This window comes from Schistocerca nitens, chromosome 7, assembly GCF_023898315.1.
Source record: "Schistocerca nitens isolate TAMUIC-IGC-003100 chromosome 7, iqSchNite1.1, whole genome shotgun sequence".
In the NCBI taxonomy this organism is placed as follows: domain Eukaryota; kingdom Metazoa; phylum Arthropoda; class Insecta; order Orthoptera; family Acrididae; genus Schistocerca; species Schistocerca nitens.
The window spans coordinates 488,634,916-488,779,094 of record NC_064620.1 but is presented as its reverse complement, the minus strand read 5'-3'; the positions used below and the strand labels follow the sequence as shown (position 1 = coordinate 488,779,094).

Below are 144,179 nucleotides of genomic sequence, written 5' to 3'. Positions count from 1 at the left end.
GGCTGCACGATGTTGGGGCGTGAGCGGAAGACGGCCTAACGGTGTGCGGGACCGTAGCCCAGCTTCATGGAGACGGTTGCGAATGGTCCTCGCCGATACCCCAGGAGCAACAGTGTCCCTAATTTGCTGGGAAGTGGCGGTGCGGTCCCCTACGGCACTGCGTAGGATCCTACGGTCCTGGCGTGCATCCGTGCGTCGCTGCGGTCCGGTCCCAGGTCGACGGGCACGTGCACCTTACGCCGACCACTGGCGACAACATCGATGTACTGTGGAGACCTCACGCCCCACGTGTTGAGCAATCCGGCGGTACGTCCACCCGGCCTCCCGCATGCCCACTATACGCCCTCGCTCAAAGTCCGTCAACTGCACATACGGTTCACGTCCACGCTGTCGCGGCATGCTACCAGTGTTAAAGACTGCGATGGAGCTCCGTATGCCACGGCAAACTGGCTGACACTGACGGCGGCGGTGCACAAATGCTGCGCAGCTAGCGCCATTCGACGGCCAACACCGCGGTTCCTGGTGTGTCCGCTGTGCCGTGCGTGTGATCATTGCTTGTACAGCCCTCTCGCAGTGTCCGGAGCAAGTATGGTGGGTCTGACACATCGGTGTCAATGTGTTCTTTTTTCCATTTCCAGGAGTGTATATATATATATATATATATATATATATATATATATATATATATATATATATTAACTGTATGCATTAACATTTAAAAGTATTTGTTCATGTTAATCACTCATTGTTCAGCACTTTACGAATAATCCGCGCTGTAGATCAATGGCTTCGCTGCATTAGCGCTGAACAGAAAACTTATCATTTATAGAGGACAAGAATCATATCAAATTAAAAGTTCAAACACACGTATCGATTTCAATGACACAGCAAATCTATTTTTCAAATATTGCTTAGCAAGATAACAATTTTGTAACGATGTCAGTGGTACAAGACATCAATGGTGTTCGATCATTACAACAGGTCGAACAGAAGAAGGATTATTCTAGGTAACAAAAGATGAAGATTTCCATTATCTTTTTCCATGTGTATTGTCTGAGATATAATTTTCACATCAAATTAAATTAGAACACTGACAATAATTAATAATGATTATTTTAGTATCGACGGAGTCCTTTTTTATTGATATCACGAGAATGTTCGCTCAAAATACACACACAATGCCGTCGTGAATATTGTTCTGAATAAAATATAGTCGTGGATATTACAGCATCCCAAACCATAAGTCCAAATATTGGTCCATGTTCATACCACGCTGACAGGCTGGTTCAAATGGCTCAAATATATATATATATATATATATATATATATATATATATATATATATATATATATATATATATATATATGTTATTTGAGAGTGAAACAACATCTGAAACAGAACTGATAAGTGGCTGTCTTACGTTGGCCGCCATATTAGTGAAATATTTCTGCGGCAACTTTAAAGCAAACTGCTAAGGACACAGCAATCTTGATGGTCAATTTTCACGATAATAACTATGTATTGGTGGCCCAGAACCCACTAAAAAATCAAAAATTCGACTCATATTATGAATAATCTTTAAATATGGTGCAAACAGTATCTTACGTGGTGAAATTGTTCTCTGCTAATGTATGAACCCGGATTATTTCGTAAGAACTATTAGCAAATATTTTTTGACAGAAAAGTATATATTAGTGTTGTGCGCGTGTGGTATTGTGTTGAAAAATAGTTCATTTTGTTTAAGGAACAATGTTGCCACCTTGAACAATAGCTCGCTAAACTGTGTGAGATTACGCTTGTGAAAAAATTTTGTCCTGTTTACACTGCTTGACAGACAACATTGGTACATATTCTCAGGTGGACATTTCTCTGACAGGATAACTATCTTTAGCGATTAAATGAAACCCCATGTTACGCTAATCATAAGTAATAGGTTATGTTGTATTCCTGGCCACGATTTGTAAAATACTGCAATCCTAACCGCACGCCACAATGCGATTTCGTATGACAGCAGGAACACCCTTGTGGTTATCCTACACACCCTGACAGCAAATTTGTAAGTCAATCTGGCGATTCGACCTGTTGTGCCGTCATACATGAACAGCATTCCAGGGGGTGTTTGCCAACAGGATAACGCTCGCAAACATACTGCTGCTGTAGCCCAACGCGCTCTACAGACAGACGACCTGTCATCTTGGCCTCCTAGATCACCAAATCAGTCTCCAATCAAGCACATGTGGGACATCATCGAACGACAATTGCAGCGTCATCCACAATCAGCATTAACCTTCGTTGTGTCGTCCGAACAGGTGAAAACACGCATGAAACTCCATCCCACAAACTGACATCCAGCACGCGTAGAACACCAAGCATGCACCTTTGCATGCTTGCATTCAACATTCTGGCTGTTATACCGGTAATTAGTGTACCAGTATATCACATTTTGAATGGCTAATCTCGCGCTTACATTACCCTGTGGTTTTGCAATGTTAATCACTTAAATACGTTATCCAGACAAATGTATTCCAGAAATTACGTTATTCCAAATTAATTATTTTTTTGGTATTGCGATTTTTTTCCGTCACTGTATTTTAATTATGATTGTTTGGGAAATGAAATCGTTTATCTGAAGGATATGTCAACGTCTAAGGGGCGGAGATTCATTATTAATTATTTGGGAAGTTGAAAGACATTTGTGTGTCATTTGGGGAGAGAAAGAAAATATTTAATAGTATACAAGCAGTATGGAAACTGTGAGGGCTTATTAGTATGTTGTGTCTAAAATGTTTCTTTGGTACATGTAACTATAATAACATAAATGATGCATCAAATCAGTATTTTAAATACGATTGTTTTGGAAATGAAATTGTTTGACTGAAGATAACTGAAGGATATGTCAATGTCTAAGGGGCGGAGATTCATTAATTAATTATTTGGGAAGTTGAAATACATTTGTGTGTCATTTGAGAGAGAAAGAAAATAGTTAATAATATACTAGCAGTATGGAAACTGTGAAGGCTTATTAGTATGTCGTGTCTGAAATGTTTCTGTGGTACATTTAACTATAATAACATTAATGATGCATCAAATCAGGGGAAATTACGAGCCATGATTACAAGGTGACAGGAGGTGAAAGAATTATGAGGTTTTTGTGTTTATGTAATGCTTAAATGATAAATAACGCTGTTATGGATCGCTATAGGACGAAGAAATCAAACCGTCGAAAGATATGAGTGACTCGTTTTGTGCATAGGTAGTGTAATGAAATTATATCTCACTAATGAAAACGACAAAAAAATTCTATTCAAACAGCATATATAAAATTTTGTGTTCGTTGTCTTGTACGGTATGGCATTTTCTACATTACTTTGTATTGATCGTTTATCATATTAAACATAGTAATGGGGCTGATATTACGGGAGTACGGGAAGTGAAAAGACAATTTTGTCGAAGACTAAGAAATTGAAAATCAGTGTGGTTTTGATATTATAGATATTTGTAAAATCTGTTTGCTTTTGGTATTTTTCCAAAGATGTCATTTTAAAAAATTGTTTGAAGTAGGTAATGATGAGATTCTACATTTTTCCTAGAAATTTGGAAAAAGCGTGTGTATACTGCATAAGAAGAAGTTTTGGACCAATTCTACAGGCTACTCCTATATACTGTTATTTTCAAAATATTATTTTTGTTTCAAAAATCTGAAATTTTGAAAAGAAATCACCGAAGAGGATGTGTGAGGTTCTCCTTATTTAGGAAAATACTTTTTTCTAAATTTTACGTTTACTAGAATTCGGCAGATAGCAGAAGTAACTCGCTGCCTTAATAATCAACATGGTGCGGCAATGAATAACAGGAGTCGCGGAAGGTACGCGAAACAAGAGAGCGAAATTTGCTTGGCAGTAAATACCTGAGTGAACAAGAAGTGTGGAACGAAACTCAGAATTTTCTTTATTGCGAAGTTTTACGAAGTAAGAACGAAGCAGGAATAGCCTTCGGGTCATCACGAATTTGATACCATAAAATAGCCCTACAGTAAATCTGTTAATTCAGGAGATGAATGAATATAAAACTTCCTGGCAGATTAAAACTGTGTGCCGGACCGAGACTCGAACTCGGGGCCTTTGCTTTTTGCGGGAAAGTGCTCTACCATCTCAGCTATCCGAGCACGACTCACTCGCCGTCGTCACAGCTTCGCTTCCGCCAATACCTCGTCTCCTAATTTTCCAAACTTCACAGAAGCTTTCCTGCGAAACTTGCAGAACTAGCACTCGTGGAAGAAAGGATATTGCGGAGACATGGCTTAGGCACAGCCTGGGGGATGTTTCCAGAATGAGATTTTCACTCTACAGCGGAGTGTGCGCTGATATGAAAATTCCTGGCAGATTAAAACTGTGTGCCGGACCGAGACTCGAACTCGGAACTATTGCCTTTCGCGGGAAAGTGCCAGGAAGTTTCATATCAGCGCACACTCCACTGCAGAGTGAAAATCTCATTCTGGGAACATCCCCCAGGCTGTGGCTAAGCCATGTCTCCGCAGTATCCTTTCTTCCAGGAGTGCTAGTTCTGCCAGGTTCGCAGGAGAGTTTATGTAAAGTTTGGAGGAGACGAGGTACTGGCGGAAGTGAAGGTGTGAGGACGGGGCGTGAGTCTTGCTCGAATAGCTCAGATGGTAGAGCGCTTTCAGCGAAAGGCAAAGGTCCCAAGTTCGAGTCTCGGTCCGGCACACAGTTTTAATCTGCCAGGAAGTTTCATAACAGCGCACACTCTGCTGCAGAGTGAAAATCTTATTCATGAATGAATATAGCTTTACCGAAGATACGCGAGTAGCTACGTAGTTTTAAGATGTAAAAAAGAGATTTGGACCGTGCGCCAATCTCACCTGTTGGAGATACAATATACTCTGAGCCTGTTCTTGCATGTTGGTATTACCACGCTCTCGAATTTCATTAACTTTTGGGAGTAATCGTTTCAAAATGTTAAATTACTAATGTTTTGCGATGTTGGCTAATACAAGCATCGTTATGGCATTCCAGGATTATGTCAAGTAAATTAGCTACTGCATGTCCACTTATAATCACAGGTAGCCTGCTTGCATCTTCTGGAGAATCCAATGCGCTACAGGAACTGCTAGAAGGGAGTACATATACGAGAGATTCACGGAAAACAGGTACAAGTCAATCCTTCGGCGATTCATTTAGATAATCCACGAAAGGGTTAGCCGAACTATACTGTATGTCGCCTGCACCACGGCAGCGCGGATAAACGGAGGAACTTTTTATCGGTTTATTAAAGCTCGGGGTTTTAAAAGTTTCAGTGAAGGCTTTTAGCAATGTTTAGCGGGATACTTGTCACATTCATCACTTAGAACAATCTATTGTCAGATGAAAAAATTTTCCAGTGATGAAATTAGATGATTGATGGAGGTATGGCATGATATATCTACTAACGAAGTGAAGGTTTCGGTAAAGTTTTGGGATAGACCTGAGAGTGAACCTCATTGTCCATAAAATGGCGTACTGACAAATGAATGCCCTCCCTTGTTGCTGAGTCTTGTCAGCCCATTCCGCATGCAACTTCAGTTTCTATCGCGGAAGATATGAATTTCTTGTCTCATGTAAATTACTAAACCTCAATTTTTCATTGGTCTATCTAGTAGATATAAGTTTATATTTCCCCAAAAAATTTAGTTGCTTTCAGTTTCTGGTTTTGATCAGCTTTCTGACGTTCACTGATTTTTATGGCCGAAGCTCTGCGCCTTCGTAGCTAATACTTCGCCAGTCGATCACTAGGAGTTTAGTAGTTACATCTGTGGGGTCGTTTTCTTTGGGTCCTACACGCATGTATTAGTGGCTCATAAAGCTACCAATATGCGGGCTAGATGGAGCCGGCTCATCTAATATAATCCTGAAGTATTATCTCTGAGCGGCTGGAGCACGAAAAATAATCTCCAGTAGCGGGATTCCTCAGGGTGAACTGAAGTTTTACTAACTCTCATAAAGCATTTTGGTACAAGGAGCAATTTCGGAGAAAAAAAAGGTTTCGGGTGTATTACATTTATGCCTACGTATTATCTAAGTAAGTTGCCCATCCGGATCTTTATGTTATTCATGTAAACCAGTGGGTTACAGAACCCACGTTGATAATAAACAGAAATGCTCATAAGCTGAAAAAGTATAATCCACTCGAATAATCGATCTACAGCTCCGAAAGGCATTGTGAGTGAAACAAATAAAATCTTTTGGCTGCATACATCCGCTTTGGTTGCTTTAACTGTTACACTTAGGTAGTTAGGTATGAGACCAAATATTACGCTGATTTTTAAAGCTAGTCAAGGAAACGAGGAATTATAAATAGTACTTTCCAAATATTAAAATGTAAACAAGGTAAAACGGCAGGAGAAAGACGAGTATCTGCTGTAGGCCGTGTTACACAACTTCCAAATAATTAACAACATAGAAATTCGCTGCTAGGTTGTAGGCTTTATTGCCGAAACTAGTTTCGATCAAAAGACTATCCGTAGTCCAGTATGTAACAGAGAAGAGGTAGTACACATTGCCTGAAATGATTTAACAGTTGTCGGTGACAAGAGTACCCACTAAAATGATTATTACAGATCATTACTACAAACACTTAACAGAAATGTTCTATGGAGTCGAAAACCATTTTAAAAAAGAATCTGCTGAGAAAATGAAACTTTGTCGTGTTTACCTACTTACACATTTTCGTCGATTGGTCAACAGGTGCAAACTACATCACAGTAACAGGCTTGTACACTAACACGAGACTCATTTCATTTAAAAATAACCCAAAATAAAGAAATCGTATTGCACTCATGTCAGACATGTTTAGGAAAATTTGTGTAATAAAGTACGTAATGAAAGCGGATTAATACATTTTTTCTGAATTTTTGGATCAAGAGTGTGGTTAGGGTGAAATTTTCAAAAATTTTCACAAAAGGGCGACGTTACGACAGGTGGCTTAGAAGTTTGTAATCACTATAACCTCTTAGTTTATGAATGAGTTTTACTCAGTTTGATGTCATTGGAAAGATAAAAGGACCAATCATGAAATAAAATTATTAAAATGCTGTAGTTACGCACATAAATATTATATTTACAAATATTTAATTAGAGTCGTTTCTAAAAATCTTTTCTCCAAATTTTGGGACTTTTTTCACTAAAATCACAAGTTTCACCAGCTTAAATTTTGTTTTAAATAATGCCTGTTATGAAACTTTTCAAGATTAGTGAAGTTAGAAGAGTGTTTGTCCTTGTTTCAGTTATTTAAAACTAAAAAAATTTCGTTTTCTTTTTTGACTCTTATCTAGTGTACAACAAATTACGTCCAGTTCACATAAAACCCATTCATAACATTATAAATAGAGTTCTTTTTTTCAAACAATTTGTAAATGTGTAATATTGTGTCTGATCCGAAAGTATATACGCGACCAGTGTTCGTGCTTGAGCTAGGAGCATGCAAAGTCACTGAAATATTTCCATTAGGGATTCAGCAAACATCAGCTTGAAATGGCGACAATCTGAAGAAGTTACACTTGGCCTCATAATTGTGATCTTTGCATCTCTATGTTCTTCAGAGATATGTTTTCCAAATTTTCCAGGCGACAGTCGGTTATCGTAGACAACTGCGATCAATGACTCTTCTTTAATAGTGCTAGAGGCCCTGATTTGTAGCCCAAGATGAACTAGTGTCAATTTACTAGCTGATGAAATACTGTTTATCTGCAACCTGCTGCCATTCAGTGGTTTGAAGAAATGATTGTTTCTTGCACCAGGAACAGCAGAACTAGTTTCATATAGTTTTTGTAAAATACTTGTGAAGTTTGTTATCTCCCCTCTTGTAACATCAATTGATTAAATTTCAGGAACGAGAGTTTTGATAAAAGTAAACAGGTCTTTTGGACTTAAAACGTGAGTATTTGATGAACACGGTATATTTGCTCTTGTTGCTAAACGTTTGATAGTACCACCAACTCCACGGCATTGTCACAAATTCACAAATTTCTTAAAGCTTTTTTATTTTGCAGAACTGCCATCACTGAAGTAAATGACATATTATATGTGTGGTATTTGTTCCAGAGCATAGGTGAGAGCGGTGCACAATGTATCATAGAGTCTTTCATTGCTTGATTTTAAGTAGCGACGCTAAGATTTTGATATGTAATTATGTTGGGAGGAGCTTTGAAGTCATATAACGAGATACTCAGCAAATTCATCCACTGTCGTCATTAATGTGTCCAATGTAGAACGATCAGTTTGGATACATTGCTTGAAAATAACCTTTACAGACTCCTGTAAGGATTCCAGCTCCAGTAAAATTTATGCAGTTCGTCTTCCATTCTGGTGATAAATGAGTACACTTACGTTAATATTTACAGTAAAACATTTGTCACTTATTGCAAAATGACTCTTTTGTCTTATACACTCTTTTTCTAATACCTGAAAGGTTAGTTAGACAATCGCTTATTAGCAGGAGTTTTATTTATATTAGGTTGATGCACAAGTTCGTAGCGTTTTTCCATGCGTTTAATAAACACAACAGATACACATAACAAGAATTTAGTCATCAGTACAAAATAGTGTATACGCTCTTTGAAACACAATATCTCTTTAATTAAGGGAGACAGAAATACAATTTTTATGTGTAATAATTTAGAAGGCCGTGAAAAACATGACAATGCTTTCTTTTGTTTCAATATTGTCAGCAAACATGGCGTTATCGTTTGAACAACGAAAATGGGTGCTAAAGTATTACTGAAAAACAGAGAATGTGAGTGCGGTAAGCCGACGTTGGAGAGTTGAATTTGGAACACCACCACCGACAAAAGTTACAATTACAGGAACCAGAAATAGGTTTGAAGTCGAAGGTACGGTGCACGATATGAAGAAGTGACATAGCGGGCGGATGAGAAGTTTAACAGATAATGAGAGTGCTGATGCAGTAATCCAGGCATACACACGATCCTCGTGAGACTGGGATCTGCAGAAGCAGTGTTCATAGAATTTTGCGGTCTCAGAACTTTAAGCTTTACATTGCAAGACTTGTCCATGCTCTTAACGAGGCTGATCCTGATAGGCGAAGCGAATTTTGTGAGTGGTTCATTAATAGATGTGAAGAACAGCAACGTTTACAAGATCAAATTCTTTGGTCAGATGAAGCGACGTTTAAACTTGATGCAACAATTAACCCCATAATTGCGTGTACTGGGACAGGGAGAATCCATACGTAACAGAGCAAAGGCATGTTAATCGACCAGGAGTAACAGTCTGGTGTGGTCTGTCTTCTAGAGGCTTAATCGAGCTGTACTTCTTTGACAACACTGTCAAGGGCGACTTGTACTTGGAAATGTTGGAAATGATAACTCCTGGTCTTAGCGTTGTGTTTGGAAATGAAGATTACTACTTTCAACAGGATGGAGCGCCACCTCACTTTCACCTGGATGTGAGGGCATTTCTCAATCGTACATTCCCTGCTAGATGGCTTGGTCGAAGGGGCAGTGTGGAGTATGCCGCTCGATCTCCAGATTTAGACTTCTCTAGACTTCTTTCTGTGGGGACTCTCAAGAACACAGTTTACAATGTGAGGCCACACACACTGGATGATCATTGAGAGAAAATTGAGCAAGCCTGTGATGCTGTTCCGTTTGAAACAATAAAGTTGGCATGTTGCTTAGTTGCAAGTCGTTGTCGACGGTGTATTGCGATGGACGGACACCAGCTTGAACATTTACCACCTTAAGTCTGACCATGAGGCACCTAACACCACACTGAAATTGTATTTCTAACCCCTTTCATTAAAGAGATGTTCTGTTTCAAAGAGTGTATACATTATTCTGGGACATCCTATATTCTCCTTCACTGTTTACAACTGTCTGCCAACGCCGGAATAACTTTTCGATTCCACGACTGTAAAAATCACGTGGTTTTCAGGCGAAGGACTCGTCGAACCATCTTTCTCCGAAAAGGAAATTCCTTGAAGGTAGTTCGATAGCGCAAAAGATAAAAATCAGGGCGCCAGATCAGGTGAATAAGGTGGGTGCGGAGTGACTTCCCAACTCCTGTACTGAGTTTTTTGTCAGTCTAGCAGCATGCGGGACGGTTGTATCGGGGATTGGCATCACTTCACGCAGTCTTCCTGGTCGTTGCTCTTGGACTGCGTCTGCAACACGTCTCAGTTGTCGACAATAAACGTCAGCAGTGGTGGTTATTCATCGAGAAAGCAATTCGTAGTACACCACAGTGTCGCTGTTCCTCCAGATCCCTAACATTACCTTTCGTAGTTACTCGCAGGTCTCTGTAACGGGAGTTGTTGGTTTGTTTTGGCTACTCATTCCTTTTTTTTTCCCTTATGTTGAAACGTCCCCTTAGAAAAATTGTACATGACTGTGCTTAAACTGACACACAATATTTTTAGCGCAACGCAATCTGACTTTCAAAAATCCCTACAAAAGGATGGCCCTGACTAACGTTAACCTATACGTTTCACAAATCACTTACCTCACAAAAATCTTGGTTACTCGAACTACTGCAATACAGCGAGCGCCACTACTGCCAGCTAAATAAAAGATTCAAACTACGGAAGGCACTAACTACTGATAGGCATAGTTAGCAAATGGAAGATTTTAATAGAGAACAAACAATGTATTTACCTTAATAGTCATCAAAAGTCATAATATATATGTAGCAGTTCATGACATCCAGTCTTACAAATTTCAAAACTCCGCCATTTCTCTCCCCACATCCACCACTGCTGGCGGCTCACCTCCAACTGCGCAACGCTATGCGCTGTTCACATCCAGCTGCCCAACACTACAATGGCCAACAACAATGCAAACCAGCCACAGACTGCACGCAGCACAGCCAGTGATTTTCATACAGAGCGCTACGTGGCGTTACCAATATAAAAACCTAAATAGTGATAACATAAAGACACCATTTCTCGTCACCAGTAATGATACGGGACAGGAATGGTCGGTGTTGTTCACGAGCTAGTTACTGACGAGCATCCAGAGACGCACATATGGCTAGTCCCCGATATTTGTGATTTTGGCTTAGAGCATGCGGTACCCATACATCAGATTTTTGAAACTTCCCCAGTGCATATAACTATCGCACGCTGGCGGCACGATGACACACATTTTCCAGTTCTCAAATACACTGACATAGATCATTGTCGAGTAATACGCTTAAACGGTCTTCGTCACGCCCCCAAGGTCTTCCTGAACCTGGAGAGTGGCTAAAGTCCAAACAATCCTACTTAAAACGACAAAATCGTTTTCTTGCCGTGCTCTGGCCAGCAAAATTATCCTCATACAGGCGCAAATGTTTCTGGCTGCCTCAGTTACTGTCACCCCTTCAATGAACTCAAACAGAAGAATACCTCGGAAATGTTCGATTTCTCCACTTGGCACTCCATTTTCTAACATCCATAGCTCCAAACACATCTCCATAAGACAAAATGATAATATGTTAACTCAAATACGAATAGTGAACTACAAATAAAAAATGGCAATCAATAAATAAACCCGTAGCAACCGAAATACAAACACTGAAAACGAAAGCGCTACGAACTTACGAATGAACCTAATATAATCATCATACTAAAAAACGTATGTTTCCACATTTTTACCTATCCTGCTTCCCACTTTATAGCTTACTTTTCACAAAATACCATCTTTTAGTAGTAGCTGTGGTTTCTGTACCGTGTATTCTATGGTGTAACTTCTTTATTTTCGTTTATCACATGAAGTTGTTGCTAAGGTAAGTATTTTGAGATTTTCTTTAAGACAACTTCTGCTAAATTTCTCTTGAAGTTTTAGCATTAAAATTTCAGCCACGTTACCAGAGAGAAGAGGCATTGAAAGAAAAAGGTAGGAACGTAGAAAGCACGAAATCAAAAAAGTTCGTCTTTAGATACGAAATACACACACACACACACACACACACACACACACACACACACACACACACACACACGCCCTGTGAGTGTTGACGCTAGACTGAAGTTTTCCTTGTTTTTATCATGTATTGTTATTTAATCATGAGAAGCAACACTCATTGCAGTATCAGATCTAAATAATTTTTTCATGTTGTAAAGTATGTAAATAGACATTATGTGAAAAAAATTAAACTTATGAAAACTACGATTTTGGTAAAAAATTCCTGGATTTCGCAAAAGATCTGTGAACACTAATATGGATGATTCTAGCGGTGTAATATATTTATAATATAGTTCATTCTTTTAACTTTGTATTGAGAACTGATTGAATGAAACTGATTCATTAATAAAGAAGTTATAGTGGTTACAATCTTATAAGCCATCTAGTCTCTCGACACCCGTTTATGAAAATGATGCACATTCCAAAATGGCCTAAATGTACCTTTCATCAGAAAAATCTTGAAAAATTATTTTATCCCTGTTCATTATCTACATTCTTACATCAAATTTTCACACACATCTGTTGATATGGGGACAAGAGACACTGGATTATTTCAAATGAAAAAGCCACGGGCAGGGTGTAAGAAAACTAACGGCTGTCACCTGCGTCGGCTGACACATGGAGTCCAGCGACAATCATTCTCAAGTTCTACGATTCGAATTATGTATCACAGCGTGGAAGCCAGCCAAATGTACGTAGGAGCTGTAGCGTGCCATACATCACAGGATACTAATAAATGGAGATATTGCCATGTGCGTCAGCTATCAAGCAAATATCAGTTACATAAAATAACCTAACAATGCGAAAGGTGCTACAAAATTGAACGCACGCGATTAGCGTCTTTATGTTACTATTCTCCTTGGCAAAAATTCGTTGGTAAGTTGTGTTCCATTGTTATGAACTGTTTTTACAGACTCTTTTTGCTGTGTGTCTGTTTAACGGGATCCTATGTTGAGAACCTCAGGACTGACACATCAACCACGTGCTATAACTTCACAGTTTTCATTTTTAGGGCTTATCCGTGTAGCTGAAGAGCTGTATTCTCAGTTATTTCAGAGCATTTCACAAGGGGCGGTCAAATGAAGTAAACTGTTTATTATTTCAAAAATAACCTCCATAAATATTAATTAATTTGCCCACTGCGAGACCAGACTGTCAGTGCTTCATGAGAAACGTTTGTAGTGGCCACCGGAGCCATTGACGGCCACGAGTGTCATCTTTCTTCAGTGCTGCGAAAGCATCGCGTGGAGAGAGATCGAGGATGTACTAGGGATTTGTAAGGGATTCCCAGCGAAACTTCTGCACCATACTATAGACAGCCTTGGCACCATGTGGGCATTTATTCTCGGATCTCCGAACTATCGCAATATTTCTTCTGATTAGTTACCGCGACAACTGACAAAAAGAAGCAGGAATCTTTGGAAACATCGAATTCCTATTTAAGCGGTTTAGAATAGGAATGAGAAGACATTCCCAATCGTTTAGTAGCTGCTGATGATACGTGGGTCTGTCACTACTATCGAAACAGTAAGTGACAGAGTAGGGTGTGCAAACATCCCCCTTCGCCTACAGCGAAAGAAAGCTCAGACCCCGCTCGATCCATATTTGACTAGCCTTTACGTATGTTCACTACGGATTGTTCTTTAACATTTTTGACTCTTAGTTAGCTTCTGAGCCGTGCACGACTCATTTCATTTACTGGCGTCACTAACTTCCTGACTTATTTGCCCGTGAGTGGCAGCAGCAGCGCGTATCGATAGAGCACTGTCGTACCATCTCTGGAGCGACAGATAGTATTTCTCGGCCGTTGTGTGTCTGGAGGTCTGAGACGGACCAGCAGTGCAGTCGAGGACGGAGCAGCGGTCGGCGACGAAGGAGAGTCGGGGACGGAGCACCGGTGAGGTGAAGACAGCCAGTACATGCCGACTGCTGGCGACACACATGCACTGTCCGCCTGAAGGAGGCTGGAGCGGGAATGACCGTTGGTTGGTCGTTCGGTCGGTCGTCCCATAAGCCGACGTCTAACTGGTACTTTGGCCGTTTCCAGGTGGTGGCAGTCGGTCGGTGGGGGCAGAGCAACGAGGATGTCTCCCCGGCGCTTAGTCAAGCCGGAGCCGCTGCCAGTGTGCACGCGAGGTTGGAGTTGTGAGGCGCTTCTTGCGAGGGTTGCGAAGTTCGTCGCCCACCGATCCTGGACACTAAAGTTGAGTGCTCACTTAACCTACTGTCAAGCCTCAACTGCTATCACATCCTGGTTGTCGCTTTCCAGGAGATTCCCGCTAGCAACCACGGGTGTGCATTGAAGTCGGCTAGAATTCCAGCCGTCTTCCTGTGTCGTGTTTAACTTAATTTAATTCATTCCTTCACTAATGAAGTGTACCAGTGGTATCTTCTACACTGTGGCCATTGACGTTCCGGTGACCTGCCCTGGTCGTTGATGTAGTTTTTGGCAGTGTATTTTCCTTGTCGTGTTGATGCTGCCCGCACGGCGTGTAGTTCGACAGCTGAGGTGTTGTTGGTAGGTTTGGGCGTTTATTCTGACCTGGCTGGATTGGGCAACAGAATCCAGAACGTTGTGCTACTGGCATTTTGTTGTCGTTTTGCTAGTCGGGTGGAGCAGAACGGATCTTGTTGGTTCGTTCGCCAGCTGGCTTTCAGTTGGGTTGCCTTCCAAGTAAGTGGTTGTCGGTCTGGCTGCCTGTCTCACGTAAACGTGCGTACTGTTACCTTCCCAGGCCGATCCTTGGAACCTCCTGAGCGCCGCTCCTTGTGTTCTACGTATTGATTTTCTTTTTAGTCTTAAGTACTCTGTGTGGCCTTCAGCCGAGTTTTAGCTTATTAAAATTGCAAAGCTCTATTTCGAGGCCTTAAGGCGTTAAATTGGTTGTTGCTATGTGGCCTTCAGCCGAGTTTTCAGCCTTTTCAAAACAAAAGTTGAAAAATTTTGTCTAGGCCTTAAGCCGTAAGAAATATTTTCTAGTTTTTATGTGGCCTTCAGACTAATTTTCCAGCTTAAATTAAAAATTTCTTTGTCTGGGATTTAAGCCGTGAGATTGTTTGGGTTTCGTATGTGGCCTTCAGCCGAGAGTTATGTGAAGCATTTTAGCATAAAGCCCTTAGCCTAAATTAGTTGGAATTTAGAAGCTGTTCCCTTTAGGCCTTAAACCGTAAATTTGTTTTATGCATGGTGTGTGACCTTCAGCCGAGTTTTAATCTCTCTTAAATTAAAGATTCAATCCTTGTTTTGCCCTTCAGTGATAAGATTTTTATTCTTTAGTATGAGGTCTTCAGCCGAGTTTTACACGAAATATTTTAAGATAAGGCCTTCAGCCTTTTCAAATTGTAAGCTCTTAAGCCCTCAGCCGAGTTTTCAGCTTATTTCGATTAACCAGTGAAAATTTTTGTCTCGGACTTAAGCCGTAACACTGCTCTTGATTAATGTGAGGCCTTCAGCCGAGTTCTATGGGAAAAATGTAAGCTAAGGCTTTCAGCCTATTTATATTGAAAATAAAAACAAAAATTTCTGAAGAAGTGAAACCTCCAGAAGAACTCCTGTACCTCAATTCCTTCATTAGGCCTTGTGCTTTGGATTTTCGATGTGCCCTTCAACAGATCTAAATTAAATCAAAAGAGGTCTTTCGTTAAAACCTTGAGAGTTTTGATTCTTGCTTGTGTGATTGTGTGTTTTAGCAAATAAAGTTTACATGTTGAGCGCAACTGACAAACTTATTTTGGCCCTTTCCATACATAAGCCGCATCCGCTCTGTCGTGCTAGCCCAGGGACTTCAGCTTCCTTGAAAGCATTTTCTGTAAGCTCATAACAGTTTTCTTAACATCGACGACTTACACTGATCTGTCAGAACATGATGACCACCTAGTTAATAGCTCGTCTGACTGCCTTTGGTACGAAATACATCACTGATTGTGGTTATCAGGGATCCGACTGTTAGTTGATAGATTTATGTAGCTCTGTGGCATTAGACGTCTACGCACAGATCATGTAATTTGCATAAATAACAGGCCGCTAATTTGCGTACCTGGTGATGGCGCCCAATAGCTACTCAGATGGGTTCCATAGATTTACATCAGGCGAATTTCGTCGCCGCGACATCAACGTGCGTTCTCTACTGTGTTCATCAAACCACTGTAGCATGGTGCTGGCTACGAGACACAGATAATTATACTGCTGAAAGATGACTTCGCCGTAGGGGAAGATGTCAGTCATGACGCGATACAGAACATTTGCACCTATTAGCGTGTTTTCACCAGGTCCCATTCAAGCGCAGGAGAATGTCCCCCATAGTATAATACTGGTCCCTCCATCTGCGTGCGTTGCGCGCTGCAAGTTTCGCGCCGCCGTTCAGCTCGATGACGACGTTTGTGGTGACGACCATCGATCTAGTGTAGCAAAAATACGATTCACCCTAAAAGCCGACACGATTCCACTGATCGACGGTCGAATCCCGATGGTCTCGTTCCCATTGCAATCGCATTTAACAATATCGTTGGGTCAGTACGTGAACACATAGGGGTGGTCTGCTGCGGAGCTACTTGTTCAACAATGTACGATGTGCCCCGAAACATTTGTGCGAGCACCAGCACTGTGCTCTTTCGGCAGAGATGCCACAGATCACCATCTATCCTACTTTACAAAGTACACGAGCCTCTGACCCCCACGTTCTGTGAAGAGGCAAGGACGTCCAACCATTGGGTGCCTAGCGGTAGCTTCACTGTCCTTCTAGCTCTTTCCGTACACGACGGCAGTAGCAGGTGAACATTAGACCAGCTTCGCTTTTTTCGAGGCTCTCGTTCGCAGTCTCTGCATAATACACTCATGCTCATAAATTGCAGAATGTTGTGCTACTCAACGTGGCACTACTGCCGCTAATGGCATAGGCACATAAGGAACACAAACGACACAGATCTGTAAGTCCACGGTATTGGTGACAGGTTGAAAAAACCGTCCCGAAACGTATGTACTACAAAACGCCACTTTAACCTGCGCATGTACCCCGACACCAATATGGGATATGATCGCCATGCACACGTACACAGGCCGCACAACGGGTTGGCATACTCTGGATCAGATGGTCGAGCAGCTGCTGGGGTATAGGCTCCCATTCTTACACCATTGCCTGTCGGAGCACCTGAAGTGTCCTAGAGGTTTGAAGACGTGCAGCGATACGTTGAGCGACAGCATCCCAGAAGTGCTCGATGGAGTTTAGGTCTGGAGAACAGGCAGGCCACTCCATTCGCCTGTATCTTCTATTTCAAAGTACTCCACCACAATGGCAGCTCGGTGGGGCCGTGCGTTATCATCCATCAGGTGGAAGGTGGGACCCACTGCACTCCTGAAAAGGAGGACATACTGATGCAAAATGACGTCCCGATACACCTGATCTGTTACAGTTCCTCTGTCAAAGACATGCAGGGGGGTATGTGCACCAATCATATTCCCACCCCACACCATCAAACCACGGCCTCCATACAGGTCCCTTTCTACATCTACATCTATATCCATACTCCGGAAGCCACCTGACGGTGTGTGGCGGAGGGTACCCTGAGTACCTCTATCGGTTCTCCCTTTTATTCCAGTCTCATATCGTTCGTGGAAAGAAGGATTGTCGGTATGCTTCTGTGTGGGCTCTAATCTCTCTGATTTTATCCTCATGGTCTCTTCGCGAGATATACGTAGGAGGGAGCAATATACTGCTTGACTCTTCGGTGGAGGTATGTTCTCGAAACTTTAACAAAAGCCCGTACCGAGCTACTGAGCGTCTCTCCCGCAGAGTCTTCCACTGGAGTTTATCTATCATCTCCGCAACGCTTTCGCGATTATTAAATGATCCTGTAACGAAGAGCGCTGCTCTGCGTTGGATCTTCTCTATCTCTTCTATCAACCCTATCTGGTACGGATCCCACACTGCTTAGCAGTATTCAAGCAGTGAGCGAACAAGCGTACTGTAACCTACTTCCTTTGTTTTCGGATTGCATCTCCTTAGGATTCTTCCAATGAGTCTCAGTCTGGCATCTGCTTTACCGACGATCAACTTTATATGATCATTCCATTTTAAATCACTCCTAATGCGTACTCCCAGATAATTTATGGAATTCACTGCTTCCAGTTGCTGACCTGCTATTTTGTAGCTAAATGATAAAGGATCTATCTTTCTTTCAAGGACATTAAGCGGTTGGTATCTGGTTACTGTTTCACGCCAGATGAAAACCTAACGAGAATAACTGTTCAGACTATACCTGGACTTGTCCGTGAATAACCTGAGACCACTGTTCCAATGACCACGTACTGTGTTCTTGACACCAGGCTTTACGGGTTCTCCTGTGACAAGGGGTCAGTGGAATGCACCTTGCAGGTCTCCGGGCGAATAAACCATGTCTGTTCACTCGTCTGTAGACTGTGTTCCTGGAAAAAACTGCTCCAGTGGCTGCGGTAAGGTCCCAAGCAAGGCTACCTGCAGTACTCCGTGTCCGTCTGCGGGCACTGATGGTGAGATATCGGTCTTCTTGTGGTGTTGTACGCTGTGGACGTCCCGTACTGTTGCGCCTGGACACGTTTCCTGCCTGCTGGAATCGTAGCCATAATCTCGAGATCACACTTTGTGGCACACGGATGGCTCGTGCTACGACCTGCTGTGTTTGACTAGTCTCCAGTGTCCATAGTATTCTACCCCTCATAACACCATCAGTATGTGTTCCTTGAGCCATTTTCAACACACAGTCACCATTAGCGTGTCTGAAAACGTCTGCACACTTACTCGCTGCACCGTACACTGACACGCACCAACACACCTCAGCGAATGTGGACTGCTTCCATCGCCACTGTGCGACGACCGCAGGTCAAATGCGCCGCATGGTCATACCCCGAGGTGATGTAAACCCGCAAACCGCCCACCAGGTCGTTGTTTCACCATGTATCAGCATTATCCTTAATTTATGAGCATGAGTGTAATTATCTGCACTTTGTCATTGCTCTTATCTCAGTGGATTTCCCCATTTGCAGCCCAATCTTTGCTGAGGTGATCCACTTTTATGTTTTCGTTACCGTGCCACGTGCCGGCCGCGGTGGCCGTGCGGTTCTAGGCGCTGCAGTCCGGAACCGCGGGGCTGCTACGGTCGCAGGTTCGAATCCTGCCTCGGGCATGGATGTGTGTGATGTCCTTAGGTTAGTTAGGTTTAAGTAGTTCTAAGTTCTAGGGGACTGATGACCTAAGATGTCAAGTCCCATAGTGCTCAGAGCCATTTGAACCGTGCCACGTGCCCGCAACGCCATTAGGAGGCATCTAACGTCGCGGTGGGCTGTGGTCATAATGTTTTGCCTTGTCACTTTATTTCTACAACCTTTCAGGCAATGTAATTTTTTTCTGTCTGTTATGTATAGGACGACTGAAGATGAAGCTAATGAACAAAATGAACAACATTCGAAAAAGTTTTTGGTGGTCAGAAATGAAGTTCATCAAGGAGACAGAATGATAAGTTATAAAGAATGAACGAAAACTCTAAAATTGGACGCCAGCGTTTGATTTCTTATAGAACTCCACGACAAAGAGTTTGTATCAAAATTTAGCTCGGTGAATATATTCGCCAAAGAAAATCAGTTTGTCAATAGTGGACTCATGTGTACGATAAGTATCTGTGGTGCCTTCTTAGTCGGTGGGTAAAGTTTCACGTTAGAATACTCGTTTTCCAATGTTTGATGCCGGGCGTAGTTGTACTTTTTTTCTCATGTTAGGCTGCGTGATATGGTATTTCGCTTTTTAATCATTATGTAAAGTATTACACCAGTGGCAAGACGCGATGAGTTCCTTAACTGTGTGATGACAATGGTGATGTTATTGATGACAGTGCTATTAGAGTTACTAAACAAGGTTTTTCGAAATTCCTTAACAAAAGAAGACGAATTAAATACTCTAAAACTCCAGTTAAAAACAACGGCCAAAATGAGTAACTTAGAAGTAGATATAGTCTTGGTGCAGCGATGCAGCTTAAAACACAAGAGAAAGGGAAAGTTTCCGGTCCCCATTGTATGCCAGTCGGGTCCCTCTCAGAGTATGCTAATACAATGGTTCTATACATGGCAATCGCATACAACAACTCGCCCCTAGAAAGATCAGTACACGAAGACTGGAAAGTTGCACAAGACACACCAGTCCCCAAGAAAGAGAATGGGAGTAATCCGTTGATTTAGAGACCCATATCTTTAACGTCGATTTGCTGTAGGATTTTGGAACATATAATGTACTCGAACATTTTGAAGCACCTCGATGAAAACGATTTATTGACAAATAGCCAACACGGATTCTGAAAATGTCGTTGTTATGAAACACAACTAGTACGTTATTCTCCCTAAGAAATGGGTACTATCGACAGGGGTCGTCAAATTGATTCCATAGTTTTAGATTTCTAGAAGGCTTTTGACACCGTTGCTCACAAGCGACTTCTAATGAAACTGCGAGCCTATAGAGTATCGTCTCAGTTGTACGACTGGATTTCGATCCCCTGTCAGAAAAGTCCCAGTTCGTAATAACTAACGGAAAGTCATCGACTAAAATAGAAGTAATATCTGGGGTTCCCCAAGGAAGTGTTATAGGCCTTCTGTTGTTCCTGACTACATAAATGACTTAGGAGACAATCTGAGCAACCCTCTTACATTGCCTGCAAATGATGCTGTCATTTACCGTCATGTAAACTCATCAGATGATACGAATTGCAAAATGATTTATATAAAATATCTGTATGCTGAAAAACACGGTAATTAACTATTAAATCGTACACGAGTACCAGAAGGAGTACTCTAAATTTTAGTTACTCGATAAATCACATGAATATAAATGCTGCCAGTTCAACTAAATACGTAGGGATTAAAATTACGAATAACTTAAAGTGAAACGATCACATAGATAAAGTTGTGGGGAAAGCAAACTAAAGATTGTCCTTTATTGGCAGAACATTTACAAAATGTAATATGTGTACTAAACAGACTGCGTACACTACACTTGTCTGCTCTCTTCCGGGAAATTGCTGTGAGGTGTGGGATGCGCGCCGGCCGCTGTGACCGAGTGGTACTAGACGCATCAGTCCAGAACCGCACGACTGCTGCGGTCGCTGTTTCGAATCCTGCCTCGGGCATGGATGTGTGTGATGTCCTTAGCTTAGTTAGGTTTAAGTAGTTTTAAGTCTAGAGAAATGATGACCTCAGATGTTAAGACCCATAGTGCTTAGAGTCATTTGAACCAATTTGTGGGTTGCGCATCAGATAGGGTTGACGGAGGACATCGAAGAAGTTCAAAGAAGGGCAGCTCGTTTTGTATTATGCCAATATAAGGGAGACAGGCAGCCGGTAAGATACACGAATTGCGGTGCCAGTCATTAATGGAATTTTTCGCTACGGTAGGACATTCTCATGAAATTGTAATCACCAACTTTCCCCTCAGAGAGTTAATATAATTTGTTGGTACCCACCTACATAAGTGCAAGTGACTAACATAATAAAATAATAAAAATCAAAGCTCATACGGAAAGATTTAAGTGTTCGTTTTTCCCGCGTGCTCTTCGAGAGTGGAAGTGTAGAGATGTAGCCTAAAGATGGTTTGATGACCCCTCTGCCAGGTACTTGATTGTGAATAGCAGAATAATTTGGTAGATGTAGTTGTAGATACAGCAAATACAGCAGGTCTTATGTAAAACACATGCGCTTATGTAATACTAACACTGAAACGGGAGTACAGTCGTTTTTACCATTCCACTTTCAAAGATGTATTTCGCCTTTAAACGTTTACCCTGTTCTTATCGATGAGCTATGTCGCATCATACTTCTCGGTATATTACCATCATCGCTTTTCTTCTCTTCAGATGTACTCCGTCCCCAAAATTAAAACAAAATACATTCCACTCCTCTCCTTGCTCTATCTCTCATTCTCGTAGCTGACCAAAATCGCCTTCATCGGCGGTAGTTTCTTTCATCACGTGCGTGTATTAATATCTCTCTCCCTGCACCGTAGACTTTTATTGCAAAGCTGAGATTTAGAAAATAAAATTCTTCTTCTTTGGATTAGGCAATGAAGTCAGCACTACGTGAGCTTCACAGCTAAAGGGTACTGAATGTAGAACCTGTGATTATATTGTTGCCGAACTGCCTTTGTGTGAGTCAACTGAAAACACGCACTAGACGAAATTTTGTAAAAGACATTGTAAGAGGTCCGAGCAGATGTAATTTCGATGTATTGCTCACGCGCTGCCTGCGATATGTAGGGTATAAGAGAATCTCAGACCAGAGAGCAGTGTTGACTGCAGTAGGAACTGTGTAGCTGTAGCAGTATGTTGTTGCTAGCGAGCAGTCTGATCTGGTGTATCGTGTTGGCTGGGCCGGTCGTGGTGCAGCGATGCCGGAGCCTGAGCATTATTGTATAAGGTAAAAAAGCAGCCTCGCGCATATGTAGTATTGTTATCTCAAGTCCCATGTAAATGTTTTAAAAATCTCCTAATAATAATCTTTGTTATAAAAAGTGACTTTTAACAACCATTCATTTCAATTTAAAAAAATTTACTAATTTCTTCAATCCATGATCATCCCGATTATTGCAAAAGAAAAATCAGTTGTTTCCTTACATAAATGACAAATCTATCTATCGACTACCAGTTTAGAAGAATGTTGATACGTTTGATATTACACCGAAGCCTACAGGACAGCAGCAACTACTTGGAGGACCGATTACCTTTGTAGGATGTAAGATTAATTTTTCTTGCACAACTACAGAGGTTTTGAGTGGTAATTCATGGTTGACAATTGCCATACTATGAGGAGGAGATACACCTTTAGGAGGACTAGAGAGCTACAATGAAAGAGATATTATAGCCTCCCGTACATTTTCTATTTTGGTTTCCCCTGTATGTCAGAACTAACGCAGATCAGTGGAAGCGGAGAAGTGATGGCTCTGACGTCCACTCAGAAATGAAACATACAGCGTGCTCAGAGTTCAGCGGGTGTATTCGAGCCGTTCATTATGCAAAGGCCGCGCTTATCAGCAAGGACAAAGTGCCTGATACTGCGCTGAAGCTTCCAACACTCACAGCGTGCTGTTCGTTTGTGCAATTAGTAGACTCCAAGGCGAGAAGACATGGACAATAAGCAGTTGGACGACCTTGCCGTTCAGACCTTCAGAAGATACCTGCGGATTCGCAGTGACCACCCTAATCCAGACTACGGTAAGACACTTGAGTTCACTATACTTCGATTACCGACATTCACCTCCAGACGAACTGTAAATAACGATGCAGTGTCTGTCTCTCTAAGTGTCCTGAAACCCTGAAGAATAGTTAAAACGCTTTTACAAACTAAAAAATAACTGTCCTCACAGTTGGTCGTGCACTCTTTTAGGGTACTAATCAAAAATTTGCACACTACAATTGTAAGTAGGCTGTTTAGGTTTTTATGTTGGTAACGCCACGTAGCGCTCTGTATGAAAACCACTGACCGTGCTGTGTGCAGTCTGTGGTTGGTTGGCATTGTTGGAATATTCGCTATTGTAGTGTTGGGCAGTTGGATGTGAACAGCACGTATCGTTCTGCAGTTGGAGGTGAGCCACCAGCAGTGGTGGATGCGGAGAGAGAGATGCCAGAGTTTTGAGAGGACTAGCTGGACGTGTGTCCGCCAGAAAAAGGAAATTTGTAAAGAAGGATGTCATGAATTGATAGATATATATGTGATGACTTTTGAACATTATTAAGGTAAATACATTGTTTGTTCTCTATCAAAATCTTTCATTTCCTAACTACGCCTATCAGTAGTTAGTGCCTTCACTAGTTATAATCTTTTATTCAGCTGGCAGTATTGGCGCTCGCTGTATTGCAATAGTTTGAGTAACGAAGATTTTTGTGAAGCATGTAGGTTCTGTTAGTCAGGGCCATTCGTTTGTAGGGATTTTTGAAAGTCAGATTGCGTTGCGCTAAAAATATTGTGTGTCAGTTTAATGATGATCAGAATAAGTAAAGAGAGAAATGTCTGAGGACGTTCAGTTTTGCTCAGCAGTTTGAAAATCAAATAACGTAGAAGTTGTCCAGCACAGCCATTCATAATTTTTTTAAGGGGACGTTTCATAGTTCGTTATGGGAAATAAAATACTTTTTAATTTTGAAATTTCATCTTGTTATGCTTTGGCTCACAGTTGCATTAAACTTTGTGAAAGGATTTTTTGCTGTTGATGACGTTTTGTATTTGAAAGAAACCGTTGATATCGTAGTCAATTAGCGAATTTTGCTCGGTATTACGAAGTAACTTTACACAATATTTTACATCTCACGAACTACACAGCAGTGTAAAGAGGTCAGCGTGCAATTTTCCCATCGAATGGGTTAATATCATCCATATGTGTCATGTTCTACACGTACCCGACACATACGATAATAGTTGGCGGTGACTTTAATTTTCCCTCGATATGTTGGCGAAAATACATGTTTAATTCCGGAGATACGCATAAAATATCATCCGAAATTGTGCTAAACGCATTCTCTGAAAATTATCTCGAGCAATTAGTTCATGAGCCCACGCGAATAGTAAACGGTTGTGAAAACACACTTGACCTCTTAGCAACAAATAATCCTGAGTTGCCGGCCGGTGTGGCTGAGCGGTTCTAGGCGCTTCAGTCTGGAACCGCGCGACCGCTACGGTCGCAGGTTCGAATCCTGCCTCGGGCATGGATGTGTGTGATGTCCTTAGGTTAGTTAGGTTAAGTAGTTCTAAGTTCTAGGGGACTGATGACCTCAGATGTTAAGTCCCATAGTGCTCAGAGCCATTTGAACCAATCCTGATTTAATAACGAACATCTAAACCGATTCAGGGATTAGTGAACGCAGGGCTGACGTAGCAAGGTTGAATATTAAAATCCCCAAATCCTCGAAAAGTAAGTGAAAAATATACCTATTCAAAAAAAACAGATAAAAATTCACTTGAAGTCTTCCTGAGAGACAATCTCCACTCATTCCAAATTAATAATATAGGCCTAAATGTAGACCAGATGTGGCTTAAATTCAAAGAAATAGTATCGGCAGCAACTGGGAGATTTATACCAAATAAATTAACAAACGACGGAGCTGATCCTCCTTGGTACACGAAACGGTGTAGAACACTGTTGCAGAAACAACGAAACAAACGTGCCAAATTTAAACAGACGAAAAATCGCCAAGATTGGCGACCTTTTACAGAAGCTCGAAATTTAGCGCGGACTTCAATGGGAGATGCTTATAACAGTTTGCACAACGAAACTTTGTCTCGAAACCTGGCAGAAAATCCTAAAAGATTCTGGTCGTATGTGAAGTATGTTAACGGCAAGAATAAATCAATGCCTTCTCTGCTCGATAGCAATGGAGATACTATCGAAGACATTGCTGCCAAAGCTAAGTTACTAAACACAGTCTTCCGAAATGCCTTCACAAAATAAGACGAAGTAAATATTCCAGAATTCGAATCGAGAACAGCTGCCAACATGAGTAACGTAGAAGTAAATATCCTCAGAGTAGTGAAGCGACTTAAATCACTTAATAAAAGCAAGTCTTTTGGTTCAGACTGTATACCAATTAGGTTCCTTTCGGAGTATGCTGATGCATTAGCTCCATACTTAACAATCATATACAACCGTTCGCTCGACGAAATATCCGTACCCAAAGACTGGAAAGTTACACAGGTCATACCAATATTCAACAAAGGTAGTAGGAGTAATCCACTAAATTACAGGCCCATATCGTTAACGTCGATATGCAGCAGGATTTTACAACATATATTGTGTTCGAACGTAATGAATTACCACGAAGTAAACGGTCTATTGACACACAGTCAACATGGGTTTAGAAAACATCGTTCTTGTGAAACACAACTGCTTCTTTATTCACATGAAGTGCTGAGTGCTATTGACAAGGGATTTCAGATCGATTCCGTATTCCGGGGTTTCCGAAAGGCTTTTTACACTGTACCACACAAGTGGCTCGTAGTGAAGCTGCGTGCTTATGGAATATCGTCTCAGTTATGTGACTGGATCTGTGATTTCCTGTCAGAGAGGTCACAGTTCGTTGTAACTGACGGAAAGTCATCGAGTAAAACAGAAGTGATTTCTGGCATTCCCCAAGCTAGTGTTATAGGCCCTTTGCTGTTCCTTATCTATATAAACGATTTGGGAGACAATGTGAGCAGCCGTCTTCGGTTGTCTGCAGATGACGCTGTCGTTTATCGACTAATAAAGTCATCAGAAGATCAAAACAAACTGCAAAACGATTTAGAACAAATATCGGAATGGTGCGAAAAGTGGCAGCTGACCTTAAATAACGAAAAGTGTGAGGTCATCCACATGAGTGCTAAAAGGAAAGCGTTGAACTTCGGTTACACGATAAATCAGTCTAATCTAAAAGCCGTAAATTCAAGTAAATACCTAGGTATTACAGTTACGAACAACTTAAATTGGAAGGAACACATAGAAAATGTTGTGGGGAAGGCTAACCAAAGACTGCGTTTCATTGGCAGGGCACTTAGAAAATGTAACAGGCCTACTAAGGAGACTGCCTACACTACGCTTGTCCGTCCTTTTTTAGAATACTGTTGCGCGGTGTGGGATCCTTACCAGATAGGTCTGAGTACGTCGAAAAAGTTCAAAGAAAGGCAGAACGTTTTGTATTATCGCGAAATGTGGGAGAGAGTATCACAGAATTGATACAGGATTTGGGATGGACATCATTAAAAGAAAAGCGTTTTTCGTTGCGACGGAATCTTATCACGAAATTCCAATCACCAACTTCCTCCTCCGAATGCGAAAATATTTTGTTGACACCGACGTACATAGGGAGGAACGATCACCACGAAAAAATAAGGGAAATCAAACCTCGTACGGAAAGCTATAGGTGTTCATTCTTCCCGCGCGCTGTACGAGACTGGAATAATAGAGAAATGTGAAGGTGGTTCGATGAACACTCCTTCCAGGTACTTAAATGTGATTTGCAGAGTATCCATGTAGATGGAGATGTAGATGGGTATCATACTTAATCTCGTAGACGCGTACAGTTGAAAGTATACGGTACGATAAGCAAAGAAATCTACTAAATGTGGGCTACAAAATGCACGTCTCAAGAGCTGTAGCCATTTCTTCATCTTTGGTTGTGTCAAACAAATATTTCTGCGGCAATCTTTCTGATTTACATATTTTGATAGATGGTAGTGTGGAGCAAAACAAGGAAAATAATATCCAGTACACATGGGCTCTAAAATACAAACCTGAGGTGCTACCGGTGCGAGCACTTATTCCGTAGAAGAAATTTGTTCACAGTATCAAAGATGAAGAACTGTCCATAGCTCTTCAGGTATGCTTTTTAGAGCCCGTATTTACTTTTCTTTTCTTCCAGTATCGCGTTCTTTAACTGTGTGCGTTGACGCCATTAACTCTGATATTTATCGCATAAAAGGAAAATAGTGCAACCGATGTGCGGTCATATTCACCATACCATGGAGCATTAGGTAACTGGTCAGCATATGTACTGAAACAAAATCACGAGTGATGTGGTCAACGTCTTCAAACCAGCACTACTAAAAACTAGTACTGTGCTCAGGTTTACAGAAGTTGCGCTTACATCTTCGCTGACTGTTTCAACATCGCCCGATTAGTTGCCGTGGTTGCCTTTTTGGAGTCATATTTGAAGACGCATTGCATTCTTTTAACGAACCGCATTAGTATTCATCACACTCGGCTGTGGGGTGGAATGGGAGACCCAAGCGGGTAACATCAGCATTATTCACACCTGAAACAAATTAGACACATTATTTAATAAAACATACAGTTCAAATGGTTTAATGGCTCTGAGCACTATGGGACTTAACATCTGTGGTCATCAGTCGCCTAGAACTTAGAACTACTTAAACGTAACTAACGTAAGGTCATCACACACATCCATGCCCGAGGCAGTATTCGAACCTGCGACCGTAGCGGTCACTCGCTTCCAGACAAGCGCCTAGAACCGCACGGCCACACCGGCCGGCAAAACATACAGTAAAATGTGAAAAGATGTTAAACCACCGCAGCGTAGTGAGTCAGTAATGTGACAGTAACGAATTATTTCAAGAAAATCTAACTGCAAGTGTTTGGATTATTTTTCATATGTGCTAGGAGCTTCTACTTGAAATTTAAAATTATTGAAAGGTCTTAATTTAATTGAGTTAACAAAAGTAAAAGTAAAAAATTGAGAATTTTAAAACTTTGGTTTGAATTAGTTACTATCTACAGGCAACAAAAACTCTTAAAAAACTGAATGAAGTGTGAAACATCCATGATTAAATTCAAAAGCATTACTTAAGATAGAACAACAGAATGTTTAAGCAAACTGCTTAGTTGGCCAAGCCTCTGTATGAAGCCACAGTGACAAACTTGTAAGTAGGCTGTTTATGTTTTCTTATTGGTAACGCCACGTAGCGCTCTATATGAAAATCACTGGCTGTGCTGTGTGCAGTCTGTGGGCAGTTTGCATTGTTGTCCGCCATTGTAGTGTTAGGCAGCTGGCTGTGAACAGCGCGTAGCGTTGCGCAGTTGGAGGTGAGCCGGCAGCAGTGGTGGATGTGGGGAGAGAGATGGCGGAGTTTGGAAATTTGTAAGATATACAATGATCTGTTATGTATATTATGAGTTTTCAACATTATTAAGGTAAATACATTGTTTGTTCTCTATTAAAATATTTCATTTGCTAACTATGCCTATCAGTAGTTAGTGCCTTCAGTAGTTTGAATCTTATTTAGCTGGCAATAGTGGCGCTTGCTGTATTGCAGTAGCTTGAGTAGCGAAGATTTTTGTGAGGTAAGTGATTTGTGAAAGGTATAGGTTAATGTTAGTCAGGGCCATTCTTTTGTAGAAATTTTGAAAGTCAGATTGCGTTGCGCGAAAAATATTGTGTGTCAGTTTAAGCACAGTCTTGTATAATTGTTTAAAGGGGACGTTTCAAACTCAGATAGGACGCCCACGCCACTGCTAGGGAACAACGGTCGGGCTCGCGCGGCAAGGCAAGTTAACAACCGGCGACACCAGACAGGGCTCTACCGAAATCTCTAACACAACTGCAGACAAATTACCACACAAAGCACTACAACGTTAGTAGGTTGCCCAGAGAGGGGCGTGACGTAAAATGGCCAGGCCGTGTCCTACGAGATATGGAGCCTGCGACAACTGACAGATAGTCCGCGTGACGTCACGATCTGAGTGCCGGGGCCAACGAGATACATGGGTCTTACCACAGACTTGTGACATCACACTAGTCGCCTTGTCCATCACACTTCGCGACCACTCAGCTCCGTGCAGGGCCCACGGTAAATCAATATGTCATTGAAAAGGTACCCACTAAACGTCTTAATTTTGGCGTGCACTATCGAGAACTTTCGTGCTTTCAAATAACCAGTCAAGAAGTATTAAACTCTTCTGAAACAATTACTCGCTCCCCTCCGGTGACAGCTGGTTGCACACCTAGACCTGCAGTCTCAACTGCTGTGTTGTACGCGCCGCGGAATTTCTTTCTCGTCGGCCACGCTATGTGCCGATCTGTGGGGTAGGCACTTACGCATCCGGTGCTGAATTCACGCGTTCAGTAAGCTTTTAGCAATAGTGTCAGGACCATCATCCGCACGTGGGTTTTTCTTGAACTGAATTTGTTTCAAGACTAGTATGCTTTCATATTAGGAAACAGTCCACAGTGAAGTAGGTAAGCACAAACAGTCTTTGCGTAATCCTGAGTGTCATGTTTTTCTTGCTAAGTTAACATCCACAAAAAGTAACCAGCATATATATATATATATATATATATATATATATATATATATATATATATATATATATATATATTGGTTACATTTAGTAGATGTTTGAAATGGAACATATTTCCTATGTACCCGGTTGTACTGTAAACTAACTGCCGAATAAGGAAAATATATTCCAATATTTTCTTTTCGAAAAGACGCAGACAATCGCGCTAAGTGGTTGTGAACAACTCATTGCGCGAATTTCACACATGAGAAGAAACCTATGGTTATCCTAAGCATTTCGATGAGAATTTGAAGATAGAATGAGGAGAGCAGATGTTTCTGTGCCAACAGTTCGTACGACAAAAAAAAAAAAAAAAAAAAAAAAAAATGCTTCAAATGGCTCTGAGCACTATGGGACTTAAAATCGAAGGTCATCAGTTCCCTAGAACCTACAACTACGTAAACCTAACTAACCTGAGGACATCACACACATCCATGCCCGAGGCAGGATTCGAACCTGCGACCGCAGCAGTCGCGCGGTTCCGGACTGAAGCGCCTAGAATAGCTCGGCCACTGCGGCCCGCTGAAATCGGCACCGTATGCTTTTCCTTCTTTGTTTCCTGGACAACCGTCCTATATGCCTGTTGATCTATCTGCTGAGAGAAAATCTCCAGAGGAAAGAGCAAACAAGATTTTGTGTCGAAAGAAACGAAATTTCAGTGTAATGTGTGTGCAGGATGCGATTACGAACTATAATACTTTTACAAGTAGAATAAATGAACTAGGTTTAAGTGACTCTTCGTGTAAGATTACCAAGGATTTCGTATTATTTTGTAGACATTGCGTCAAAGAAATTCCATTTCTTTTACGTTCTATAGTAATTTTAAGAGATTTCAGTAGAGAAATATTTGTGGATAGCTGTAAGGTACCCTTATATCTGATGAATTTGAATGTTTGTCTCTAAGCAGCACATATCATAGGGAAGTTTTCAAACAACTTCTGGAAATGCTAGTTGACTTATTGCTTTTCAGAGACGTGCACTTGTGGTAAAGATTTTAAGGAAATCATTTAAAAAACATGATCCATTTTGGGGAATATTCTCTCAAATAATTATTCTAAAATAAGGAATAACATCCCTGTAACTAACAGCAGAAGTAAGTTACTTGAATTTTCCAAATAAATGCAGATTTATGTGTAGTGGCGTATGGTTTCGTTTTTACTTTTTCGTCGTGAATGTCTGCTTTCCTCTGCCATGCGAAAAAAAAGGTATTTTTGACATTACATCAAGATCCAGGATTGCATGTTTCACAAAAGCGCTAAACAGAAGCAAACACTTAAGTAATGGTCTTTGAGCTAAGCTGCATAGATACGAGTAAAAGTGGTTATAATTTCAGTTCCCCTTTATATGATCTTTACAGCTACTGTTTAATCTGCGTGAAATGTACGAAGTGTGACGGTTTACACGTTAGCATCAAATGTTCAAACTCTAGATGGTGCTGTGAACTGGAATGAGATTTTCATGTAGCAGCGAAGTGTGCGCTGGTGTTACACTTCCTCGCTAATCAAAAGTGCATGCCGGACCGAGACTCGCACTCGGGAAAGACACAGGTCCCGAGTTCGAGTCTCTGTCCGGCACACAGTGTGCCAGGAAGTTTCATGCTGTGAACCGTTACAATGCCGTCGCGCCTCCGTCTGCGCATAGCACGCAGGCCATGACGTCATTGGAGGCAGTTGCCGGCCTTCCTTCACTTAGGCTTCGGCCAGGCTCGAATGATGAGGCCTAATCCTACAGACGACCTTCTAAGATTTGTCAGTAGCCACAATAAAACTGACGTCAATGTTCATACAAAAAATTCAAGAGATTTTATTTCATAATACGCCAGACGGCGACCGGCTTAAATAAGTGACCTGAATATTTCCCTGCCGGCCGAAGTGGCCGTGCGGTTCTAGGCGCTGCAGTCTGGAACCGCGAGACCGCTACGGTCGCAGGCTCGAATCCTGCCTCGGACATGGATGTGTGTGCTGTCCTTAGGTTAGTTAGGTTTAACTAGTTCTAAGTTCTAGGGGACTAATGACCTCAGAAGTTGAGTCCCATAGTGCTCAGAGCCATTTTGAATATTTCCCTCAATTGTAATTACAGCTTGTGCGAATGTTTAGGGAACTGTTGCTAGTAATAAACAATTAGAATCATTTGGCCTGTGACTAATAGAGGTTTGGTGAGTCCAAACAGCAGACCTCCAGAAGCAGAACTCAGCACCATGCTCATATTAACGTCATAGTTTAATGACAACCATGAAGCCACGACATAACACTGGTCTACAAAATTCAACTTTGTAAAATTTCGCGAGCGCCAAAATAGGTTATCCTTACATGAACACGAATCTGGCATTAGTTTTTCCTCAGCACCCACAGTTTTTGTGTAAATTGCATTAATCACTAATTATATTCAGGTTTTGTGTTTCTTAAGCTATATGATTTCGTCTGTAAATGCTAAAAAAGCATAGAGAGCGTGAACTGCAAATGAAATATGTTTTCACGAATACCTAAATTTTTTTGGAGGTTTTCTGCGCCTCTTATTTGTGGCACTACTATCTTGCAGTAGTGTCCCACAGCAGTGAGTCATCATAATTGTTGCACATTGCCCTTGATAGCGATGCTCCAATGTAGATATGGTCGGATGAAATCTTACTTCTAGTTCATTGGAGACTTGTCCAAGGGCACTAGCAAGAAGGAATACAAATGTGAGTTAAGAATGAGCCCTTTCAACGAATTACGGTAGACTGTAGTAGTTCGTTGACTAACACACCTCCATTATCTTCTCTCTTGTTTCCAAAGAAATCAGAACACATTTTTATGAAAGAATTCCAGCAGTCCAGTTCAAGATGGAGCAAAGCAGTGACAAAATCAGGATCGTGAATAAAGTAATTTGAGGGCCAACAAACACACCTGCTTCCACTCTGGCTTCTCTCAACACAGGGAATTTCTGACATAAGTACATGAAACTAGGTCCATCTTTGTCCATTGCAACAACGAACGACTTAATAAGTCCAAGATTTATGTGAAGTGGTGGTCACAAAATGTCTCTCAAATTCACCAATGGAACGCTTGCTACGTTCCTCCAACTACGTTCCATGTGTTGAAAGGTGGCTACACTGAGCCACAGCGCCAGAGATCGCTAGAGAGCATTGTTCCGCCGCCTCCACTGGCACAGAGTGATTATTGAGATGTCGTAGTAGTCAGTGCTTGTCCAGGACTCGTGGTGGTCAGTTCGTGTTGAGATGTGCTAGTAGGGTGTGCTTTCTGAGATGTGATACTGAAAGGTTCTTGTTGAGATGTGGTAATAGCGAGTCGGTGTGGAGATATATTGTAATTATGAGAGTGATTTTGGTCAATATATGAAGGTAACGAAACTTGATTTATTTTTCATTATTTCCATGTTTTAAATAATGCGTCATTACAGGTTCAGTCAACAAAGCATCTGGCTTGTGTTCTTGTATTAGAGTGTAATTCTGGTTTTCTTGAGTAATTATGGTATTCTTATTTTCTTTAATTAATTCAGTATAAATGATATTTATAAATTCTTGTGTTATTGAAGAAGAACCGTGCCAGATGCGTACGTTGAGTCATACTTCCACACACAGAACAGTTACACTTGTGCTTTGGTTTCGTAGGTTTTTATAGTTGCTGGGGACTTAATTAATTAATTGTGTTAATGAAAATTTCCATTTCATTCTTTGTTGTTGTTCTATGCAGTCAGATAGCGTAATAATACTAGTCAGGGCCAACCGTTACGAGACTTCGTAAACGGACAGACAGCTACTAAACCAAAAAAAAAATTAAAATTATTTGCATTACATTTTTAATAAAGCCCCCATGCACGTGGCGACCGCTGCTTCGGATCGTCCCTTGGAATTCTTCTGATTGTAAAAATAGTAGACAGTAGTATTGTTGTAGTAATTTGTAGTTTAGTAATTATAGTCTATTTTGCATGTGTAGATTTGGTAATTGTCATTCTTATAATGGTATTTTTTCTCTGAATTTGATTTGTTGTCTTGTATACGCGTTTGACGATTTAGTGCAATTATTTCAATTGTTCGTTAATCGTGTTTGAAGGAAACATTTCGTGTAAATGGTATTGTTGGAGATAAAGTGTCATTGTGTGCAATTTTCATATAGTAACGAGTTTTGTATATTCTGTAAATGATTACGCGGTCGATGAAAAAGGCAAAAATGATGGACAGTGAGAATGACGAAATTGTTGACATGGCGAACTCGCCAACACAGGACAACAGTATCATGAATAATGAAGTGGAAAACAATTTAATAAGTCGGGAAAATAGTCCGGAACCATTTCAAAATTTTTCTCAATCAGGAAATTCACAGAATACAAGATTAACGATAGAAGATTCTGAAATAGTATCGAACACAGATAGCTTTACAGCTATGCAGAAGGAAGTTAGTTTTGCGGGAAATGTTAGGGGCGAAAAGAATTTTGAAACACTTAACACGGAGCAGTTGATGAGTGCAATATTAAATTTGGGATCACGGTTCGACTCACTAGACTCACAAATAGGAACAATTAAAACAGAGATGGAAACAATGGAAACACGGTTTGACTCACTGGGATCACAGTTAGGATCTGAATTAAAAACTGAGATAGGAACAATGGAAACACGATTAGACTCACGAATAGGGACATGTTTCAAAAATATGAAAGATGAATTAAAGAAAGAAATCAGAGAAGAAGTACAACCGATTTTGAATTCTCACAATAATAGATTAATTGCAATAGAGATTAGACAAAGGGAACAGGATAGAGAACAGGAGGAGAGAGATCGCGTGATAGTACAGAAATTTTCAGAGTTAAATTTACAATGTGCACACGATAAGGAAGAGATATTTGAGAGAATCGAGGAATCCGTACCAAATGACAGAATAAATAATCTAACACAACAATATGAACAGTTAACTACCAAATGTGTCAACACTGAAACCCGAGTCGCGGCACTTACGGAAGACGTAAATAAACAGAAAGAACAATTAGGTGACTTATCGGAAAGAGTTGAGGAGATTTCAGATAAATTGACAAATCTTAGTTTACATGGGGACAGAGATTCAGATGATACAGCTCCATTACCATTTGCAGAAACCGAAGAGTACCAAAACATAAATAAGCATGTTGAAAATCAGGGAAAATTTAATGAACGCGTTAAAAGGGAAGTTGAGGCATTACGAAAGCAAGTCAAACAAATTGAAGGCGAAATCGTAGGAAAAGACAGCAGAAGAAATTTAGAATCACAGATAGCAGAGGGGTTTGAAGAAAGTAATTTATTTCATTTACGGGACACAACAAGAGAGCGCCAGGCGCGCGAACTTGACAATAATCGACATTCAAACTGGGACAGACGCGGTAGGTCTTTGTCGCCACGAGGCGAAAACTTTGACTATAAACACTTTTTGACTGTTCGGAAATTTAAGATCTTCCGCAATTCTAAAAATGACATACATCCATGTGCATGGTTAGATCAATTTATGTATGCACTCCCACCAAATTGGCCACTAAGTCACAAACTGGAATTTATGTGTGGATATTTAGAAAACGAACCGGCGACGCGGATGCGTGCACTCATTAGAGATTGTAATAATCTGAATGATTTTTATCGTGCATTTCTATCGGCATATTGGTCCGAAAACACGCAAGACAGAGTCAAACACAGTCTTATTATGCAGCGTAATTTCAAACAGTCTGAATTCCGCACGCCAGCAGAATATTTTGAAGACATGATTCGAAAGAATCAGTTCCTTTCCAACCCTTACAGTCCGACTGAATTAATTCGCATTTGTTTAACTAAGCTGCCACAATCCATAAGACAAATTGCTTTAGCCGGAAGATGTAAAGACGACATTGAGACTTTTAAGACTTTGCTACAAGAACTTGAGTATGACAACGACGACGGGACTTCTTGTAATTTTTTCAGTAGCAGTAATTACAATACATTTTCAGAGAAAAGGGATAGTGATCGGAACGGACGTTATTTGGGTAACTTTGAGAATGACAGACGTAACAGACAGGACAATAGATACCAGCCTTATGACAATAACAGACGTTCTAACAGAAATTACACAGACAATTATAATAACGGTAATTCCTACCGGAATGATCATTCATACGGAAACAGTAGTCGGTATCATCAAGACAGAAATTATCCATACAGTAATAGAAATTCTTACTACAGAAATAATCAGGGTAGTAGGTCTAACAATAATTTCAGAAGTGACAGTCGAAATTATACAAGAAGTAGTTATGCAGACAGACAGGAAAACAGAAATTTTAATAACAGACACAACCAAGAATTTGCATCTAACAGACAGGAAGGACCTAATTGGCATCCTCCGCGTGACAGAAATTCAGAGAGACAAGTGGAAATAGTAGAAATTGATCCGCGAAATGTCGGCAATAATCAAAGACGTGACGCAAACAATCGACAATGACTAGCAGCTTCGGCTTCTGGCAGCAGTATAGACGGTTCAGAAAGTAATGACACTACGACTTTACACTACGTACGCCTGGAAGACATGAGAGACATTTTGCTAGATGAAAAGGAAAATAATGTAGACGCATTTTTACATCCTGTTATTGAAGTATGTGTGGGTAAGAATAAGTTCACTGCAGTTTTAGATTCTGGGAGCCCATTGAACGTCATTAGTGAATCAGTTTTTCGTATATGTGAAAGAACTATTGCCTGTCCTGTGTTACCTATTTCTAAAACTACAATTCGAGGAGCGATTTCTGGAAAAGGTGTAGAAGTTAAACAACAGACCAACCTAAATTTCATTTGTCAAGGATACGAATTTTCTGCTAATTTTATTATTGTTCCATTACTCAGTACACAGATTATTTTAGGTATGGAGTTTCTTAACGCACATAAGGCAATTTTGAACTTTAAAGAAGGAAGTGTGAATTTGACTGTTGCCGGAATGCCGAAATGTTTGAAATTTTTCGAGTGTTTAGCAAGATCAGTATCAGATACAAAATGTTTAAGGTTTCTTATTTCTGATGTTTTCGTTGAGCATTATGACGACAATGTGTTTATTCATGACAATGACAATAAATACAGAGACGCGATGGATGATGTAATTAATAGCGAAGAATTAATTAATGAAAAGGTTAAGAAAGCTGAAGTGCCAGATGACGTTGCAAGAGAAGAGCTGCACCACATTTTGACTTCACATGCTACAGTGTTTAGTCATCACACAGGAACTATACAAGGCTTACAATATTTATTTAAAGTGAAAGAACACACACCATTTCGAGGAAAAACGTACGCTATTCCTTTGGCTTACAGAGACAAGGTTAAGAATGAACTTCAATCCATGTTAGATCAGGGCATTGTTGAGCCAGCAGTCAGTCCTTATACCAGCCCATTACACGTTGTTCTTAAAAAGGATGGATCAATTCGTTTGGTTCTGGATTCCAGACAAATAAATAATATTATTATTCCTGAAACTGACCGTCCACAAAATTTAGATGAACTTCTTCAACATTTCCATGGAATTAAAGTTTTATCCACGATTGATATGCGCGCAAGTTTTTGGCAAATAGAACTCCACCCTGATTGTAGAAAATATACTGCTTTTTTAGCCTTTGGTAACTGTTACCAGTTTCGGAAATTACCGTTTGGACTTACTGTATCTTCAGCAGCTTTCATTCGTAGTTTAAATGAAATTTTACCTGTTTATCTTCGTGACAATATTACTTCTTATGTTGACGACATTCTTATTGCTAAACGTTCTTGGAGTGAGCACAACAAAATTTTGGATTCATTATTACGTATTTTTGCACGAGTTGGCATGACATTGAACTTGGAAAAATCAGAATTTGGTCGTTCTCAGGTGAAATTTCTCGGTCACATTATTTCTACAGAAGGTATTCTCCCTGATCCAGAGAAACTAGACGCTATTCGTAATTATGCTGTTCCTACCACAAAACGTGATGTTCGTAGTTTCCTTGGTGTCTGTAATTTTCTTAGACGCTTTGTTAGATTGGACAATTTGGCCACACCTCGTTTATGTGAACTATCTGGAAAGAAATCTAATTGGTGTTGGGATGAGGAAGCTCAATCAGAATTTGAACAACTTCGTGATGCTTTAGTTGCTGCTCCACTTCTTTCACATCCGGATCTATCTAAAGATTTTTGTTTGGCGACGGACTCATCATACAAAGGCCTAGGTGCACATTTATTTCAAGAGATAGAAGAAAACGGCGTTGTAGTACAGAAGACTATTGCATTTGGAAGTCGTGTTCTCTCTAAATCCGAAAAGAATTATTCGATTACGGAACTTGAAGCTTTGGCTGTTGTATGGGCTTTCACAAAATTTCGCACATTTTTGTTTGGCAGACATACTAAGGTTTACACCGATCATCGAGCTCTGGAATTTCTTATGTCAACAAAATTAACTCACGGCAGATTGTCACGATGGGCGTTGTATCTACAGGAATTTGATTTTAGCATTGTTTACATACAGGGATCTTCAAATATTGTTGCTGATGCTTTATCACGTGCACCTATGGGTTTGAAACAAAGAGCTGAAGAGGACTGCAAAGAAAACCATTATTGTTTGATGTATATTCAAGGTGTTGCGTTTGAGAACTTTATTTCGTCTTCGCTCCAGGACATCGCTAAGGAGCAAAACAAGGATCCAATCTGGAAGGACATTAAGGAGAAGTGGAGGAGAAAGGAAAGCGTAGCGATTAGACAGCATTATTTAGTTCGCAATGATATTCTTTTTAAACGAAAATCGGTCGAAAACTCTGTTTGGTTAGTTTGTATTCCTGATGAGTGGGTCAATAAATTGATTTGGTACACACATTTCAGTTATGCGCACTTTGGTCCCAGAAAATGCTTTCATAAATTACGAGAAAATTGCTACTTCAGTAATATGGAAAAACGTATTCGATCTGTTCTTGCCAAATGCAAATTATGTCAAATGGCTAAGCCTCCAACGATTTCTCACAGAGCACCGTTGTTTCCTATCATTCCAGCGAAATTAAAGGAGATGGCTGCAGTCGATTTGTTCGGTCCAGTGGTTCGTTCTACTAATGGTTTTGCGTATATTTTCGTAGCAGTGGAATTAACATCAAAATATGTGTGTTTTACACCTTTACGAAAAGCAACAGCTCGTTCAGTATCTAATGCTTTCATCAAACATTTTCTTAAAGAAGTTGGTCATGTTGATAAGGTTATATCAGATAATGGATCACAGTTTCGCTCCAAAATTTGGCTTCGTACTCTACGGCGTCGTAAAATTAAACCAATCTTCATTTCACTTTTTCACCCTCAATCTAATGCTTCAGAAAGATGGATGAAGGAAATTAATAAATTGTGCCGTCTTTATTGTCATCAGAATCACAGAACGTGGGATCAGTATCTTCATATTTTTCAAAACATTCTGAATGAACTTCCTAATGATTCTACTTCTTTACCGCCTATACTGATATTAAAAAATAAAGCACCGGTAAATCGCATTTCTGAAATCGTTCCTTTTCCGCCTTCACGGAAACTGCGGCATTCTGAAGTTGTCAACCTGGCTCTACGAAATATTGCGTCTGCGGCTGCTAGAAGAGAGAAATCAGCGAAACGTCCTGGTCGTTTAAAAATCTTGTCAGTTGGTCAAAAGGTATTAATTAAGTCCCATCGTTTATCTCACAAAGGAAAAGGCTTGTGTCGCAAATTTTTTCTGCTTTATAACGGTCCATATAGAGTTCGCAAAATTATTCATGATAACACTGTTGAAGTAGAAACTCTTAAATCTCGACACTCTAAAGGAATACATCATATATCGAACGTTAAAATTTTTGTGGAATGATATAATTTTGAAACATTTTTGTGGAATGACATACTTTAGAGAAACTAACAGCTACATGTAAACATGCGGAGAGTACAAGGATACCGCGCTGTGGTTTGGCGGCGGCGCGTACTCAAAGCAACAGTCAAGTCGGCGCGCCGCACAAGGCAGTCGTTGACCGCAAACAATCACTTCTTACGTCACGCGCCTACAGCTGATCGAGCGCCCAGTGTGAATGCAATGACAGCCGTAAATAAATACACAGTTTAATTTCTCCGAATAAATTCTGTATAAAGCTATAAGGACTTCATAAATTATGTTATTAACGTTCAGTATTTTTCAGGATACGGTTGTATAAAGTATTTAAGACCTTCAGGTAAATTCTGTCCGTGTCCGACGTTAAGACGACTTGCTTTGGAGAAAATTTTCAGGAAGAAGGTCATTTCGAAGATGAAACTAATAAACTAAAAAGGGTAACTATTAATTGAGTTTATTTTTCAGGTAACATAATTCCACTTAGGTACGTACTTTAGACGTAATTTGCTGCTCGCGATTACGTGATTCATACTTTGTGCTAATTTCATGTTCTATGAATTTACTAGTGAAGCGACGTGCTTACGCATATTAACTGATTTTGACAATGATTAATTAATGAACAGGGTTGTTATTTGTATATATTATGCATCGCTTGGCTGCTATGCATTTTCACTGATGTCATATTTTTCTATTATGTGCCTGCTGTGCTTAGTTATTTAAATTATAATTGTCACCTGATTAATTGTGCTGATGTGGTTAGATATGTAAGTTATACTTTGTGATTTATCTGCTTGCGCCTTCATGTTTACTTATTAAGATTACATATGAACATTTATTTGCTTATGTCGATGTGATGCTAATGACCTGTTTATTGTGTAAGGCATGTTTGCTGCTGTGCGTATGGATTGCATATTTACACATTTCTGTTCTTTTGTCATAACTACTCTTTAATTTGGTGTATAGAAATGCTGATATACCGTGTACGTACATAGAGTTTAGGTCACACTATTGTATTAATTATAGATTGTTCGCTTGGCAGAGCCTCGTTGTAAGAATTGTGCTGCATCCACTTGTTGACATTCTGTTCTCTACTGGTATATTTACTCGCTATTGCTTGTTTTGCATACGCTCAGTGCCTTATATTTTTAAGATAAGAAAATGAACTGCAGTAATTCGACGAACGACATTAGTACAAGAAAGTCATAGAAGTCACATGAGCTGAGGTTTTATGGAAGCTGTATAAATTTATGCTAATAGGAAGGAAGCTAACGACATGACAGACCAAAACTAGGTTTAGACCATTGACAGTATTACACTGCATTTTGGTGAGCAATTGAAATAGGAAGTGACACTTGACACAAAAAATACTCCACATGTTTGCTTCTGCTATGATTCTTGAAGTGGTGTACACACTGTGAAATATTATGATCATTCACACTCCGTAATCGTACTTAATTACTGAGAGTTATTCGAACTAAGTCTGTTAGAGGTCATGTATGCATTTCTTTTATTTAATGATGGACAAGGAACTAAAATGTATCTTATAATTTATAATGAGTAGAAAATTTGGGTCAGATGGTTTACACAGAGGTTGTGTGTGGACCCTGTGTCTTCGGATTGTATGAGATGATGAATTGAAGTTTGCACTAGAATTTTGTCTGTACTTGTTCGAGGAGACTGACTAGAGGAAAGAGTTGTTATGGAAGTAAAATGATATTGGTGCTGAGGTTTATATGTATCAACGTATTGAAGAGGTATGATTATTGGATTGGAGTTTGGTGGATAAAAGGTAAAGTAAGTGAGGAAGATTAAGTGATGATTATTAGAGTTTTCGTGGACAAGAGGTAAGGTAAATGATATTGGTGCTGAGGTTTATATGTATCAACGTATTGAAGAGGTATGATTATTGGAGTTTTGGTGAATAAGAGGTAAAGTAAATGAGGAGCATATTGTTTTTGTGGGTTTATATGGAACAAGGAGGATGAAGATGGCAGACTAGAACACTAAAGTGGAAGGAAGATTGTCTACACACACACTTTGTCAAATCACTAAGCAGTATATACTTTTTTGAGAGAGGAAGCATTTGCATATCTTGGTACACTGACAGTTGTTCAGCAACCGTACATTTTGATCTGGCTTGGCAAACATTGGTCTTGACATGATGACTATGACGTTGACTTAACTATTATTGACTGTTATACATTGCTGCCACTAGTACTTGGTACACATGATGAACATCAAATCTTGGACAGAGTTACATTTACACAGTTAACACTATTCAATTACACAGTAGTACTTAATGTGGATGAAAGATGAGTGGATGTGTTTTGTGTGTTTTCCTTTTCTAATCCTACCCACCTATCTCCTAAATATTATTTTATTTGTTGGTAGTGGCTTGCACTGACACCCATAAATGTTATAGGTTTACTGGTATTTGTGTATTGTAATAGTTAATGTGACAATTAACTGATATCATTTGTGTGTTTATTATGATTTGTATGTTTAGTGTAAGAGCATTGATTATATTTTGTTAAAGAAATTGTATGTGCATTCAAACTATTGCTCATGACTGAACTGTCTCAGTAGTTATGGTGAATAGTATGGACTGTTACTTGCACCTTTTCTACATGATTGGTGCTACAAGGATATGTTTAATTTCTGCTGATGAACTGTGTGATCAGTGATTGTAAAAAAATTATGGACTGTTACTTGTACCTTTTCTACAATATTGGTGCCACTAGGACATGTTTAATTTCTGCTTATAAACTCTGATGAACAGTGTGATCAGTGACAGTGTATTTTATGGAACTGCTTCTGCTGAGAAATGTGACCTGTTGCTGTGTGTACCTACTCATCATTGCTGGGTACCACTGATGGACTGTTTCTACTGAAAAGATGTCACCTGTTGATGTCTGCACCTGCTCAACATTGCTGGTGCCACTGATGGACTGCTTCTACTGAAAAGATGTCACCTGTTGATGTCTGCACCTGCTCAACATTGCTGGTGCCACTAATGGACTGCTTCTACTGAAATGGTGTTACTTGTTGATGTCTGCACCTGCTCAACATTGCTGGGTGCCACTGATGGATTGCTTCTACTGAAATGAAGTCACCTGTTGCTGTGTGCACCTGATCAACATTGCTGGTGCCACTAATGGACTGCTTCTACTGAAATGGTGTTACTTGTTGGTGTCTGCACCTACTCAACATTGCTGGGTGCCGCTGATGGATTGCTTCTACTGAAATGAAGTCACCTGTTGCTGTGTGCACCTGATCAACATTGTGGGTGCCACTGATGGACTGCTTCTATTGAAAAAATGTTACTTATTGGTTTTTGCACCTGTTGACCATTGCTGGGTGCTATTGCTGGAACTGTCAACTGCTTATTCATGGGCTATGGAAAGCGTTTATGTGAATATTTGTATAAACTGATTTTTTTGTGTATTACTGTTTGTGGAAAGTTATGAGACTCTTACCTGCACATATTCGTCATTGCTGACGCTATTGATTGAATTGTTTAACCACATAATACTTGTGTAAACTGTTATGTAAAGTCACATGTATGAAAGAATTTGTATTGCTTACTGTATTCTATATAATAGGTTATTGAAAGGTCAGTGCAAAGCCAAAATTTTATCTAGTTATATGATATTTACGTATTAATATTATCTTTTATTTTTGTCTGTATTTTTTTTGACGAATTTGGTGGTATTTTCACCACCAATGCTGGCAAAAATACCATCAAATTCTAGCCGTGGAGGAAGGGCATATGAAAGGTGGCTACACTGAGCCACAGCGCCAGAGATCGCTAGAGAGCATTGTTCCGCCGCCTCCACTGGCACAGAGTGATTATTGAGATGTCGTAGTAGTCAGTGCTTGTCCAGGACTCGTGGTGGTCAGTTCGTGTTGAGATGTGCTAGTAGGGTGTGCTTTCTGAGATGTGATACTGAAAGGTTCTTGTTGAGATGTGGTAATAGCGAGTCGGTGTGGAGATATATTGTAATTATGAGAGTGATTTTGGTCAATATATGAAGGTAACGAAACTTGATTTATTTTTCATTATTTCCATGTTTTAAATAATGCGTCATTACAGGTTCAGTCAACAAAGCATCTGGCTTGTGTTCTTGTATTAGAGTGTAATTCTGGTTTTCTTGAGTAATTATGGTATTCTTATTTTCTTTAATTAATTCAGTATAAATGATATTTATAAATTCTTGTGTTATTGAAGAAGAACCGTGCCAGATGCGTACGTTGAGTCATACTTCCACACACAGAACAGTTACACTTGTGCTTTGGTTTCGTAGGTTTTTATAGTTGCTGGGGACTTAATTAATTAATTGTGTTAATGAAAATTTCCATTTCATTCTTTGTTGTTGTTCTATGCAGTCAGATAGCGTAATAATACTAGTCAGGGCCAACCGTTACGAGACTTCGTAATCGGACAGACAGCTACTAAAGCAGAAATTAAAATTATTTTCATTACATTTAATTAAGCCCCCATGCAGTGTGTACCGTCAGGCCAGATCTGTCTGTCGGAATGACTCGTTCACTACTATTCCATTCACAAAGAAAACGCCAATGGTTTCCACACCCAAATTGCAATTTTGTAAGTAACCTAATTACTTTGAAATAAGCACAGATTTCCACTTGTGGCTGTTGTACTGAATTTAATTCAACAAAAGTTCCATACAGCTGTATGTTTCCTTGAAATTAATGGTACAACGAGGAAAATGGTACAGGAGGAAATACGATTGTGTACGAGTACCGCTTTGGGGCTAATTTTGGAGTCATCAACGAATAGTCGCCGTTCCGCTGATATAAGTTTCATTCCCACACCATTAAAAACACGATTCACGTCACTGCAGTAACAGAATGAGTCTTCCATGTCAAAAAATGATGCGAAGGCATCGTGATGATATCGAAAGATACAAACGCTAGTATCTTTCTCTAGTAAATTCCACTGTTTCACACGCGAACCCTAAAGTTCAGCTTGTGCCTTAGAAAGATTTAAATCCCTAAAAAGGTCATTCAAGTCATTTTGTGTCAGGAGATGTGCCGTACTTTCTTCGTAATTGAAATCAGAGCTGACACTCTCCGCGTCTCTGTTGGATTTTACCCGGGATTCAACATTCAGTGGCCACGTCTCTGGAGGAATGGGGACAGGTAAGGGAGAACTATGCGGTACGAGTCGATTAGTTGACTTTATGGAGGGATACTTGATCGTCTTTCTGTCCTTGCCGTTCATCCCTGTTTTTTGAAACATGCGGAAGTAGCAATAACTTACGTAATTGGTCGGTTCCTTCCGTATCATCAAAATAGCAAAAACCAATGCAATTTACCCTTTTTCTTCACCTAACCATTAAGATAATACGAACAGTTCACCTAACTTGCACCCTAAATAGGTATCTCAATTTCTTCATTACGGGTGTTACATGTCGTCTGCTTTATTTAATAGTGTTCTCCCCACAGACGTAACAAAAATTATTTGTGCGATTTAAACATATTCTTGACATTGTACAAGCACTAACACAAATGGACCACTAAAACAACACGGAGCACTTAGTACAAGGTATATTTAGGCCGCACTGTTTGCACTCATGACTGCACAGACAAACAAAGAAAGCATTTCCTCACGACCAACAAGAACACGGGCTTGAAGAGCAACAGATAATGTGTCACACGCACTGTTCCCGTGTTGTAAAGGATTAATGAAACGGAAACGTTCCTGTAGTCGTGCCGTGAGAGCGGCCTTAATAGGATGCATTTCTTGAGAAATCTACCTATTGGCTTTTTGTAACCATTCCTATGTAATGAAAACTGAAGGTGCTGCAAAAAAAGAAATAACATATTCGTGCATGGGGGCTCGAAAAACTTAAGAAACACCCATTTTCATTGTTGGATATTTTCTTCTTGACCGGTGTAAAAAATGTTCAAATGTGTGTGAAATATTATGGGACTTAACTGATAAGGTCATCAGTCCCTAAACTTACACACTACTTAACCTAAATTATCCTAAGGATAAACACACACACCCATGTTCGAGGGAGGACTCGAACCTCTGCCGGAACCAGACGCACAGTCCATTGACCGGTGTAACAAGCGGTCTAAAAGATGAAACCACATGCTTACTTAAAGCTGCTTATAATAACAACAAAGAAAGATTTATGAATTTCAGAGCTCTTAAAAAGAACCGGCAATAAGACGGCTGTTACACCCTGTATCACAACACAAATTAAACGAGTAGAATAATAATTTAAACTCACTAATTCACACGGGAAAAATACAATTTAGAGTAGGCACAGCTTCTGACCTATTCTGATAGGCCGCCTTGCGGCCCAACACACAATAACTGCACACAATTTGACGACCGCAAGATTAATGTAGAAGGTCAAAATATTAATTGACTGAGGAAAGGTTCAGATAGCACCTCCACAACACGGCACCAACGGTCCATAAAGTGAAACAGAGTCTCAACGTGCACGCCAGGAACAGCAACCGGCCGCTCGTATCTGGCAGTGGGTGGCGGCAAATCCACGTTTCAGGTTGTCCCTCATAAGCGTACTTCCCGAGACATAGCCCGGCAGGCACAAAGGGCGGGCGCGGTTCAGTCACCGCCGCGTTCCTTGCACACAACACCGCTAGCGGTCCAAAACACCCACCTGCCCCAGTAGGGTCACTGTTTCACCAGTTAACAGCACGGCGCTCTGTGGCCACTTCCCTTACGCTGCGTACCCTCCTCTCAGACTCTGCTGCTTGGAGCCCACCGTCAAACTAGCAAGGCGCCGCTGTTACTCGAAGAGGCGCGCTGGGGCAACGATCGCCGCACAACGACACAATCGACAATCGAAATGTCGAAGCGAGCCGCACTGCTCGAAATGATGTATTTATGAAATTGTCCTCATGAAATGGCCGTGTTTTGAATCCTAAATTGGTCATTAATGGTTCAAATAGACAATATTCTACATAAATATACTGCCTAGATGGAAATAAACTCCAGGAGAATGAATTCTTTAACTGAAATGTCATTTCTAAAATATCTCCTGCCCTTCGTTCGTGTGTAAATTACACGTTTAAAAGCGTTTTTTATTCGGAAAATTTCTTATAAGGTATATTCGAAGATAGCTCGTAAGGAATGGATAAAACTGACGATCAGCACATTGTAAAATATCGTAAACCATTGTAGGCTGAACGGAAATTCTGACAACCATTGCCGCCACCACCGATAAGTTATTGTATCAAATAAGCAACATTTATGCTCTACAGTGGTATTAATCAAATACTCATGTCAATTTCATTACAAGTAAAATATTTATGTCGTATAGTATATGGCTAAGAACCTGGAGCAAGCTTGTCTAGTTGCCTCTTCTGAGGCTGTAAATGTTTCATAGCTGGATCTGAGATACCTGTGTTTAAATTTCTAAGTCTTGTTTGCGTTGATGACTTTGGCATAAACGGATGAGTGCGAAACGTGACCCTGGCACATCGCCTACGTCTTCCCAGAATCATTACAGGCACCGCCGGACTGGTCACTTGACGTTCCGTGAGACACTGAGAAGAGTTTTTGATACAGCCCACCACTTAACTACACTGCCTGGTAATCACGATCTGAGCCGGAGGGGTGACACGCAAGGAAGGACCAATACCAGAGTCGTGAAAGCGGAGGAAAGCGTTTCGAAAAACGAATCACAATTCCTCACAAACTAAAACAGTGTTTATTAATCACCAGACCTATTGAGCCATGCTGCGCCTCGCTTTGGTGCTGTTTGTACGTTTCCGCCCTCTGTTGGAAGCCAGACTGTGTCCTTTAGTTGGCATGGTTGCGGTTGTTTGTCTTCTTCTCGTGTTGACTGGCGCCACTCCGTTTCGCAAGCGTTTCCTGTCCGCTAGTGGCAGCAGCGGCGATTAACGATATGTAGTAACTGTTGCCCTGTCTTTGTGGCGATGTCATTGTTTTTCTGGGTCGTGTGAGTGGGAAGTTCGGTTGGGGACTCAGGAGGAGCCAGGTCCGCGCAGTACCAGAACACGCCAGGACCGCTGGCGGCACGCATGGACTGCCGGCTGGAAGGGCTGTGGTCACGAGGGTCCACGACCTCGTCCTAAAGCGGATCCAGCAAGCCTTAAGATGAGTGCATCTCAATCCAAGTAGAGAAACCTCCACCATTGTGATATCTCGCGACTCTCCAGTGACTTGGGTTCGTGCTGCTGCTCGTAGTGTCGCCGAGGCGAAGAGCAGCGTGTGGAGTGCTTGGGGAAGGCGGATCTGATTAGCTTTCTTAGACTTCTTATTACTATTTACTGCGTTCAACTTGTTACAACTTGTTAAGTACTACCAGCGGTAATTTTTCTTGCCTGGTGGCCACTAACGCCCCAGTTACCTGCACTGGGGGTTCGTGTATGTAACGGCAGAGTGCGTTTCCTCGCCTTACCGCTGCTGTCCGGTAATGCGTGTTTTGACAGCTTTCTTGATTGTACGCCGGTTGTTGATTCTTCTACTCTGGTGGTAATGATTCATTTCTCGCTCCGGGCGTTTTATCATTAGTCATTCGTTAGACTGACACTGGTCTGAGCTACCATCTTGTGAAGTGAATGCAACTCTTGGCTGCCTATCTCATCGCTCGCTAAAATGTTTGTGGCCAGACCTTCTCAGAGGTCGATTCCTGGAGCATCGTCTGTGGCCCCTTGGTTCTTGTAAGATATGTGTGTTCTAAAAGGAAGTTTGATGGCCAGTAGTTCAGTGTAACGCTCCTTCAGTCCACGCCTTCTGTGGGTATAATCTGCCTCAGTAGCCTTTAAGGAACTTATGTACTGGCTCTTGTGTTTTATTATTGTATTATTTATTACAATACCTTGTAATGTCTACATTAAAGGTTACATATGTCTGGTTAATAGTTCTGGTCGCCTTCTGGAATAAATGTAGCAGTGTAGTGTTCAGTGATTGTTAAGGGTTGTGTTACAAAGTTTATCATCATCTTATTTCAGCCGTTTGATGATCAGTTGCTTGTTTTTTAATTAACCTTCGCTACTGTATTTGCTGTTTTACAGCAGGTTTCTAAAATTTTTATATTATTGCCGTTCTTGGCGTGTAAGGCCTTCAGCCGTGATTGTGGTCATTTGCCTTAAAATTCTAATTTTGCTATTTTTATTTACGCAGTAAGCCTTTAAAACCTTATTTACTGCCATTCCTGGCGTCTGATGCCTTCTGCTTTGTTTGCGACTTACCTTTAAATTTCAATACCTGTAAGTTGTAAATTGTTGCGAGTTCTTAAACAATTGTTAATTTGTTGCCATTCTTGGGGTGTAAGGCCTCCAGTCATGATTGTGGTCGCTTGCCTTATAATTCTAATTTGGTATTTGTATTTACGCACTAAGCCTTTACAACCTTGTTTACTGCCATTCCTGGCGTCTGATGCCTTCTGCTGTGTTTGTGGCGACTTGCCATTAATATTTCAATAGCTGTAATTTGTAAGTTGCAGCGAGTTTTAAACCATTCTTAATTTATTGCCATTTCTGGCCTTCTGCCCAGATCACAGTGGCTTGCTTTTAAAACATCAGCTGTATCTGTATTTAATGGTGATTTGCTAAATTGTAACTCACTGAAAACAATATTATTTACATAGTTGTTTATTCCTTCATTAAGAACGTGTGTTTTTTTGTTGAGTCTGGAATTACTAGTTCAAAATAAATTGCGTGCAATTGTAAAAGGCAACCAACAGTAACTGATTACGGCCCCGTCCACAATCGTATCCGAATCCTGCCTTCCCTTGACTACCAGGTTTCACAAATGGGCGGTGATATTTTATGAGTACCTGCTACTTACAATGTACGAATCTGAGGGAATATAATTTACACGAGATTTGTTGTAGGTCAGATATCGTTCAGACACAAACGAATAGGTTCTATATTAACACTTAGTTGTTTCTCTCATTGGTTTGAAACACAAAATGATATGTGGCGAACTGAATATATAATGCGACAGCCATTTTTTAATTCAAAGAGTAAAGCAGTGAACGCCAAAATCTCTCTGCATAGGCTTGCTACTAGTCGATATCCATTATGCGGCCGAGAGCGATCCCGTCTGATGCAAGACACCTTTGAATTCTGTTTTCACCAAGACATGTTTGAACACATTTTTATCTTCACTGGGTTTATTTGTTTATTTTCCTTCTGCAGAATTGTTGTTACATGTTAACCTTTGACCAAGCTATCGGTAAAAATATTTACATTTGCAAAATGAGCGATTACTGTCAAACATTTTACGTTGGTTTGCATAAAGTACAGCGATGAGACATATATCACTGAAGTAACGCATTCTGTCTTGTTGACATACCATATTTCTAAAGCTTCTGTTTTAGTAGTACATTTGCAAATAAAGTGAATATATATAGCTTTTTTTACACAGCTCACATGAAGCCATTAGAAGCTTATGGTAGTAGCTCTAGTCTACTAGGCAATCTGCAACTTGAAATCTGCAAACAGCGAAACTTTAATTTATTTTTATTTACTATGCATTTCCGATCGAGAATCAGAACGTATCATATTGATCAGTGTGTTACTTGCACTTTTTAATGTCGTGCTGTTTTTACTTTGTTTATGTCGAGGTAAAATGCTTATCTCTCGCGCTTTTGTCTATACGTATGAATTTCGTACGATTTGTTCGCCACGCGCAGATGTTTCGTCACCATTCCGCCTTATTAGAGCTATGTAGTGTTTATTTGTTCTTTGCATGCTTGCTTGGGATTTGATGTGTTATTGACGTTTGTGCAGCGCGGGGTTAGCCGAGCGGTTTGACGCGCTGCAGTCATGGGCTGTGCGGCTGATCCCGGCGGAGGTTCGGGTCCTCCCTCGGACATGGGTGTGTGTGTTGTGTGTGTGTGTGTGTGTGTGTGTGTGTGTGTGTGTGTGTGTGTTCGTCCTTAGGATAATATAGGTTAAGTAGTGTGAAAGCTTAGGGACTGATGACCTTAGCAGTTAGGTCCCATCAGATTTCACGCACATTAACGTTTGTAGTGTTTAGTTCAGGCGCGCGTGCATGCGTCTCTCTCTCTCTCTCTCTCTCTGTGTGTGTGTGTGTGTGTGTGTATGTGTGTGTGAGTGAGTGAGTACGTGCGTGTATGTGTTTCCAAGTGAAGGAGGGACAGAGACAGAGAGAGACGGCGATAGAGAAAATGAGAGGGAGCGAGGGAGTGAGGGAGTTGTGGATTGTGGATAGACATGTAGATGGTGTGCAATATGCGGTGAAGGGAGTTTAATTGCAGAGGGTTTTGTTGCATAGTGATGTGTATTCGTTTAAAACTTTCTTACCTTTGGCTACTGATTTTTCGAAGTTATAGCTTCTTTCTGGTGTTAATTTTTTGGTGCAGGTTGTCACTAGTGAGCCGTGGCGCAATTGAATTAGTAGACTGTTCTATCTCGCGCCACTGGCTGAGGTATAGTATCGACTATCCCTCTTGCGGCCCCATTGCCATTACCTATGAGGGACGGTTGGTATCTGTGGGTTGTGTCCTTAGAATGTCTTTGCTTGCCGAGATATATACGGGTTCGCTGGCCCGAGAGAGGAGGCACTAAGTTCGGGGATTGGTGGTAGCGTCGCGACAGGAAGCGGTCACGAGGTCCGAGCGGTCGAGGCTACGAGCTACGCAAGGAGGGTCTGCGCAGAGTAAAGATACCGGAGTGCTTCACCGGGGTGATAGTCGACTACAAGCAGCAGGCCGACATTCCGCCAATGGTTGGCAACATTCGTGTCGGACGACCGCTCGTGGCCTGGCTGCCCCCTCCTACCTGGCTGTCATCGGCACCACTCAGTCAGTAACCGCCGCGACGTACCGTGGATCCATGGAACTACTTGCTGATAAAGGGGAGTAACATTCTGTAATCACCGTGGTGATTGGTGTCATTGTCTACCGGCCCTCCTTATCATTCTCTGGTTTGTACCCGAGCATCAGAGTTTTACTCGGTCGGCTCTTTGGTTGTAAATATAGGCCGTAATATTGTAGTAGACATCAGTTGTCGTTTACAACTTTGTTCCGATATTATATTGCCTTTCATTTCTGGTTTCTGCCCGATCATTAACGTTCCACTGAATCAGCTCCTGAACGTAAATACAATCGGAACAATTGTACCAAGGCACAGGCTGCCGTTAAACAAACAGGGGTCTTGTGGTTAGATTTAGATGTTAACCAGTTCAATTCCTTGATTGTAATTGCATTACTTATAATAGGAGCAACCTCTCATAATAAGCTGTGCTTTGCTGTCCTTGAAAGACCAGGTCATTATTGGTGTATTTTTAACTGGATCTTGTGGCTCCGCCTAGTGAGTTCTCGTGTAATAAGTGTTCATACGTAGTGTTTTAAAACGTTGCTTCAGAGCGATCTTCGTAACTGACAATCAGGGCTTTAGAATAAGATTGTCAAAAGGGACAAGTTGGGATTCAGTCGCACCGTGGTTGCTGATTGAAATTACGAGGTTGCTTGCCTTGAAGTAAACCTTATCACTGTCATACTGCTTCTAAATTCAAAGTTAAGTCATCTGAGTAACTGAACACTCTTCACATTAATGGCGCTTATATAGTTTCCATGTGTTGCAGAAGAGCATTTAATAAGAGGAAGTGTGTGCAGCGCGGTAGAAAACACCGCTGTTTCACCCGATAATGGGCGGGCTGCAGGTCCGGTCGTCTTGTAGTTATTGTCATGTTGTTCGTGTTTTATTTCTCTTGCAAAAGCGTATTCATTTCACAAATTGGTTAACATTGTAAAGAAAACAAATCTATGATTACATATTCTTAAATAAACAGGTTGTGTGAAAAGAAAATTCTATTGGTGGATCCTCCCTTCCACGTTTTACGTAAATGCAGTAAATTCGACGTCTCAACTAGTTTTAAGGCTTTTAAATCGACTTCTGTGTTTGTTTGGTGGTGATGCCATGCTGTTAGGTGGTCTGCAAATGTTGAGTGTGAGCTATTTATTTTTTAGTGCTCCGAGTTGTTCTAAAATTCCCGCACATTTCACCCACATATACTGACTGAGAGCAGCTGCGAGTTAGTTGATACATACAACACTGGCTGTATTCGTCAGTTGTGATTGTACTTCTTCCTAGACATTCTGTATTGTATCTTTGGTTCTGTATGCTATGTTGAGTCCTTCTCTCTTCAGTATACTTCCGACTCGGTGCATGACTTTGTTGCTGTAAGACATTATGTCCTATTTATTGCTTACTGTCTGCTGATTCGTCGCGAGTTGTGTGTTTGTGTTTGTGTGTGTGTGTGTGTGTGTGTGTGTGTGTGTGTGTGTGTCTTTTTTGCAGTTTGTTGTTTATTTCCTCTGCAACCTTTGTGCAATACCCGTTCTCTTGTTTTACTGTGTTCAGTTCTTCTGTGTAATCATGATTGTTCACTAGAGTTTTGTTTTGTCTGTGAAGTAAATATCTGAAGCTGACTTCATTCAGTTATGGGGTGAGTGCATTGGTTATAAATAATGGTGATGGTCGTAGTGGGTTTCCTATAAATTATAAACTCATGGTTCTTGTTTCCCTTGCGTATATGGAGATCTAAGCAATTGAGTGTTCCATCTGATTACTTTTCAATGGCGAACTGTATTTGCGTGTGGATGGTGTTCATGCCTATATAAAGTGCTTCTATACGAGACTGCGTTCCATTTGTTACGAAAATTACATCGCCTACATATCTGTACTAGCATTTTGATTTTTACTGGTTTGTTTTAATATTTTCTCAAAGATTTGACTTTCAATTTCACTGATGAAAATATCAGCTTGGAGGCCACTGATTGGGATCCGACAGGCAGTCCCCCTCATAGACAGTAAAATTTCTGGCTGAATGTGAGGTAGTTTTGCTTTGTGATGAGTTTGAGTGCAACTGAAATTTCTTGTATGTTTGTTGTGGATATGTTTCCTTGTAGTTGGAGATTTATTTTTTTGATGTTAATGGTTTCTCCTGGTGGAACGTGTGTATATTGCATGGGGGCTTAATTAAAATAAAATGCAAATAATTTTAATTTCTTGCTTTAGTAGCTGTCTGTTCGATTACGAAGTCCCGTAACGGTTGGCCCTGACTAGTATTATTACGCAATCTGACTGCATAGAACAACAACAAAGAATGAAATGGAAATTTTCATTAACACAATTAATTAATTAAGTCCCCAGCAACTATAAAACCTACGAAACCAAAGCACAAGTGTAACTGTTCTGTGTGTGGAAGTATGACTCAACGTACGCATCTGGCACGGTTCTTCTTCAACAACACAAGAAATTTTAAATATCATTTATACTGAATTAATTAAAGAAAATAGAAATACCATAATTACTCAAGAAAACCAGAATTACACTCTAATACAAGAACACAAGCCAGATGCTTTGTTGACTGAACCTGTAATGACGCATTATTCAGGACATTGAAATAATGAGAAAGAAAAGAAAAGTAGTTTGTTACCTTAATTTATATTGATGAAAAGCACTCTAGACATTACAATCTCTCCACACTGACTCGCTACTATCACATCTCAACAAGAACTTTTCAGTATCACATCTCAGCAAGCACTGCCTACTAGCTCACCTCAACAAACACTCCTCACTACGACATCTCAGCACTGACTACCACGAGCTCTCCCCAAGCACTGCCCACCACGACATCTCAATAATCACTGCCAGTGGAGGCGGCGGAACAATACTCTCTAGCGCGATCTCTGGCGCTGTGGCTCAGTGTAGCCACCTTTCATATGCCCTTCCTCCACGGGCTAGAATTTGATGGTATTTTTGCCAGCATTGGTGGTGAAAATACCACCAAATTCGTCAAAAAACTACAGACAAAAATAAAAGATAATATTAATGCGTAAATATCATATAACTAGATAAAATTTTGGCTTTGCACTGACCTTTCAATAACCTAATATATAGAATACAGTAAGCAATACAAATTCTTTCATACATGTGACTTTACATAATAGTTTACACAAGTATTATGTGGTTAAACAGTTCAATCAATAGCGTCAGCAATGACGAATATGTGCAGGTAAGAGTCTCATAACTTTTCACAAACAGTAATACACAAAAAATCAGTTTATACAAATATTCACATAAACGCTTTCCATAGCCCAAGAAACAAGTAGTTGACAGTTCCAGCAGTAGCACCCAGCAATGGTCAACAGGTGCAAATACCAACAAGTGACATTATTTCAATAGAAGCAGTCCATCAGTGGCACCCAGCAATGTTGAACAGGTGCAGACACCAACAAGTAACATCTTTTCAGTAGAAACAGTCCATCAGTGGCACCCAGTAATGTTGAACAGGTGCAGACACCAACAAGTAACACCATTTCAGTGTAAGCAGTTCCATTAGTGGCACCAGCAATGTTGAACAGGTGCAGACACCAACAAGTAACATCTTTTCAGTAGAAACAGTCCATCAGTGGCACCCAGCAATGTTGAGCAGGTGCAGACACCAACAAGTAACACCATTTCAGTATAAGCAGTTCCATTAGTGGCACCAGCAATGTTGAACAGGTGCAAACACCAACAAGTAACATCTTTTCAGTAGAAACAGTCCATCAGTGGCACCCAGCAATGTTGAGCAGGTGCAGACACCAACAAGTAACACCATTTCAGTATAAGCAGTTCCATTAGTGGCACCAGCAATGTTGAATAGGTGCAAGCACCAACAAGTAACATCTTTTCAGTAGAAACAGTCCATCAGTGGCACCCAGTAATGTTGAACAGGTGCAGACACCAACAAGTAACATCTTTTCAGTAGAAACAGTCCATCAGTGGCACCCAGCAATGTTGAGCAGGTGCAGACACCAACAAGTAACACCATTTCAGTATAAGCAGTTCCATTAGTGGCACCAGCAATGTTGAATAGGTGCAAGCACCAACAAGTAACATCTTTTCAGTAGAAACAGTCCATTAGTGGCACCCAGTAATGTTGAACAGGTGCAGACACCAACAAGTAACACCATTTCAGTAGAAGCAGTCCATCAGTGGCACCCAGCAATGTTGAACAGGTGCTGACCGCACTCCATAATATTCACTTTCACTAATCACACTGTTCATCAGCAGAAATTAAACATGACTAAATGTCACACATCAAGTTGAAAAGTGCAGCACCATCACTAATCAGACAGTTCAGGCATGAACAATAGTTTGAATACACATACAATGCTTTTACACTAAACATACAAATCATAATAAACACACAAATGATATCAGATAATTGTCATATTAAATATTACAAATACACAAATATCAGTAAACCTATAATTTTTATGGGTGTCAGTGCAAGCCACAACAACAAGTAAAATAATATTTAGGAGATAGGTCGGTACCAATTTGGGATAGGGAAAGGAAAACACACAAAAAACACTCACTCATCTTTCATCCACATTAGTGCTACTGTGTAATTGAATAGTGTTAACTGTGTAAATGCAATTCTGTCAAAATTTATGTTCATCATGTGTATCAATTAGTAGTGGCAGCAATGTATAACAGTCAATAATAGTTAGTCAGCGTCATAGTCATCATGTCAAGAGCAATGTTTGCCAAGCTAGATCAAATTGTACGGTTGCTGAACAACTGTCAGTGAGCCAAGATATGCAATTACTTCCTCTCTCCAAAAAAAAAGTATATACTGCTTAGTGATTTAACAAAGTGTGTGTGTAGACAATCTTCCTTCTACTTGAGTGTTCTAGTCTGCCATCTTTATCCTCCTTGTTCCATATAGACCAACAAAAAAAAAAAAAATATGCTCCTCACTTACTTCACCTCTTACCCACCAAAACTCCAATAATCATCAGCATCACATAATCTCAATACTTCAATACTACCTCTTCAATACGTCGATCATCAATATCATTTACCTTACCTCTTGTCCACAAAAACTCCAATAATCATCAACTTCACATAATCTCAATACCTCAATCATACCTCGTCAATACGTCGATATATATAAACCTCAGCACCAATATCATTTCACTTCCATAACAACTCTTTCCTCTAGTCAGTCTCCTCGAACAAGTACAGACAAAATCCTAGTGCAACTTCATTTCAGCATCCCATACAATCCGAAGACACAGTGTCCACACACAACCTCTGTGTAATCCATCCGACCCAAATTTTCTACTCATTATAAATTATAAGATACATTTTGGTTCCTTGTCCATCATTAAATAAAAGAAATGCATACATGACCTCTAACAGCCTTTAGTTTGAATAACTTTCAGTAAGTAAGTACGATTACGAAGTGTTAATGATCATAATATTTCACAGTGTGTACACCACTTCAAGAATTATGGCAAACAGAAGCAAACATGTGGAGTATTTCTTGTGTCAAGTGTCACTTCCTATTTCAATTACTCACGAAAAATGCAGTGTAATAACTGTCAATGGTCCAACCTAGTGTTGGTATGTCATGTCGTTAGCTTCCTTCCTATTAGCATAAATTTATACAGCTTCCATAAAACCTCCATCTCATGTGACTTCTATGAAGTTTTTTGTACTAATGTCGTTCGTAGCATTATAGCAGTTCATTTTCTTATCTTAAAAATATCAGGCACTGAGCGTAAGCAAAACATGCAATATCGCGACAATATACCAGTAGCGAACAGAATGTCAACAAGTGGATGCAGCACAATCCCTATAACGAGGCTCTGCCAAGCGAACAATCTACAATTAATACCATAGTGTAACCTAATCTCCATGTTTGTACACTGTACATCAGCATTGCTATATTCTAAATTGAAGAGTAGTTATGACAACAAAAGGAAATGTGTTAATATACAATCCATACGCAAAGCAGCAAATATGTATCTTACATAATAAACAGGCCATTATCATCATATCAGCATAAGCAAATAAATGTTCATACGTAATCTTAATAAGTAAACATGAAGGCGCAAGCAGATAAATCACAAAGTATAACTTACATACATAACCACAGTCAGCACAATTAATCAGTTGACAATTACAATTTAAATAAATAAGCACAGCAGGCACATAATAAAAAAAATATAACATCAGTGAAAAAGCATATCAGCCAAGCGATGCATAATATACGCAAGTAATAACACTGTTCATTAATAAAACATTGTCAAAATCAGTAAATGTACACAAGCACGTCGCTTCACAAGTAAATTCATAGAACATGAAATTTAGCACAAAGTATGAGTCACGTAATCGCAAGCAGCAAATTACGTCTAAAGTACGTACCTAAGTGGAAATATGTTACCTGAAAAATAAACTCAATTAATCGTTACCTTTTTTGTTTATTACTTTTTTTTTTAAAATTACATTCTTCCTGAAATTTTCTCCATAGCAAGTCCTCTTAACGTCGAACACACACAGAATTTACCTGAAGGTCTTAAATACTTTATGCAACCGTATCCTGAAAAATACTGAACGTTAATAACATAATTTATAAAGTCACCATAGCTTTATACAGAATTTATTCGGAGAATTTAGACTGTGTATTTGTTTACGGCTGTCAGTGCATTCGCACTGAGCGCTCGATCAGCTGTAGGCGCGTGACGTGGGAAGTAATTGTTTGCGGTCAACGACTGCCTTGTGCGGCGCGCAGACTGACTGTTGCTTTGAGTATGTGCCGCCGCCAAAACACAGCGCTGTATCCTTGTATTCTCTGCATGTTTACATGTAGCTGTTAGTTTCTCTAAAGTATGTCATTCCACAAAAATTTTACGTTCGATATATGATGTATTCCCATAGAGCGCCGAGATTTAAGAGTTTCTACTTCAACAGTGTTATCATGAATGATTTTGCGAACTCTATATGGACCGTTATAAAGCAGAAAAAATTTGCGACACAATCCCTTTCCTTTGTAAGACAAACGATGAGACTTAATTGATACCTTTTGACCAACTGACAAAATTTTTAAACGACCAGGACGTTTAGCTGATTTCTGTCTTCTAGCAGCCGCAGATGCAATATTTTGCAGAACCAGGTTCACAACTTCAGAATGCCGCAGCTTCCGTGAAGGCGGAAAAGGAACGATTTCAGAAATGCGATTTGTTGGTACTTTGTTTTTTAATATCAGTATAGGCGATAAAGAAGTTGAGTCATTAGGGAGTTCATTCAGAATGTTTTGAAAAATATGAAGATACTGATCCCAAGTTCTGTGATTCTGATGACAATAAAGACGACATAATTTATTAATTTCTTTCATCCATCTTTCTGAAGCGTTAGACTGAGGGTGAAAAAGTGAAATAAAAATTGGTTTAATCTTACGACGCCGTAGAGTACGAAGCCAAATTTTAGAGCGAAACTGTGATCCATTATCTGATATAACCTTATCAACATGACCAACTTCTTTAAGAAAATGTTTGATGAAAGCATTAGATACTGAACGAGCTGTTGCTTTGCGTAAAGGTGTGAATGTCAATTCCACTGCTACGAAAATGTACGCAAAACCATTAGTAGAACGAACCACTGGACCGAACAAATCGACTGCAGCCATGTCCTTTAATTTCGCTGGAATGATAGGAAACAACGGTGCTCTGTGAGAAATTGTTGGCGGCTTAGCCTTTTGACATAATTTGCATTTGGCAAGAACAAATCGAATACGTTTTTCCATATTACTGAAATAGCAATTTTCCCGTAATTTATGAAAGCATTTTCTGGGACCAAAGTGCGCATAACTGAAATGTGTAAACGAGGTGTGGCCAAATCATCCAATCTAACAAAGCGTCTAAGAAAATTACAGACACCAAGGAAACTACGAACATCACGTTTTGTGGTAGGAACAGCATAATTACGAATAGCGTCTAGTTTCTCTGGATCAGGAAGAATACCGTCTATAGAAATAATGTGACCGAGAAATTTCACCTGAGAACGACCAAATTCAGATTTTTCCAAGTTCACTGTAATGCCAACTCTTGCAAAAATACGTAATAAAGAATCCAAAATTTTGTTGTGCTCACTCCAAGAATGTTTAGCAATAAGAATATCGTCAACATATGAAGTAATATTGTCACGAAGATAAACAGGTAAAATTTCATTTAAACTACGAATGAATGCTGCAGAAAATATAGTAAGTCCAAACGGTAATTTGCAAAGTCACTTTTGGGTAAAACAGTCAAATCCGGTTATTCTTTACCTAGTGTTTAGATAGATGGATAGTAGAAGAATTGCTTTTTATAGATGCAAAGAATAGTGAAAGAGTAGGCAGCGGTGCAGAAAACTAAAAGGGAAATAGCAACACTACAGCTCGGGGCCCTGTGAACGCTACGGCACATATTCACTTAGTATAGTGAATCCCCTGAGGACATTAATAGCTGCGCATAAATTTCAGTTTGTGACTTAGTGGCCAATTTGGTGGGAGTGCGTACATAAATTGATCTAACCATGCACATGGATGTATGTCATTCTTAGAATCGCGGAAGATCTTAAATTTCCGAACAGTCAAAAAGTGTTTATAGTCAAAGTTTTCGCCTCGTGGCGACAAAGACCTACCGCGTCTGTCCCAGTTTGAATGTCGATTATTGTCAAGTTCGCGCGCCCTGCGCTCTCTTGTTGCATCCCGTAAATGAAACAAATTATTTTCTTCAAAGCCCTCTGCTATCTGTGATTCTAAATTTCTTCTGCTGCCTTTTCCTATAATTTCGCCTTCGATTTGTTTGACTTGCATTCGTAATGCCTCAAATTCCCTTTTAACGCGTTCATTAAATTTTCCCTGAATTTCAACATGCTTATTTATGTTCTGGTACTCTTCGGTTTCAGCAAATGGTAATGGAGCTGTATCATCCGAATCTCTGTCCCCATTTAAAATAAGATTTGTCAATTCATCAGAAATCTCCTCAACTCTTTCCGATAAGTTTACGTCTTCCGTAAGTGTCGCTACTCGGGTTTCGGTATTGTCACATTTAGTAGTTAACTGTTCACACTGTTGCGTTAAGTCATTTGGTACGGATTCCTCGATTCTCTCAAATATTTCTTCCTTATCGTGTGCACGTTGTAAATTTAACTCTGAAAATTTTTGTACTATCACGCGATCTCTTTCTTCCTGTTCTCGAACCTGTTCCCTTTGTCTAATCTCTACTGCAATTAATCTATTATTGCGAGAATTCAAAATCGGTTGTACTTCTTCTCTGATTTCTTTCTTTAATTCATCTTTCGTGATTTTGAAACATGTCCCTGTTCGTGAGCCTAACTGTGTTTCCATTGTCTCCATCTCGGTTTTAATTTCAGATCGTAACTGTGATCCCACTGTTTTTAATTCGGTTTTAATTGTTTCTATTTTTGAGCATATCCGTGTTGTCATAATTTCACTCTTCGTGTTAATTCTTCCTATCTCTGTTTTTAATTCAGATCCCAAATTTAATATTGCACTCATCAACTGCTCCATAGTAACTGGTTCGAAACTCTTTTCGCCCCTAACATTTCCCGCAAAACCAGTTTCATTCGTCATAGCTGTAAAGCTATCTGTGTTCGATACTATTCCAGAATTTTCTATCGTTAATCTCATATTCTGTAAATTTTCTGTTTGAGAAAAATTTTGAAATGATTCCGGACTATTTTCCCGACTTATTACATTGTTTTCCCCTTCATTATTCATCATACTGTTCTCCTGTGTTGGCGAGTTCGCCATGTCAACAATTTCGTCATTCTGACTATCCACCATTTTTCCTTTTTCATCGATCGCGTAATCATTTACAAAACATACAAAACTCGTCACAGTACGAAAATTACACACAATGACTCTTTATCAACAACAATACCATTCACTCGAAATGTTTCCCTCAAGCACGATTAATCGAACAATTGAAATAATTGCACTAATTGTCAAACCCGTAGACAAGACAACAGAAATGAAATTTTGCAAAAAAAAAATACCATTAGAAAAATGACAATTACCAAATCTACACATACAATATAGACTACAATTACTAAACTACAAATTACTACAACAATGCTACTGTCTACTATTTTTGTAATCAGAAGATTTCCAAGGGACGATCCGAAGCAGCGGTCGCCACGTGCATGGGGGCTTAATTAGAATAAATGCAAATAATTTTAATTTTTAAATGTTTGGTAGCTGTATGTCCGATTACGCTATGTATCGTAAACGGTTGGCCCTGACTAGTATTATTACGCAATCTGACTGCATAGAACAACAACAAAGAATGAAATGGAAATTTTCATTAACACAATTAATTAATTAAGTCCCCAGCAACTATAAAACCTACGAAACCAAAGCACAAGTGTAACTGTTCTGTGTGTGGAAGTATGACTCAACGTACGCATCTGGCACGGTTCTTCTTCAACAACACAAGAAATTTTAAATATCATTTATACTGAATTAATTAAAGAAAATAGAAATACCATAATTACTCAAGAAAACCAGAATTACACTCTAATACAAGAACACAAGCCAGATGCTTTGTTGACTGAACCTGTAATGAAGCATTATTCAGGACATTGAAATAATGAGAAAGAAAAGAAAAGTAGTTTGTTACCTTAATTTATATCGATGAAAAGCACTCTAGACATTACAATCTCTCCACACCGACTCGCTACTATCACATCTCAACAAGAACTTTTCAGTATCACATCTCAGCAAGCACTGCCTACTAGCTCATCTCAACAAACACTCCTCACTACGACATCTCAGCACTGACTACCACGAGCTCTCCCCAAGCACTGCCCACTACGACATCTCAATAATCACTGCCAGTGGAGGCGGCGGAACAATACTCTCTAGCGCGATCTCTGGCGCTGTGGCTCAGTGTAGCCACCTTTCAATATATGGAAATTATGTCAAATGAAATTAATGTTGCTGTGTTTGGTAAGTTTTCATTCCTCATGTTTTCTTTTAATTCACTTGAGTTCTCAAGACCTTTTTTTGGTTTGTTTGTATACTGTCTGTAGCAGTGTGGCTGTGTCTGTGCGGCTAAGCAGTAAGTTGGTGCTTTGGTAAAGTTAATCAGTGGGTGTATAGGGATACCTGGTTTGTGAAATTTAGGCAATGATTTTAGAGTAGGGACCTTTTGATTTTTCTGTGTCGTTCTTTTAATCTGCGTGTCTATGAATATTAGTTCTGTATTTCTCAGAGTTACCTGTAAGTTCCTTTGGTACTAGTTTATTGGTCAGTTGTTAATTCTGTGATGTTGTTGCTGTGGGTGAATTCTAATGTTTTGGCAATATACTCTTTTTCTTTTCGAGGAAAATCGAATTTCCCTTATAAGATTTTGTGATAACGTTATATTTATTTTTAATTATTTCTGTAGCTTTTTCTTCAGCTGTAATTGTTTTCTTTTATTGTTGCTTTGTTCTGTTTATGTTTTTTATTCTGTCAGCTACTAGTTCACTTGTTACGTTGAGATTTAATTCAGGTGTATTCAGTCTTTCTTGTTGCTTTATGATGTGTTCAGTTTCTGTTACGGTATGCTCTATTGTCCTGTGTGACACCATTGTGTTAATGTTATATTTGGGACCTTTTCAAGCAGGTTGCGTTCTTGTTCGGATAAATTTATATCTCTTAGATTAATCACACTTTTGTGAAAGATTTCTTTGTTGTATTGACTTTAAGATTCATAGATATTTGTGGGATTTATCATTTTGGTGATTTTTTTGTTGGGTTGCCTGTTTTTGTTCTATTCTGTGATCTGTGTATGTTTTAGCACTGTGTATTGATTCATCAAAGAATGACGTATACTTAAAACAATTTACTAGTTCTGTGAACTTCAGTATTGAACCTTTTTCCTTTTCTAAGACCACAGAGAACTGATTTCTTTCATTATCCACACCAATTTGGCTTTCCGTTTTGTTCATTGTGCTGTGGATAACATGTTTACAGTTATGATTACATGGCTGCATATTATTTTATAGGACAAACACAATTTGATGAATTTTATGTGAAGTATTGTATTTTGGAGTTCGATGCTTGTGTTTTGATATTTGCTGAAGAGATGTATAGAAAATATGAAGTAAGTACTAAATAAAATATTGGTACAGATAGGTAGACGATATAATTTGCCCAACAGTGGAATCACAACCGTGTATCAAAGAACTTCATCTCGACAAAAATGCCATCCACCAACAAATACAGTTCATCACAGAAACACAAATGACAAACATAGTTTCAAAGATCTCACCAGACACAAGAGAAACAATAAACATGAGGTTACAGTTTACAGGAAACCCACAATTACCAGCACCACCATTCACAACCAATCCAATCACCCCTTAACTTATAAACTAGCTTTGGTTCAAATGGCTCTGAGTACTATGGGACTTAACATCTGTGGTCATCAGTCCCCTAGAACTTAGAACTACTTAAACCTACCTAACATAAGGACATCACACACATCCATGCCCGAGGCAGGAGTCCAACCTGCGACCGTAGCAGTCGCGCGGTTCCGGACTGAGCGCCTAGAAACTAGCTTTAAAAATTTAGACTGAACAAACCTCCAATGAACGAACGTGGTTACAAGAAGAACTGAACAGAATAAAACAAACAGCAGAGGACCATGGGTATGATACAAATACTATAGACAAAGTAAACAACAAAATACAAAAACAGGAAAACACACACGTGCACACTTGAACTAAACACCACAAACATCAACGACACTTCAGATCTGCGCGCCATATCCCAAGCAATCACACCAGAAACAAGTGAACACTAGGCAGCCACAACAACACGTAATGGCGACGAAACTCTGTATTTGGCGAACAAATCGTAATAGATGCATACCTATCAACAAAAACGCGAGAAATAAGAGTGTTACCTCGATATAAACAAAGCAAAATCACTATGACATCAAAAAGTGTAAATAAAGCGTCAGTTAACTTGATACATAATTAATCTCGGTCGAAAATGCATAATAAAAGGTAAAATAAAATGACTTTTTGTTGTTTGCAGATTAAAAGCTGTAGATTGACTTGTAGTCCTAGATCTGCTACCATAAACTTCCAGTAGTTTCATGTGAGATATATAAACAAATGCACACATCCACTTTATTCCCATATGTACTACAAAAATAGAACCTTTCCAAATGTAGTGTGTGGACAACCCAGAATGCTTCACCTCATTGATAAATATTTCAACTCTGTACTGTATGCAAACCAATGTAACATATTTGACCACATTCGCAAATATTTTTACCAAAAGATTATTTAAAGGTTGACATGAATCAACGATTTTGCATAAGAAAAATGAACAAATGAACTCACTGAAGATAACAGAAAAACTGCTGAAACACGTCAGGGTGAAAACAAAACTACAAATGTGTCTTGCATGAGGCGGAAACCCTCTCCATTGTACTTATCAATGTGACGAAAGAAGAATGTAGGCATGTTTTCACTGTTAAAACTAGATCCCATTTCACACAGTGATACTTCACTGGCCTGTAACGCACCACATACTGCACGACGTAGCTCTGGAATATCAGAAGCCCCACCATAGGTCTGGACAGTACTCTATCATCATTTGCTGAGCTCATTTGCTGAGCGTCGTGACCCCATGAACCAATAGCCAAATCTTCAGCAATGTAATATCTTTCACATGTCAGAGTGAACTAATTCGCAACGAAGTTTGTAATGTAACATGGTCTAGTGGAGAAAAGTATTCAGAACTTTGTATCCGTCAGATACCACGTTTATTTTCCTAAGATCGCATAGACCACTACACCTACATCTACATCCATACTCCGCAAGCCACCTGACGGTGTGTGGCGGAGGGTACCCTCAGACCCTGAGTACCTCTATCGGTTCTCCCTTCTATTCCAGTCTCGTATTGCTCGTGGAAAGAAGGATTGTCGGTAAGCTTCTGTGTGGGCTCTAATCTCTCTGATTTTATCCTCATGGTCTCTTCGCGAGATATGCGTAGGAGGGAGCAATATAATGCTTTACTCTTCGGTAAAGGTATGTTCTCGAAACTTTAACAAAAGCCCGTACCGAGCTACTGAGCGTCTCTCCTGCAGAGTCTTCCACTGGAGTTTATCTATCATCTCCGTAACGATTTCGCGATTGCTAAATGATCCTGTAACGAAGCGCGCTGCTCTCCGTTGGATCTTCTCTATCTCTTCTATCAGCCCTATCTGGTACGGATACCACACTGCTGAGCAGTATTCAAGCAGTGGGCGAACAAGCATACTGTAACCTACATCCTTTGTTTTCGGATTGCATTTCCTTAGGATTCTTCCAATGAATCTCAGTCTGGCATCTGCTTTACCGACGATCAACTTTATATGATCATTCCATTTTAAATCACTCCTAATGTATACTCCCAGATAATTTATGGAATTAACTGCTTCCAGTTGCTGACCTGCTATTTTGTAGCTAAATGATAAGGGATCTATCTTTCTATGTATTCGCAGCACATTACACTTGTCCACATTGAGATTCAATTCCCTGCACCATGCGTCAATTCGCTGCAGATCCTCCTGCATTTCAGTACAATTTTCCATTGTTACAACCTCTCGATACACCACAGCATCATCTGCAAAAAGCCTCAGTGAACTTCCGATGTCATCAACCAGGTCATTTATGTATATCGCGAATAGCAACGGTCCTATGACACTCCCCTGCGGCACACCTGAAATCACTCTTACTTCGGAAGACTTCTCTCCATTGAGAATGACATGCTGCGTTCTGTTATCTAGGAACTCCTCAATCCAATCACACAATTGGTCTGATAGTCCATATGCTCTCACTTTTTTCATTAAACGACTGTGGGGAACTGTATCGAACGCCTTGCGGAAGTCAAGAAACACGGCATCTACCTGTGAACCCGTGTCTATGGCCCTCTGAGTCTCGTGGACGAATAGCGCGAGCTGGGTTTCACACGACGGTCTTTTTCGAAACCCATGCTGATTCCTACAGAGTAGATTTATAGTCTCCAGAAAAGTCATTATACTCGAACATAATACGTGTTCCAAAATTCTACAACTGATCGACGTTAGAGATATAGGTCTATAGTTCTGCACATCTGTTCGACGTCCCTTCTTGAAAACGGGGAAGACCTGTGCCCTTTTCCAATCCTTTGGAACACTACGCTCTTCTAGAGACCTACGGTACACCGATGCAAGAAGGGGGGCAAATTCTTTCGCGTACTCTGTGTAAAATCGAAGTGGTATCCCATCAGGTCCAGCGGCCTTTCCTCTTTTGAGTGATTTTAATTGTTTCTCTATCCCTCTGTCGTCTATTTCGATATCTACCATTTTGTCATCTGTGCGACAATCTAGAGAAGGAACTACAGTGCAGTCCTCCTCTGTGAAACAGCTTTGGAAAAAGACATTTAGTATCTCGGCCTTTAGTCTGTCATCCTCTGTTTCAGTACCATTTGGGTCACAGAGTGTCTGGACATTTTGTTTTGATCCATCTACCGCTTTGACATAAGACCAAAATATCTTAGGATTTTCTGCCAAGTCAGTACATAGAACTTTACTTTCAAATTCATTGAACGCCTCTCGCATAGCCCTCCTCACACTACATTTCGCTTCGCGTAATTTTTGTTTGTCTGCAAGGCTTTGGCTAAGCTTATGTTTGCTGTGAAGTTCCCTTTGCTTCCGCAGCAGTTTTCTAACTCGGTTGTTGTACCACGGTGGCTCTTTTCCATCTCTTACGATCTTGCTTGTCACATACTCATCTAACGCATATTGTACGACGGTTTTGAACTTTGTCCACACCGATAGGCTTAAGAGATTTCTAAATACAGGAAACCACTTTTGATGAATATTTTTTGGCGGTTGTGAAAGCAGTTTTCCATGATTACAGCCTTGAAGTAAAAGAAGAAACCAGCAATTTGAACATTGCTATTATGAAGATATCATCATGTAATAAATTAATAATAAGCATTTAAGTGGGCTCATAGTATAACTGGCAAGAAGCCAATTCTGAAATAATGTGATCCTGTTATGAACTTCAGCTATGGAAACATCAAGAATTTTATGCGAAATACAGGCTTAAGTCCCTACAGGGATTTGTTGTACCGCGCCGTAACGAAAGACTCTGAGAATTTATTTTATGTTCAGGGACCGTGCTGGAGATCATGAGATGCCATTTGCTATGGATATTAATTTACGATTTTTTTTGGGGTTCTCCATTAGTAAAAAAAGAAACGACAGTGTGATCTACTGGAAAACTTACAGGCACCGTTTTCTGCGATGCATAGGACTGCATTCTCGTTACTTTTTCCCCCTCTTTTCCACTCTGGGACAGGCGAGACACAAACGTATTTAAATTTTGCTCGTAATTTCATAAAAGACTCCCTTGGGATGAATCATACTAACAGCACGTACAGCCTCCCACTTCTCAAGTTACTGTGGAAAAAACTGAGGCATTTGGGCGTGTATGTCTTCAGCACGCTCCCTGTACTTCCAATTTGACTCCTTCCATCTAGCCGATCCGATGTGGCCGAGCGGTTCTAGGCGCTTCAGTCTGGAACCGCGTGACCGCTACGGTCGCAGGTTCGAGTCCTACCTCGGGCATGGATGTGTGTGTTGTCCTTAGGTTAGTTAGGTTTAAGTAGTTCTAGGTTCTAGGGGACTGATGACCTCAGAAGTTAAGTCCCATAGTGCTCAGAGCCATTTGAACCAATCCTTCCATCTACAATCAGCTGGAGTGGGCCAACTATTAGCTACAACTCCATTGCTACATACCACTGAAGGACATCCAGAAAGTGATGCATCAGTACCTTCAGGCAGCACGGTAGGACTTCCACAGTAACGGAATTTTCTAACTAGCACAAGGGTTGGAAAAATGTGTGCGGAGAAATCGAGAATATACTGAGAACTCTGCAGGTTAAAATGAACATAATTTGTCAAAAAAAAAAGGTAATGTAATATTCATAACAAAGGATGTTTCATGTCTCTAGGATGCTCGAGGAAGATAAAATAACGTCCTCGGTATCTTTCGTTACGACATACTTCAATATATCCTTCCACGGACTCATTCCTCTATTTTCAATAAAATTCTCGATCTTTCCATAAGTAAATGTTACGGAAGGGACAGCATCCTTACGTTAAGTTCTAAATTGGGTTACTGCCAACGAAAGTATGAGCCCACTTGAAGGTTTATTAATTATTCATTACGTCAAGACCGCATCATATTAGCGATATTCAAATTACTGGTTTCCGCAACAGACTACCACCTTCAGACGTGATTAATCCACTACCAGTTTCATCGTGATGCGTAAAAATTGAAGTTATGCGTTCTCGACATCATGAAGTCGTATAAAATACGTCAAAGAATTGTACATCACGCCTTCAGTATTATACAGACCCGAATAATCGGACTAAACGAAGCGGTTTCAGTTTCGAGAATACTTTATTTGTAATAAATAAAACGTTGAAAGCAAACAAAGTAAACAAAATTTCAGGTTCAGTATCAGCGACAGTGAAGATTATAAAGCAAATAGTTACAATTAGTTTATACTCAAGATCATGACTGTCATACTCGCGTTTCATCTGTCTTCGGGAACAATTTCAAATATTCGATTTCAGTAATAATTTGGTCATTCATAGTAACGAAATTTTGCTTTTCATGTGGACGTCATTCACTATGTGATCAAAAGTATCAGGACTCCCACAAAAACATACGTTTCTCATATTATGTGCATTGTGCTGCCACATACTACCAGGTACTCCATATCAGCAACTTCAGTAGTCATGAGACATCGTGAGAGAGCAGAATGGGGTGCTCCGCGAAACTCAGGGACTTCGAACGTGGTCAGGTGATTGGGTATCACTAGTGACATACGTCTGTACACGAGATTTCCACACTCCTAAGCATCCCTAGGTCCACTGTTTCCGATGTGATAGTGAAGTGGAAACATGAAGGGACAAGTACAGCACAAAAGCGGAAAGGCCGATCTCGTCTGTTGACTGAAGGAGACCGCCGACAGTTGAAGAGGGTCGTAATCTGTAATAGGCAGATTTCTATCCAGACCATTACACAGGAATTCCAAACTGCATCAGGATCCACTGCAAGTACTATGACAGTTAGGTGGCAGGTGAGAAAACTTGGAATTCATGTTAGAGCGGCTGCTCATAAGCCACACATCAAGCCGGTATATGCCAAACGACACCTCGCTTGGTGTAAGAAGCGTAAACATTGGACGACTGAATAGTGGAAAAACGTTGTGTGGAGTGACGAATCACGGTACAGAATGTGGCGATCCGATGGCAGGTTGTGGGTATGGCGAATGCCCGGTGAACGTCATCTGCCAGCGTTTGTAGTGCCAAAAGTAAAATTCGGAGGCGCTGGTGTTGTGGTGTAGTCGTGTTTTTCATGGAGGGGGCTTGCACACCTTGTTGTTTTGCGTGGCACTATCACAACACAGGCGTACATTGTTGTTTTAAGTAACATCTTGCTTCCTAATGTTGAAGAGCAATTCGGGGATGGCGACTGCATCTTTATACGCGATCGAGCACCTGTTCATGATGCACGGCCTGTGGCGGAGTGGTTACTTGACAATAACATCACTGTAATGGACTGGCCTGCACAGAATCCTGACCCGAATCCTATAGAACACCTCTGGGATGTTTTGGAACGCCGACTTCGCGCCAGTCCTCACCGACTGACATCGATACCTCTCCTGAGTGCAGACTCCGTGAAGAGTGGGCTGCCATTCCCCAAAAAACCTTGCAGCACCTGATTGAACGTATGCCTGCGAAAGTGGAAGCTGTCATCAAGGCTAGTGGTAGGCCAACACCATACTGAATTCCAGCATTACCGATGGAGGGTGCCACGAACTCGTAAGTAATTTTCAGCCAGGTGTCCGGATACTTCTGATCAAATAGTGTATATCTAAACATCAGCAACATTCTAGACTGTAAGGAAACAGTGAAAATTATAGCTCATTAATACAAAAGCATTCCTCAATGTTATTCGAAGGCTAGGAGTTAGAGATTGTATCCAGTATTGTGGAAATTACTGACTTTAATTACAAACTAAGATACCAGCAAACACGAGAATCTTACATATTCTGCTCCACCTGGATTTTAGGTTCTGCTTCTAAGACATTGCGTTAGGTCAATGGAGTTATACACTGAGGAGGACGTATTCCACTGCTAAATGCGAATATATCGTCGTTTTGACCTCGTATACTGCGAGTGACGGGTTCTCTCGTAAAGCAGTTGGACGCGCGTTTGTGTTCGGCCCGGAGTACGAGCGTCGCACACCGTTAGACGTAAACAAACAAGTGCACTTGCTGTAGGAAACGTAGGTTCATCCAGACGTGGACACCGTAGTTATGATGCTCAGTCAATCGCCAGCGTCGGATGTGTTGCCATCGAATCAGGTGGAGTGCTCCACCAATAAATACCTCTGGGACAACCCATTCGAAGCTGAACATGTCACCTGTAAATAAAAAAAAAATTTAAAAAAATAAAATAAAAAATTGAACGGCAAAGTTCCTCATTGTGAAACTCCTGCATTGGCCACTAATGTGTTTAAGGAGAAGGAAACTGTAATAGGTGCCCCATTAAAATTAAAATCCACATTAAAACAAGTACCCATAGCAACTGATGTATCGTTCAACTCGATCGCAGAATCAAGAGAGAGCTGTAAATGATCCAGACAGATGAATCATCGACATTTTTCGCAGATCATAAAGAAAGGCCCAGAAGATTTTGGAACTCCCGTTTAAGGTGTACGTTTGACGTTAAACAAACTGTACTACTCAGTGTGCATGGGTCTACAGGTGTGATACTGTTAGTTACGTAAGCCCACCTACATGGCAAAGTCATATCACATCGGATTGGAAAAACGGGTTTTTAATTGTCATGCGACCAAAAACCTCATGAAAAGCGTCAATCAAATCGGTTTTTAACTGTCCTGAGTCCTAAATCCGCATAAAAAGCATCAATCACATCGGTTTTTTGTCCTAAGGTCAAAAGCCGCATAAGAAGCATCAATCAAAATGAAATCGGATTATTAATTGCCATGTGACTGGCACAAAACACGTTCAATATGCTGTCCACCGTTTCCTGCAACAAGTTAAAATCGACAAACAGCATGTTCCACAACTGATGGAAGTTGCGTGCCTTCAACGCAGCTAAGTTTGCAGTTGGAACACAGTTCACATCTTTCAGATAGCCCTACAGCCAGAAGTCACAGGGGTTAGGATCAGGTGATCGGGACGGCCAGGCTGTAGGGAAATAGCCGCTGATAATTCTAGCATTTCCGAAGTGGCATTTCAGCAGCTGCTTAACTGGATTTGTACTGTGCGGAGGTGTGCCATTTTGCATAAAAATGATCCCATCCAGACATACACGCTGTTGGAGCGCTGGAATGATGTGGTTGCGCAAAAAACACTCATAACGCTTACCAGTCACGATACGGGTAACAGGACCGGAAGCACCTATCTCTTCGAAGCAATATGGTCCAATGATAAATGATGCCGTAAACCCTCACAACATAGTGACCTTTTCAGGATGAAGTTGTACTCTTTGATTTGCGAGTGGATTTTTCATTGCCCATATTCGACAATTCTGTGTATTGACGTATTCTGTCAGACGGAAGTGGGCTTCGTCTGTCCACGAAATCTTCCACGGCCGATCATTGCCCACTTCCACGCGAGCAAGAAATTCTAAAGCAAAGGTCTCTCTTGCTGGCAGGTCAAAAGGAAGCAACTCGTGCACATGGGTAAATTTGAATGGATAGCAAAGGAGGATGTTTCGTAGGATTTTACGCACCATGCTCATGGGTATGTAAAACGTTTGGGCAATTCTCTGTGTACTACACATTTGCACACCACCCCTCGTCTCCTCCTGCATTGCCGTGGCCACTGCTTCCACTGACTCCCTCTACTAGGTTGCACACCATAAGAACCCGTCTTTTCGAATTTCCTAATCATTTTCTCCAGACCCCCGGCATTCATCGGACCAACACCTTTCTTCACACCCTTCAGTGTCCTTAACCTCTCCAGAGCGACGTGTGCACAGTCAATATTCTTGTAATATAGCTTTACAAGCATTGCGCGATCGTGCATTGAGAGAGTCATGGCGAACGTCGTAGACGCGGAAGGAGGAAAACTCGTGAACCCGGCGTGTTTATTCCAACTTACATGGGTCGTGCGCATGTCAGGGGTTTTAATTTACGCATTATGACATATACAACGCCATCTATTGATCAATTTTCACACTATTTTTTCCTGCCATACGTTTTCCCCCTTCTCCATAACATTCCGTTGCAACTTGACGTTATTCTGACCAGTGGTGTTATTCCTACAGAGTTTTGAAAGTTTAACTTTAATTATAATCACCCTGTATATTTTTCAATATCTGTCTCCTCATCCGCGCTTTTTTGCATTCTACGGCTTCTCCAAGTAACGTGGACATAATCCCCTGATGTCTGAACACATGTCCCATCATCTGACCTTTCCTGCGTTTCGTACATATTGCATCCCCCATCAATACTGCGAAGAATCTCCAAATTTATTGTCTTATCAATCCATCTAATTTTCAGTATCCTGTAATACCTCACAAACTCTTATAGTTCTTACGTTTTGTCTTTTCCAAAATTCGTGTCTCATTTCCACAATGATACGCTCATAACGCACATTCCCCGAAATTTCTCTCGCAAAACAAACATCTGTTGGCGAAGAATGTTTTCTTAATCTGCTTCTTGTGTCCAGCTCCTGAACAATTTCTTGTAGTTCATGCTTGTTTCTTACAAACGTCGTAAGTACCAAAAATTTGTGAGATATATGGACTTGAGGCATGGAAAGATATTACTAGTTTACAAAACGAGTGGGATAGGATTCTGTTTCAACTCATTACACCGTATAACCGTTCATCACATATAAAAATTGGAATGAATTACAATGTTACAGGTTTTTTTTCGGACCTTTGGATCTTTTATCAGTGTCATACGAAGCTCCTCGATGCGACATCTCCGCATTATGACAAGATTAGTTATGAAGGGCGCTTCCGGTGTAAGATCTAAAAGGTTGCCTAGACCATTCTGTTTTTATGCTGGGGGTTGACATCGCTTAAGAAGATAGCTTGGGGTGTTCGTTGAACTGACAAATATCGCACTTATTAATCTTGTTATCTTTGTTTTTCACTTTTTTTAAAGGTTTATGGCAAATTTTAAAAAATTTCTCTAGCAGAACTTAGCAAAATTCATCGAATAGAACGACGAACATTTTACGTCGGTTAATTTGTCATCAAGAGTGATAGAATGCAGGGAGCGAAAGGTTATTCACAGTTTACATAGAAACCAGAGTGTAGTCATAAGTATTTTAGGATAGGAGCTGGAAGCATTAGTTGAGAGGGGTGTGAGATAGTATTGTAGCCCACTATGGTGTTATTCTGTCTGTACATGGAACAGGCTGAGAAGGAAAGTTCAGGGAGTGGAAATAAAAATTATTAAGTTTGCCAGTGACATTTTTTTTCAAAGACGTGAAGGAACCTAGAACAGCAGTTGAACCGTTTGGCTAGCGTCTTCAAAAGAGGATATTAGATGAACGTCGACAAAAGTAAATGAAGGATAATGGAATACATTCGAATTAATTACGGCAATGATGAGGGGATTTGTGTAGGAAATGAGACACTAAAAGTAGTGGGCAAATTTCGGTATTTGGGCAACAAAATAAGCGATGATGGTCGAGGTAAGGAAGATATAAAACGCAGACTGTCTATAGCAAGAAAAGCATAAAATACTTGTTAACACCGATTACAAACTAAGATTTGGGGAAGTATTTTCTGGAGATAGCAGAGTACGGAAGTGAAATGTGGACGGTAAGCAGTTAAGACAAGAAGAAAATAGCTTATGAAGTATGGTGGTACAGAAGAATGCTGAAAATTAGGTGAGTAGATTAAATAACGAATGAAGACATGCTGCATCGAACTAAGGAAAAAAATTTTGTGGCACAAATTGAGTAAAAGAAGGAATCGGTTGACAGGACAAATTCTAAAGCATCAAGAAATTGCTAGTTTGGTAATGGAGGAAATTAGGTGGGTAAAACTTATAGAGGGGGCAAAAATTCGTACACAGCAAGCAGGTTGAATTGGATGTAGGTTGCAGTAGTTATGTAGAAAAGAATAGGTCTGCCCAGGTTAGACTAGGATGGAAAGCCACATCAAACTAGTATTTGGATGTGAGCCACAACAACACGAACGTGAGAACGAACACGCCCACGGCCTAAGAATTGGAGACTCACTGTGCATCAGCATTTTCCGAGGAGGAGGTATCTTCTTTTCTATCTGGTGAGATAGTCTTGATTACGTAAAACATTAAGCAGTATTGTGTACTTCATTTCCTCACGTTATTTGAAAGCGCGTTTCGATGTTCAAGACAGTGCTGCGCTTATTTCAGTTCAATTTTCTTTCTTTTTAATTTGTGCTGGTACTACCTTAGTAAATTACTCTAACGTTCTCCATCTCCTCATTAACGTTCTTTGTCTTTTGTTTTATGTTGTTGTCTTACGAACATGATGCGCCACCACACATCGACGTGTAATCGTTGGCTAACAAACGTATCTTGGGTGTTTAGTAATGTGCTTTTCAGCCGTTTACTGTGCTGCTACTGCCCCTTTCGATAATTTCGGGACTTATCTTATGCACAGGGGCAACACAAGCATAGCTACGAAAAACAGAAGGCTCAGCAGCAGAGTAGCACAAAGAGTAACGGTAGTAAAATAAAAGGGTAAAACATTGTTCCAAGTGTAATGTTCACAGTAGAAGAAAGCTCTCTTCAAAATATTGCTTGTGCTACTGTGTTTTTCCTGTGTGTCTGCAGTATCATGTGTGGAGTTCCTACTGGAACAAGCAAAACTGATCGGACTGGAATGCAACGTAATCGAGCTGGTTCCTGGGAAACCTATAGTGGTGATGCGATGGGAGGGCACGGATCCCAAGCTCTCTGCTGTGATGCTCAACTCCCACATGGACGTGGTACCGGCCAGGGAGGTGAGTACCCAGCAGACGTAAAAGCGCATAGGCTACCGATATATAACCGCGGAATTTGCTACTCCCATGTGATCTTAAACTTACTCCATGTTTGTGATTGTGTCTAAAATAGCACTGTGCCGTTTCTCGCTATCATACTACACTTACATACACATGTATTTTAGCACGCCAGTGTCGTACATGGAGGAGGTTACATGAACCATCTATCCTATGGTTTCATGCAATGGTTTCATGCAACACTCCACGGTAGACTATCCTGTGCATACCTCTTTACTGTGATAACTATTGCCTTTTACACCCATTTCGATTACTGCTCTCAGGCCCCCATCGTCCTCTACAATTTTTAACCCTCCTTTGCAAACTAACTGATCATTGCTGCATCCCTATCAACCGAGCCGTTCTTTTCCTCAAGTTGTGCCGTGACGCTCATTTCTCCCCACATCGATGCACTACCTCTTCAATAGGTAACTGATCTACTCAGTTAACATTCAGCATTCACCAATAGCACCATATTTCTGATTCCTCTATTCTCTTGTGTGTTCTGTTCCACTTCGGTGCAAAGGTACGCTCCAGACAAATAGTTCAGAAAAGAATCTGCTACCACTTTTCAATTTATAGTAATCAAGCTGAGTATCCAGCGTTGCCCGGATATGTATGTATTCCAGTTTTTATCTTCTCCTTCCCTTCCTCTCTCTCCATCTCCTCCTCCCCCGCTCTGTCAATGTGCTACTCCCCTCTTTCTTTCTGTCCACCTCCTCCATTCCATCTCTCTGTCCACCTCTCCCTGATCGCTCTTCTTCCATTTGCTCAGCCCCCTCTGTCAATCTCTTCCTTCCCCTTTTTGCCCCATCTCTCTCCCCTCTTTCTCCACTTCCTGCCCCGATTTTCTCTATCCATCTCTTCTTCCCCTCTGTGTCCATCATCTCCTTCCTCCTCTCTGTCGATATATTCCTCCCCTCTTCACTCTCCGCGTTATCACCACCACAACAATAGGATGAAATGATAAATCAAGACCCTACGCTGTCGACAGGCGTTGATGTACATCAACGAGGACAGTTGAAAATGTGTCCTCCGACTGGGACTCGAGCCCAGGATCTCCTGCTTACATGGCAGATGCTCCATCCATCTGAGCCACCGAGGGCACAGAGGATAGTGCGACTGCACATCGTAGTGCCCCTGCCCATTACACTCATTACTCGTGGCAGACATTCTTATCGAGTCCCGTAAGAGTTCGGGCAATGCGTGTTCATCCAGAACAGAAGAAGAAGGTCAATGCCCAGTTAGCCTTACCTATATGAAGATGGTAACTATATGAAGATACCATATATGTTTAACATATTTCAATCATATCTGTACACATATTTCTCCTGTATCTCTAGCAGATTTCGGCCAGCTGTTTTGTTTTCATGCAGCTCGATGTTTGTTACGTCATACATCCTGAACAATATGTCATAAAATGATATAATTTTTCTGGTAAATCCAGTGGAATATTCGGACACTGTCTCAAAAAGTTTTGTGAATACAGTTATTAGTAAACAAGGAGTAAATTAAAAGAGCTTGTCTGATGCGGCAGTTTTACTCATGAATAGCGACAACATAGTAAACGATTAACATTTTCCTTTCACTATTTAGTGGTGTGTGTGAGCGATAAAATGTATTGAAAGGTGTAAAATTATGTGTAAAGTTTATTGCATTTCACCAAGTTTTCTCATTATGAAATACTGTAAGTATATAGTCCGGTTATTAGTGCGTTGTGAGCTACATCTATCTTTCACCCCTACCCGTTTGTGTAATATTTGGTTCTTATCCCCACAGTCGTTCTTTCTAGAAAGTAAGTAGTATGTTTACTAAGTTTGGTTGAACCTAATTCAATGGTTTAGGAAGATATGTGGAACGTAGATACTTACATTTACTTTTATAGTATGTGTGAATTTGTATTTATCTTTGTTTCAGAGAAAGTTTGTTCCTGCTACCCTACATTTTCTGTCTTCTCTACTTCTACCATTGTCAGCTTTTTTGCTATTGAAACAGCTACTTTCGGTCTATAATTTCCTAATCGAAAAGCCTCAGCATCATCTAATTTAATACAGCTGCACAAGATTTTAAAATCAGGGCAACCACAGCCTCGATATATCATTTTGAAAAGATAAAATCGCTTTAGCTGTAAGTCCTTTATATTTTCGCACGACGGGTCTAGCAGCATTTTACCAGCATGGTCATTCCGATCGAGGAAAGAGAATGAGATAATCAAGCCTTCATCACCAGCAATTTTTACGCTAAGTAGCGGACGTCAAACATAAAATACCACACCATGCTCCCGTGAAACTATGAGTAACAGTATCTGGTGTGCTAACGGGTTTCCGATGTACAGAAATACTGATCAAAGAATACTGTGTGTTAACATCTACGGGATAATGTGGACAGTTTTCTAAGATAAATATGTTAGGTCACTATTGTCTCGCGTGTCCCCACGTCTATAGTACTTAGCTACTAATCCGGGACCCGAAACCAGTACTAGCTAAGTTTGCCTATCTAACGACTTGGAAGAAAAAGAAAAATTTTATTTTCAGTATTTCGCGGAATTATTGACCAAATTTAAAAATTTTAATTGCTGTCATAATCTACTCATTAAGACACATAATCCTTTGTTAAAAGCTCAACACAGTAGGACAAGTTTGGCAGTTAGAAATTGTGTGTTGGTCTTGAAGCAGGGTAAATGACGACGCTCAAATACCTAGACTTCATTCATCCAATGTTTCACAATGACGGTACTTGGAGACTTCCAACAAACTTCGAGAACAGATTCATACCTTTTCCATACTTCATCTCGCTCGCATACGTAACGTTAAATATTTAATACATTAACGCATTTGTAAGGTAATCATCTACATCTACATCTACATCCATACTCCGCAAGCCACCTGACGGTGTGTCGCGGAGGGTACCTTGAGTACCTCTATCGGTTATCCCTTCTATTCCAGTCTCGTATTGTTCATGGAAAGAAGGATTGTCGGTATGCCTCTGTGTGGGCTCTAATCTCTCTGATTTTATCCTCATGGTCTCTTCGTGAGATATATGTAGGAGGGAGCAATATACTGCTTGACTCGTCGGTGAAGGTATGTTCTCGAAACTTTAACAAAAGCCCGTACCGAGCTACTGAGCGTCTCTCCTGCAGAGTCTTCACTGGAGTTTATCTATCATCTCCGTAACGCTTTCGCGATTACTAAATGATCCTGTAACGAGGTGCCGGCTGGAGTGGCCGTGCGGTTCTGGGCGCTGCAGTCTGGAGCCGAGCGACCGCTACGGTCGCAAGTTCGAATCCTGCCTCGGGCATGGATGTGTGTGATGTCCTTAGGTTAGTTAGGTTTAATTAGTTCTAAGTTCTAGGCGACTGATGACCTCAGAAGTTAAGTCACATAGTGCTCAGAACCATTTGAACCTGTAACGAAGCGCACTGCTCTCCGTTGGATCTTCTCTATCTCTTCTATCAACCCTACCTGGTACGGATCCCACACTGCTAAGCAGTATTCAAGCAGTGGGCGAACAAGCGTACTGTAACCTACTTCCTTTGTTTTCGGATTGCATTTCCTTAAGATTCTCCCAATGAATCTCAGTCTGACATCTGCTTTACCGACGGTCAACTTTATACGATCATTCCATTTTAAATCACTCCTAATGCGTACTCCCAGACAATTTATGGAATTAACTGCTTCCAGTTGCTGACCTGCTATTTTGTAGCTAAATGATAAGGGATCTATCTTTCTATGTATTCGCAGCACATTATACTCGTCTACATTGAGATTCAATTGCCATTCCCTGCACCATGCGTCAATTCGCTGCAGATCCTCCTGCATTTCAGTACAATTTTCCATTGTTACAACCTCTCGATGCACCACAGCATCATCTGCAAAAAGCCTCAGTGAACTTCCGATGTCATCAACCAGGTCATTTATGTATATTGTGAATAGCAACGGTCCTATGACACTCCCCCGCGGCACACCTGAAATCATTCGGAAGACTTCTCACCATTGAGAATGACATGCTGCGTTCTGTTATCTAGGAACTCCTCAATCCAATCACACAATTGGTCTGATAGTCCATGTGCTCTCACTTTTTTCATTAAACGACTGTGGGGAACTGTATCGAACGCCTTGCGGAAGTCAAGAAACACGGCATCTACCTGTGAACCCGTGTCTATGGCCCTCTGAATCTCGTGGACGAATAGTGCGAGCTGGGTTTCACATGACCGTCTTTTTCGAAACCCATGCTGATTCCTACAGAGTAGATTTATAGACTCCAGAAAAGCCATTATACTCGAACACAATCCGTGTTCCAAAATTCTACAACTGATCGACGTTAGAGATATAGGTCTATAGTTCTGTACATCTGTTCGACGTCCCTTCTTGAAAACGGGGATGACCTGTGCCCTTTTCCAATCCTTTGGAACGCTACGCTCTTCTAGAGACCTACAGTACACCGATGCAAGAAGGGGGCAAGTTCCTTCGCGTACTCTGTATAAAATCGAACTGGTATCCCATCAGGTCCAGAGGCCTTTCCTCTTTTGAGCGATTTTAATTGTTTCTCTATCCCTCTGTCGTCTATTTCGATATCTACCATTTTGTCATCTGTGCGACAATCTAGAGAAGGAACTACAGTGCAGTCTTCCTCTGTGAAACAACTTTGGAAAAAGACATTTCGTATTTCGGCCTTTAGTCTGTCATCCTCTGTTTCAGTACCATTTGGGTCACAGAGTGTCTGGACATTTTGTTTTGATCAACCTACCGCTTTGACATAAGACCAAACTATCTTAGGATTTTCTGCCAAGTCAGTACATAGAACTTTACTTTCGAATTCATTGAACGCCTCTCGCATAGCCCTCCTCACACTACATTTCGCTTCGCGTAATTTTTGTTTGTCTACAAGGTTTTGGCTGTTTATGTATGCTGTGAAGTTCCCTTTGCTTCCGCAGCAGTTTTCTAACTCGGTTGTTGTACCACGGTGGCTCTTTTCCATCTCTTACGATCTTGCTTGGCACATACTCATCTAACGCGTAATGTACGATGGTTTTGAACTTTGTCCACTGATCCTCAACACCATCTGTACTTGAGACAAAACTTTTGTGTTGAGCCATCAGGTACTGTGAAATCTGCTTTTTGTCACTTTTGCTAAACAGAAAAATCTTCCTACCCTTTTTAATATTTCTATTTACGGCTGAAATCATCGATGCCGTAACCGCTTTATGATCGCTGATTCCCTGTTCTGCGTTAACTGTTTCAAATAGTTCGGGTCTGTTTGTCACCAGAAGGGCTAATAAGTTATCGCCACGAGCCGGTTCTCTGTTTAACTGCTCAAGGCAGTTTTCAGATAAAGCACTTAAAAAAATTTCACTGGATTCTTTGTCCCTGCCACCCGTTATGAACGTTTGAGTCTCCCAGTCTATATCCGGCAAATTAAAATCTCCTCCCAGAACTATAACATGGTGGGGAAATCTACTCGAAATAGTTTCCAAAGTATCCTTCAGGTGCTCAGCCACAACAGCTGCTGAGCCAGGGGGCCTATAGAGACATCCAATTACCATGTCTGAGCCTGCTTTAACCGTGACCTTCACCCAAATCATTTCACATATCGGATCTCCGTCAATTTCCTTCGATACTATTGCACTTCTTATCGCTATAAACACGCCTCCCCTTCACTGTCCAGCCTGTCTCTGCGGTATACATTCCAATCTGAGTTTAGGATTTCATTACTGTTTACGTCTGGTTTCAGCCAACTTTCTGTCCCTAGTACTATATGGGCGTTGTGACCGTTTATTAATGAGAGCAGTTCTGGGACCTTTCTATAGACGCTCCTGCAGTTTACTATTAGCACATTAATATTGTTATTCCCTGTTGCATTTTGCCTATTCCTACCTTGCCGCGTCTCAGGAGGCGTCTTGTCGGGCCTAGGGAGGGAATTCTCTAACCTAAAAGACCCCCATGTGCACTCCACGCGTACTCCGCTACCCTTGTAGCCGCTTCCGGCGTGTAGTGCACGCCTGACCTATTCAGGGGGACCCTACATTTCTCCACCCGATAGCGGAAGTCGAGAAATTTGCACCCCAGATATCCGCAGAATCGTCTGAGCCTTTGGTTTAAGCCTTCCACTCGGCTCCAAACCAGAGGACCGCGATCGGTTCTGTGAACGATACTACAAATAGTTAGCTCTGATTCCACCCCGCGAGCGAGGCTTTCCGCCTTCACCAATTCCGCCAACTGCCTGTACGAACTGAGGATGACCTCTGAACCCAGACGCCAGGAGTCATTGGTGCCGACAAGAGCAACAACTTGCAGTCGGGTGCACCCAGTGCTCTCTATCGCCGCCGGTAGGGCCTCCTCCACATCTCGGATGAGACCCCCCGGCAAGCAGACAGAGTGAACACTGGCCTTCTTCCCCAACCTTTCCGCTATTTCCCTAAGGGGCTCCATCACTCGCCTAACGTTGGAGCTCCCAATAACTAATAAACCCCTCCTCCCGTGTGCCTGCTCGGACCTTGCTGAAGGAGCAGCCACATGTCCACTCACAGGCAGAGCGGGCGATGCCAAACGGCCAGCCTCCACATTGACCCTCCGCCTCGTGCGCCGCGAACGCCGCTGAACCCGCCACTCCCCTTGGGGAGAGGGTGGCCCAACCGCGCCCGGTACCCACGAAGATGTCTCGACAGCAGGGACAGTGGGTGAAGCATGTAACACCTGGGGTGTACCTTGCGATGCACCGGACTCCCCACTGCCGCTACACTCCGAGGCAGCAGCCTGAAGACGGCTGACCGCGGCCATCAACACGCTCAGCTGTTCGCGAACAGTGGCCAGCTCCTCCTGCGTCCGTACACAGATGTCTGAACTGTTTCATACGTGGGACGTCGACTCTTTCAGCAATCGTGAGTTTACTGGTGTCTCCTAAACCCAAACTGATCTTCACTGAGGTCGGCTTCTGGAAATCCTTCCATTCTTTGGTAAATAATTTGTCTTAGTATTTGGCATCCGTAACTTATTAAACTGATGGTTCTGTAATATTCACATCTGTCAGCATTTGCGTTCTTTGGAATTCTGATTATTATAGAGATGGGGTTGGTTCTCCCACCTATCTGTATGGGTGTTGGGAAATGTTGTCTATTGTCACGACCTATGTCTGTCAGTGCTCTTTCAAATACATGCTGCATTACCACACCTCCCATATCATTCTCACCTAATTCCCCTTCAGCTTCCATCATATTGCCCTTGTATTTTTTATTTCTTTTCTATTTTTTATTTTCTATAGCTCTTCTATAAGTTTCTTCCACCTTTCAGCCTTCCCTCCGTTTCTAACTGCTGACTTGCCGTTCGAGCTCTGGATGTTTGAGCAGCTGCAATAATGGGAGTCCAGTGTCTCAAACCACCCGATACAAACTGATATTTCAGAGATGTAACTCTGATGGAGAACATGTTGTGGCTGGTATGTTACTATACTTGAAGATTTCGGTACAGTAAACATGCTTCCTCCCAAATTTTGTGAGGGTTAGCCTGTACAAAGAGGTGGGCAAATGGGAACTGAACACCATTCGTTGATGCACATTTGAAATACAATGTATTAAGATTACATTATTTCACATAAATGAGCACATTTAAATGGATGACCCCCAAAACCAAACGGTATAGTTAGCAATTTCTAAATTTACAGTACTACAAGCCAAATATTTAGGTATGATGAAACTGATCAAATATTTCTTACGTCAATGTGCATTTGAGAGTAAAATTACATAATTTCTGCGACACAGGCTTTAAATAAAATCAAACAAATCTTAAAAAGTTTTAGCAATGCGTGAAATAATGCACACGAACTTACAGTAACATCCCACTGCACCTTAACTGTGCTCATCCAGCGACAATTAAATCAATTTAAACTATGTTTTGAGGAAAGTCGTATACAGCACCTGTAATAAGAAAATTGAAGATGAAACTTTTACGTTTACAACAGCCTTAACAAGAAATTGCAAGATGAAATTTTTACTGAACATTTGTAGCAAACTTTTGGTATTCCAAGCGTTTCGCACCGGGTGACATTCCACAAGAACGTGGCTCAGAAAACCGAATTAACTGAGTCTGAAATATACACGAGACTATTATTACAATCACAATGAAATTAACACGCGTGATGTAGCGTGGCAACATGCAGTGGAATCTCACATTCTGAGGCTTAGATTTAGTGATTAGCTGCATCACTTCCTTCAATACCACTCTGTTTTAAAATATAAGAGAGGACAGGTGAAAAAAGATTCCTGATACCACATGATATAGCAGAGAGCTCCAATACGTTACTATAATTTCTCTTCATTTACATGAAATAGACATTTTTTTGGCTGCAAGACACGAATGCCGGTAATGAATATACAATTCCATCAATACTAAGAGAGTCCAGGCTAGGCTAACTCCACAAAGCTGGCAGCAACAACACAGATGGAGTGTAAAAAGTCACACCAAACTTTAAGCTGTTCACAATGGCAAAATTTACTGAATGTCAGATCGTATGTCCTTATCAACTTGTCTCATCAAAGACCAACGTAATTAGAAGGAATTCTTTCCACGGGAGGCTGAATCTCGTCAAGCAGATCAAATGATCTGAATAATGAAATGATAATTGGGAGATATAGGCTGCCCGCAGAGGTCCGCCCAGTTAACGAGCATTACCCAAGTTAGCGCACCTGTCAAGACAATCGGCTGGTATAACGTGTCGTAATAGCAATCCCAACAGCTCTGCTGCACTGCTGAACGTAAGCATCAAGTTCAAGCTGCTCACCGGGTATTAAAGGAAAGACTTAAACATGCAGCTTTGGCTACCGTGGTGACATGTTGGATAGAGCGCTGACAGACAGCTGCTTGCAGCATCAGTCCTTTTGCCGCATTGGAAAAGGCCCGTCTTCCCGCGATATCACTAACTATAGCGAAACGCGGCCCACACTCCTGCCATCGAAAGCACTGCCAGCAACCCCAGACCGCCAGGTGCTCCGCATGCTCCATATGCATTCCAGCTAAGAACCACGTGCCTTCTCGGTCAACTGTCTGAAAGAAAGGAAGCTCGCCAGAGACCTGTTAGCAGCTACCCGTGAACGCCCTATGAGCAAGGACAATCGCACACGAAAGCCTCGCGCGATAGGTCGATGCACGACATGGCTCAAATGGTATGCTTATGTAGGCACTGTACATTTACTGTTATAATCATGGCTGTTATTCAGCAACCGTATACTAGATTCCACATAGGATTCTGCAGCCAAACGGTTAGGTATACTGACCTAGGTTTCGACACCTACTAAGGATGCCATAAAGGAATGAAATTTTGATACATCGTAAAATTACAATGCTAAGTTGCAATTATCAGATTTTAGAGCAGCTGAGCATAAGTCAAAAGTGAAATAAACCGTTCTGACCGTTGGTTTTTAGCAGTGTAATTTTACGCTTTATCAAAATTTCATTTTGATGAAGACACCCTTTGTAGATGTCGAAACGTAGGCCAATGTACACTACTGGCCATTAAAATTGCTACACCACGAAGATCACGTGCTACAGACGCGAAATTTAACCTACAGGAAAAAGATGCTGTGATATGCAAATGATTAGCTTTTCAGAGCATTCACACAAGGTTGGCGCCGGTGGCGACACCTACAACGTGCTGACATGAGGAAAGTTTCCAACAGATTTCTCATACACCAACAGCAGCTGACCGGCGTTGCCTGGTGAAACATTGTTGTGATGTCTCGTGTAAGGAAGAGAAATGCGTACCATTACGTTTCCGACTTTGCTAAAGGTCGGATTGTAGCCTATCGTGATTGCGGTTTATCGTATCGCGACATGGCTGCTCGCGTTGGTCGAGATCCAATGACTGTTAGCAGAATATGGAATCGGTGGGTTCAGGAGGGTAATACGGAACGCCGTGCCGGATCCCAACGACCCTCGTATCACTAGCAGTCGAGGTGACAGGCATCTTATTCGCATGGCTGAAACGGATCGTGCAGCCATGTCTCGATCCCTTAGTCAACAGATGAGTACGTTTGCAAGACAACAACCATCTGCACGAACAGTTTGACGACCTTTGCAGCAGCATGGACTATCAGCTCGCAGACCATGGCTGCGGTTACCCCTGACGATGCATCACAGACAGGAGCGCCTGCGATGGTGTACTCAACGACGAACCTAGGTGCACAAATGGCAAAACGTCATTTTTTCAGATGAATCCAGGTTCTGTTTACAGCATCATGATGGTGGCATCCATGTTTGGCGACATCACAGTGAACGCACATTGGAAGCGTGTATTCGTCATCGCCATTCTGGCGTATCACACGGCGTGATGGTATGGGGTGCCATTGGTTACACGTGTCGGTCACCTCTTGTTCGCATTGACGGCACTTTGAACAGTGGACGTTACATTTCAGATGTGTTACCACTCGTGGCTCTTCCCTTCATTCGATCCCTGCGAAACCCTACATTTCAGTAGGATAATGCACGACCGCATATTGCAGGTCCTGTATGGGCCTTTCTGGATACAGAAAATGTTCGACTGCTGAGCTGGCCAGTACATTCTCCACATCTCTCACCAATTGAAAACGTCTGGTCGATGGTGGCTGAGCAACTGGCTCATCACAATACGCCAGTCACTACTCTTGATGAACTGTGGTATCGTGTTGAAGCTGCATGGGCAGCTGTACCTGTACACGCCATCCACGCTCTGTTTGACTCAATGCCCAGGCGTATCATGGCCGTTATTACGGCCAGGGGTGGTTGTTCTGGGTACTGATTTCTCAGGATCTATGCACCCAAATTGCGTGAAAATGTAATCACGTGTCATTTCTAATATAACATATTTGTCCAATGAATACCCGTTCATTACTAACATTTTTTCTTGGTCTAGCAATTTTAACGGCCGGTAGTGTAGTTTCAACACAGGATTATACAGCTAACAGGTTAGGTATACTGACCTAGGTTTCGACACCTTCTAAGTGTGTCTTAAACGAATGAAATTTTGATAAATCGTAAAATTACATTGCTAAGAAGCAATTATCAGAATTTAGAGCAGTTAAGCACAAGTTAAAAGTGAAATAAAACTTTCTGACCGTTGCTTTTCAGCAATGTAATTTTACACTCTATGAAAATTTCATTTTGATGAAGACACCCTTAATAGATGTCGAAACCTAGGTCGATGTACCTAACACTTATTTGAAGCTGGTTGAAACATAGTATAATTAATTGTACTGTTTTGGGAATCTGCTGCTGATTTATTGTTTTAGGACCTCTGGGAGCACGACCCATTCAGTGCTGAACTCGACGAGGAAGGACGGGTCTTCGGTCGAGGATCACAAGACATGAAGCACCTCGCCATCATGCACATGGAGGCGGTGCACAGACTAAAGGCACAGGGCGTCAGGCTGCGTCGCACTGTCGTCATCACCATGGTTCCTGGTTAGTACGAGCCTCTCCTGGCAGTAGGACGATTCTGTTTACTAAGGGTAGTAGTTCACAACATAGGCGCATTCGCGTTAGTACAAGACGTGTACATCTGTAGTTTTTCAGTGGATACAAACTCTCAGAAAAAAAACTACGCGCCACGAAGGAGTTACCTAAATTTCTCACAAATTGATATTCATACAGATATCGATGGAAGAGGCAAAACTGTTAACTTTTGTGGCCGATGGATGAGTGTGTGACGCTACAAATCAATTTCATCACGCAGGATAGTAAACAGGGGACATAGTGATACAAGCCATAACGTCTTTGCAAATTTCATTTCGTGTACTCATTTTGTCCGTAATTATACCTCGCAGACGAGCTCGTGAACAGTAGACGCATACGAGGGGCGTTGAAAAAAATAGTCCATGCAAAAATGAAAACTACTTACGGGTCTGGGGTAAACCTTTTTTTATTTTTCGGCATTGTCTCCTTTTAGACTTATACACTTCGTCGAACGCTGTCTAATTTGTTGATCCCTTCCGAATAATAGGAGTTGTCCAAGTCTGCAAAATAGCTATTAGTTACTGCAATCACCCCCTCGTTTGAATAAAGTCTTTGTCCCACCAGCCATTTCTTGAAATTGGGGAACAAATAGTAGTCCGAGGGAGCCAAGTCTGGAGAATGGGGGGGGGGGGGGGGATGTGAAACGAGTTGGAATCCTACTTCCATTAATTTTGCGACCACAACTGCAGAGGTGTGTGCTGGTGCATTGTCGTGATGGAAAAGGACTTTTTGCGGTCCAGACGCCGGCGTTTTTCCTGCAGCTCGGTTTTCAAACGGTCCAATAACGAAATAATATTCGTCTGTAATAGTTTTACATTTTTCCAGATAGTCGATGAAGATTATCCCTTGCTAATCCCAAAAGACAGTCGCCCTAACTTTTCCGGCCGAAGGAATGGTCTTCGCCTTTTTTGGTGCAGATTCTCCCTTTGTAACCCACTGTTTGGATTGTTGTTTGGTCTCAGGAGTATAATAATGTATCCATGTTTCATCCACAGTGATGAAACTACACTTAAAGTGCTGCGGATTCTTCCTGAACAGCTGCAAATCATCCTTGCAACACTTCACACGATTCCGTTTTTGGTCATGCGTGACCAGTCGCGGAACCCATCTTGCGGATAGCTTTCTCATGTCCAAATGTTTATGCAAAATATTATGTACCCGTTCATTCGAGATGCCCACAGCACAAATAATCACACGCACCTGTCATCCATCACCATATCACGGATTTTATCCATGGTTTCTCGAGTCGTAACCTCCACAGGGCGTCCAGAACGTTTAGCATCACTTGTGCCCATATGGCCACTCCGAAAATTTTGAAACCACTTAGAAGCTGTTCTAATCGAAGGTGAAGCATCACCGTAATGTTTATCAAGCTTCTGTTTATTGTCCTGAGGCGTTTTGCCTTTCATAATGTTTAATCACCACACGATGTTCTTTTTCGTCCATTTTTTGACAATTACTCGACTTCCCTGATTCACACGAATGCCAAAGACAAAGAAATAGACCAATATGGCTGAAACTTGGTGTGCGCTCTTTCCAAAGACGCTACTAACTAAACACCTCGATACGCGACGGTGGTGCAATCTCTCGGACTTTGCACGGACTTTTCAAACGCCCCTCGTATGGCAGCAGTTGAGAGAGGACGTGTAGTTGGGCTCAAAGAAGCCGGTTGGAGTATGCGACGAATCGCTTGATATATCAATAGGCGCGAGATATATCAATAGGCGCGAGATAACGCTATTCCACTTTTCTGGCAGGAATGGGTGAACCATGGCTGAACACAGCACGAAGAAGGAAGCGGTCGATCTAGGGAGACGACAGAATGTGAGGACTGAGCAGCCTTAAGACAGGCACTCAGAGCCACAGAGTCATCATTATCATCGATAGGACGTCCCACTGACCCTTCAGTGATCTTAACGACCATTAATAGGCACCTCAGAGAAAGGGGGCTGAGCTCATGGCACCCCTTTTGCAGACTACCATTAACCTTTGTTCACCAACAAGCCCGTTTGCATTGGTGTCGGGCACATGTGGCCTGAAATCTCACTGACAGGAGTAGACTTGGACCCCCGAGGACGACCGAAGACATATTTGGACATAACCCGAACAGCGGTGGAATACCAACCTGACCGCCCCCCGCCATACGGCCGGAGAGCCAGGAGTGATGGTCTGGGGTGTCATTGCGTTTCATAACATGACCCCTTTGGTTGTTTTCCGTGGCACCCTTACAGCACTGCGGTACGTTAACGACATTCTCGACCCCATTTGTTGCTCTTCGTAGCAAGTCATCGTGGGTTTACGTTTCAGCATGGTAATGCCCACGCACGCATGTGAGAGTTTCTGCTGCTTGTCTTCGTGCTTTCCAAACCCTACCTTGGGCAACATGTTCGCCATGTCCCTGCCCCCCCCCCCCACCCCCCCCCACCCCCCGCAACTGAGAACATTTGGAGAGTTATGAACAGGGCCCTCCAACCAGCTTGAGATTTTAACGATGTAAGGCGTCATTTGGATTGAATTTGGCATGATATCCCTCACGAGGACATCGAACAACTCTATCAATTGATACAAGTCAAATAACTGGTTGTGTAAGGGCTAGTGGTGCACCAAGACGTTACTGACTTGCCAATTTGTGACATGTACGAGATGTAATCAAAAATGTACAGAGAGTATTTATGGACCTTTAGATATAATGCACCTCCCTCGGTGCTTTTTCCAATTTTGGAAGCACTTCTGGAACTCATTTTTCGTTATGGTGTGCAGTACCTTTAGCGATTCTGTTTTTATTTCATCAGTGGTGGTAAAACCACGTCTTTTCAGAGTTCTCTTCAAGCTTGGAAATAGAAATAGGTTGTAGGGGGCCATGTCTGGCAAATATAATGGCTGATGCCACACAGTGATTTTGAAATTTGCCAAAAACTCAGGAACAAACACTGAGGTGTGTGTAGGAGCATTATCGTCAAGTCATTTCCACGAGTGGTTTTTCAGATTCTGGTCGTTGTCTTCTGATTGTTTCATGAAAATTTGCGCATAACTTCCAGGTGTTATTGACTGGACGGCCATAAGGCTAAAACTCATGACGCACTATCTAATCGTAACCGAAGAAAACAGTGAGAAGAACCTTTACATATGACGTAGTCAATTATTTTTTGGGCTTGGCTCTTCAGACAGTCTCCATTGGGACGATTGAGCCTTGGTTTGACATATCTGTACACCCATGTTTCGTCATATGTCAGGACTTTCTTTAGAGGTCGAAATTCGACAGTTTCGAGACAAACATTGATGCTATATGTTTCATGAGCAAAAAATCCAAAAAAATCGTTTGGCCTGAACCAAAAGATAAGCCGACTTCATCAGCAACCTCTCTAATGAAGATTCGGCGATCTTCTGGAACCATTTTCTTTATTTCTTCCACATCGTCATTAGTAATTGATGCGCTAGGGCGTTCAAAGCGGCCGTCGTCTTCAGTCTTCTCGACCCCCTTTGAAACGTTTATACAACTCGTAAACTCTTGCCTAACTCATAGCAGATTCGGCAAAAGCCACAGTCAACATTTAGAATGTTTATCACACCTCATACAGCACATTTAGCGATTTCCGTCCCATTCAAATAATTCCTTCGTGGTGGTCGTTTTGTTTTCTTAGAGTGTATTCAATATACTTCATTTGAGTTATGTAAGCATATAACAGCAGCTTTTTATGTAGTGCAGATGAATAACTACAAAACTGACAAAAAATGGCTCTGAACACTATGGGACTTAACTTCTGGGGTCATCAGTCCCCTAGAACTTAGAACTACTTAAACCTAACTAACCTAAGGATATCACACACATCCGTGCCCAAGGCAGGATTCGAACCTGCCACCGTAGATGTGGCGCGGTTGCTGACGGCCTAAAACTGACAAATACGAATTAAGTCATCAATACTCCATATTAAGAAACCACAATAATGAAAAACAGCTTTAGCTTATTAACACAAGATTGAATTGGTATGCCGAACTCTAATGATACGTATCGACAACTTCAAACTTCCTCGATCAGCTCAGTAACACTGAACGAGCAGTTAACTACCGGCACGTTGATGTGCTCAGCTCTAAAACATTTTCGTTGACAAGGTCTGATCTAAAATAAACTACACTGCTGCTGAGGATCTGTGTACTTGCCAAATTTGTTTAAATAGAGGTATTAATTTGTTTAAATAGAGGTATTAGTCTTCCAGACGGTGCCGGCCGGGGTGGCCGAGCGTTCTAGGCGCTACAGTCTGGAACCGCGCGACCGCTACGGTCGCAGGTTCGAATCCTGACACGGGCATGGATGTGTGTCATGTCCTTAGGTTAGTTAGGTTTAAGTAGTTCTAAGTTCTAGGGGACTGATGACCTCAGATGTTAAGTCCCATAGTGCTCAGAGCCATTTGAACCATTTGAGCCTTCCAGACGGGAAAGGCGAAGCGCGATCAAAAATTTTCTTACGCATGGCAAAAAGTCAGCAACAAGAACTTTTCACATGTTGTGAGAAGTTGGCAGTGATGATTATTTGCCATATGCATATAACTTTGAATGGCTCATGAGACTTTCTGAAGGCAGGGGTTCGGAGAATAATGATGACCGACTTGGGTGGGTATACGAGTCACAAAATGCTACAATTTTCCATACATGTCCAGTGATATGCGTACATAAAATCTGCAGAATTTTTTGCGAACAGAGCTAGTAGTGAAGAAATAATAAAACGTCGTGCCTGATGTAGTAGTTTGTCTATGAACAGCGAAAATGTAGTAAGCGATTAACTTTCTCTCTTTCGTCATTCTGTGGGGGAGTGGGGTGCCGGCTTACAAAAGTTTCGTAAATATATCATGTGCAAACTTTGTTGGAAGTGGCCAAGTGCTGTTGTGTTCAAATACTGCTTGAATACTGGAAAATTTACGCGCCACGGGTTTTGCTGGCTCAAGATATATAGGGTGTTCAGAAACTGTCTGAAAAAATTGTAACAGTGCTGCAGAGGAGGCGGTGCGGAGAAATAATTAAGAAAAAAATTTTTATACGTTGCTCCATATCCGAGTTGTTTAGCACTGAAGTTTGCCAGTCAGGTCATAGGGCGCACAAATTCAAGCAGCCTGTCAGAGACAGTGAGGCCAAACATGTTCTTCGTTGGTTTTTAACCGCATAAACGTAGCTTTTGCTCACCTAGCTCAAATTTACCACTTCCGAAGAAGGCACATTGTAATAATGGTAATGAGCATTTTAATAAGTGGTAACTCACTGACCTATAGACGACTGTGAACTGCCGCTTCTTAGCCCGTGCAAGTGCTTGACTTCGCATACGCGACGACCTGACTAGCTAACATCAACGTTAAATATCTCTGAAACGGCGCAACGTATAGTATTTTTCTCTGAGCAATTATTTCTAAAAACAACCTCCTCTGCATAACCCTTACAAGCTTTTCATACGGTTTCTGACCATCCTGTATAAGCAGTTTCTAACTGTAATACTTAACGCACTGTTTTAAGCTTTAACACGAGATTATACTTCATGATGAGCGGATAAAGATAGCATTTCAAATTTTTTAATTCGGCCAGTAACTGCATGAAATATCGAAAATAAATTTTTTGTTGGCTCTCTAAGCCGTTAAATAGGCAACCTGTAACTAAGAGCGTGCCCTGGGTTAGGCGTTTAGTAATATAGGTACCATGACCTCTCAATACGGAAGTTTTAACGAAAGAAATAGTGATAGTTGCGGACGTAAATAAATGAAATACCTCAAGCAGAATTTTCGCAGAAAGATTAGAACCTTGGTCTTAGAGGATAAGGGCACATGATGACAAGGTTGTGATGTGGACGGTATGGAAAAATGGAAGATTAGGCTGAATGACAGTCAAATGGTTCAAATGGCTCTGAGCACTATGGGACTCAACTGCTGTGGTCATAAGTCCCCTAGAACTTAGAACTACTTAAACCTAACTAACCTAAGGACAGCACACAACACCCAGCCATCACGAGGCAGAGAAAATCCCTGACCCCGCCGGGAATCGAACCCGGGAACCCGGGCGTGGGAAGCGAGAACGCTACCGCACGACCACGAGATGCGGGCGACAGTCATAAAATACAAGAAAATGTATTATTTTTAAAAATACGGGATGCAATGGACCCTCCAGGAAGAAGAGCCTGTTCCATATGCCATTCGAATGGGCGACGGGTTGGTTGGCCAGAAGCTGAAAGACGTAAAAAAAAAAAAAAAAAAAAAAAAAAAAAAAAAAAAAACTGATATTTCAGACGACTGCGGAATAATAGAAGCAGACTGAAGAAAGGATGGTTCAAATGGCTCTAAGCACTATGGGACTTAACATAGGAGGTCATCAGTCCCCTAGACTTCGAGCTACTTTAACCTAACTAACCTAAGGACATCACACACATCCATGCCCGAGGCAGGATTCGAACCTGCGACCGTAGCACGCACATGGTTCCGGACTGAAGCGTCTAGAACCGCTCGACCACCGCGGCCGGTTCTGAAGAAGAGACAGACGACATGAAGCCGTGTGCTGCGTACGACTCTCAGCTCACAAGGGAGAGTTTCAGCAGCCTCTCTCGGCAAGTAGAGTTAGTTAGTTAAATGTTCCGGAAATGATCTGAAAGTTTCTTTTATCGAAATGATGTGGAACGACTCAGTTCATGTGTGTACGTGATTGTTGTTAAAATTAATAAACATATTTCTTTTTGGTCCTACTCGTGCAACTGCACTTAAAAACTGGTTTGAGGTTATTTTATGGGCAACCAAATTTTAAGTAAAAATTCACAAAAGGAGCTGCTCAGGACAAATGGTTTTAAGTATGACTTAAAAGTTGCTATGATTCGTGTCAGTCATTCTCTGTTATAGAGCAAATAATCAGTGTTGCAGCATAATTAACTCCTTTCCTAGCCTTAATAGAGGGTAATTAATGTCTTTTATCCTCTGTACCTATAGGTACAGACATCACTATTGTTCTCATAGTGTGATGGATTATTTATGACGAATTTCATTAGTGAATATGTGTATTGTGATGGTGTAGCTAAAACGAATTACCCCTTGAAGAGATGCCTACGTGAGGCCCAACGGGTAAACACCGCATTTTATTCTCACTGTTCGGTTTTTTGCAATCGGCACTTTATATCTAAGCGGTGAGCTACCCCAGAAAATTATTACACAAGCTATAACTCAGTGAAACTCTTGCTTCCAGGTTTAGTAATTGTGCGAATAGCAAAAGTTGCCGACTTCTATTCATGTGCCGCATCACTTGTTGGTAAGACTATTTGTTGTACACAATTGAATTTAGCGTGTTTCGTCAAAATTTGGGGAGAGTCAAATTTCGGTATCAACATAATCGCTTTCTGAAAAAAAAGTAAGTGGCAATCTCTTCTGTTACTTTGGCTCTCATGGTATTTATTATAACACCACTATCATCTACAAAAACTACCACTTGTACTTGATGAATTTTAAATGGAATGTCATTCACATATGAGGAATAGGAAAGGACCCAGAATTGAATTTTGTGGGACGCCATTCGTGATACCGCGACGGTCACTAAACTTTTCTCCCCTTTTATTACTGGTTTAGTTATTCAGCACTAATTTTCGAATTCTGTTTGCTATGTGTGATTCAAACTAGTAGAGTGTAAATTTAAAATAAAACTTAAGTTTATCTGATACAGTAGCATCTTCTCTGCAATCAAATGCTGTGGAGAAATCACAAAGAACACCAACTAGCGATATTTTATAATTTAAGGTGCGTAATATTTGGTGAGTGAATGCATAAAAATAGCGTTATCATTCGAGCGACGCTTCTGTAATTCAAACTGTAATGAGCTAGGTAAATTGTTTCTGCTTATATGAGAGACTACTCTTGAGTCCGTAACTTTATCGAACTTTTAAGAAAACGGAATCAATAAAGAAACTGAACGACATTTATTTAAGTCTTTCTTATGCCCGTCAGATCACCGAAGTTAAGCACCGTCGGGCGTGGCCAGTACTTGGATGGGTGACAGCCAGCGTATGCCACGAGCTGTTGACAGTTTTCCCTTTGCTTCAAGGCAGAGGGGACAGGAGGGATGGTGGAGGCAAGTTCCTGATCACTAGTCTTGGCATCAGTAGCTTGGATTAAACCTCGAAACTCTCCGCAGTGTCTCATTAAGTGGGGGCGTGCAACACTGGTGACGGTGACCCGGCCGCGGGTTGGGGCATTAAGCTTGGCGTGCCCGTTGGTGGTGTTCAAGAAGAGTAGGCTTTTTGCCGGCACCTGTTTTCACCCTCTCCCTCCTTTCGCCATCTCCATCACGAATATGACACTGTGCTAAACACACACACATACATACACACACACACACACACACACACACACACACACACACACACACACACTACAGCCTCCTACACTCATCAGGTACGCTTACGCGCACAGCTCTCATACTATGCGAACGAACGGAAAGTGCAAGTTATTGCGATGGATAGAAAACACCTCCCCTGTTCAGGACGCTGAAACCGTACTTCGGGGTTTACCAACCAGCCATTTACATCATACGACTTCGCTGTACTCTTATAAAGCGCTTTAATAATTGCAAATTTAAGTCTTTCTGTCAACATTCCCTGTGCCAGTGATGCATTACATACGTACTGTATATCGCTAAAGACATTCCCTATTAATTTAGAGCAACTTTTCAGAATTATGTTTAAAAATCGATTAACACCATAGATGCTTCTTTTTGCTTTTTTTTTAATTTTATGATCTATTAATTTAAGTAAAGGATGTTGATGCTACTCCCAGTTGTTTAAACTTTTGTAGGATGGCGTTTTAATATATTCTCTTACTTAGTCAGCGAAACCGCGTACTTCTATTTCTGCTGTTGCATTTAGAAAGTGGCAGTTGAAAATGTTTGCAACTTATGAATTATCAGTCACAACATTATCTCTTATTTTCATTGTGGTGCCGTTTTGTACACTGAGTGGTTCCCGTGTCTCCCATTTCACAATATCCCATGCAATCACACCATCTGCGCTATTAATTTCTGCTTTGACTTATTCTGACATCTATATAAATTTACATTTTCCTCTGAAAAGAAATTTTAATCCCTTTAATTATCCATAGCTTACTTGTTTCCTTACGGACGTTCTGGACAAGTTTTTAGGAAAACTGCTTTCAAATATTGACACCAATTTACCATGGAATATGTCGAATTTCACATCAGCACCTCCTTTTGTACGTAATACAATCTCTTTTAATTTATTCATAACACACTGAACTGTGTTTTCGTTAATAATCCCCCGTGCAATGGATGAACATGCCTCACAGGTATAAGATGCTCTCTTACTTTCATTAATTGTTCATCGCGATCAGAGAGTCCACTGACGGTTGGGTAGACATTGTTTCAGCCTAAGCAATATCAATAAAAATGTTATCAGTCAAAGTCCTGCTGTCTTGTGACACACACATTGAAAGATTTACCATTTCAATCAGACTGAAAAAGCCAAATAATTATTCCAGTTCATCTTTTCTACCATAATCGTTTAAGAAATTTACATTGTACTCTTCACAAACTACTAATTTTTCTTAGACTCTTGACAGGCACCTCAATAATGCATCTGCATTTCTCAGAAATGTTTCTCAGATGGGGTCTGTAGACTGTTACAATTATAAGAGAAGTAGTCTGCAGTAATAACTCACAAGTGAATTCTTGTAGGTCTAAACGCAGGACACACTCACACTGCCCCTCTCCTGTGTGGCTGTATTGGTTACTCAGTCTATGTTGGACTATGCAGAGTCTTGGTACGCTTATGTACTGCCGTTGGAGTTTGATCTGTCAGTTCAGCACGCATATAGTGGTATGCGTACCTGGCTAGAACAATTATGTGCTTAATGCAACATAGGAAGATAACAAAACATTAATTACTTGGGATCCACGGTGCGACTGTCACCTGGCATTGTACACACAATTACTGGGCTGTAGACAAGACTGCAGGATCAATTATGTTACTGCATCTTCACAGTCAACTGATATCCATTGCAGCATTTATGTCCTGGAAGAAACTTTGTACAACGTTCATAAACCACGCAAGTATGAGACATTAAATTCGCTTAACTTTGCTACTCAGTTTTAGTCACTAAACCGATATGTCATAGTTTTGTCTTCCTGTATCTTTATCTCACTTCAGATAATATTACAATTGAAGCTTTTAGAAATGAAAAGCAGACTAAGTTTAAACATAGTGGGAGTTATTTTCCGTATTCCGCCTTCTGCCCTGCTGCAAGTGTACTTTCTTAGCTTCAATATAATGAACACACTGCATTTCAAAAACGGAGTTACTGCCCAGTATGGTGAAGTGTTGATATGTTACTGCACTGATGATTACATGTCTACATCAACTGAACTGACTTTAGGTACGCTGGTATGCCTCTTTTCTACCTATGAATACGGTTCTTTCACTATAGAGAAAACGTGTCTCCATTTCAGACGAGGAGATTGGAGGTGCCGACGGCATGGAGAAATTTACCCAGTCGGAAGACTTTCGTCGTCTGAACGTCGGCCTGGAACTGGATGAGAGCATGCCCTGGATGGAGGACGAGTTGATTGTCTTCCACTGCGAGAGGAGCGTATGGCGTGAGTTACATTAATTTTCAAGCTTTTCTGTCATACTTCAGTGGAATACAAACAATCAATCAAATCGTAGTTTGAGACAAGGAACCTGATACCGCTAATGTTAATCGTGGAGCACCACTAACGCTTATTCGAGCTGCAGTCTCAAACGTTCTCATGAGATTTTCATCTCATAATGGAGCATTAATGGATAAAAATTGAAAAACGGAACAACGAAACTTACGGGTCAATATTCCGGCGTCATAAACAACGAATTGACACTGATGCGTTTTGTAAGAATGGAAATTTAACCCACAGACAACGAAAGGGCTACGGTCAAATGTTCCTGTGTAACACATGTGTGAAGTGTTACAAGCATACTGCACGTATGTGCTCTCCATATCACAATCTCCAACAGCAAGGGTGAGAACGAGGTCTGGAAGTGGAAACTGCCAGTAGAAACCCATTTACCCAAAAAGTGAGATTTTTTATTTCACTCGATGTCAAGGCTGGTCTTTATAGAAAAAAATAAAATTTATGAAAATTTATTGCCATCAGGCTGAACACAGGTGCATAAGAATTACGATCACGTGCTCCACAAGCACTGAAAGAATTGAAACTTCCTGGCAGATTAAAACTGTGTGCCTGACCGAGACTCGAACTCGGGACCTTACTGAAAGAAATTATAAAACGTGCGTTAATGTGTTCAGTTTACAGTAAAGTAGCTATCCTCTGTCATCGATAGTCTTGAAGTGCACACCGCCTCGTGAGATGATGCAATTTTATAATTTTTCCAGGGTATTAATCTGTCGATAAGTGGCAACCAAAACATCTGAAAAACTCTCACAAAACAGGGAAACATATAAAACATACAAAATAAAGATATGAAACAGACCATCCCAGGATAACCGACCAAAATATTTAACAGAGATTAGCTGTAAATAAAGAAGGTATTTCAGAATTCTGAATTTAAATTTATAAATCTTTAAAAGCTGATAACGTTTGATACAAGAACTGTTTACATAATAGACGGCCAACTTGGAAAACCATAGTTAGCGAAGGACCAACTTTTGATTAACTACCATAAAACACACACTTATAGCAATTAATGCCGATACAAAAATCAGTCAGAACACCACATAACGTAGTATACATGTGTGTGGGTACATGGCCAACTTCGAAAACTGTAGTCACCAAAGAGAGTAACTTTCGATTAAGTAACGTGGTAACTAATGCCGATACCAAAAAGACAATTAGAACAGCACAAAACATAGTGTACATGTAACTGGGTATATATGGAAACATCTTTATCCCAACTGCAGTTAACAATGAAAGAACCTCAGTTTATAATAACGTGCAGACCAATCATAATTTAACACACACACACATATATATATATATATATATATATATATATATATATATATATATATATATATATATATATATATATAGTTTTTTAACATTCTGTCTGGGGAGATCAAACCATTACAATGGAAAACATAACAAGAGTCAGATAGTACTGCATCGAACGAACAAATGAATCTTAGCAAGTAAAATAAAGGTAGCAAATGTCAGAGTTGCAACGACCATCCACAGGCACGAACAAGCCACTCTGTTGTGGTAGGCAGGAAAGTAGAAAGCATTCTGTTTTAAAACGTATCTCGCCGGATTGAATTTTCTTTGCTGATCAACTCACGATGTGGTGAACGGAGTAGAGAACTGCTAGAGTTTTGTGCACAGCTGTCATCAGTCTGTCACAAGTCCATCCCTTCAGACTTAGGCATGACAGGCAGAGGTCTTCTATGATGTAGTATTCCGAGTGCGCTTCCTCCAGTGGGCTGGAAGATTGAAGTATCTAACCTGTGTGTCTCAAGCAGACAGAAGACAGACAAGGTGTCATATACATTTACGACATAACGATTTGCACTCCAAGACAGGAAATCAGAGACACAATGCAGAGCTAAATAGTAACACCACAGCCCTGCAAACTGCATAAACTCTGGGCAGCTATCTCGGGGGAGAACTTTCACTTCAGAGAATTAACTGGTAATTCCATCCACCACCTAGACCCTGTTGCAAGGCATCATACTAGAACATGGCCACGAAAATGCATGTCTTAGTAGAGGAAGTAAGTTTGATACTTGCTCCTGAGAACTGTGACGTCAGTGGGTTTACACAGGTCATTGTGCTACCACAGCAATCCCCACTCACAAAGGGACTGAGTGCGGGGCCAAGAGTTGCTGACGATAATAGGTAGTGCAGTGACGTTTTGCTTTCAGCTAAACGCTGTTGCTACCAAATTTGGAAGCCGGCCGCTGTGGACGAGCGGTTCTAGGCGCTTCAGTGCGGAATCGCGCTGCTGCTGGGGTCGCAGGTTGGAAACCTGCCTACGGCATGGATGTGTGTGATGTCCTCAGGTCACTTAGGTTAAAGTAGTTCTAAGCCTGGTGGACTGATGATCTCAGATGTTAAGTCCCATCTGAAATTTGGAATTTGTTAATGTAAAGTCCAGAAGCATCCCTATGTACCGACTATGAGAAAGGTAGGAATCTAAATGTGATTTGTCAGAACGACTCGTCGGCTTGGTCAAAGGTTGTTAAGTGACGATGTATTAGTGCGATGGCTATAGGAAGGGAGAAACGCTGCGCCGCTACGATCCTCTGAAAACTCATGTTCCTCTATACAGACGGAGTCCTCAGTCAGATCGTTGGGGAGCCGAATCCATATCACACGTGGCCATCATCGGTAAGCTCCGACACGTCTGTTTTTCTTACTTGTAGTTCACACTTAACATGCTGTTAGTACTCGCTACTTCTGTTAGCGCTCACCCACGTTATTTCAGACACTGGCTTCTGTTGTGCAAGCAGTTGCCTTCTTTGCTTTACTAACCTTTAGAATCAGCCTTGAGTGAAGTAGTTATTCAGAACAATGAATTCCGTAAGTCTCCACCTGCGAACATCCTGTCGCGTTCGAAAATCCGCGCCTCTCGTCGGTGCCCTGTGACAGTGTGGTGCTGATCCAAGTCATCATCCTGCCTCCACTGGGGATTTGTCTTTCTGCATTTGCTCCTCAAGGCTCAAAAACTGCAGAGTGACCTTAAACTCTCAGTCTTCACTCCATCCTGTGATAGGTGTGGCGTATTTTGAGATTGATAGTGGCTTCCGACATACTCAACCGAATGCCATAGCTGGACTGAGGCTTTGAGACCTATCAGAAGCAGCGCATGCACTCCATTGAAAACAAAGCACGAAGAGGAGAGGAAAGCCACTGAGGTCCGGAGATCGATGCCTGACGAGGGGAGACGCGGCCAGGGCAGCCCTGTCTACACGACTTCACGACAACGAGGGAGTCGCAGAACGATTACGAGACGGAGCTGCGGCTGCGGTTCAGGGAGGACCACCAGGACAACGACACGGCGGCGACAGTGCGACCCAGTAGCGGAGGACGCAGGGGGCCTGCGCGAGTTTCAGCAGCAGCAGAGTCCAGCGAGCAGACGGCAGGTGGCAGTGGGAAAAGGTCAGACACAGCACAGCTGAAGGCAATGCGACACTTCGGGCGCCATGCAGTCGCTTCCTGCTCAGCTCAGCTTGATTCGGCTTAGCTCAGGTCACCTCACTTCAGCACAGCAATGCACTTAGATTAAAGCAGCGGTGCTGCCTCGTCTTGCCCCTGCACAATGTATCATCAGACAAAGGTAACTGATGGACTTGATACTCTACCTACGTTTCTTCAGCATCTGAATTCGCTGCATCCGAATACAAACTTCACAATGGAAGTGTAAAAAGATGGTACTTTACATTTTTTGGTACGAAGGAAAGCGGATGGGACCTTGGGACACAGCGTCTACCGCAAGCCAACGCATGCAGATCTATATCTGCCATAATCCTGCACAATGCGGTAGTGCATTACGTACGTTAGCTCATTCAGCACAGGTGGTATCTGATCCTGAAAGCCTGTCGAGTGAATTACAACATTTGAAGACAGTGTTCCGACAGAACGGTTATTCTGAGAGACAGATACGTAATGTATTTAGGCCCAGGAGAGTTCAATCTATGGAGGAGAATGAAGATACGAAGACACCCACCACTCTGGCCTTTTTTGCCGTATTTTGGTGCCATGTGGTCCTGAATAGGTAGAGTCCTCGGAAGATACGGAATTGTGTTTTTCAACCATCTGCAAAGATGAGAAACCTGTTGGGTTCGGTTACGGATGACCTTGACCTGAGGAAATGTGGTGTGTTCAAGATTCCTTGTTAATGTTGGGCACCGTATAGAGGCCAGATATGCCGCACAGTACAAGAACGCTGCGATGAGCATCAGCGTCATACACGCCTTCGTCAACCGGAAAAGTCCGCAATTGCGGAACACTGTCTGAATACAGGACATCGGATGATTGATGAAAAGACTGACGTTTTATCCCTGGCATCATCTTTCTGCGATTGCGTCATTAAGGAGGCAATACATATACGTACAACCGATTATCTCATCAACAAGGATGTGGGATTTCAACTGAGCACAGCCTGGAACTCTGCACTGGCTGCGCTTAAATCACGACGCAGAAATCCTGGTACTTCGATAACAGGCCTGTCATGACGTTGGTCTATTACGCCCGTTGGTGAGTAACGTCTGGCAGCACTGATGACAAACACAGCGTACAGTGCACGTGCAGGAGAGCCACTCTGCGATTTTCGGCGGAGGGAGTTTGAATATGGTACCATCTGTCTGCAAATCATTGCGCATGCGCTGTTTCCGCGCCTGCGCACTCTTGGCGCGCGTGTTCTAGAAACGGGGAGTCGGTGTGCGGATACCGTTAGTCGTACCTAGCTACCAGCAAGGTTGGACCGCATGAAGATGTCGGACAGTTGCTCCGAGGAAATATTGTGAAATCTGCACAACCGGATCTTTCGGCAAACCCGTGAGACTATTTACAACACATCCGCCGGGGAAGCTTGAAGAGTTACATTAAATGAATTTATTAGTAATATGGATATAGCTTTTGAATTAGTACATGAAGTAGGCCATCCAATATGTTAAAATTCGTAAAAACCTCTTATTCAGGGTCCTGCATAAAAGAAACTGCTCAAGGGCGACTGGACTTCGACAGAAATACTTTGTTGGAAAATTGTGTGTGTAAACATATTTTCTATTACTATGCTTGTGATACGTTTTCTAGTAGGCAGTCAAAGAGAGCATCGATTACTGATTGGCAACGCAAAGTAGATACACTTCAACATCAATTTTGTGAAGATGTCCCAGGACGAGGCAGGTTCTTTCCATTTAGTAGGAAAATTAAGGCGAGTAGTAATCATTCAGGGCATCTATGATCAGTGCGTACAGACAACTGTGCATGGAAGGTGCAAAAACATCGCCCTCACTGAAGCTGTTGACGTCGCTATGATGGACGAGTCGACAGTTAAATCAAACAAGGCAAAAGGATTTGGTGATAAACGACATCAGTGTTAGATGGGGGGTGTTCACCCTAATTGTTTCTCACGTGTAAGAGGAGCGCAGACGTCTAAGGATTACAGAAGTAATGTTAAGTGTAAAACTTGTGGTAAATCAGGGCATTTAACGCAAGAAAAGAATTTTCAAAGTAGGATCGTCTCAAGCTTGTCGGGAGTCACAGGCTCGAAAATAGTCAGGTGCGAAAGTTCTAATTTATTGGGACATAGAGGTCGTTATAAGAAAGCAAATCCAGTTCTCTGCTTTTCGTGTCACAGGCCAGGGCACATAGAGAGTTCACTGAAAATGCACGTTATTCTGTGAAAAATAACAAGCAGGGAAACTAAAGAAAAGCATAGGATAACAGTCGCCTTGTGCTGAATTGGGAAAGGTATCAAAGTCGAGTGTGAAAGTAAAAATGAGTTTGTAGAACTGAATTGCCCACAGAGTACAGAAAGTCCATTAAAATTGCTTCTACATAATGGAACACAAATTGGTTTGTTCAGTATGAAGTATCTGCAAAACCCGGCCGAGAATACACCTGAAGAAAGTAAGATGATTAAAGGTGTCACAAGTTCAGCCATAGATACGTATGGTACGTTAGTTTTAGATTTTGGAATAGATCCGGAATCAAGAATAAAATATATGTTTCACCTGGTACGAGAAGAATTGGATACTCCCTACGCCGGTTTAGTTGGTAGAGACTTCTTTACGAAGCATGGTGTAGTAGTTGATTGCGCCAAAGGAACCCAGTAGATCGGCGGTACGTCCATTAAGCAGCGTACGGAGATAGAAGAACAATGCGCAAGTACACACGGGCAGGGGCTTAGAAAGTAGAGACGTGTAGGTCCGAGATTATAAAGGAGTCGGGTCCAGATGTGCATCCAGCTCAGCAGACATGCATCCAGTATCCGTGTCCACTGGACTAAAGCTGGTCAGACAGAGCGTATCTGTGAAGTGAATGTTCTCTGACCGAGAAGGATTGCAGTTGCGTTACACAGGAGTTATATAATATGCGGCCAATGACATATTAACAGATAGTACTGTTTTTTAAAAGAATAAGAGGACGTCAATTGTGATAAAGTTGTGTTTTATTACCAGAAAATTACACTTTGATCCATTATAAAATCAGTCATCAATTACTACACATGTCACGCAAATCACATTAGTATTTTTCTATTTATTTCTACAATACTTAATTCTTTTTTAACTATTCTTATTTAAAAAAAAGTTTCCTTCAATCAACATTTTTAAATAATTGCAATTATTAGCTAGCTAAGAAATTACATATCGACTCAGCAACGTTTCCTGTAAACATATATAAACACGTCCACAAGCATGTATAACTCAATTATTGTAAATTGTGACCAAGAAATATTATTTGGGACAATTTTTCAAGCTTCATTCTGCTCTGTCGCTCATTAATTATTTGGCCCATCTCGGAAAAAATCCTCTCACATGGCAGAGAGGTGGCAGTGATACACAGCCGTTTCAGAATTATTTTATAGAGTTGTGGATAAATATCTTTTCATTGTTTCCATCAGATAGAGGATGTTGAGTCCTATCAAGTAATTCTTCAATAATATACTTGTGTATTTCTATGACGCTCGATGCAGCAGGTTTTTGTGGACCAATCAAATTCTTAACTTGCTGACCAAATTTTCCAAAAACCAACGATTGACCTTCAAGTTGACCTGAAGGAGACTTTTTATTGTTTGTACTAATGTATTGATGGTTTTTGTCAATATTTAACTTAACTGTAGCACACATCTGCTTGAGGTCACCTATTGATTCTTCTATGCTTCTAGGCGCTAGACCATGAGACCTGGTCCTTGGATCTAGAAACGTCACTTGAGCAATTAAATCTTCTGTTTAAGCTTCACCAGGTCTTCCTTTTATATCGCGGTTAACTGTCTGGCATAGTTCTTCAGTACCGTATTTATTTTTTTCTGTTCAGTATTCACTTAATTTTTCAAGCATGGCACATACTTAAATGGGTATTTTTGACAAGGAAACATGTTTTTTCTGAGCAAAGAGTCTCTGTAATAACATAAAAATGTGTAAAACTTCGTTGCATTTTGATATAATTTCCTACTTCACAACAGACAAATTATTTAGCCGAGATTTTTCGCTGGCTAGAGTAGTTATTATAGCAGTCTGCATTGTATGAAATCTACTAATCACATCTTATTTGGAGTTCCAACGAATTACACAGTCCTGTTTCAGTTTCATTATCGAAAAGTTTAATGTTCTTTTACTATGCTGTAATCTAAATAACGCATATGAACTTCGCTTAAAATATCCGACAGTACTCTTTCCTTTTATTCTGTTTTAATTTCTTCCTGTTACAGACCACTGTTTGCTGCCAGATTTAAGGAAACCTCACTTGTCTTCTCCCTGCGATTGTCACAGCCCTTAATATGTTGCTAGCATTATCTGTGACTATGGCAGTAACATTATTTTGTATACCCCATTCAGGTACAACATTTCGGAGCATTTTTGCTATATTATCAGCTGCGCGCCGGCTTTGATGGTGAATACAGTGCAGCAGCAGATTTGGCGATTTTGCGTTTTCATCGATGAAGTGAGCTGTGATGGCGTGGAAGTGGTTTTCATTATTTTGAGATGTCCATCCATCAGCAGTTAAACACACAGCTTTTCCTTGCATAAATAAATTTCGAATTTCTTCCTTTAGTTCATTGTGGATGGCAGGCAATAAACCACAAGAAACTGTTTTTCTTGTTCGTATGGTATATGCTGGATAAAGTAAATTAAGCAGTATTCAGAACTCCGGATATTCTACAATTTTGAATGGGTGGTTTCTTCTTACATTCATTTTTAGTAATTGACTATCAATTTGCTTGGAACGATGAATTGGCAGGAGTGTTTCATTAGTTGTATAATTTGGAATTAAGTTTGGTTTTGGTGTTTGATATACTGCTTGGGTTCTTGAGATACTCTCATTCAGGGCTGCAAGACTGCTGAAGTGAAAGGTAAAACTTCTACTGAATTGGAAGGTATAGATTTATATGCAGAATTGTGGTTGGTATTTTTAGAATTGGTACCGATAATTGTAAATCCTTCACTGGCAGGAAAATTTATTTCACGTCTTTCACAGTGTAGTAGAATATTGCTGCGTTCATCTTTGTATGTCGAACGAGATTTCCTGTTCCAGTTCTTGGATTGTAAGCAAGATTTAGAGAACAATATCTAAATTTAGCTTTATTTTCTTGGCTTGCAAAATGATTCCCTCTTCACCGTTCTTGGGTGGTGGCATAATGAAACCTAAAACAACAAAAAAGCTATTCGAAAGCATCTAGCCAGCATGTGCACACATACTTTAGGCAAGTGTGAATAAAAAGCTTAATTAGTTATCGGTCGTTAAATCAGTAGACAAAGATCAGTGTCCATAACATCATATGCAGTGGTCAAATTTGACTTGCAACGTTTACCTGACAGACAGATGTGAAAAAAATTAAAACTTTTAAAAATATGATAGTGAAAATATCATAAAAATTGAAAATTTAGATTGCCCATGCTATTTAACATGTAAAGATGCCAAAGCTTAAAATCATACCATAAAATACACTAAAACCGGGCAATTAAAAGTTACTATCTACTCTTTAGTCACACAATCAATAAGGTGGCGAGACAGAGAGACTGGCACATTTATCGGTAGGATATTGTAAACAGAGGTTAATGAACTTGGGAATAAGCGATCGAGAATATACCGCTACAAAACGGAATTCGCAAGGTCTAACTGGACAGTTAAGCAGAAATGAGACACGTAAGAAACAAGATGTGTTAAATTTTGTCGGTGAAACTAATAAAATATTGCTTAAGGCATTAGATGAACAGGCTGCGTTCTACTTCGAATGAAAGATTGATTTAATAGAAAATGAACAGAGGTAATTTTTAAGTTGAGAAAAAGAGCAAGAAACAGCATTAAAAGCAGCTTTGTCGAGTTTCAACCATACAGTAGCTAGCCTTGCATGTAACGAGGAAATGATTATTAAAAAGATTGAAAAGCTCCATAGGTACATGAATGAAAATGCTAATAGTACTGATCAAAAGATACAGCTGTGATTAAAACTTTTAATGAACAGTAAATACAATTGGTATCGATTTGCACTGAGGTAGAAGGGGAATGTGAGATGCTACTTTCTGCCACAGTAACTGCTCAGAAACGAATCCGGGAACCTCATATTAATTCGGGATGATATTAAAAACGAGAAGTTCCATTTGCTCTCACAGAAAAAACGGTGTCAGTTGTTACTCACAATTGATGATAATGTGTTTATCTCCGGCCATATACAATCTACTGAGTGTGCCATTAGTAGAAAACGAACTGTTTAACCTGCACAGTGTATTATCCCTACCTGCCGAAGTTGATGGAAGTAAATTTTTATTTATATACATACAGCTAGAAAAAGAGTATTTGTTATTTAATGGATCCAAGCGGCATTATGCAAAACTGAGGAACGAGGAACTGTTGTGCAAAGAGACGAATCGCGTTCGCACATTTATAAACAAAACTTTGTTTAAATATCCACATATGATCACAAAATACGTGAAGTAAGGATGTTAAAACCCGCAAGGGAAATTCCCGAGGACTGTATCAAGAGGTTTGCGAAACTGATTGATGGTGGCTGGACTCCTTTAAGACTAATGGGTATTCGTTGCTCCAAAAGAGGAAGGATTAACAATTTTGTGTAATGACAACAACTCAATACAAGTACTGGCCAAAGGTGCAGGGTGACTAACATTTTATGGGCAATGTAAAGGGTATGGAATAGAGGTGTTCATACCGTCCGAACAAATCATGAGAATTAATGTGACCAGTGAAAACATAGCGCCAGCTTTAAAAATGGGGACTGATTGCTGTATGGAAAAAAAGGAACAGTTTTGAGCGACAGTTAGACATGACGCTAGGTCATGTAATACAATGTTTAGATGGCGTTAAAGTAGCAGGTCATAAAATAATAGAAACAGGGGAGGAAACAGCTTTACAACAGCAGCATATTTTCTCAGAAATAACGTGGTGTCATTATTCGTTCTGGTCTTTTCTAGGAGTTGTAATACTGGTCGTTATGTTTATATGTTGTTCGTGCCGTTACAGCAAATGTTTTAGAGATTACTTAAAGTATATGTGGAAAGGCCTGGTGATGATTCTTATGGCAGAGTACGTGTGAGGATGACCGTAGCAAACACAAGGGAAGTGTTGGAAATGAGAAGCATTCGTTGTAGAAGGCCTCTTCTGTCAAGCAGAGGAAATAGTGAAGATCGTGATGAAAGCTCCGTTACTTTTGAATACAAAGAAGAAAGAGCCTACAAGCAGAGATCATAGATAGTGCAAGGAAATGCAAAACTCTCGTAGTACGTTAGAAAGTACTATTGTGAAGCACATAAGTAAACTATAAACAAGAATTCTGTAATATAGTGTGTTTTCTTTTAGATTTATTATTGTAATGATGGTACATAATGTGCTATATTGATATGTTCATTTGTGAGTAATGCGAAGAAAAATAAACAAATAAATGTGGACGTGTATATGTAACGTAAAGAAAGAGAGAAAAATATGTTATGTTTGTTGTGTATTTGTATCTGTAAAGTAAAAAAGGGAACAGTTAATCAGCCAACGATTTGAATTTATGTTCTATATAATCTATGTCTTCATGAAAAATGTAAAATCGTTTTACCATGATACTTGCATGCATGTGTATTTACGTGTACATAAGGGCAGTGAAAAATGAAACAGTGTTTTATGTTGATGTTTACAAGTGTGCGGAAGTGAAGGATTCAAACTTTACAAAGTGCAAAATGTAAAGAAAACTACAGGCATTAACCAAGAATGTCTATAATGTCATTTCCAGAGGTAAGATGTTTTAACTACAACATAAGCCATCTTATACTTTTGTTGCCAAATAATTGTCAACAAATTTCTCCCATGGGGGAGTTGTTACATATTGATGACGTAATGACTTGTACTTTGTTACACTGAAGGTGTTGAGAGCCATTAAGGGCACGTCAAGATAGGAAATCAGCGACACAATGCAGAATGTAGGCACAATTGTTAGGGTTTATGTTGCCGGAGCTAAACAGTAACACTAGAGCCCTGCAAATTGCAGACGCTCTGGACTGTCCCAGGGCAGAAGATTCATTCCATAGTATTAACTGGTAACTCCGTCCACCGCTTAGACTCTGTTGTAAGGGGTCACAGTAGAAGGTGGCCGCGCAAAGGTACGTCCTAACAGAGGTAGCAAAATTGATATTTGCTCCTGAGAACTGGAACGGCAGTGGGTTTACACAGGTCAATGTGCTACCACAGCAGTCCCCACTCAAAGGGACTGAGTGCGGGGCCAAGTGACGTAAGGTACTGTTGTAGCTGGCCCTAATAATAGTGGAAGTGACGTTTACCTTTCAGCTGAAAGACTGAAAGTTATTTGCTCTGACTTGACCGTTCGTTCACTCATGAGCATTAAAATGTTTGCCTGCTTTTCTACTCAAAACTGAATTTACGGTCTTATGTTATGGAAAGGTTGAACTGGGATTACTATTTCAAACAGCGTGTCTCAGCGCAAATTTACACAAAGGCAAAACTAAAAGGCGTGTACTGTGCGGGAAATTAAATCAAAACTTCTACTCAAAAACCACTACCAAAGCCAAACTGTGCACTTCCCAACACAACTGAAACACTAAAATTACGAAGCAACCCTGCGAAATACACACTGTTTCCTGGCCCATCACAAATTTGAATTGCAAAATAACTGCTTAGAATTTGGGCAATGGAAACATGAGGTGAGACACGAAAGAACCAACAAAATATGAAAAGAATCTCTCCTAAAATTACAGCATATTCAGCAGCAGCACAGTATCAAGAAATCGCATCAGCTAAAATATGCGAAAGTGAAAATAAACTGCCGGGAGGAAGTTTGGGATGATTTCTTCATACTAAAAAAACTTCTTCACTGAAATGAAAATACTAATCCGTTCATTATAAAGACAATGCTTATTTCAGAAGGATACAAACTCACAGAAAACTTTAATTTATTTACAAAAATCTTACAAGGAAATACTATTACGATTAAGCAAATTGAAATGAATTAAACAGAAATGACCTGAACTGAGGTAGGGAGGTGTACTGTTCTGTTGCAAGAATTGCTAATATTATCAGCACATGGAAGCAAAAATTATTACTTTATAAACATAACCATAACGCAAATTCATTTTCTCTGTCCCATAAATGCTGCGTCCGTAAGTCTTTCCATCACATTAATAATTCCTAACAATTTTTTTCCAGCAAAATCCTCCTCTAATATGCTCAACGTTATTCCACGTCCAATAGTCGACTATTCCACTTTACAGCGGCGCCAAAGATACTTAAGTTCAGAGATACTACTGTCACTGCCGTAAATCGACTATTACACAGTTGGACCACACGACTGCTCCACTCTCTTAACATAACGTTTCGTATCATTCTGAAACTATCCGCCCACAAATGTCCACCTTTCACGCTGTTGATACCAAACTTTGTGTTTGTTCGTGTAAGGTCCGGGACCATCCCTATTTACCAAGTAGGAAAAAGGTAGGAATCTAAACGTGCTGGCCAGAGATGTCCTGGAGGTGCAAAGCGGCTGGTCATACTGGCTTAATCTTGTTAAGTGCCAGTGTATTGGTGGGTCGTCTGTAGGAGGGGAGAAATAGTGCGGTGCCTCGTTCCTCTAATAACTCGTGTATTCAGAGGGATTTCTCAATCAGATTTTTGGGGCACTGATCCCTTGTCGCCCGTGGATAACCTCGATAACCTCCTGCATACTCGAACTCGGAGTCTTGAGTCGCGTTTGGGAAGCTCAGTTGGTAGAGCACAAAAGTCAACAGGTCCAGAGTTCGAGTCTCGTTCCGGCATACAGTGTTAACCTGCAGACAAGTTTCATATCAGCGCACACTCCACTGAAGAGTGAAAATCTCATTCTGGAAGCTCCTACATGTCCGTTTTTCTCATTTGCAGTGTTGCTTGCATGTGGGTACTTACACTACTGGCTATTATAATTGCTACACCAAGAGGAAATGCAGATGATAAACGGGTGTTCATTGGACAAGTATATTATACTAGAACTGACATGTGATTACAGTTTCAAGCAATTTGGGTGCATAGATCCTGAGAAATCAGTACCCAGAAGAACCACCTCAGGCAGTAATAACGGCCTTGATACCACTGGGCATTGAGTCAAACAGAGCTTGGATGGCGTGTACAGGTACAGCTGCACATGCAGCTTCAACACGATACCACTGTTCATCAAGAGTAGTGACTGTCGTATTGTGACGAGCCAATAGCTCGGCCACCATTGACGAGACTTTTCAATTGGTGAGATATCTGGGGAATGTGCTGGCCAGGGCAGCAGTCGATCATTTTCTGTATCCAGAAAGGCTCGTACAGGACCTGCAACATGCGGTCGTGCATTCTCCTGGTTTCGCAGGGATCGAATGATGGGTAGAGCCAAGGACCGTAACACATCTGAAATGTAACGTCCATTGTTCAAAGTGCTGTCAATGCGAACAAGAGGTGACCGATACGTGTAACCAATGGCACCCCATACGATCACGCCGTGTGATACGCCAGTATAGCGATGACGAATACACGCTTCCAATTTGCGTTCACCACGATGTCGCCAAACACGGATGCGACCATCATGATGCTAGAAACAGAACCTGGATTGATCCGAAAAAATGACGTTTTCCATTCTTGCACCCAGGTTCGTCGTTGAGTACACCGTCGCAGGCGCTCCTGTCTGTGATGCAGCGTCAAGGGTAACCGCAGCTATGGTCTCCGAGCTGATAGTCCGTGCTGCTGCAAACGTCGCCGAACTGTTCGTGCAGATGGTTGTTGTCTTGCAAACGTGCCCATCTGTTGACTCCGGGATCGAGACGTGGCTGCACGATCCGTTACAGCCATGCGCATAAGATACCTGTCATCTCGACTGCTGCTGATACGAGACCGTTGGGATCCAGCACGGCGTTCCGTCTTACCTTCCTGAACCCACCGATTCAATATTCTGCTAACAGTCATTGGATCTCGACCAACGCGAGCAGCAATGTCGCGATACGATAAACCGCAATCGCGATAGGCTACAATCCGACCTTTATCAAAGTCGGAATCGTGATGGTACGCATCTCCCCTCCTTACACGAGGCATCAAAACAACGTTTCACCAGGCAACGCCGGTCAACTGCTGTTTGTGTATGAGAAATCGCTTGGAAACTTTCCTCATGTCAGCACGTTTTAGGTGTCGCCACCGGCGCCAACCTTGTGTGAATGCTCTGATAAGCTAATCATTTGCATATCACAGCATCTTCTTCCTGTGGTGTAGCAATTTAATGGCCAGTTGTGTATTTGGGCTGTTGTTGACCACTACTCGCACCTTTAGTTTGAGCCTAAATCAGATAGCTTCTACATAGTTACAATCACTATCTACTTATACAATGGTCACAAATATTTTAATCTTAATCGTGGCTCTGAATTTAATTCAAAAATGTTCAAATGTGTGTAAAATCTTATGGGTCTTAACTGCTAAAGTCATCAGTCCCTAAGCTTACACACTACTTAACCTAAATTATGCTAAGGACAAACACACACACTCACGCACCAGAGAGGACTCGAACCTCTGCCGGGACCAGCTGCATAGTCCATGACTGCAGCGCCCTAGACCGCTCGGCTAATCCCGCGCGGCCAAATTTAATTCTTCATTGGAATTTTTGTTATAAAAATGTCTGGTCAGCAAAATATTGTGCACAGCGTGTTGCAAGTTCTTTCATTTGCTGTTCATTAATTCTCCTTTAATTACTGCAATTTTACCTCTACTGTCAGTACAGACTGAATAACTAATTATTCTTACTGTAATTGTACATCAATTAAACAGTGCAAAGCTAACATCGTCTGCAAGTAAGTTCACTTTCTAAAAGAACCAGCCAGGTTCTTATCCCTTTTCTCCAGAATGGTATGCGTTCCACCACGTTACGTTCGTTACGTTCGCGCATTCATGGTTAACCAATAAAATCGACAACACTTACCCTCTGAGGATGCTCATACTCGTACGTAATAATGTTTCCCGAAAATTCAAAGTTTACACATAATTATTTTGAAACCGCATACTGCCGAATGTACGTTACACTCTTGCACTGCAGGTCCCCGTGTGACTTGCCGGGGCTTCACGGGCCACGGCGCCAGACTGACGCCTGGAACGCCTGGAGAGAAGCTGCGCGTCGTGCTGGACCGCTTCATGGACTACCGGCAGGAGCAGCTGGACACGCTGCAGCGGGACCCCGGGCTCTGGATGGGCGACGTCACTAGCGTCAACCTCACCATGGTCGAGGTACGGAAGGCCACGAAGACGGCGTCAAACCGGGAATTCACGTCCCTTCACTAGAAATACTTTGTTCAATCTGCAATCCCCGAAATCTTCTTGTATCTCTCAGCCTTTTCCAACTATACCTCCACCTATTACGATTCTTTAACAGAGCATTCGTTGTTACCAGCTGAGATTTATTGCAGAGCTCAATTACTCTTTCTCCTCTCTCATACCCAGCACCAAGACCGTATTCTCCAGTAACACTTTCTTCTTCTTCTTCTTCTTCTTCTTCTCCTACTCCTACAACCGTATTCTAGTCCCCAATGACTATTAGATTTTGATCTCCGCTTATGTACGGAATTACCCGTTCAATATCCTCACATACTTTTTCTGTCTCCTCATCTTCAGCTTGCGCCGTCCTTAACTACTGTTCGCGGTGTTGGTTTGCTATAGTTTCTGATGAGAACAACTATATTACTGAACTGTTCGCAGTAATATACTCTATACCCGACCTTCCTACTCCCGTTATACCATTTTCTCCGTATACTCATGTGACCAGAAATCTTTGCCTTCTTTCTATTTCACTCCACTAACTAACACTGCATCTAGACTTAGTCTTATCATTTCCGTTTTCAGATTTTCTAGCTTCCCTGCCACGTTGAAACTTCCAACAATCGACGAACCGACTTGTACAACGATATCCTTTCATTACTTTTTAAATCTTTTTCTATGGTCCTCTCCCTCTTGGCAGTCCCCTCCCCACAAGATCTGAATGAGGGACTATTCCGGAGCCGGCCAGTATGGCCGAGCGGTTGTAGGCGCTTCAGTCTGGAACCGCGCGACCGCTACGGTTGCAGGTTCGAATCCTGCCTCGGGCATGGCTGTGTGTGGTGTCCTTAGGTTAGTTAGGTTTAAGTAGTTACAAGTTCTAGGGGACTGATGACCTCGGAAGTTAAGTCCCATAGTGCTCAGAGCCATTTGAACCATTTGAACTATTCCAGAATCTTTCGCTAATGGACAGATCATCATGGCATTTTTTTCAACTACAGGCCACATGTGCTGTGGATGCACATTATGTGTCTACAGTGCTGCGGCTTCCATTGTCTTCTGCATCATCATGCCATTCATCATTTCTGATTATTCCATCTTATGGGCAGTCCCGCACCCGAAGGGCCAGAGAGTGGCCTTAATCTCTGTCCTTTCCTCCGCCCTCTATACAAAGTCGTTGATAGGACGTGGGTGACTTCGTGACTTCTTATGGCGTAAGTCCGCGGCCGCCAAAATTGATGATTATTATTCAAAATTTAAAAGGTGTTTAGGTTAATTTCCGTGGCCGAGGACTTTACTAATCGAAAAGGCTATCCCTTACAGTGGATGTCCGCCCTTAAAACTTCGTAAATTGAACTCCTGATAACCAAAGGAACCCAATACATCATGTCAAGTGCCGGTCTTGTGTGCCAAATGCAACTTGGTACCGTTCGTTCTCCTCGGAGCCTTCGTGTACAGACACATGTAGCTCGATGCTGTACCTATAACCGGGACCTGTCCGAGCACAGATAGTGTTTGGTCTCCTGATTTACCTTTTGCTGTTCAGCGCTCTTCTGTCGATGCGAATCCCTCTACTGCCATGTCAATGCCAGCCAGAGCAATGACCGCCGTGCTAACAGTGCGTGTTGCTGGATACAGTTGTCGTACGACCACGTTATGCTTGTTTAATTGAAAATAAATGATGGCAAATGAGGCGAACAAAATTTCTGCCCTCTCGATCATTAGTCGCGGGGGGTTCGCTGAAATCCTACAAGGCCTTTAGTAGAGCCTCCTGAACCAATCACCCACGTAGTCACATAACAGTCTTAGATACCTCACCACCACGAGAAAAAGCACCGCGGAACGATAAACTGCTTTCAAAATAGATCAGGATCCTGTCTTTAATTCCCATGTGTCCTGGTAGACATTTCTTCCTTCTCCATGGGCCAAACGTGATGGTCTTATAAACATCCAATTCTGAAATACGATACCTGAAACATGCAGCATGATATTTCCCTATATACAGATTGCAGATTGTGTTACACCCTACTACTTCGGGCGTATGAGCTGAAATGCTAATCGACTCCACGTTCCAGCATGTGGTAAATTTCATGTCACTTATACTGTTGTCTCACACGGTGTTCATAGTATTCCAAGTTTAGTGCCGACACACTGTGTTCAGCGATGAATCGCGGTCTTATGCTACCCCTAATGACCATCGTTGACGAGTGTTACGGCAACCTGGAGAGAACTCTCATTCTTTTGATACTTTGGAAAACCACAACGATGTTATTCCTGGCGTTACGATATGAGGAGTAAGCGGGTATGACTTCATACTGCGGCTGGTAGTGAACGGGACAACTTTGACGGCCCAATGCTACGTTCAAAATGGTTCAGATGACTCTGAACACTATAGGACTTAACTTCTAAGGTCATCAGTCCCCTAGAACTTAGAACTACTTAAACCTAACTAACCTAACGACACCACACACATCCATGCCCGGGGGAGGATTCGAACCTGCGACCGTTGTGGTCGCGCGGTTCCAGACTGTAGCGCCTAGAACCGCTCGGCCACCCCGGCCGGCACAACGCCACGTCTCGGACATCATGTGGTAGTATCAAGGTGCCATTTCTCAACAGGACAATGCTCATCCACACTATAAATGTTTCTCTGTTAACTGCCTGCGTGATGCTAAGGTGCTCCCATGGCCTACAATTACCCGGGTCTGTCATCAATAGAACATGTGTGGGACCAGCTAGAACATCAGCTGTGTCCCTGTGCCAGTATCCAGGATCTCAAGGAGCAGCTGCAACAATTGTTCGCCAGGTTGCCTCAGAAGAGGATTCAATGGCTTTAGTGCACCACTCACAATCGAATCACTGCATCCATCCAGGATAGATGGGTTGCCGTGTTATAGTGGTAAGTTTGCTCATACTGTCAAATTATTTGTAAATTTGTTTCGATTTTGAAATCACTGAAGAAATTTCACGTGACTTCCCAGCCCGTGAATTATCTCGACTTCTCCCTCCATTGTGGACGCTTACCTTTTTTGGACATTTAGAATGGTGGTAGGCTTTTGCGACCAGTCAGTATTCTTATGACCAGTTGAGTTGTACTGCGTATCAGGCAGTATATTTATATCTAGGATGTGAAGGAACTACTTATTTGTTGAGTTATTACTGAAGATAAAAATAAATACTTGTATTACGTGACACAGATGTCACCCCGCTTGGGGCTCTTGAATGGTTCAACTCTGGACTTGTTTTGACGGCTTCGTGCGCATAACAGTGACACTGGAATCAGATTTGCAATACAGTTACATTTGAAAGGAAGGGTACGTTTTCATTACTGCTTAAAGTATCGAATTACTTTATTATTCGATAAGGATACAAGCTAAAGTAATGAATTAAAATTTGTACCCAGCCCAGGATTTGATCCCATGGCTCCTGCAGACAAGACAAACGTGATAAACACTGCACCGTCGTGGCACTTGTGACGTCCCTTCCCTCCTTCTGCACTCGTCGGGAGAAGACGTGACTCGTAATGATGCTCGTCCCTGTCATTATGACGTGGAACAACAACTGTAACTCTCGTAAAACACGGCTCCTCGCGTAGTTAAGAAATATTCTATTGTTCGTCGTAACAGTCTTATCAGTTTGTGTTAACTGATCAATTGTTTATCTTTTATCTTATGTCCGGTTAGTTTCGTTGAGCAGTGAAATCTTGGTTCTTAATCCTATCATTGCAGTAGTTTTTCACATTATCCTTAGCGAGGATTAATAATTGCTGTTCGTAATTCCGTTGCTATGCCGTTGCTACGTCAAATTATTAACAACGGTCCAACGTAGCTCTAGAGATCACTTATATTGAAGTAACGTCCTTGTAACACGCCGTAATGCTGATTTTTATATTATTCACCTTTCACTGTCTGTTATTCCTGTCTTCACACAGTCACTTAAAATGTTTACAAGACTCGATCACTAGCATGAACATACATAATATTATTCCTTGAATCATGTAGGCAACACATCTGATTTATCTCTTGACTAATAGTTTATTAATCTTTTTATAACTAATTTTTCTCCCTATCACGCACACACACCGATATGTCATTCGAGATTAACTTCTCATCAGTCCAGTAATCGTGACGTAGACAACAACTTTTGATTGAACGGCGTATTGGTTTTTCTTCATGACTTTGTTTTATTGTGTCCTGCTCAAGACTACGAATAGTTTTCGTGTCACTGGTCCTTTACTATCAAGTTCGCAACTGTTCTTTAGTCCGAAGGTTAAGTCCAGTCAATCAGTATCATTCAATTAAAATCACCGTCGCGTTTATAACGGTAAAGATTACTTTATTCAGTCGAATGACTGAGTATGGTTTAAATCTCTCTCTCACGAACTATCGAACTTTCACAACTGAAACAATCTAATAGCGTTTGCTTCCAGAAGACTATCGCAATAGTACTCTAGAGCGACTCAAGAGCAACTAACTAAACATTTCCATATCCGAGTTGCATTGTAGGCGCATTGAATTTCCTTTTCAATGCGGCTACAACTCTCTTCCCTGGTAAATGTTATCTTTGACCGAATTACCTCCTTGGATTTAACCTTCGTTCATATGAATTAAAATTTATTCTATAGATGTTTAAAAGATAATGCATGACAACCCTTTCCTTTTATCTCCTCTTTTGTATGTTACTCTCAATATTTAAGTGTTATAGTTGTTAATCAAAATTATCAATGTAATTAATTTTTTTACCACCAATAGTTGTTGTCACTGTCAAGGTGGTTCACTTCCCCACTTTAAGTTTTCACAAACTTTGTTAATTAGGGTTTTCTGTCTTTGGGGCGTTACACACAGTAGCTACCACAGCTGCACGGACTTACCGAGTCCAATGCTCTCCCTAACACTAATTTCAGTTCACACCTTCAGCTCATTTTTCTCCTTGCACAATTTTCGATTTACTGGTACATTAGCTTCTATCCATATCGAAGACAAAGTTGAGACTCGCACGTTTCCAGGGAGATCATTTGATTCAGGGAGATCATTCATTAGATCAATAAATTATTATTGTTTATGTTGTGTTCATATGGAAGTTTCTACCGATGTTCACAGGTTTTTGGTGCCTGACTGCGTTTTAACTAAGTTAGTTGATGTGCACCTTATTTCTGGGGACTCACGACGCAACAGTCGAGCAGCGAGGGGCCTCTATACACAACTATTTCCAGGCATATGGTCACCAAATTACGTCACATTTCAAAGACGTCATGGTCATCTTAGTGAAACAGGATCCAAACTGACTGAGAACCGGTAAACCCCGCCGTGTGTGAACTGTTCAGTTTGAGGAAGCTGTGTTACAGCTAACTGAACATAACCCCGCCTACCGCACACTATCCATAACCAAGAAACTAAATGCCTCCTACGTTAATGCGCGAGAGGGGGTTTCTATCCATTCAGGTATCAGAGGGTACAAAACTTTCAGCTGATGACATTCCTCAGGGCGTAGGGTTTGTGGGGGGAGATACAGCGTTCGTCGCACGAGAGGCATTGATATATGTCAGGTTAGTTAGTTTCCACTTTGACTTAAGCTGCATACATTATTCGTGAAACACGTGATTGTTTTTAGTGTGTTACTCAATAATTAGCACGTAGATGCCAGCTGTGCAATAATGTAAACAAATGACATTTTAAGCAACATCTTTAAAACGATATTCGTCACACTGCACTTTGAACGTCATTCGCATCAGAAGGTTCGTGGATCCTGTCGGGGAAACGGTGAAACTGTGCCATTCTTGTCACGTAAAAAAGTTTTTTTCTTATCCCTTCCAAACGCTCTAAAATTTTGGTTCAAATTGCTCTGAGCACTATGGGACTTAACATCTGAGGTCATCAGTCCCCAAGAACTTAGAACTACTTAAACCTAAGTAACCTAAGGACATCACACACATCCATACCTGAGTCAGGATTCGAACATGCGACCGTAGTGGTCACGCGGTTCCAGACTGAAGCTCCTAGAACCGCACGGCCACACTGGCCGGCTCTAAAATTTTGTATTCATGGTTTTGTAAGCGAAATATCGACACTACCGATACTTTTCTCTGATATATAGGGTTTTAATAATTCTATTTTGGTTGATGCTTTCGTTGTATATTTAATGCAGTCATTGCTTTAAGCTATTACGTCGAATTTACGCAACCAAACTAAGATTCATTAAGTATTTCCAGAATCTCATCGATATATGGCAGCATAGAAGATTAGAGACATCATAAAATACTTGAAACGCTCAATCAATAGTAGCGATCAGAATTCAATATTTGATTTCTGATACGCCTGAGTGTATTTGTGGATCGTAAACAGAGATCACAAATGGTGCAACGCGGCTTGCTGTAGTGCCGTAATACAAAGAATGATAAGATATATCTTGAAATGAATGCGAAAGAAGTGGACTGTTAATGAATTGTACTGTAACTGAACACAAGAAATATGTTGTCGCTGTGCCTTCTTGTAATGTTTTGTAGTTCCTTGCTGGATAAGGAGAGGGTGGTGGCCAGTTTCCTCTCACTGCAACACAAAGTGCTCACGTGGATATATTACAAAAATGGTTCAAATGGCTCTAAGCACTTTGGGAACATCTGAGGTCATCAGTCCTCTAGACTTAGAACTGCTTTACACCTAACTAACCTAATGACGTCACACACATCCGTGGCCGAGGCAGGATTCGAATCTGCGACAGTAGCAGCAGCGCGGTTCCGGACTGAAGCCCCTACAACCGCTCGGCCACAGCGATAAATTACATTTCATTACATGAACCAGTTGACTACTTAACTTCAGTGATGTCCAGTTGGAAGTTCTGTGGTTAACAGCAATCAAACATCATGTACTGATTCTTGAATCGTGTCCGTATCACAACCATATACAGCGACTAACGTTCCCTCACAGCTAACTAAGATGCAAGGCGACAACTATCACTGTGGGAGACTAGAGCACAGTGTGACGTGTTGAGGTGCAATGTGAACTTAGTCCCGATGCGACGTACTGAGGTTCTGAGATTGAGAGACTGAGACAGCTCGGTCGGCAGCGGCGGCGGCCTATAAGCCCAGGGAGCGTTATCGGCGCGTGGCCTGTGAGCGTGTCTTGGTCTTCTCTTGTCATCTGTCCACTTAGTTCAGCGCCTGCTATAAAATGTTTGATATTGCCGACCGGTGTGCTGGCGAAGGCGTAAGCGCGCACATTCCTTACCCTCCCCCCCCCCCCCCACCCCTCCTGGACTTAGATATGAGCCAGGAGCCACAGATGTGGAGGACGGCGTACTCCCAGCCGTATCCACGCCATATGGCTTGTGAGAGCAGAGCAACGTCTTCCCGAAAATACTGCTCAGGATACACGTCCAGTACTGAGGGCGTTTCCTGGAGCGACGGCGACGGCGATGGCGATGGCGACAGCGATGGCGGGTCCAGGCCCATCCGTTCGAAGAGCGGCGACGGCGGTGGCGAGGGCGTTACGTCTTGAGGTGCCTTGGCAGCACCAGCAGGCGGCTGCGAAGGCCGGGGGCTCCGTGAGACAGTGATACAGCAATTAGATGCACATATGCGCCAAAGGTTTTCTGGATCTCGCCTCGTTCCCAGTGCTGACGTCGGCCAAAAACCCTGTAAGGAACAAGATCATGCAGTGCAAAGCTATACTTGCGGAGCATCGGCGGCGCCAGATGCTGCGGTAGGTGGAGGAAGTGCAGCAGCGTCCGATGGCGACGGTCACGGAGAAGCTCCGCCGGTGATGGTCCGTCGCGTGAAGGAGATAAAATACGAGAAAGAGCTGCAGTGATTGTTCCCGTGCGTAGGAGATACGAAGTTCGGCCATTCGTTGTTTAAAGCTGCATACGAAGCGTTCTGCTCCCCCGTTGACCTGGGGAGTGCAACGCCCACTTGTTAGATGACGAATGCCATTTAGTTCACAAACCTGTTCACACTCATGTGACGTGAACTGAGGTCCTTTGTCCGTAACAATGACTTCAGGCAATCCTTCAGAGCAAATAATTGAGAACAACACCTGATTGGTGCTACATGACGTGGTAGAGTTCATAGGCACAGCAAATTGGAACTTACCACAATAGGCGCATGAGTGTTCCAGAATGGTCCTGCAAAGTTAATGTTCACTCACTGCCTTCCCGATTGAGTCTTAGGCCAAGCTGCGAATGTTTGTGGCGGAGCTTACGGGTTCTCCGGGCATGCGCAATACTTTGACGTTGTTCAATGCAAATGGAAATGAGTGTTTTGCGTCATTGGCCGGGAGGTCCCTTGCGGGGCAGATCCGGCCACCTTGGTACAGGTCTTATTACATTCGACGCCACACTGGGCGACCTGCGTGCCGGATGGGGATGAAATGACGATGAAGACAACACAACACCCAGTCCCTGAGCGGAGAAAATCTCCGACCCAGCCGGGAATCGAACCCGGGCCCGCAAGACGGCAATCTGTCACGCTGACCACTCAGCTATCGGGGGCGGACGACACTGTTCAATGTTGGCGTGCATGCCCTGCCAAGCACAGTGCCGGCGCGCTATCTGTTTAGTGCGACCAATTCCCGAATGACCTTCGTGAAGCAATAGTAACACATCCTTTTGCAACACTATGAAAACGAGCACACGCGACTGTCCAGTATCAGACTGTACTAAGATCACACCTTGTTGTACTGAAAGGTTATGCCGACGAACAAAGTACCGGCGTACTGCTGAGTTCCGAACACTGTTCAATGAGCGAGGCCAAGAGGTGCGAATGTAATGCTACGAAATCTTCAGATCAGGGTCCGCTTCCGTGACCTGTGCAATTTTTCTGTAATTCAGTGGAAAAGTTGCAGCAATTCAGAGTATGTGCATCTATCTGACAAGAAGATGCGTTAGAGGCCGATCGGAAGACGAGAAAGGGCGTCAGCATTGCCATGTTTTGCCGTGGATCTCTACACAATTTCGTACTGATACTGGTGTAGAAGCAAAGCCCATCGTGGCAATTTTTGACCAGTACGTGTAGGAACCGTCTTTGATGGATGAAACCAGGACTGCAAAGGCTTATGATCTGTCAGTAAATAGAACTTGCAACCAAACAGATAGTGTGGAATTTCGTCACACCATACACAATAGCGCCAGTTTCTTTTTCATTTTGTGAATAATTGCACTCAGTTTGAGTTAAAGGCTTTGAGGCAAAAGCAATAGCTCTGTTTTGTGCACCAATTCTGTGGGAAAGCACAGCGCCTATTCCGTAAGAGGAAGCGTCTACTTGCAAAATCACTGGTGTCGCAGGCTCAAAATGTACTAATCATCTGTCACTGAAGAGAGCATTTTTGTGTTACTGAAATGCGTCGGGGCATTCTTTGATCCACACGAAAGGCATATTTTTCCGAAGCAGGCGATGCAATGGGACCGCGATCTGTGAAGCTTTCGGTATGAAACGAATGTAGTATGTCAACTTTCCTAGCAGTGACTGCAGTTCAGATACACTGCGAGAAACAGGCAGGTGACGGATTGCAAGCAAGTGAGATTGGAGGGGGTGCACACCCTGACTGTTTATCACTGACCTAAGTGCTGTAGTTCTGTCTGAAAAAAGTCACACCTTTTCAGAAGACACTTGAGTCTTGCATCTGACAACACTCGATAAAGAATACGCATATTGGTAATGTGTTCCTCTGGCGAACGACCTGAGTCGACAATATCGTGAAGGTTGTTCGAACAGAACGGCACTTGAGCAGTCAGTTGGTTCAGGAAACGCTGAAAAATGGCGGGTACAGAGGTACTGACGAAGGGCAAACGCAAAGACTTGAACAGGCCAAAGTGTGTATTAACAACGAACACTTTCTGTGATTCTTCCTCTAGTGGTATTTGCAAACAAGTATGACGCAAATCTCAGAAAAGTAATGGCCTGCGCCAAGCGTGTACGTAAGTTCTTCAGGGCGAGGCTATGGATAAATGTCAATTATTGTCTGTGGATTGACTGTAGTTTTGTAGTCAACACAAATATGTGACCAGAAGGCTTGGGCATCAGAACCAATACTTGCCCACTGACTAATTTTTATGGGAGCAATTACACCATTGTCTTGCAATTCTTTTAAGTCACTTGCTACTTTGTCTCACAAAGCAATGGGAACAGGTCGAGCGTGGAAAAACTTAGGCTGTGCATTGTCTTGCAGGGTAACGTGCTCTACAAAATTTATGGCTTTTCCAAGTCCATCAGAAAAGAGTTCCGGAAGTATCTTAAGAAAAATATATTCACTGTCTTTCGTACTAAAGGCAGTCACTGAAAGTACATTGTCTTGGATGCTAAGGCCAAACAAGTCAAAGAAATCTAAGCCAAAAATATTTTCACTGTCTCTCGAGTGCAGCACACGGAATTTCATAGTCATAGTGTGAGATTTGTAAGTGGCAGGCAAACTACACTGTTCTATTAATGAGATTTCCTGTCCGTTGTAAGGAGTGAGGGGCGTGCTACATTTTGACAGGCGTGGCACGATTAAGTAAAGTTACAGAGGCACGTGTGCCCAATTGAAAGTCAACACGACGGCAAGGAGTTTGTAGTGTTACAAATAGCTTTTAGGGATGGCGTCGCAGTGCACGGGGGCGAGATGACGGCGAAAACCTTACTTGAATTACTGCTAGAACCTGTAGTCGGTTTTGAAAGCACCGCATTCACTTAATGTGCATGAGACCTGTTGTTGCCAGAGCGTCCAGAATTGGCGTTCTTTTGCAGTTGCAAACAATCTGCATCGACATGGCCTTTCTTTCCACATGAGTATCATACCGCGTTGCATAGCGGGAATCTTGCCGCTTATGGCGAGCAAGATAGCGAGGGCAAGACATAACTAGATTTACAGGCCTGACTACATATTTAGCAGGCTGTCTGCGCGTCTGTGTGTGCGCTCATTGTGGGGGCTGAGGCAATAGGCGACTCGACCAGACAAATCGGGAACTGATCAAATTCATCGGCGGCTAAGGCGGCGGAATCGAATTGTTCCAATATTTGCAACACTTGATGGAGCAGAGGATCTGAGTACTTGAGAATCAGTTCTCCAGTTCTGCTATCAGGGATACTGTATGTGATCGCATCACGGATCGTCATGTCATTATGAAAGTCGTCACAACAGCACCTGAATTAGTGAGAATACTAGTGACGGTGGGTGTGTTCGGTTTTTTCCTAAGGCGAATGAACTGAAATCTGGGTGCCGCGATTTGAATCTGCTGTTCGCAATGCTTCATCTTAGTAGAGTGCGTCGGGAGGAGACGTAGGGAAGAGTTTCTGAATTATACGAAACACAGGGTCCCGCGACGGTCAGAAAATAGTGATATTTCTCAGTAGTTTGAATTCGATGAACTTGGCTGTGGACCGGGAAATAGGTGAGATATTCCAGCCATTCTTGTTCATTTTCCTGTTTGGTAGTCTGCCTGCTTAACTGGGTGCAAGCAGGCCCGGGTTCGATCCCCGGCCGGCTTAGAGATTTTCTCCGCTCGGGGACTGGATGTTGTGTTGTCATCATCATTTGATCCTCATCACCGGCGCGCAAGTCTCCCAATGTGGCGTCGAATCAAATAAAACTTGCACTTCGCGGCCGAACTTCTCCGAATGGGGCCTCCAGGCCAACGATGCCATACGCTCATTTCAACTTTTTTTTCCTGTTTGGTGCCACTTGTTGGATCGGTTGGTTGGCCGGTTGGGCAGCCGACATAGCTTGTGCGGCAAGCAATTGCTCCACAGTCAGTGTGGCAATTTACTGGTTCTGAAACTGAAATCTGACTTAGTTTCAGAGCAGGAACAGTCTGCGGCTGATGCACAGGGCAAATATAAAAAGCAATGTGCAAAGCCTGCGAAAAGAGAAATATATTATTTCTGCAGCTCCCCTCCTGTAATACATGCAACAATAATAATAAATTAGCAAATAGAATCACTGTAACGACAGCTCCCCTGCGGCAACTTAGAACACATGAAAAGCAAACGAAACTTGATCAAACTCGTCGCCAATTGTTGTGGCTGTGACGTCTTGAAATGGTTTGTTATTTCTGGCTGGGTTAGGAGAGGGTGGTATAGTAGGTACGTGGCCAGTTTCCTCCACTAAAACACATAATGTGCATTTGGTTGAAATACACTTTATTGCAAGAACCAACTGAATACTTGACTTCAATAACGTCCAGTCTGAAGTTCTATGGTTAACAGTAATCAAATAACATATACTAATTCTTGAATCTTGTTCATGTCCATCACACAACTATATACAATGACAAATGTTCCCTCACAGTTAAGGTGCGAGGCAACAACTATCACTGTGGGAGACTATAGAGCAATGCGACGTATTGTGGTGCAATGCGAACTGAGTCCCAGTGCTACCTTCTGAGGTACTGGGATTGAGAGGCTGAGACAGCTTGGTCGGCTGCGGCGACCTATATGAACGGTGCCCAGGGGGCGTTGTCGGTGTGAAGCCTGGCGGCGTGTCTTGGTATTCTCTTGTTACAGGCGCACCTAGTTCGGCGCCTCCTACACAATGTTTCCTAGTGCCCACCGGTGTGCTTCCGAAGGCGTACGTCAGCACAAAATGATTCTATAAGCCCACAAAAGTACTCAAGCCTGCAAATAAGGAATTCGGTTTGACGGCTAGCATTCGGGACACCTCATAACATTTTTTGGAAGCTCAGAAACTACTTCATTCTTTGGAAAGGGTAACATTTTGGAATTTACAACAAGACGAAATGAAAAGTTCATATACGACTCTGTAATCACCTTCCACTGTCCTTAATCTGAGCAACCTATGAGCTTCCACTTTGCTGCTCGGAGACACGCGGCCTAATTCTTACTCCAACCACAGAGTACCAACGTAAACTCGCCACTACAATTAAGTCTCACCAATGTTAGTAAACTGAAATGATTTCACCCAAATGTTTATTCATTCTGGAATCTGTGGTGTCACCGCCAGACACCACACTTGCTAGGTGGTAGCCTTTAAATCGGCCGCGGTCCGTTAGTATACGTCGGACCCGCGTGTCGCCACTATCAGTGATTGCAGACCGAGAGCCGCCACACGGCAGGTCTAGTCTAGAGAGAGACTCCCTAGCACTCGCCCCAGTTGTACAGCGGATCATTAATGGATTAAAGTTAAGTATCAAACTAATTACGTCCGCTTTCTGAATTCTAATTACTTGTCATGTTCCAAAACTCAGTATAGTCCTTCCCTCCTCACGCCAGCCTGCGTGAGCTAAAACGCGTGCATTTCGGCCTCCATTCGTAACACGATGTTGGCTCTTCTGCCAACACAACAGAATCTCCACAATAGCACTGACCACATCCAGAAAAAGGCAGTGTCCTCTAAAAACACGTCTCTAGTAACTAGCACTTAACCGAATCCGGAACAGAACTTCTTCTTCTTTTCAGCAATCACACGCCCTGTAGACGACGAGCTGCATCAAAGATATGCTTCTATCTCTCGCTGTCTCTCTCCAACCTGCGTGGATTCCTAAGGCTTCGACGTCCTTCTCTATGTCATCTTTCCACCGTGTGCGAGGTCGGTCCAATGGTTGTGTTGTTTAGAGAGTGTTCTCGAAGCCCTCAGGAATTCTGTTGCTTTCCATTCTAGCCACATGCCCCGCCCATTTGCAGTTTTCTACTTTTTAACTTCTGGACGACAATGGGTTGCTTCATTTAGTGATAAATTTCAGTGTTCTTTCGAACTCTCCAGATGTCATTCTCCAATACAGGTCCCGAGATTTTTCTCATCGATTTCCTTTCTAAAGCATTCAGCTTTTCTCTTTCTTTCTTGGTAAGCATCTACCTTTCCGGACCGTAGGTACTACTCGGGAGATAGTTTACGAAAAGTCCCATTCTGGTGCCACTGTGCCTTCAGCTCTTCTCCTGTTTCACTGAGCAAGACTAAATCATCTGCGAATGTCAGCAGTTTTACTTCACTGTGCTCGTATCGGACGATTTTCTCCAATGCTAGGTCGAAAATACCAAATGAAAGAGTATCTTCTTGTCGTATTCCTGTTTTGATTGAGAAGTTGGAGGATATGGATCCTCTGAACACCACTACTGCCTGTGAGCCACCGATGCACAGTTGTATCATCCTAATCATTTTGCTGGGAATCCTAAATTATTTTAGTGTGTTGTAGTGGCTACTTCTGTAATTCTGTGGATATTGTCATAGACTCGCTGAAAATCATGGAACAGAGAGTCAATATTCCCGTCAGATTACCACTATTAGTCAAAGATCTGCCATAGAGCAAACAGATTGTCATTTGTGGAACTGTTTGGTCGAAATCCAGCCCGGTATTCTTGGATAATGTTTTCTGTATAAAACTTAATTTTTTCGAGAATGGTCATTGACAGAACCTTGTATCTTATGTTTAGCAGGCTGATTCCTCTGTAATTTCCACATTCCATTTTAATTTCTTTCTTGTGTATGAGGAAAGTTATTGCAGTTTTCCAGTCTTCAGATAGAGTTTCAGTTTCACAGATCGTTGTGATAAGGTTACAGATTTCACGTAGTTTCTTTCCACCCTCTTTTAACATCTCTGCTGACAAGTGGTCCACGCAAGCAGCCTTGTTGTTTTCCAGTTTTTGAATGGTGTGCACCACTTCTTGTTCTGTAATGCTGTATTCGCCAGTATTACTGCTGTTACTCTCGATCATTACGTAATTGAATGTTATGTGAGGGCCAGTGCAATATAAAATTTCTCAGAAATACTCTTTCCGTCTTGCTAGAATATCTTCCAGCTGTGTTACCAAGTTTTGATTTTTATCTTTTATGAATAGGTTTTCATTTGGAAACCTCTGTTACTACTCAGAACAGAACATGGACTCCAGTATATGTCAGCTTCGTCACGAAGTGCCGATCACCTCGCTAATGACCATTCTTATTGTGATGTACACATTTTAGTAAGACACTACGCAAAACTAAAAAAGTTTGCAACGAAAATTAGGGGCCGCTATGATTTTGCGTTTGGTGCGTATTGCACCATATGTTGCTACGTATGAAATTTAGCTATCATGCTGAATTTTTGTTTAGACTTGGGAGGAGATCTCTATCTGCCTCCGATCTCGAGAAAATGGATCCCATGTAGCGCGCTCACTTCCGATCTCACGCCCGCGAGAATGAAATACTCGCAACATCTCTCGTATCTCCTAAACTGCTCGAGACATCGAAACGAAAGTTTGGCGAATGATAGCACACAAGGAGGAGAGTGTTTTTCCAATTATTAAACACACGGAACTTTCTTATCTATGGCGATATATCACTACTTATACTTCTTTTTTATTTATTTCATTCCAGTGATTGTAATTTTTTAAGAGTTATCGACAGCTAGCGAAACAAGAGCTTCCTAGTATGAAAATAAACATGAAATTTCTTCTTTTATGTTACTGCAAACCGATGCTATGAGGTTTTTCGTAAGCTATTGAACTCTGTGATTGCCAATTACTTGTTTAATGACGCCCTCCGTTTCGGAATTCTGTCTCAATAGCTCCTGTGAGATGACTTGGGCAAATTACATTGTGACAAAGGAAGTACAATTAAACCAGTCACCAAGATAAATGTGGCCTTTACTAAGAAATGGTGATGCTTCTTCGAATGACAAAAGGTTAACAACTCACACAAAAACAGATTGGCAATTCTGATGGAATTTTGGAGGAATCCCAGTAACCCATAGTATTTTTAACACTGAGCGACTGGAATGGAAATTTACCAAAGGATTTTATCCCTTCTCTTGATCTGAGCAGTATTAAAATAATGACGAGCGTTCCTTCAGGCGGAATGATAGGCACATGCCAGATACTGGTTATTCACCTAGGGCTTGCCAAACTGACACGTGATCGCGAATAAAATAGTTGTTATTGAGAAAAATAAACAATTGGTCTGTCGCACAACACAATGGTCAGTGTATTGTCAGCAGCGAAGGATAATGCTCCCGACACCAATGCACAAGCTAGCCATGTGTGCCTTGTGAGATGGAGTTCGAAAAACATTGCCATGAAAGTAGATCTGCCTTTGTCAGCAGCACATTTCAACAAATTAAATATATCTAATCATAACACTCTTTTAGGATATTCCAACTTTCGTAATAATACCGACCATTTCCTTCATTTGTGTTGCCTGTTGTTGGATGGTTCAAAATGGTTCAAATGGCTCTGAGCACTATGGGACTCAACTTCTGAGGTCATTAGTCGCCTAGAACTTCGAACTAGTTAAACCTAACTAACCTAAGGACATCACAAACATCCATGCCCGAGGCAAGATTCGAACCTGCGACCGTAGCGGTCTCGCAGTTCCAGACTGCAGCGCCTAGAACCGCACGGCCACTTGGCCGGCTGTTGTTGTATAATTAGTTTATCAATGCTGATAATGTCCATGCAACAATTGAAATGCTTTTTCTCATCAAGACGAACCAATTAAAACATTGTTATTTGTGACTGCTTTTCGACTTTTTCTAGCTTGCAGTGGAAATATGTTGTTCACATGCATGTAGTACAGTGTGTCGTATTATATTATTACATCCATATCAGAGTAATCACAGTGAAACTTCTGTACTTCAGATCTTGGACTCTTTTTACCACAAGCACAAAGAGATCACACCTGTGGAGATTATCCCTTTCTAAATTTTTGTAACAGATCGTACAGATACGCTAGTTTACTAGGCAGCGAGAATATAACCTTGCCTTACTTCCCTGCCTTGATTCTTAATCACATGATTTTATAATATTCCTTGCTTCCTTATTCAACCCTCTGTCCCTTCTTGCGATCTGAAAACATCGCGGAGGCATATGGTGCAATTCCAGCGGCCAGTGGCTCATCAGTTACTGAAGTATAAATTTTTCTTGACAGAAGAAAAACAAAACAAAACTATGCAGATATAAATAACAGAAAAGAATAACGTGCTAACGAAGAAAGCTGGAGCGTTTAAATTGTGAAAAACGAAACACTACCAAAAGGCAATAAAATTCAGTACACAGTAAGGCAAAATTTATCGTATTGGCAATACTACCACTGCTGATATGCGCCGTTCCGATGTGAGCATATGGCCGGGCTACTTTTCCGCTCCCCGCCTCAAATTTCCCACGGTGCTAGCGAGGCAAGCGCTATGCGCGGCGCGAGAAACTGTGCCTCAACCACAACGCCGCGCGACCTGGCGCAGGCGCGTGTCGCGTCCCAGTCGCGTCGCGTCGCAATTTGCGCGGTCCCATTTGAACCTCTGATGTTACAAAAGGGCACGCTGCGCTGCGTCGCGCCACACGCGCTATACGCGTCTCAATTTGCGCCTAGCCTAAAGTGTGAGGGCGCCACAGTGGAAAACGTGGTCCCAGCAGCGGCCAATATCAATGCCCCTGATCATGTATTTAAGCGCCTGCCTCTCTCTCTCTCTCAGCCCATAATGCTACTTCCTACACCTTCTACCCCTCTGCAGGTGTGCCCCAGGGCTCTGTCCTCTCCCCTCTCCTCTACCTCCTGTACACGGCAGATATGCCCCAACCCCCCCTCTCCAGTACACCTCTTGCAATATGCTGATGACACAGCATTCCTCGCCCTCGCTCCTACCCTCCAACGGTCCCAACGCCTTCTCCAGAATCACCTTGACCTTTTTGCTGCATGGTGTAACCAGTGGCTCCTGAAACTCAACCCTTCCAAGACCCAGGCAATCATCGTAGGTCGTACCACTCGCTCCTTCCGGCTCCTGATTTCTCTCTTACTCTCTGCGCCCATCCTGTCCGCCTCACCCCCACCCTCACCTACCTTGGCCTCACCATTGACCGTCACCTCACCTGGATCCCTCATCTCCGCTCCATCCAATCCAAAGCCCACAACCGCCTCCGACTTCTCAAACTCCTCTCCGGCCGGACTTGGGGGTTGCACCCCTCTACCATCCTCCACACCTACAAATCCTTAATCCGTCCCATCCTCTGTTATGCCAGTCCTGCCTGGATATCTGCCCCCCCCCCCCAAATTCTATAAGTCCCTCCAGATCCTTGAGCGTCATGCACTCCGCCTCGCCTTCCGTATACGCCTCCCGTCCCCCACGCGGATCCTCTATGATCTCATTCCTTTCCCCCATCTGCTCCTATTCCTCGAACATATCCGCATCCTCTACACCTCCCGCCCTCTTGAACCCCCTCACCCCCTGGTTGCTCCTCTCTTCTCCGATCCCCGCCCCCTGCCATGTCTTCACCGTTGTGTCCCCCCTACCCTCCATCTCTACACCCTACATCTCCTTTCCCAAGGTGGCTCGCATCAACTCCCCCTCCTGGATGATGCCCTCTCTCCCTCCATTTATCCCTCCTATCAACTCTGATCCTCACTCCCCCTCCTTTCCTCTGTCCTTTTCCTGGGCTCCCTCTCCCCCCCTTCCATCCTCTTTCTTCCCCACCTCCCCTCTCTTTGCCCCCTTCTCTCCCCCGCGTACTTTTACATTTCCCTCCTCTCATTCCCTCTCCCCCTTCTCCCCCTTTATTAGTCCTCTCCCTCCTTGGTTCCCCCCCCCCCTTTTCGTTTTTTTTCCTCTCCTCCCTGCTTGTTTTCCCCCTGCTGCAGGTCCCCCCCCCCCCACCCCCATCAGCCTTTGGCTCGGGAGTGTCATCTTTGTGCTGCCACTTTCGTGCAGTGTTCTCCAGTGAGGGTTCTACAGTGCGTGTTTTACAGTGAGTGTTCCGTGTTGTGTTTTTTGGGACTTGTTGCGAACGGCCATCATACTGTCGCTGGGTGTGCCTTTTATCTCTTGTGAACAGAAATCAGACTGTCGCCGTGTTTTTTAATTGTGTGTCTACTATGTTACTTGTCTGACTCCTGTGTATTTTATCTATATTGCCAACCCCTTTTGCTTTCTGTTTTAACTTTCCGCATTTTTACGCCATTTTACACTTTAAATCACCATTTTATCACCTGTTTTACCTTGTTTCTTTCTTCTTCCTTTATTTAAAAAATTCTGTAGGCTGTAGAGCAGCGTAGTAAGCTGCTGCCTGCCCGCCCCCTTTGGGGGGGAATTGAAAATCAATAAAGAAAAAAAAAATCTCTCTCAGCGAGTTCTACTCCTCCCCCCATCTCCTCAGCCATTGGCCTCTTTGTTTTCCCCTCTCCCCACTTTCACCCTTCCTCCCCTCTTGGCAGGTCCCCGGACTCGCCACGCTTCGTGGACATTCGCGAGCCGGAGATCATCTCCGTCAGTGTCTTGTGTGTGCCATCATGTTTAGTGTTGTGTTCTCCGTCACTCTCCATCGTTCACCTGTGCCATCGCCATCTTCAGTGTTTGTGCGTCGTGTCAACAGTTTGTAGTGTGGATTATCGTCGAGTGTGAACGGCTCCGTGTTTGTCTTTATGTATCTACTGTTTTATTACCCACCGTTATGCCTTTATGTGTATTCTTTCTGTTGTTTATTTATCTACTCTATGGCTCAAGAGCGGCGTAACATGCTGCTGACAGCCTGCCTGTTTGTACGGGTTTGAAAATAACAATAAAGAAAAAACAAAAATCTCTCAGTGGGCCCCCCCTCGCCCCACCACTTTGCCCTTATGAGTCCTCTCCCTCCTTTGGTTCCCCCAACACTTTCGTCTTTCCTCTCCTCCCTCCTTGTTTTTCCCCCTCATCTGTCCAGATCCCCCCCCCCCTCCCCATTTGCCTTTGGCTATGGCATGTCATCTTTGTGCATACATTGTAGTGCAGTTTTTACAGTGTGTGTTCAGTGTTATGTGTCTTTTCCGAAGAGCTGCGAGCGGACATCATACTGTCGCTGGGTGTGATTTTTATATCTCTTGCCAACAGAAACCAGACTGTCACCATGTTTTTTAACTGTCTGTCTACTGTGTTACCTGTCTGCTTCCTGTGTATTTTATTAGCTTTGCCAATCCTTTGCTTTATGTTTTAACTTTCCACAATTTTCCGCCGTTTTACAATTTAAGTCACTGTTTTATCGCCTGCTTATATTGTTTCTTATCTTCTTCTTAAGTTTTAAAAAGTCTGTAGGCTGCAGAGCAGAGTACTAAGCTGCTGCCAGCCCGCCCCCTTCTGCGGGAATCGAAATTCAATAAGGGGGAAAAAAAAAACTCAGCCAGTCAGTCTAATCTTGCATACATCTCTGGACATATCGCCTCGCCTTAGATAGCGTATTTACTTTCTTGTTCTGTGTACGAGTGGACATGGTTGTCTAGTTAGGTTTTCTAGTGACCCTGTTGTTTAGGTCTTGTCGTTGTTCGTGAGGTCCTTCGTTGGTCGCGTCCGTCCTCTCCAGTTTCTGTTGTTCGCGGGCCGCTCCATGGGTCCCGCCGCGCTTTCCGTCACGTCCAAGCCGCGACCGTTCCGGTCGCAGTTACAACAGTGAATATCGTCGTCTAAGAAAAAAATATACTGGGTAGAAATTAAAGTGCCGAATAAAGAGGCAGTTTTCAAAATATCCTTAGCATCGATATCAGTCAGACGTTTACCAAAAATTCGATACATCTGTAGTTTGGAAAATTTAACCATCCTTACTGGTAGCGTCTTCATAAGACCTTTGATAATGTATTGTCTAGGGAGGCATGCAGGCGAACGTGATACCTCCAGAGATGAGTGCAGTCTTCGACATGAGGCTCAACCCGCACATCGACTTCGACGAGATGGAGCGCAGGATGCGGCAGTGGTGTTCCGAGGCTGGAGACCAGGTGGAGCTGGAGTTCCTGCAGAAGGAGGCGAGGCAGCAGGTCACTGACCTGGGGCCAGACAACGTGTGGTGGGCAGCTTTCCAGAGGGCAGCCGACAAGCTGTAAGCAACAGCTGCTGGCGCGTACACGTTATGTCTCGGACCTGATGAAACGACAAAAGTGCTGTACTCCCTACATTGGTCCTAACACTTCAAGACAGTAATTCAAGGTGTTTAAAAACTAGTGTATCCTTGTGACAGGTGTTTATTTTCTGCTGCTGGTAAGCTCGCCATGATGCGTTACCGCTATTTCTCGACAAATATTACGTAGTTTTGACATGCAACATTGTAATGTCTCTTGCAGCGGTCTCTCCGCGATATTTTCAGAAATTTTATAAATTATATAACTCAGTACATATCTCGAAATATCTCTTCTTATCTTAACGATTCCTAAACTTTAATATACGATGATTATCAATGCAAAGTAGTTTCAAGCCCTATTATTCCTTGGAGCGTCCATTTACTCCATGGAATAGCTTCTCTGCTATCTATGTTTTTCTCTCATGAAAAGAAGGATTCGGATCTTGCCGATTAGCCAGGAAAGAACGAAGATGTATATGTATGTATTGTTTAGCTAGTCGCCATCTTGATGAGATTCTGTATGAGAAGGAATTTAATACATGAACTAAACTCAAGTAAGTGTGTTCGCGTATTATTTAACTGATTATTATTGACAGTGTCTGCTTACTACACTGTGTTGCACGGGATCAGTGGGGAACGTCTGATTTACGCTGGACGAACCTGCCGTTTTGTATGCTCAAGATAACCAGTTTATTACTTCCAATAAATAGGCTAATACGGTCTTACCAGCAAATCTCCGGTCTTCCCCATGTGATCACCGAAAGTTAATAATTATTACAAATTTTTTCAGGAGATCGACTGACAATTTTCGTCGCACTGAGACTTCGAAATTGCTTCACTGCCTTATGGAATTTAAGTTAAGCTCAATTTAATCAGGATAGAACAGTATTGAACTGTGTGAATGTGATAAGCCTGCTTTGTGAATGAAAATTCCCTTAATATACGCATGTTTTTTACTATCCTGATCAGTGAAGCTAAATCAGGCCGGTGTGAGAGGTTTTAAATTTTTGATCCCACAAAAAATATTAAAACATGCAGCATCTCATAATGGAGGTCACTTCAACAACTTGCTCAGTCATTCTCATAAGGTTATTTCTTGAACAGCTTGTACGTAATACAAATAGTTTGTTACGTTGAAATCCTATCTACTTATTATGAAACATAGACATCTCTCTGGTGAACTCGTGATGTTCTGCTTTTGCAGGAAGCTGAAGATACGAGCTGTATCCTGTCCTGGAACAACTGACGCGCGTTTCCTGCGAAATGTAAGTTGTGCAAAGACTTAATTCTGGTATGATGTGGAAGAAAAGTGCACTAGGCTTTGACGTCCTGTCGATGATGAGATATATAGTTGGTACGGATGGGTAAGGAAACAAGCGTCTCCATTTTAAAAGAACCAACCCAGCATTTGTGTCTTTCGATGTAAGGAAGCGACAGGAAACCAATATCTGGACGATTTGACGGGTATATGAACTTGTCTCCATCCCGATGCGAATTTAGAACCTCACCCGCCTCGCTGGCTTGGACGGTAAAATATTGGATGTTACTATCCATTAAAAAGTCACGTTAAAGTAAAAGAGACTAATGTCTAATCTACGTGGGTGTTCATACACATAAAAATACGAAACTTTTGTATCGAAACACAAGTAGAGTCTACTAGTTAACTTAAATCTATCGTTTTATCGGCAACCAAGGCCAGTTTAAACTGTGTAATGAGCTATTATGAAAACGAGCCCTATAAGGTCCTGTATTGTTCTTTTACATTACGCCGATAAAGTATAAAGTAGCGCCCTACCCACGACCTGATCAAAACGCACTTTCGCGTGACGTGACGAAAGACGCCTTTAAATGTTGTAACGCTAGTTCGGCCTTGGTGGTTCAGTTTTGAACTCATTCTTCAACAAAATGATACTTTATACGCAGCATTGTCTTCGTGGTCACCCTTGACTGTTACAGCATCTACATTTTCCTCCAGATTTCTCCAAGTCACAGCACTTAAAATACTGATTTTCACTACGTAAACATAGTCTCAGAAAAAAAGAGAAAAAAAAAGCAGATCATGAAGGAATTTTCCGGAAGAGACGTTCAATAGTTCAAATGGCTCTGAGCACTATGGGACTTAACATCTGACGTCATCACTCTCCTAGAACTTAGAACTACTTAAACCTAAATAACCTAAGGACATCACACACAGCCATACCCGAGGCAGGATTCGAACGTGCGACCGTAGCAGTCGCGCGGTTCCGGACTGAAGTGCTTAGAACCACTAGGAAGGAATGTAAATCAGTAGTTATCATGTACTTCTACCCACAAACAAAAGAATATTTTCAGAAAAATTGGATGATTTATTGAAGACAACAAACTTCACAACCTGAGCAAGTCAAGAACGCGTTGATCCCCTCCGCCCCCCCCTCCCCCGCGTCAAATTCCTATTCTGTGCCAACCTCTTCATCTCAGAGTTGCAGTTGCAACCTCATTAGGTATATGTATCCGGGTCTTTGTCTTCCTCTACAGTTCTTTCCTCCACAGCTCACTCTACTACCATGTAAGTTATTTCCTGTTGTCTCAAAATGCCCCATCATCCTGGACGTTCTTACTTTCAGGGTGATCTCCTCAGTCGTTACCTTAACAGGCCATCTAATTTTCAACGTTCTTCAGATGCTTCTATTCTCTTGTGTTCCGGTTTTCCACAAGTCCATCATGTCACCCTGCCGTACAATTCTGTGCTCTAAAAGAACAATGTCAGAAGTCTCTTTCTCAAATAAAAACCTATGTGGACTTCCCTTGCCCAGGAATGCCTTTTTTGTCAATGCTAGTCTGCTTTTTATGACTTCTATGCTTCGTCTGTCACGGGGTATTTTGCTGCCTAGGTCGCAGTTACCTAACTTCATCTACTTCGTGATCACCAATTATGATACTAAGTTTCTCGCTGTTCTCATTTCTGCCACTTCTCAGTACTTTCGTCTTTCTTCGAGTAACTCTCAATCAATATTCAGTATTTATTACACAGTTCATTTCATTCAGCAGATCCTGTAGTAATTCTTCGCTTTCACTTATCTGCGAATATTATCATTGACATCCTTTCACCCCGGATTTTAATTCTACTCTTGAATATTTCTTTTATTTCCGTTACTGCATCTACGATGTACAGATTCAACGGTAAAGGTGAAAGACTACAACCCTGTCTTACACCCTTTTTAATCCGAGAACTTCGTTCGTGGTCTACCACTCTTATTGCTCCCACTCAGCTCTTCTATTCTATATTACCCGTCTTTCCCTGTAGCTTACCCCCATTCTCTCAGAATTTCGAATATTTGGCACCCTTGCACTGTCGAACGCTTTTTCCAAGTCGACAGATCCTATGAACGTGTTTGATTTTTGTTTAGCCGCAATGTCAGAATTGCCTCTTTCTGGCGTCTTTACCTTTCCTCAAGAGAAACTGATCGTCATCTAACACATCCTCAATTTTCTTTTTCATTCTTCTGTGTATTCTTATTGTCAGCATCTTGGATGCATGGGCTATTAAGCTGATTGTGTGGTAATTCTCCCACATGTCGACTCTTGAGAACTTCGGAATTGTGTGGACGACATTTTTCCGAAAATCTGATGGTATGTCGCCTGACACATTCTACACACAAACGTGAATAGTCGCTTTGTTTCCACTTCCCACAACAAATTTAGAAATTCTGATGGTATGTTCTCTGTCCCTTCTGCCTCATTCGATCTCAAGACTTTCAAAGTTCTTTTAAATTTTGATTCTAATACTGGATCCCCTATTTCATCTATACTGGCTTCTGTTTCTTCTTCTACCATGTCATCAGACAAGTTTTCCTCCTTATAGAGGCATTCAGTGTACTGTTCTACCTATGTACTCTCTCCTCTGCATTGAACAGTGGAATTCCCACTACACTGTAACGTTGCCACCCTTGCTTTTAATTTCCCCGAATACTGTTTCGACTTTCCTACACGCTCAGTCAGTACTTCCGACTATGTGTTTCTTGAACAGAGTATTCGCTATTTCTACTGATATTTATCACAGAACTCCATTAACATCTTACCTGTCTAATTCATAGTACCAGACCCACATTCTCCCGTGACCATTTCTTCTACTACTTCCTGCATCCAGGTCATTTGTATATCCGTTTACGTACTGAAGTACCCGTTCAGTGTCCTCGTACACGTTATGTATCTCTTTATCTTCAGCTTGCGACGTCGGCATGTATACCTGAACCATTCTTGTCGATGATGTTTTGCTATCGAATCTGTTAAGAACAATCCTATCACTGAACTGTTCACAGAAAATCTCTCTGTCCTATCTTCATAACGAAATGTTCTCCCGTTACACCATTTTCTGCTGCTGTTGATATTACCCCGTACTCTTCTGACCATAAATGTTTATCTTGTTTCCATTTCACTTCACTGACGACCACTACATCTAGATTGAGCCGTAAAATTTCTCTTTTCAGATTTTCTAGCTTCCCTACCACGTTCAAGCTCCTGACATTCCAAGCCCTGATTCTTACAGTGTTATTCCTTCGTGGGTTATTCAGTCTTTTTCTCATGGTTACCTCCCCTTTCCCTGTACCCTCCTGTAGATCCGAATGGTGGGACTAATTCGGAATCTTTTACCAATGGAGATATCGACACTTTTTCAATTACGGGCTACAAGTCTTCTGGATATACATTACGTATCTTTAATGCATTGGTTTCCATCGTCTTCTGCACGGTGATGCCATTGATCTTTGCTGATTATTAGGTCTTTAGGGACAGTTTCCCACCCCAAGAACAAGAGAGTGCCCTGAACCTCTGTACACTCCTCCGCCCTCTTGGCAACGCCCTTAGATGAAAGAGGGTGACTTCCTACGCCGGTTTCTTCGGCCTCCAATGTTGTTGATTTGTATTCAGAATTTTATGTCATTATTTTATGTTTCGTCCCGGAAAGTATTCGTGTGAATGAGAAGACAGAGTGTCGATCGCACCGGTCGGCCGGAGTGGCCGAGCGGTTAAAGGCGCTACAGTCTGGAACCGCGCGACTTCTACGGTCGCAGGTTCGAATCCTGCCTCGGGCATGGATGTGTGTGATGTCCTTAGGTTAGTTAGGTTTAAGTAGTTCTAAACTCTAGGGGACTGATGACCACAGCAGTTAAGTCCCATAGTGCTCAGAGCCATTTTTTTGTCGATCGCACCGGGTCTACTAGCAAAATATGAAATTTAAAAATCATGAAATAAAACTTAAATTAAAAAAAGACACAAAAAAACCCAAAAGGTAAAAATGTAGTATCTACTGCCCCTTTAAATTTTACTTAAGCAGGAATAGTTTTATTCAACTGTTGTCGCGTCGGGAGACCACTAAGTAAACAAAATAAAAACAGAATACATCTAAAAATCGTGAAGTACGAAATTTAAGTGCAAATCAACTACCTAGGCAGTGTAGATACATGTCAAACCAACAATATAAATCTGTGAGTCTAAGTCTTAATTACTTTACTCCGAAAAATTGGAAACGTAGACACATATGTCAACGACGCCTGCCGTCAAACGACTGCCCGTTCGGGTCACCGCACCTGGTCAAGCCCTGCAAGCTTCATACGGCGCACCACGCGGTTTCGCCGTGAGTTAGGACGCTACCATCAGACTACTGTAGGCCGTAGGCCTCGAAACAGAGTAATGCGTGAAACTAAGTTCGCATGTAATTATGTAAGAAACAGGATAAAAAATAAATTGGCAACTCTGTTTTTCAATAATGCTAGAAAGCTACTGTTAACTTTTTCTTATTTACTTAGCGGTCCTCTGACGCGACGACAATTGGATCAAAATATTACTATTTATATTAAACTTAATGAGGCAATGCACATATTTTTTTCCTTTTTTCACTTTTTAGAGGATATTTTTTAATTTCTAATTTACACTACTGGCCATTAAAATTGCTACACCAAGAAGAAATACAGATGATACACGGGTAGTCATTGGACAAATATATTATACTAGAATTGACATGTGATTACATTTTCACGCAATGTGGGTGCATAGATCGTGAGAAATTGGTACCCAGAACAACCACTTCTGGCCGTAATAACGGCCTTGATACGCCTCGGCATTGAGTCAAACAGAGATTGGATGGCGTGTACAGGTACAGCTGCCCAATGCAGCTTCAACACAATACCACAGTTCATCAAGAGTAGTGACTGGCGTATTGTGACGAGCCAGTTGCTCGGCCACCACTGACCAGACGTTTTCAGTTGGTGAGAGACCTGGGGAATGTGCTGGCCAGGGCAGCAGTGGAACATTTTCTGTATCCAGAATAGCCCGTACAGGACCTGTAACATGCGGTCGTGCATTATTCTGCTGAAATGTAGGTTTTCGCAGGGATCGAATGAAGGGTAGAGCCACGGGTCGTAACATATCTGAAATGCAACGTCCACTGTTCAAAGTGCCGTCAACGCGAGTAAGAGGTGACCGAGACGTGTAACCAGTGGCACCCCATACCATCACGCCGGGTGATACGCCAATATGGCGATGACTAATACACGCTTCCAATGTGCGTTCACTGCGATGTCGCCAAACGATGATGCGACCATCGTGATACTGTAAACTGAACATGGATTCATCCGAAAAAATGACGTTTCGCCATTCGTGCAACCAGGTTCGTCGTTGAGTACACCATCGCAGACGCTCCTGTCTATGATGCAGCGTCAAGGGTAACCGCAGCTATGGTCTCCGAGCTGATAGTCTATGTTGCTGCAAACGTCGTCGATCTGTTCGTGCAGATGGTTGTTTTCTTGCAAACGTCCCCATCTGTTGACTCAGGGATCGAGACGTGGCGGATAAGATGCCTGTCATCTCAACTGATAGTGGTACGAGGCCTTTGGGATCCAGCACGGCGTTCCGTATTACCCTCCTGAACCCACCGGTTCCATATTCTGCCAACAGTCATCCGATCTCGACCAACGCGAGCAGCAATGTCGCGATACGATAAACCGCAATCGCGATAGGTTACAATCCGACCTTTATCAAAGTCGCACACGTGATGGAACGCATTTCTCCTCCTTACACGAGGCATCACAATAACGTTTCACCAGGCAACGCCGGTCAGCTGCTGTTTGTTTAGTATGAGAAATCGGTTTGAAACTTTCCTCATGTCAGCACGTTGTAGGTGTCGCCACCGGCGCCAATCTTGTGTGAATGCTCTGAAAAGCTAATCATTTGCATATTACAGCATCTTCTTCCTGTCGGTCAAATTTCGCGTCTGTAGCACGTCATCTTCGTGGTGTAGCAGTTTTAATGGCCAGTAGTGTAAGTTTTATGACTATTAAAATGTCGCACAACTTGTGCCAGTCTCGTTATGTTATGTTTGAGTGAAATACCACCAATAATAAACGGCAGTGTATCTTTGTACACAAGGTGCAGACTTTGAGTCCGTCGTCGTTTTCGTCACTTCCGTGTTGCAGGTGGGCGTGCCGGCGCTGGGTTTCTCGGCCATCAACCTGACGCCGCCGCTGCTGCACGGGCACAACGAGTTCATCAGGGTGAGCACCCTCCTGCAGGGCATCCGCATCTTCCAGGAGCTGCTGCTCGAACTCGCTAACGTCCAGTAGCACTCTCACTCCGTACAGACGGCTCGCCTGCTGTGCATTGCGATGCAGCGACAAATGTACCTCATTCACTATTAAATATAGTATCTACTGCAGAATTCATCACGTTTCTTGGAATGTGTTCTTAGTTAAGAGTGTCATTTATAAGCAAAACACTAAACTGCTTGAGATGCGATTAAGGGGAAACAACATCAATTAAAAGCAACACTTGTTTGGCTTGGCAACGACCTTGCCGCAGTGGCTACACCGGTTCCCGTGAGATCACCGAAGTTAAGCGCCGTAGGGCGTGGCCGGCACTTGGATGGGTGACCATCCAGCCGCCATGTGCTGTTGCCATTTTTCGGGGTGCACTCAGCCTCGTGATGCTAACTGAGGAGCTTCTCGACCGAATAGTAGCGGCTCCGCTCAAAGAAAACCATCATAACGACCGGGAGAGCGGTGTGCTGACCACACGCCCCTCCTATCCGCATCCTCAACTGAGGATGATACGGCGGTTGGATGGTCCCGACGGGCCACTTGTGGCCTGAAGACGGAGTGCTTTTTTTTGTTAGGCTTGATTCACACCCAACTCTAACGTCATTGGCTAGTGAGTCAATAGGTCTCGATCTAATACCGCCGTCGCTTGACATTGCGCCCGAGTTACTAAAATAGCAAAATTTTCTGTTGGTGGACTCTCAGTGATTGCTCTAATACTGGGTGAAGTAGAGGAAGAACAAATCGAAATCAGTCATAACGGACGTTGACCTATCAGGAACGGCAAAAACGGGCAACAAAGTAGGGTTTGCGGCCAAAATACCAGTGTAAGAAATTTTATTTGCGCGGTTGCATGCTCGTAATTTAATGGACTGAAAAATGCGATTTGTAAGATATGCAAACTGAACAACAAATGAACTTCTGAATCGAATCGAGCAAAAAATTATGGCGCAATTTCACTGAAAGCAGGGGCCGGTTTATAGGACACATCATGAGGCATCAAGGGATTGTCAGTTTGGTAACTGAAGAAAGGGTGATGGGTAAAAATTGTGGAGGAATTCCAAGGCTTAAAAACTCTGAGCAGGTTCAAATGGATGCAAATTGCGCAGCTATGGAGAAATGAAGAGGAGGTTTGCGAAGGATAAACTAGTATGGATACGTGCGGCTTATCAATCTTCGTATTGAAGACCACAATAACAGCAACAACAACAAAAAGGTACAGCGAACTGTCGGACGGTAGAGCTAAGATTTATAAATACTACAGAATGTCAGAAATTGTTTCATCTTGCTATTGACAGAATCGGAAGTTAAACAAAAAAAGGAAGACACACACGTTGCAGAAAAGCTATCACACAAAGTTAACGTTTCGCCATTTGTTTCGGGTAAGTGCATAATCTTTTTTCTTCATTGAAATACATGCAAAAGATATTCGAAGTAAATGGTTCTAGCTCCGTCATAAGTTTTCATTGAGAAGTATATTTTTTATTCCTTGATGGTGACTAATTTTCGTGCTATAAGTGTGACAAATACAGGCAACAGCCGATGTACAGTCATTAGAGACATAGAGTTCTCTAATGTGTGGCGCATTTTGTTGTTGTTAAGTCGGCCTCATACTGCTTCGATTACTGCATTGGTAGATTCTGTACATGAACTATCGCCTAATTTGTCACACTTACAGCACGAATGGTTTGAAAATGGGAACAGGTGTCCGAAACTAGTCACCATCAAGAAATAAAAAAAATATGCTTCTCAATGCAACTTATGATGGAGCTACAACTATTTGTTTCAATTTTCAGACAAGCTACCAACCTATTTTTCACTTGCAGCATAATGCAAATTCGCAAAAAATATTCGTTTCCTCTTTGGTACTATGACTCAAAAATTAATTCTTAGAAATAGGTGCAGTCAGGAGCTTCTGGGACCAGTAGATTACATAACCAGAGCCACTTTACTCCACAATTTTATTAAAAAGTTACACAGTATAAGTACTAGTCCATGCGATTACGTTGCTTAGCAAGCAGATGTCAGAAAGGAGGTGACACACAACAAAGTTTGCGTTTTCAAGGAACGAACGCAGTGACGGATGTATCTGTACACGAGAAATATACGTTGAATACATTAATTCTGGTGCTGAGCCTAATTTTTGGTAATGAAACATCTAAATATGAAGAAACGTTAAGTTCGAACAATACTACTTAAGACATGGACAGCATATAAAAAGGTTCGTAAGATGTTACTATCAACTATAAATAACGCGAAAAGTACAAGCACATATAAACATCAATTCCGTGCCGTTTGTCTGCTTTTGCACACCAGTTCTACTGTAGATAGAACACTTGAAATCTACGTTCATGTTTCTTGGACTGAACAAATCATAAACTGCGGGATTCTTGAGCACTGTCTCACTAACTCATAATACGAAATGAAAAATCATAAAACTTGAACACTC

General features: G+C 41.7%; 1 protein-coding gene across 1 annotated transcript; it reads left to right on the top strand.

The window, feature by feature from the left end:
• The first annotated feature begins 23,045 nt into the window (after nt 1-23,045).
• Nucleotides 23,046-141,859, top strand: LOC126194932 (aminoacylase-1-like). The gene is made up of 8 exons (XM_049933314.1): nt 23,046-23,177; nt 75,310-75,479; nt 86,770-86,941; nt 97,460-97,606; nt 113,208-113,395; nt 133,918-134,147; nt 135,370-135,430; nt 141,614-141,859. The coding sequence occupies exons 1-8, from the start codon at nt 23,090-23,092 to the stop codon at nt 141,758-141,760; spliced, it is 1,203 nt and encodes a 400-aa protein (XP_049789271.1). The 5' UTR covers nt 23,046-23,089; the 3' UTR covers nt 141,761-141,859.
• The last annotated feature ends 2,320 nt before the right edge of the window (nt 141,860-144,179 follow it).

Excerpts from the sequence above, each read along its gene's own strand:
- LOC126194932 (XM_049933314.1), top strand. The coding sequence starts at position 23,090 with ATGGACAATAAGCAGTTGGACGACCTTGCCGTTCAGACCTTCAGAAGA. Across the intron at positions 75,480-86,769 it reads ACGTGGTACCGGCCAGGGAG|GACCTCTGGGAGCACGACCC; the intron begins GTGAGTACCCAG and ends TTATTGTTTTAG. Across the intron at positions 113,396-133,917 it reads TCAACCTCACCATGGTCGAG|GGAGGCATGCAGGCGAACGT; the intron begins GTACGGAAGGCC and ends TGTATTGTCTAG.